The 143,474-nt window shown below is 43.9% G+C and overlaps 3 protein-coding genes and 1 pseudogene across 3 annotated transcripts; 2 read left to right on the forward strand and 2 right to left on the reverse strand.

Annotated features, from left to right (window-relative positions):
* Positions 1 to 736: 736 nt before the first annotated feature.
* GMFB (glia maturation factor beta) lies at positions 737 to 16,535 on the forward strand. Its single transcript, XM_063399661.1, has 7 exons — positions 737 to 840; positions 3,339 to 3,435; positions 3,830 to 3,879; positions 4,816 to 4,865; positions 5,878 to 5,960; positions 7,167 to 7,240; positions 9,535 to 16,535. Exons 1-7 carry the CDS (start codon positions 838 to 840, stop codon positions 9,604 to 9,606), a joined length of 429 nt encoding a protein of 142 aa, XP_063255731.1. The 5' UTR covers positions 737 to 837; the 3' UTR covers positions 9,607 to 16,535.
* LOC134551714 (splicing factor YJU2-like) lies at positions 10,111 to 11,054 on the reverse strand (annotated as a pseudogene).
* An 11,218-nt stretch (positions 16,536 to 27,753) lies between the features above and the next one.
* CNIH1 (cornichon family AMPA receptor auxiliary protein 1) lies at positions 27,754 to 34,897 on the forward strand. The gene is made up of 5 exons (XM_063399660.1): positions 27,754 to 27,911; positions 29,095 to 29,163; positions 32,556 to 32,668; positions 33,082 to 33,225; positions 33,982 to 34,897. The coding sequence occupies exons 1-5, from the start codon at positions 27,831 to 27,833 to the stop codon at positions 34,007 to 34,009; spliced, it is 435 nt and encodes a 144-aa protein (XP_063255730.1). The 5' UTR covers positions 27,754 to 27,830; the 3' UTR covers positions 34,010 to 34,897.
* Positions 34,522 to 42,964, reverse strand: CDKN3 (cyclin dependent kinase inhibitor 3). Its single transcript, XM_063399659.1, has 8 exons — positions 42,924 to 42,964; positions 42,691 to 42,773; positions 41,960 to 42,015; positions 41,293 to 41,337; positions 40,297 to 40,519; positions 39,200 to 39,231; positions 38,563 to 38,666; positions 34,522 to 37,873 (listed from the first exon to the last, which is right to left on the reverse strand). Exons 1-8 carry the CDS (start codon positions 42,924 to 42,926, stop codon positions 37,787 to 37,789), a joined length of 633 nt encoding a protein of 210 aa, XP_063255729.1. The 5' UTR covers positions 42,927 to 42,964; the 3' UTR covers positions 34,522 to 37,786.
* Positions 42,965 to 143,474: the final 100,510 nt, after the last annotated feature.

Here is a 143,474-nt window from a genome sequence, read left to right on the forward strand (position 1 = left end):
TCAGCAATCTCACATTTCTGTGGTGTTTGCTGAAGCCCTTGGTGAAAATCTGCAGTTTTATCTTATAAATGTGGTGTTTAAATCATTAGTATAATTCACTAGAAGTTGTGTCTGAGATGTGAGAGTTGCATCTGTACTTTCATTCTGAATGAGGAAAGCAATTATGCTCTTACATCTGCTGTGGAAGCCCTGAAAGTGCATTTTTTTCTCTGCTCTAACAGCATCTAAAATTGTGAGTGGCAAGCAAACGCCAACTATTCACTCCAGCATCTGAGGAGCCTCACACTAAGACCTTATTATGGAGAAGTCCAGCTCTGGCTGCTCCTATTTGCGACTTGTGTGGAGACGCCACGTGACGTCCAGAATTACACTCCACTTGTACACACAACAGCACCGCGAGCAGTACAACTTTTGATTCGCCTCATGCTCCAATTCCAGGGTTCAAACCTTCAGTCCTTGCCCTTTTGAAGGCATATTAACGGCTGTGAAGCCGAACCCGCCCCGTCCCGTGGCTCTTCCCTCAGATCCCCAGAGCGAAATGGCGCCTGAGGGCGAGCCCGCCAGTTGCCAAGGCAACAGGGAAGGGGCGTGGTGCTGTGGGATCACGTGACCCTGCGTTTTCCCGCCCCTCCCGCGCTTGGCGGCCTTGACCCTCCCCGCTGCCCGTAGGCGCGTGACACCGCCCCGCCCACCCCGGGAGAGCGCTGTTGATTGGTCGGAGGGGGCGGGAGGGGGCGGGGCTTGTGCCACGCAGGCGCAGTGAGGGGGCAGGGCGCAACCCTGTGAGGAGGAGGCGGCGGCGGCGCGCGAGCGGCGGCGGTTGGTGCGCGCGCCAAGATGGTGAGGGGGGAGCTCGCGCCGCTCCCTCAGGGGGAGACCCGGCGGGATCGTGAGGGGAGAGGGGGGGTCCGGGAGGGGGCTCACCCCGCTGAGACAATGCATAGTTATTTGATTCAGAAAGATTCGATAGGGAAATGGTAGAATAGTCAGCGCGAGAACGCGTGATCTGACCTCTGAGGAATTGGTTATGTGTCTGTGAGATAACTGATGGCTTGTTCGCACCTGGTTGTTGCCTGTCTTCTTCTGTTTCGAGCTAATTCGCTGCAGAACGTCTGATTGTTGCTCATTGAACTAATTCACCCGAGTGGTGAATTTGGACTTGAGCTGTGATTGCTGGTCGGAATAGACCAAGAGAAACAAGGCTTGGTGGATGAACCCTGTGGAGTACTTTGCATTAATATTGGCTAATGGGTAAAGAAATGGTTCTGGAAAAAGGAAGAACCGTGCATGCTGCTTTTAGTAAAGGTTTGGGGAGGTGAACCCTCCTATGTTGCAAAGCAAATTTGATCAAATCTTGGGCTGTTTTAATGTATGCCTCTCATGTGAGGGTCGTGCTTGAGACACTTTGGGAAATTCATGTTTACTTGTCATTGGGGAGGGGAGTGAGTGTCCCGAGGGGGACCTGAACAGGAGGGTGCAGGGAGCAGCAGCATCCCCTCGGTGCTGTTGGCAGGTGTGTCCGTGTCTGTGCAGCAATCCTGCCTTGGCTTTCTTGAGTTTTTGTTAAGCCAAGCGTTGGTGAGCCGGCTTAGCCCCGATAAACAGTCTGAATCTGATGTTACCAAGTGTTTTCCTTCAGATTCCCTCAGGGATTTGTGTTTGTGTGGCTGCACAGGTGTGAGCAAGAGCATTGCTCGTCTGCTGGGAGAAGCAGAGGATTGGGAGAAAATGTTCCTTCACAAAAAAGCATTTCATATAAAATATAACCTCAGCTTTGAAATGCAGCCCTGAATCCTGTTGGGTTTTTTAATTGAGACCTCCTGGGTTAGTGAGAGTGGGTATTAGTGACATTTTATAAGAAATACAACTTCAGCTATGAAATGCAGCCCTGAATTCTGTTGAGGTTTTAAATATTTTTTAGGGTTTTTCTTCCTGAATGAGTGAGAGTGGGTACTAGGGATATTTCACAAAATCCAGAATGATTTAGGTTGGAAAAGACCTCTGCGATCATCGAGTTTAACGCGTTTGGGTCAGAGGAACCCACTCGCTGATCAGAGGGAGCTGAGGGCAATCTTTGACGTTTAGGGGAAAAAAGGAAAATCGGGGAGGCTGTACAGGCAGTGCCTGAGCTGTGCTCTCGCAGCAGAGCCTGATTTCCTCTCCAGCTGTCCGGAGGAAGCAGAGGGATGAGACTTTGTGCCAATATTTGGTCAAGGTGGAAATCTTTTCAGGAGCAACAACAAACGTGGCATATTGGAAGTGGGGAAGCAGAGCCACCCGTTTGCATTCTGGGGGAAATTCACAATGTTGAACACGAGGAGACAGAACTGAGAGCTTAAATAATGACATTCTGGTTTAAAACCTTGTCTCAATGCAAGAATTCTTTATTAGAGCTTTTGATTGGTAATCTTGCACAATTTTTTAATCTGAGGAATTTTTTTAAGGAAACCTTGCAATACAGTTACTTTGGTACAGAGTTCTTGATGCCTTGGGAGTTCACAAATACAGTATAAACTGCAGATTTTGAGTAACTTCTTTATGAAGCTGGCATGAACCCCGTGGTGATGGAGGTTGTGTGTATAAAATGTTGCTCAGGAAATGGCAGTGGTTGGCTTGGTGCAGTTCAGAAATTGCATGTGTAAGGGAAGACAACCTGCATGGCTGCTTGTGAAACAATAATTTCCTTCCTCATCTTCACGGTGATGACTAATATGTTATCTGAGCATCTCTGCTGAGAGCTTGGTGTGCACGGGGGGAAATGGCTGCACATTTTTGGGTTCAAATGTCTGAAAATCTTTCTGTGTGTGTGAATCTCAGAAGTCAAATAATTGTGGGTAAAAATAAACAAGGACAATGTTGTTCCTAAAAACAAATAGTAGCTCTTATAATGTTAAATGCTTAAATTACTTGATCCCATTTGCTGCCACTCTAAGGGACTCCCTTATTTCAAGGCTTGGAAAATGAAGTGCAAAATTTACTTTTTAGGTGTAGAAGTGTAAAAATCTACTTCTGAAGTGTAAAGTTTACTTCTAAGAGATCTGAGAATAATCCCACTTCAGGAGTATTTAATGAAATATTCCTAGTTAACTGTGTGGCTTTGAATCGGGAAATCAAAATGGATAAATGTTCTGTTAATGTGTTTTTTAAAAAAGAAAAAGAATTTGCTTTCACGCATGTTTTTTCTGGTTTATGTGATGCTCTGAAGCTTTGGACAAGCTGCATGCAGGCTGTCTTCAGTAGGGTTTATGCACAGATATGTGTGACACAGGGATTTTATTGTCTGCTTCAATTTCTAGAAGGATTTATCTCTCCCTCCCTCTGCCATTTCCTTTTTGCAGAGTGAATCTCTGGTGGTTTGTGATGTTGCTGAAGACCTGGTGGAGAAACTGAGAAAATTCCGATTTCGCAAAGAGACCAACAATGCTGCCATTATAAGTAAGTTCCAAAGATGCCTGACAAAAATTGTCAGAAAATCCTCTCTCCTCTTTTCTTCCCTGTGTAACGTTGCTGCTGTATCAGGTCAGCATGAGCCAGGAGGATGTTTGTTCTCTGAGCTGTAGCACTTCCAGTTCTGCCTGTAATTTTAACAATAAAACTGTGCTGTTCTTAGGATTCAAGTCTCCATCTGCTCTTAGCAGAGTATTTATATTTAATTATGGCTCAGAGTCTACCACTGTTTGTAAAATGATTTTGGGAAGTCATGGGCTACACTGAAGAAGAAAAACAGAATCACAAGGACTGTAATTGTTGAGTGCTAAAAAGCTTCATGCATCCATTGTATAAATCGATTGAAAAAAACCATTGATCTGTGTTTTATTTTGATTTACAGTGAAAATCGACAAGGATAAGCAGTTGGTGGTGCTGGATGAGGAGCATGAGGTTTGTTAAATGAATTGTAAATAAGAATATCTTCAGCCTGCAATATATTGTTGTCTCTAAGGTACTGCCTTAGTTTCAAATTGTTATCAAACTCTTAATCTAATTTGGGTCATGAGCTTATTTAAATGCATGGTCACTCTGCATGTAAAGCACAGCACCATTAATAGTGAAACTATGCAGAAGCAATTGAGTTGACTAATTAATTGCACAAAAAAAAAAGTTATTTTAAAGCTGTTTTAACAATGTAAAGAGTGTCTTTGGCACCTGCTGGCTTTTTGAAGAGATTTCTGCTGTGTTTCCACGTAGATCTGCACATTTGCCTCTGAGCTGGTCTGCCATCAATTAGAAGCAGGATTGCTAATCCCCTGCAGATTCTAAATTTGATGGGTGGCATAATAAGGTCAGCCCAGTGTGTGGTGTTTCTTAATGGTCCATAGGGCAAAACTAAATCCTTCCCAGGGATTTGAGCATTAACCATAGCTCTTGTTGCTTAGAATTTGGATGTTAATGTAACATGTAAACGTAATGGGGACTCTTTTTTGTTTGCTGAAGGAGGAAGGACTGAATTTTTCAAACTTTTGATTTATGTAGCTGATTTTAACTGACTTCATGGTGTGTGCTTGCTTATTTCTGTTTAGCACTAGGGTTGGCAAAGCACAATAGCTGCCAACTTAGCCAACTAGAGCCAAAAATGTTTGCTAAACTCATTATGCCTAAAATAGGGATGATTATTCATGCTAACATTAATTCTATGTTTAGTTATAGGAGTCTGTTGGCACACAAGTCTTCCTAAACTGCTGTAGTCATTTGGGAGGCCTTTATCAATTCACCTGTAGATCAGCATCTGCCTTACAGGGGTTTCAGTGCCCATCACCCTGCTTTAACCTTCCAGTGAGAGAGACTTGCTCAAATGTTGCTTGTGTTTAATGTCACCAGGGCATTTCTCCCGATGAGCTCAAGGATGAGCTGCCCGAGAGACAACCTCGATATCCTTCCTATGCTGCTGCCACTTGGACTTACTCCCTCCTGGAAGCTGTTCAAAATGTTGGACCTCACCTTTTTAGGCCAATAATTGCTGTAGCATGATCTTGCTGATCCTTTGTTTGTGTAATAACCCAGGGATCAGTTCTCAGGCTGCACTGAACCGTTGTACCACTTGTTGAAGCAATGACTCATTTAAGCCTTTCCTGACATTTTATTTCCTTTTAGGCTATATAATGTTTGGGGAAGTAAAGCAAAGCCATGCTGTTGGTAATGTAAAGAAGTGAGTAAAATATACCAGTTGGTGCCTACTTCTAAATATAGGAATCTGCCTGTGTAACTCTGGGTCTGTTTTGGTACTTGCTCAGGATGTGGCTGTTGTTTTGCTGCAGTTACTTACTCTGTGGAATTGCTGTGGGCATGTGATCCAGGGAGGAATCCCTGCTTTGAAAGAAAAGGAACAAAAGAGGGTCAAGTAAATTAACTAATGAAATAAAAGGGGTATTAAGTTACATGTGAAGAAAATACCTGCCCTATTAGCCTCAAGAGCTGGCTGGCACCATTCCCTGTGCTGTTCTGAATCTTGTCTTTCATGCCCACAGTGCAGTGGGAGGCTGTAAAACAGATGTCCTGGCTAAAACTGTGGTTCAAATTCAGCAAAACACCTGAAACAACGAAGTTCTTGGTCAGCAAAGAAAGAATTTGGCTTTCATTGAGCCAAAACCACGCTGGTGGGTGTGGGAAGTCTTTTTACAAAGTTGGAAGAGGAATATTTGTTGAGAGGGTGATTTTTAGCTCTGATGTGAAACATTGCTACTGGGACAGCCCTCACATTGAGGCAGGACCAGTTCTGAAAGTCGGATGTGGAAGTGAAAACAGAACAGTGAGGTTATTATTGCAAAATTAAACATCATCTAAAATGTAACACTGACTTGTGCCTGCAGCAAGCTCTGATAACTGAGGATTATATCCTACAAAAATAATTGATTTCATAGTTTCTTTAACCTCAGAAAAAACATTTATTGTGTATAGTTACAAGTACCAGCATGAAGATGGAAGAGTTTCCTATCCATTGTGCTTTATCTTCTCCAGTCCAGTTGGTGAGTGAACTTTGTGATTGGTAGCTACTGTGTGTTGTAAATTTGGGAATATTGTTTTCTAGGGAAGATGAAACTGTTTACTTGGTGCTCTCAAGAAGGTTTTCCTGCCTTTGAGGTTCACATTTAGAGCACTTCAGATGTATGATAGGAGAGATTCTCTCTTTCCCACTTCTGAAGCCTGAACTGGAGTGTTGGTTTCCTGCTTAGCTGGCCAAAAGGTGTGTCTGCTTAAATGTGCTTCAGTGTGCTCAGCAGCCCTCCTCTGAAGGACAGGGCCTGGAGCACTCTGTCTCTACTCATGGAGGTTTAACCTAATTTAACCTGTTTACTCCTCAGATCTTGAGGAATCTTTAAAACCTGGCCCTGTAAGGCCAGGGAGTGAGGGGTGAGAGGGCTGGAAGACACTGCCTCTGTTCCTGACTGATTGTTTACCTGTCTCTTCAGACATGAGTGACTGGGAGGGAAGAAATTCCCCTCATCTCAGAAAGAGAAGGGAACCCGTTTCTTTCTGGGGATCTTAGAATCCTATTCCTTTCATTCTACCCACAAAAGGAACAGGACTCTGAGAGGGTTAGGATGGGATTTGAGAGGAGACTTTTCAGGGGACCTGGATGTAGTGGGCAGCAGTAGAGGATGCTGTGAGAGGACAGTCTGAAGGGCCTGTCACAGCCATGTGTGAAAAGGGGGCTCCCTAACGCAGAGCATGTGAAAGTGCTGGGGGAACAGGCTGTTCCAGGAGATTCTAATCCTGGATCATTCCAAGTTTGTAGAGAGCAGTATGGAGCACCCTCTGCTTGTGTCACAGCAACCCTCAACATCAACTTACCTGCACAGGGCACTGTGTAATTTTAATAGAAGACAAATAATCGGCATCTTGGTTTGGGCAAATTGCTCCTGGGCTTCCATCTGTGTTCTGTATTATAGCAGTGTATCTTGCTGGTATTAATGGATTATCCTTGTTATCCCTGGGAAGAAGATAAACTGATTGCATTGTTTTACCCTTCATTTCTCAGAGCTAGAATAACTAGGTATATAAAAGAGTTTAGCAACTAATGAGCATATTCTTTTGTAGTTACCTGATAATTTTTCTGTAAATGTCTTTAGCTTTCAGTTTGAATTCCGAAAAAAAAAACAACCCAACCTTATTTTTGCAGTGTTGCTGTCAAAATAACTAAACAAACTCTTTTTTCCCCCCTATAACTACAGGATGTAAGCCTGAGCAGCAGATGATGTATGCTGGAAGCAAGAATAAGCTTGTACAGACAGCTGAACTCACTAAGGTACAACTAGCTTTTGAAATAATTCTCTCCCCCTTCACTGCAGGTTGTTGCTTTGTGTCTTGCTTGAACCGATGGCAGGAAGGGTTTTGTGAGAGATTGTGACTGCAGTGAACAGAGCCTGGTTTAGGAAGACTGAAGGAGGAGTATGTATGGAGATTTCTGTAGCCTAGAACACCAGGAGGAACAGTGTTCTCTAAAACAAAAATATCCCTCAGTAGGATGGACATCTTTGCTGTGGGGGAGGAATTTACTGATGGGGAGAATAGACTAAAGCCTCAGTGTGGTGTGGAACAGATCAGTTTAGCTGGTTCCTGGGGCTGGATGCTTGCAGAACAGCCTGCAGAGTAAGTAACATGTGCCAAGTGATGAACAATTTCTTCCTGTGTTGAGTTCTTCCAGTACTGACACCAGAAGAAATCACTGCATTCACTAGGCCTGGCTGTGTGTATGTTTTAGAAAAGAAATGCCACCTTTTTTCATTTTGGAGATCTTTGAAATCTTTGCCTAATTGGCACCTAGACTCCTTTTTGCCTCAGTAAAGCTTAATAGAGTCAGTAGCTGCTTCAGGTTTTTCATACTATGTGAAATGATTGCAGAACTTCCAGCAGCACTTTTCCCTTTAGATCTTCCTTATCCTGCTGAGTTCATTAACATGCCAGTAAAAATGTCTGCTGGGCCAGTAAGAGAACTGTGAATCATAGAATGGCTTGGGTTGGAAGGGACCTTCATGTTCATTTGCTCAAACACCTCCCACTAGACCAGGCTGCTCCTTCTCCATCCAACTTCTGCCTCTTCCAGCTGTACCTTGTAAGAAAAGACATCTCTTTATAAATCAGACCTCAAATTGACAGGAGCAGAAGATGGCAGAAACAATCAGCACAGCCCCAATAAATCTTTTTTTAGATCTGTTGAAGCTGCATCTTAGAGGGCTGATAACTGTGATAGAAAGGAGGAAGAGAGTTTTCAGTGAGCAGAAGAAAGGGTTGGTGAGAAGAAGGTGAAAGCTCAGGAAGAAGCTCCTATCACTTCTGAATTGGGAGAAATTCAGCCTGAATGGCTTTTGAATGCAAGTCCGGGACTGGGTACAGAGGTTCATGATCATTCATCCTCCTCCTGAAGCCTGAGAACACAGGCTGTCTCCAGTTGGGGTTGCCTGCTTGCTCTTCAAATGTGCTTTATTCTTGCCACATGCTGAGCTGTGTTTCATTTTAACTCATGCTGTGACTTCCTCCTGGGTGTGATTTTTGCTCATGACTCAGCTGAGTTCTCTCATCAGTCTCTCGATGAGAGTGACTTGCACATTAGCTTGGCTCCTGTTAACCTGTTCTGTTCTTGTAACACTGATTTTGGGGGTTTCTCTATTTTAAAGGCCTGTGAATTTGTAAAATTACCTGACTTTTGTCTTTGGGCATCTCATAGACTCCAGAAATCAATGCATAATTAACATAGTTTCTCTTCAGGCTATTAAAAAAAACCCCAAACCCTAACCAGTTACTTGCCTATGTGGAATGTAAAGAGTATATTGGTGGTTTGGACCTTGTTTTCTGCTTCAAGGCTGTATTAGAGATTCATTAAAGATTTCGCAAAGCTTTGGGTTAGTAGTTTTTAGGTTGTTTTGGGGGTTTGGCCAGAGATGCTGTGGCTGCCACATCCCTGGAAAGGTTCATGGTCAGGTTGGATGGAGCTTGTAGCAACCTGGGATAGTGGAAGGTGTCCCTGCCATGGCAGGGAATTGGAACTGGATGGTCTTTAAGGTCCCTTGCAACCCAAACCATCCTATGCTTTTAGGATTTTAGGTTTTTTTCCCAAGTTTTTTATTTTGAGGTATTTTGCAGGTAAAATAATATGCTACTGGATATTAGGAATTTATTTCAGTTCAAAGAAAAAATAACTGTGTGTTGTACTGACCAAAATTCCTGAACTTTGGGCTTAAATCAACCCAGATATTAAATTAATTAGTATTCTTCAAAATACCATCTTGCTGAGATAATGCATCTGAGATGGGGCCACTTCAGGGTTATTTTCAAATGTATCTCAAATTCTTAAGGGACAAGAGTGAAGCCCTAGAAATAGCAATTACAAGATTCTTGTTCATGTTAGTGATGTTTTGGTCACTTAGTCTTGGGTATTTTCCTCTGATCTGATGCTTTCAAGAAAGCACCTGAAAATTGTAGGTTGGTGAGTGGTTTTTATTGCAGCTCAGGCAGCACGTGTGGAAAGGTGCTGCTTGCATTGTGTGCTTGTCCCTTTCCAGTGCCATCCCGTAGGAATTGATGCAATGCCATTTTGTTTAGGTATTCGAAATCAGAAATACAGAAGACCTAACTGAAGAATGGCTGCGTGAGAAACTGGGCTTCTTCCACTAAGGAAAACCTTTGTTCTAAGTATTTATGTACCATCCTGGTGATACTGGATCTAGACATGAATACTTACATCCAAGCAATGCACTGTATTCACAGCTGTCTCCTGCAGTATCTCTCTTGTGCAGAGTTTGTGCAAAGAATGGCAGGTCTGTCTCCTTGAAGTAACAAATCTTTGCAGGTGTTTCCTTATTTGTACCTGCTAAAAGGGAATACTCCTCTGCAGGGACTCCTTTTGCACTCCTGTGACTAATATTTCTGTAACTAAAATAGTTCAGTTCTGGATTTATAACCGTGTACAAACATCGTTTGGAAGCTGACGCTAACTTTTTCTGAGCTACAAACGCATCCTTATGACACACATTAGCCATTTATATGCAGAATTTATGTACTGTCGTTGCTTTTGGTTTTTTTCCCAACAATCTCCCAGGCCTGTGGCTGTGCTTCCAGCTCTGTGGGCTCCAGGAGCAGCAGAGACAGCCGCTGCTCCCTCCCTGCCCCGTTGGCTCCTCAGTCACTGACACTCTCCTCGCTGTCTGAGTAGGCTCCCAGCAAACCCAGCGAGGACGTGGCTGCTGCTGCTGCTGGAAGCAAGCTGGTGTTGGCCACGCTGCCTTGGGATTCCATCTTGTTCTCCAGGGCAGGATCCAGCTTCTGCTTCCTGCAGGCCACCAGCCCGGCCAGCTGGGCCTTGCTGGCGAGCTTGCTGAGCTTGCCCACGCTCCACTCCCAGCTCTCCGTCCTCGGCTTCTTGCTCTGGGGCTGGGGGTCCTCCTGCAGGATGTCCGTGGGTTTTGTTTGGGCTGTGGGATTCAGGCGGGGTTTTGCTGGTTCCTGGAGTCAGAATCCACCAGGAGCTGGCGGTTCTGGGCCTGTTTCAGCATGGCCTTCATCTCCTGCTCATCCTCCTCCTGTTCCTTGCACCTCTGCTCCTCCTCCAGCTCCTTCTACTGCATCAGCATGGCCTCAAAATCCTGGCGTTGGTTGAGCTCCTTCATCTCCTGCAGGTTCTCCAGAACCTCCATCTCCAGCCTGGAGTCTTTGGTTCAGTTCTCCAGGACCTTCATGGGATTGTTGAGCTCTTCCCTCTCCTTCTGCAGCCTCTTGTCCTCCAGGAGCTTCTCTGCCTGGAAGTTCCTCACGGCGCCGTGCTCCATGGTGTAATCCATGTTCTCGGGGTCTGTCTTGAAGGTGATCTCAGCCAGGCAGCGCGTGCACTTGATGTAGAAGCGGAAGAGGGGCAGCCCCAGGTAGAGCTCGTTCTGCACCGTCTCCTTACGGGCATTGAACTTCTTGCCCTCGTAGATCTATTCCCCACATGTCTTGCACCTCACGTTGAAGGGGGCCGCGAGCCTCACCACGTTCTGCTGGTCCTTTGGGAGCCTGAGCTTTGGGATCTCTGCCAGGTCAAAGTCCGGGGGGTAATATTTGTTTAGCACTTTCTGTTCTGCCATTGCGGTGGCTTCTCCCGATCCCCGGTGCTTCCGCGTTTGACACAGGCTTGACTTCCACACAATGACGGGTCCCCACGTCTGCCCACCAGCGGCAGCAGTGGGTGGGTGTGTCCAGTTGTCTTGGTTTGGAAGGACAGGTGTCTGCTAGGGAAAGCTTCACTTGGAATGGAGAATATAAACCCCCTCCCTCTGAACTGTTATAATTTTGAAATAAAGGGACTTTCAAGCAAAGATATAAGAATAGGAATAACAGTTCTTGACTAAGAATATTAAAAGTAAAAATGTAGCAGTACAAAAAAGCAAACAAACAAACAAAAAGAAAAAAACACTGACAGAGTCAGAATACAACCTGACACCCTGTTGGTCAGGGTGTTGGGACCAGTCCAATTAAGTCCTCTTGCAGTGACAGATGTGGCTCTGTGGGAGCAGAGGTGATCCTGTAGCAGGGTGTCGTTTCTTCTGAAGGTCCAGTGGTGGGGAGATGGGTCTGGTGTTCCTCTGGGAATGCAGTGCACACAGGCTGTCCTGGTGTTCTGACTCTCAGGTTTTATCCAGGTAGGAATGCTGGGCTCCTTCCACTGCATGGAGCATCTCACAATGGAATGATGGAATTTTATCAGTCATGCAATGAGCCTTAATGGCCCATTGACAGATGATTCCCCCTGGAGGGAGGGATGGGTGGTGGAAGAGATAAAGAACACTGCCACAGCTGGTTTTAGCAGCTGGCACATTAACAGAAGACACCTGCCCCCCTCCCCTCCTGGAGATACATGGGATGGGTTATAGGAGAGAGCAAGAAACACCTCCCAAACCAGCTTCAGGAGATGGTAAAGAATACATGCTTTTGGTTAGATCTTGCATTGCAACCCAAGACACCAGTGGAGGCAGCATTTTAGGTGTGGTCTCACAGTCTGGCCAATGAGCTCCAGGATGAGGCAGTCCGAGCATGTTTGTGGTGACACAGGACACATGTGACTCCAGTGTGCTGTTGGGATGGCTGTGCAGGCGCACTCGATGCCTCTCCACAGCAGCAGGATACAGCTTAGCACGGCTGGGTGAGTTTGCAGCGGGATCAGCGCGTTCCACTGTCAGTGTGTCCCAGCACAGGCCAGCAGTGCTGCTCTGCTCCCTGGAAAAGGTGCCCTGGCGCAAGCTGGAAGCGCAGCCCTGCACTGCCGTGGGACTCTTCTCCAGGGGAAAGTCCCAGCATGGAGTGGCAGCACAACCTCGTGTGGCTGCTTTGCCCGTCCTTCTCTCTTGCGCGTCCGTTCCAGCGCCCACGCCTCCTGCTGCTCCTCCCAGTGCCCTCTCCTCTCTGCCGGCCTCAGTTGGTGCCCACAGTGTCCCCACCGCCGTTCTCTTGTCACGCTCAGCTTTTAACTGCCTTAACAAGTCCACTCAAAGCCTCCAGGGTTTTATCACATTGATGGCTGCCTCATCTCCGAGGGAGGCTCCTCTGATTATAAACCTTCCAACCTGCTCCCATGTTTTTAAATCTGGAGCGCTTCCTTCAGTTATATACAGTCCGTGTTTCTTGGACCACGTTGGCAGGGCCAGTAAAGCCTGCTCATTGTATCTTACCCGTGTTTCTTTAAAAAAGGAATCCATACCTTCATAATGGGGTCTTCATGTACTGGGGTTCACACTCCCATATTTTTCTTTCCTGATGGCATCTTCTACTCCCATAAAAGGGGGATCCAGACCCACAGGGTTCTCCACCACTTTCCACAGCTGCATCCACTGCTCCGCCGGGATTCCATTGCTTTTTCCGCCGTTCTCCGCAGCCCTGACAGCTGCCGGCAGCGATTCCCACTGCTATCCCTGCTGCCATCCCCGCTGCTCTCCGCAGCCTCAGGCACTGCAGGCGGCAATTCCCGCTGCTGCCTCTCTGCAGTGTCCATGGGGGTTCGTTGTATCACACCAGTGCTCACCACGTGTCACGTGTGATGCGTCCGAGGCACGAAAGCAACACGCAAAGATCGTGCAGCAGCAGCCACCTTTGAGACCCGTCCTCCTGTAGATCACAGGGCACGTGCAGTTAATGCTCACTGGCCCAGCCAGCTGCCACCCGACCAGCCAGCCCCAATCCCCAACAGGCCTTACTGGTCCAGTTACATAATTAAGGTAATCATATAATCAACCATGTTTCAGTTGTAAAGGTAGAATTAGTTTATAACTGTGAGGCCCACAGGCCAGCTGTAGGCCACCATGTGCTGCCACTTACCTGATTTTTTGGCTTAGTGTCTTCTCAATTTTGAAAACTGCTCACCGGAAACACTTGTTTGGTGTTAAAAAATCAAAATCCTTGTACAGCAAATCCATCCATTTATCGTTCCATTGAGTCCATGTGAACTGTCTCAAATTCTTGGAAGTAATTTTTGTCATTCCAGTAGTTCCTCCGTTGCCTGAGTCAATCCTCCTAAATTTCAGGGCAAGGCTTTGACTGTCCAGTTGTCATGCTAATACAGTCTCACAGGAACTTGCTGATAACTAAGGGCTGAACTACAACTCTGGTTCCTCTCGTACCAGATTCCTTCTTGCATCTCTATTCTAACACTGTTGAGAAGTTTACCTCTGCTCATTTCCTGTTATCTGAACACCTGGTGATACTGTGTGCCTTTCATTTGTTAGCTTTAAAAGGATTTGAGAATTTTACACTGCCACTTCTTACAAATTTGGTAAAAAACTTTGTTAAAGAATCCAAGTAATATTTGTTCCTAGTGCCTCGTGCTGCAGTTGACATCTGTTAAAACAAAAAGCCAACCTCATTTTCTTTGAAATTCCAATCATCTGCTCCATTTGTAGGAGTCAGGAGGTTAAATCTTTTCACGATAATGAACGATTTATATCTCTTTTGTTATAAAAGTTGGCCACACGTAGCTTTTGAGTACTTTAATTACAACCTCTAACTTTCTTAATGGCTTTTTGGTCAAAATTACATTCCAGATAAGCTTTTACACAAGTGATCATTTGATTTTCATCTACTTAACAGTTCATCTCTTTGAAACAGCAAACTTAATGTGAAAATAGTATTTAACTTTTATAAACGACCAGTCTTTTTACAGGTCTGTTTTTTATTGACTAGAGTAGTTGTCTGATGTGGGACACATCCAGCCCGTGCTGTGGCAGGAGGAGCACTCATGGGACAGTCTCTCCCTATCCTGCTCATGAGTGTTTGTTGTGCTACTGAACAAGTATCTGCGTAAAGAGCAGCTTCCTGTTGATAACATACCTTAAAATACAGCTGCCACAACCAATCTGCTCGCTGGAAGGAACCAGTGTTAAATTTGGAGGCCAGTATTTCATGCTGTGAAACCTTTGCTGAAAGTGGGTTATTTTTCATTTGTCAACATAGGCCGTGTTAGTGGTAAAACACTAATTCCTGCAAGATCACAAGGAATTCATTGGCAAAGGTCTTCAGTGTTGGTAAATCTCTTTCTAGTTTGATGTTATTGCTCATTTATTTGTATATAAATCGGACTTGAGAGGAGCTTTTCCAAATACATGTTGGAATGATCCAATTAAATTGATCTTTTGGTGCAGGAAACAAGTGCTTGTAATTGAATTTCTTTGTTAACGTACTGAACTGGAAAAGCAATTTCATTTCTCTGGACAAAAAAATGTTGATTATGAAACTGTTGCTTGATCATTCTGTACTGCAGATCAATAAAAACAATGTCTTTTGTGACAAACATTGTATAAATAAGACTTGGGCTTAAAGGGTAGCGTCATTCCAAGCATCTGGAAACAGCAAGAATCTCTTTTGAGGTTTTTTGGGGATTGTACTAAAGGTGAGGCATGTCAAAGTACAGTGTGGGCGAGAGGGAAGCTGCTGCTTGGAATGTTCGGCTTGATTTGCAGTGGGGAAAAACTGGATTAATCATGTCTGTTGTACTTTGTACACTGGTGGGCTGCCAGCAGCCAACTGCTGCCTGCACAGGTCTGCACAAAAAGAACTGTACAGGAGGCCTGTATCAGGAGGGAGCTGCTGCGTGAAATTATCCAATTTGACCTTTCATCTCTGAATTGCTCCACTTCTGCCAAGAAAACATTACTCCTTACAGCTGAACCTTCAGCTGAGTTCTTCCACTTCGCATTTCTCGTGCCTCACTTAAGCACTTTCTGCCTTGAGTGCTGCCCCTGTAGCCTTGCAGGGAGCGCACAGATCTTCACGAGAGTGTTCAAGGCCAGTTTCTCCTGGAAGGTGCTGTTGATGCTGCTCAGCCCACCAGTATTACCCTTCAGCCAGCCCTGCCTGGCAGCTGCTCTCCCTCCCCTGGCTGAGCTGTGGAAGCAGCTGCAGGTTCTGGGAGGATGAGTGTGCAGAGGGTGTTTGCTGTTCAGCCTTGTTTGTGTTCTCCTTGCTCTTAATGCAGTGTTTTGACACAACTGGCTGCTGCTAATTGTGCTGGGCTCTGGAGATGCAGGTAGTGCTAGCACTTGATTAAACAAAGACATCATTATGTTCAGGTCTTTCCTGCACAATAATCCTTGTTTTCATAACATCCTTTCCCCACCTTATCTGTAGGACTGTGTGTTCTGTGTTGCTGCCCCCTTTGGCTCAGTGGGAGGCAGATGAGTCCATGTTCAGGCCAGTATGCTCCAGCTGGGCTTTGCTGGTGAGTTGCCCATCTCTAATCACACATTTCTCCTGAATTTTCAGACCTCTAAAGGACAATATAAATTAACCTAGGGGAGCCTTTGTAGCTAAAGGTCTGAGAGTCAGCATTTTCCATTGGTAGCTCCTATTTTTCAGGAGTTAGTAAGCTGGCCATAAAATCCTTGATCTGGAGTTAAAGGTCTCTCCAAGGGAGACTTCTGCCACAATTAATCAGGTTTGCTTTAAATATTGACTAGATGGCTGGGATACAGCTCTTGTAATCCTATTCATTGATGGTAAGCTGAATTAAAGCATGAGTTTGCATGTCAGCTCATGAAATAGATTTGTAGTGTTATGAATATTTTTAACAAAAAAATGTAAATGCTGGTATTTGATGGTTTAAGTGTATTTCTAGTATCATGAATACTGTTCTAATAAAGGAGGCAATAATGCAGGTGTTGACACCTTTTTCACTTCTCCAAAGGAGCATCTTTGCATTTGTACCAGGATTCCACTTTTGTATCTTTAACTGTAAAATAGAAACAATGGCAGGGGTCTGACTCAAACAGGCAGAAGCAAGAGAATTCAATTCCTTACTTCAGTGCATTCCAAAAATAAACATGAACACTTTTTTAATACATACATGTAGTGACTGTGAAATGGAGCCGTGGTAGGACAGGAGAAGGGGCTCAGTGAAACTCCTGTGTTTGTGCTGTGGTTCAGACTCATTGCCTTAAAAGGTGTGTGAGGTTCACGGCCAGATTTCAGAATTTGGCAGTTCCGTGAAAATACCAGTAACCAGTGCAACTTCCATCTGCTGTTTAGTCTCTGCTACTTCACATTGCATGTTTACTTTAAACCAAATCTTTTATTGCTAAGCATGGTGCTTGTATTGGTTAAATAAAATGTTTCATTAAGAGGTTGTGTTGCCCTGTTTTAATTGCGAAGTGGTCCCTGTGTGACAGGGAAGATCTGGTAATGCTCGGTGTGATCTTCTTCCTTTTCTCAGCTTCCTGGAGTTTGTGTTGAACTTGTAGTGTGTCTTCAGTTTCAACTGCTCCGTCATTTGCTGTTGTACCTAAAATAATTCCTGTTTCCATCTGCTGTGCTGGGGAGGAGAGGAGCTCTTGGAATACTGCAGGGAACTGCTGTGCTCTGCTGCTTTGCACCTTTGTGTCGCAGACCTCCCACCACCTCCAGATGAGGTGCGAGGCAGCGTGGGGCTCGGTGTCAGCCTGGAATGTCACATAAACGTCCCTGTTCCACCTTTCCCACAGGGCAGAACCCGGAGCTGTGGAATACAATACAGTGTGCAGGTGCCCCCTGAACAGTGCCAGAGTAGCTGTCAGGGAGACCCCAAAGCTTGAAGGAGACAGAGGAACTTAGTACTTTGACCTTCCCACAGGCTCATCTCTTTCCTGCCCAAGAGGCCACTGCATTAATTTGATCTAAGCCCTCTTTTTCTGCGTTCTTGCTTTCTGTGTTCTGCGTTCTTGTTTCATCCTGTCACAGTCTTTGGAGACTTTGATTCCTCTATTGTTGAAAAAACTGCCAAGTATAATCCAAGGAATTCAGCTCCAGTACCTGACATAGATTGTTTCTGCCAACACGGAAGAACAGCATTAACAGGCCACAGATTAGACATGACAGAAAAACCCTTTTGCTCCCAGGTGAGGGAACTCTGTGAAGGAGAAAATGCACAGCTGCTTCAGCACATCTGGCTCTGAATGGCATCTCAGTCGCTGAAAGGCAAAATCTGTTGCCAAAAGCTCGGGGAAGAAGAAGCTGCTGTGGGAGAAGAAGGGTTCTCTGTGGAGGGAGCACAGCCTCGGGAGGCTGTGGAGCCTGGCCGTGGTGAGGACACTGTCCCTGGAGAGACAGCAGGCCCCAGGCTTCAGGGCTGTGGTAAGACCCTAGGGAAGAAACCTGAGGGGGCTGCCACCTCCCATATTGATAAGGTGTGTTCCTCCCTCTTAAGGCTTATCTGTGTCATCTCCCATCGTGATAAGGTGTGTTCCTCCCCCATAAGGCTTATCAGTACCAGGTTAACTGTACCCCATTGGTTCCTTCCCTCCCTTTTACCCCAGGTAATGGGTCTGATTTCAGTCCTTCCCCTGGCTGGTCCATTTCTCAATCCCTAACCTGATCGGCCAAGTTGTGTAACCCCTTGCCTCCCCTCTATAAAAAGCCCTGCTTTTCCAGGCTTTCCAGTCTTTTCTCCCCAGATCCCTCTGAAGAATACAGCTCCTGGAGATCTCCACCTGAAGGCTCCATCCTTTTATTCCGTGTTGCCCAATCCTGCGGCTTTCACAAAAGACCTAAATCACTCCAGCGGCTTGGAGGTGCCTGTGCCCCCCAGGGCCTTTTCAGGATGCCAAGGTCACGGCACTCCTAACCACCCCTCACAACAGTTCTCCAGAAAAGGAGAGGAACAAAAGGAATAAAAGCTCTCCTATGGGAGGAGAAGGGCACCTGTGGGGTCCTGTGGCATTCTCTGCTGGTCACTGAGTGTGCTTCACTAGGAAATGGGCAATAGTTTATTGGTACTGTCACATCACAGGCGGTAAAAACAACAACAAAATAAAGAGAATTGCCAGGAGATCCAGGGATATGAAGTGAAGGGCAGCTGCTTCCACTCAGGAAAGGTCATTGGATTGTAATAGTTACGATGAAAAGGTCAATTGAGTGGTGATTGAAGTCAAAGCAAGAGAGGGAGCAGGAATCAAAATGCAACCCCCTGCACAGCAGGACAAGCCTGCAGTGTACCTGCAGTCTGAGTATCTCACAGCTGGTGCTTTCCCTTCCAGGTGAGTGAAGAGACAGCTTGCCCAGGGCTGGGAGTTTGCAAAGGAGATCCCGTGGCTTGGCAGGGTGGGAATTACAGAGGAGAGCTGTACTTTGTTCTGGAGGAGCTGAAAGAGGAATCATAGGATGGTTTAGGTTGAGACCTTAAATACTATCCAGTTCCACTGCTGCCATGGCAGGGATACCTTCCACTATCCCAGGCTGTTCCAAGCCATGTCCAACCTGGCCTTGGACACTTCCAGGGATGGAAGCTGGGGCAGTCACTGTCCGTGTGTGACACTGTGGGTATGCCTGTGCCTGCTGTTCCCTGGGATTGACTGGAATACAGGCTGGCTCTCCCAAGCTCTGCACAGGTGGATTTCCTGCACTTTACTGTTTATGTGCAGGTGAGGGTGGGAAGCCAAGCACAGGTGGGTGAGATTCTGATCGGGTGCCACAGAGAGGCAGAACAGATACTGAGCAGCCTTGGGAGGGAGGGCTGGTGGGGCCATGGGAGGGACGTGAGGTGCTCTGCGGGTGTAAGAGTGGCTGCAGTTTGTTCAGCTGTGCTCCTGTGTGGCACGAGTGAGGATTTAAGGTGGGCCTCACCCTTGGAACAAAACGGAAGGTGAGTCATCCCCTGCACTTGTTAGTTGGCACAGTTGTGTCAGCTGCAGTTTAGGTGATGTACTGCAAGGTCTAAAGAAATCAAGCTCAGCTTCCTGTAGGAAAGCCTGCACAGAGGGGTTTATAAATGCTGGAAATTTGGCTTCTACATGTGTAACTCCAATTTAGTTCCATTCTCTGCAGGAGCTTCCCTTAGGGCAGGTAAGTGCTTCTCTGGCAGCAGAAGGACAGCTGTGGAGATGATATAATTTGTTCCCACCTCCTCCAGAAGGGAACTGAGCCAAGGGAATTGGTCCTGTGTGCTGAGCTGGCCTCGAGGCTGGTCTGGGCACACAGTTTAAATGATAACTGCTGGGGAAGAGACTTTTTCTGGGTTCTGAGAGGCAGCTCTGGTGTTCCTGAACAGCAGTCTTGAACTGCTAAATATGTAGGTGTATAAGTTCCTACAGTACAGCAGGGAAAAGGAGTTGTTGTTCTCAAAATGCGAATCTGGGATCAACATCTTGGGGAACTGGCATTACTCTCCGGGCTGTAGAGTAAGGGAGTGCACTGCCTTGGTTTGTGCTGTGTTGTGGAAATATCAATTCCAGCATTGCTTTAATAAATACAGTTCTGAAGTACAAGGACCCCCTGGCTTTAGCTTTTGACTTTTCCAATTAATACACATTTGTATTTGGCAGGTTTCTATATTGAAATGTTGAACATAAGGCTGAGCAATTGCATAGATCAAGTTTTCTATTAACACTCAAGTTTCATTTTGTGAGAAGCAGCAAAGGGTGAAATACCAAACTGAATATTTTCTGGTGTTGGTTCGGACACTGCTGCCATGTCATCGGCCTGTTGGAGTGATTCCTCAGGGGGCCACCAAGTTGATCAGAGGGACCAGAGGGCACCTCTGCTGTGAGCAAAGACTGAGAGAATTTGGATTGTTCAGCCTGGAAAAGAGAAGGTTTCCAGCACCTCAAGGGACCCTAAAAAGAAAGATGGAGAGAGAATATTTACAGGGGCCCGGAGTACCAGGACGAAGGGGAATGGCTTCAAACTGAAAGAGTAGGTTTATATTGAGTATCTGAAAAAAGGTTTGACTGTGAGGGTGGTGAGGCACTGGCACAGATTATCCAGAGAAGCTGTGGATTTTCCATCCCTGGAAGTGTTCAGGGCCAGGTTCGACAGGGCTTGGAGCAACCTGGGCCAGTGGAAGGTGTCCGTGCCTATGGCAGGGGGAACCAGATGATCTTTAAGGTCCCTTCCAACCCAAACCGTTCTGGGATTCCATGATTGTAAGTTCACATCAATGCAAACTTGGGCACCGTTCCCCTCCAGCTCTTGCAGGCTTTTTCCATGTCTGCTGTTCTTCTGGGTGCTGTTAAGATGCTGTGATCCTGTGTGGATAACAGGCTGTCCAGTGCAGTGTGTATGTGCAGCATCCTGTGCAGCCTCGCCGTGCTCTGTGTAACCTCCCTGTCCTTGCTCTGGCCATGAAGTGAAGGGGATGATTTCAATGCATTTGCATAGATGTGGTTAATCAGAGTGGCCCATTGTGTCCCACTGCGGGGGGATTGTCTCCACTGGACTGTCCTGTCGTGTTTCATTCCTTCAGGGACTGCAAACATGCTCTGGGTTAACCCTGTTCACCTCTGGAGCAACATGAGGTGTCTCCTACAGAACGTGATGAAGCTGGGCAGAAACTCCCCTGACAGCTCTCACAGCTCCTCAGCAGGGGACAGAGGGGAGACAGCAGCAATTATCATCCAGAGGGACTCTGAATGCAGAACAGATGTAAACACTGGGAAAGCAGCACGTCTGTCTGTCTTTCACGGCAAATTTACTCCCGTGACAGGGAAGTCCTGTTCAGGCTGTTTGAAAGGCACACAATGGCACCCCCATTCCTGCTGTTCCATGCCATGAGCCCCATGAATGCAGCTTTTCCTTTTCCTGGAGCCCTCAGCTCAGCAATTAATATAATGCACCCTTGAAATCCCTGTGCCAAGCAGCAGCTGGTGTTGTCACCTCATTTCTGTGGAAAATGGGAAGACAGCAGAAGAAAATGGGGCAGAAAACATTGAGTTGAAAGGGAAAAGGGGCACCAGACATCCTGTACTTTCACTGAGCCTTAGAGGATGGAAGCAGGGCAAAAATCAGGGGTCATTGTCCCTATGGAGCTGAAGAAGGAACAAGAGATCTAGCATTTCTTCAAAATAATGTCTAATTTTAAATACCCACTGTTGGAAAATGGTGCAGGATAATTGGAAGGAGAACGTGGCTGCCTTGCTCACAACTGCAGTCAGCCTGGCCATCTGCTCTGCCAGCAGCAAATCCTGGATTGATCTGCGAGTGTGATTAATTCAGCGAGGACGGCGGGATCAGGGGATCAGCCAGAGACAATATTTATACCCTACCTCCAACTGTGAATGTGCAATTGTTTGGTTCAGGAGTACAAAACAAATTGTATAGCTGTATTACTGGGAGACTAGAAAAACAGAAGCATTCCCTCAACAGCTGTTCTTTCCTTGGATGGCCCCATTCCAGGGTCTGTAAGTACAGTTTAATCCAACCCCCTTTCCCTGTCTGGGAGGTGAACAAAGCTGTTCTCATCTACAGAGAACTTCTGCATCTTTAGTGCTGCTGCCTCATTGCTGTGGTTTAGTCCAAAAACCTTGGAGGTGCTGGCTCTGTGCCCTCGTGCTCATGGCCTGTGGATGTGGAATGTGAGTCAGCCACTCCACCCAGGCTGAGGTTACTGCTGGGAGAACCAGTGCAGACACAGCCAGAGCGGAGCTGGACTTTAAATATCAAGAACAACCAGTGAGGTGGATTTCTAGCACTGGTACAGCTTTGAGCTGATTTGATAATACGGATGTAGCTGGAGAGATCAAAAGCAAGATTTGTGAAGGAATTTAGATGTGGATGGAGGTTTTTGAAATCCTATTTAGTGTGATTGAAGCGTGTAAATACATATTGGGCCTGAAAGTGCCATACTAAGGGCCACAAGGGATGTCTGCAAGAGAACAGGAAGACCAAAGTCAGAGCCCTCCACAGCTTATTTTTTCTGATACAAAGCTGAAGTTGTATGTATCTTGCCTCCTTTTGGGCAAAAATAATCAGGATGTTAATCCCTTGAAGTGTTCCAGGCCAGGTTGGACAGGGCTTGGAACAACCTGGGATAGTGGAGGGTGTCCCTGCCCATGGCAGAGGGTGGAGCTGGATGATTTTAAGGTTCCTTCCAACCCAAGCCATTCTGGGATTCTAAGAGCTAAGGACTAAGAGTGACATTTTTGGAGTCACTATTGCTACAGCTAGGCTAATGCACAACGTTTTGGAAAATCCCCCTCTTTGTTGATGGGGAGCCAAATCCTGAAATGCATTATAATTTTTTTTTAAAAATACCACTCTTGGTCCCTTTTCTATCCACACACTGTTATCATGCTCAGAATTGTGTGAAAGCCATTAACAGGAACTCTACCCAGCATGAGAAAAACAAACTCTGTCATTATGAGGACAGGTTGAGTATTCATTATTTAGCCTGTTAAATGAAAACTGTTGCCATCTGACCATGAATGTTGGAGGGATTGAGGCCACGGGTGGATTCTGTAATGAGTCGTGGTGAGATGCCTGGCAGCGCCTGTGTTCTGAAATTGGGTTTTAAATGTGACTGTTTCTCTTGAGACTGGCTTTCAAGTGCAATGGAATTTATAATGTTAATTTGTTTATATGATCACTACTAAATGGGAGAGCCTAAGCAGGGATTCTGGCTGTGAGTTAATTAGTGCAGTAGGAAAGGGTATTTGCCAGTGTGGAAGGGGAGTTGGGGCATGTGCAAGTGCAGGGCTCTGTTTATCCTGCTGATCAAAGACTGAGCCAATGTCTGTTAGTGGCTAAAGGGGGTGAGTGAGGGAGGAGTTCTGTGCTCTGGCTGCTCCTGGTGTGCATTTACAGGTGTGCAGAGAGGTGACCTTGGCTAGACTCTGTTAGTGATATTCTGAGAGTCTCTGCTAAATTCACAGAATCACAGAGTGGTTTGGGTTGGAAGGAACCTTAAAGCTCATCTCATTCTACCCCCTGCCATGGGCAGGGACATCTTCCACTATCCCAGGTTGTGCCAAGCCCTGTCCAAGCTGGCCCTTCCAGGGATAGGGCAGCCACAACTTCTTTGTGCCAGGGCCTCACCACCCTCACAGGAAAGAATTTCTTCCAAATATCCAATCTAACCCTGCCCTCTATCAATTTGAAGCCATTCCTCCCTGTCCTGTCACTCCATGCCTGTATAAAAAAATCCCTCCCTCTCCTTTTTATGAGCCCCTTGAATTGTAGATAAATATTCAGATTTTCCTCTCCTGAAAACCCAGTAAGCCAAGTCTATTGAAGTCAGTGGGATTTTTATTACCACGTTCAATAGTATTAGATTTCTCCTTGATATCTGTAACTGAAATGACAATTTTTAATGTTGAAGGATGCGCTTTATTACCTGTGCATAATTCAGAGAAATTGCTCCATAATCTTTCCTCACAGTTCTCTGCCAAAATCTTCCACATGAACAGCCTGTAACACACTGAATTATGACTCATTTTACGGCTGTTTTCCGATAAGGACAAGTACTTGAGAGGGATTTAAGATGAAGTGAACAGACATTGACATTTTCCCTGGGGATTCCAGTCAGGATTAAGCTCTGTGTCCAGACTAACAGGGAAGTGCCTTAAGAGCTGTGGGCCATCTCCAGAGCTCCTCTGTGACTTCCTGACATTGTTTACAAAATTTAATCAGAGAAGATACTCAGCCATTGTTTGATTTGAGATACCAAATGGATGTGAAATGAGAATTGATGAGACCCTTTTCTACAGAATTTGCTTTTCATTTCCGTTTGTGATATCTTTAAAAATCTGTGCTACAAGAAATCCTTCAATGCCAAAATCTTTGTTGTGCATGATTACAGCTCCCTTCCGCTTCTCCTGACAGGATAATTGCGGTTGAATGGTGTGCCAGCACCCGAGGGAATAAAACACTGCATTCCTTGAGGCAGAACCAGGATTAATTGCAAATGCCAGTGGTTGACACACCTTTTTGCTTCTGATAGTGCACATCCCTGTTGCACAGCTTCTTCATGTCTAAGAAATCATCAAATACAGAAGTATCTACCTCAAATGGATCAAACTGCAGTGGAAAACCAGCATTCCACAGCCGCAAGGTGTAACAGGATCCTGCACACATCCTCTGTTTCTGTGCCTCCCACAGCTCTTCTGAGGCAAACTGGCCTCCTGATGGCTTTGGAAAAGCCTGAACCAGGGAGTTTGAATGCTGGACATCAGGTTTTCCAGCACAGTCCAGTCCAGTGTCTGTGGGAATAAGTGTGCCTGAGCAGCTCAAGGGTAGTCCAAATAACAAATAGACAATTTGCTAATAAATAAGGTTAAAGAAGCATCAAGTGATATGACAAAAGCTCTGATATTGCAGAGAGAGTGCACCAATTGTTGTTTGTGGCTCCTCAGGAGCGAGGGATGAGGAATGGTTGGAAGGTGACTGTGATGCACTGCCAGGGCCTCTCTTCCTAACCCATCCTGTCACCTTGAGCTGGAAGGAAACCACAACAGGCTCAGCCCTTACTGAAGTTCTCACTGCCTGGTGATCTCCTTGTCTATCCTACTTGCAAGGCGATGGGAAAGCTCCTGGGACCGAGTTGGGAATGGCTCAGAGCAGCTGCCTGGGCTGCAGTACCCACCTCACACTCTCCTGGCCTTGTGTTGTCTTACCTTCTTATTGATCTCAGTCACAGAATTAGACTGGTTCAGATTGGAAGAGCTCTCAAACTCCATCTTGTTCCAGCCCCCTGCCACGGGCAGGGACACCTTCCACTAGAACAGGCTGTTCAGGGCTCATCTTCACTAAAGTTTATTTTGAAATCTGTTTTCTTGGTTTCACAGAGAAGTTTCATGGGTCATAATGACAGCACAGTGGTTTTATTTAGAGTAGTTTGTGGACTGAAGATGAGTGATTTTATACTGAAACATCAACTTTATTTCTGCAATAGTTGATGTCTTAAAGACAGCTCATTTGCTACAGTTTTTCCTGTATTTTGGTGAAGGAAATAAAGTTTCTGCTCATCTCTCAATGTGACACTCCATTAATTGTGTATAAAGTTTTTCAGCAGATAACACCAGAAAATATTATTTGGTTTGGCAGCTGTTGGTTTTATGGAAATCATCCCTCACTCTGTTCCGGAGGAAACGATTGCAGCAATGTCACCCTGGCTTGCCTTTACTGCAAGGTGTCATTGCTAAACTGAAACAACTTTTACATGACCTTTTCAAAGGAAAGTGGGGTGATCTTCTCCAACTGCGTTCTCATCTTGCTGTTTCCTTTGGGCAGGCTCCAAGTTGTATTGATTTGGGATTGTATGACCAGCCTTCCCTTCCCCAGGGCTCACACAGCACTGCCTTCTCCAGTATTTCTTCCTAAATTTGCCATCTTCCCTTTCTCCAGATGTAGCTTGTGCTGAGCAGGGAATCTTACATGGTCAGGTAGGGATAGGACAGATGTAAACTAAAAGAAGGAAGATTTAGATGAGGTATTAGGAAGAAATTCTTCCCTTTGTTAGAAATGAGGCATTTGACATGGTCAATATATCAAGCAGCAATTCAATTTAATAATTAATTAATTAGCCTGGTAAAGTGTAAGCAAAGACAGCACGCTGGGTACAGTGGTAGGGGTTTTCCCTTCTGACTGCACACCCATTGCTGGACTTGCTGGGATTTTATTGGCTATATTCATACATATTCATAAGCTTTCTCAGCAGTTTCTATGTTTAGTTTTAACGTTACAATTCAATATTTAACAGTCATAAATTCATATTTTGTCTTGTACAATTCTATAGGCTATTGTGATCTATTTCAATATTTCAATATTCTAGGATGTACATCTAGGATATATTTTTCAGATGGTGGGGTTTGGCTTCCAGATGTGGGGATCCTGTTTCTATTTTCCAGGTCCATCAATGTCTGATAGTGATGTCCAGTTTCCCTCTTCAGAAGCCATAAATCAGTGAGCTGAAGTCTTGTTTTCGTGTCTAGGATGTTTTCCTACCTTCTGTGCAAGGCCTGGGCCCCTTCTTACTTTCTTCTTTTGTCTAAAAGCCTTTTTACAATCTAAAACTACAGTTAAAAATCCTTTAATACAAAGCAAGCTTCTAAGTTTATAATTAAAAGACACTTATTACAGAATAGCTTGAGACTTATAATAGGTAATTGCAAGCAAAAGATTTATTCAAAAACTTCCTTCTATGCTTTCCTCAGTTGTTTATTAGAACTCATCTTTATAACTGTCCCATGGTCGTGTTCTACAACTACAGTTACACAGATTTTCTTTATTTTCCTGACACGAAACATAATTTTATTTCACATTTTTGAGGGTGGTGAGGCCCTGGCATGAGTTGCACAGAAAAGCTGTGGCTGCCCTATCTCTGGAAGTGTTCAAGGCCAGGTTGGACTGGTCTAGTGGAAGGTCTACCTGCCCATGGCACTGGGTTGAAAATCAATGGTTTTTAAGTTCCCTTTCAACACAAACTCCTGGAAAAGCTTGCAGTCAATGGCTTGGACAGGTTTCCCCTAGGCTGGGTTAAGAACTGCCTGGATGGCTGGGCCCAAAGAGTGGTGGGGAATGATGCTGCACAATGGTGGCGTTTCCCAGGGATCAGTGTTGGGCCCGGTCGTGTTTAATTTCTTTATTGATGATCTGGCTGCGGGGATTGAGTCTACTATTAGCAAATTTGGGGACAACGCCAAGTTGTGTGGGAATATGGATCTGCTGGAGGGCAGGAAGGTCCTGTAGGAGGACCTGGACAGGCTGGATTGATGGGCTGAGACCAAGTCTGAGGTTGTGTAGGACCAAATGTCTGGTCCTGCACTTGGGTCACAACAACTCGGGGAGAGGTTCTGGAAAGTAGGAACGGATCTGGGGGTGCTGCTTGATAGCGGCTGGACATGATCCCAGGTTTGCCCAGGTGGGCAAGAGGCCAGTGACCCTTGGCCTGTGTCAGCACTAGTGTGGCAGCAGGACCGGGGCAGTGACTGTCCCTCTGTGCTGGCTCCTCAATTCAGGAAGGACACTGAGGGGCTGGAGCGTGTCCAGGGAAGGGCACAGAGCTGGGGAAGGGTCTGGAGCACCAGGAGAGGCTGAGGGAGCTGGGAAGGGGCTCAGCCTGGAGCAAAGGAGGCTCAGGGGGACCCTGTGGCTCTGCACAAGTCCCTGACAGGAGGGGACAGCCGGGGGTGTCGGGCTCTGCTCCCAGGGAACAGGGACAGGACAAGGAGAAATGGCCTCAGAATGCCTCAGGGGAGGTTTAGGTTAGGGTATTATGGAAAATTTATCCCTGAAAAGGGTGGAAAGGGTGGTAATTTACTGGGAAAAGGCTGCGCAGGGGTTCTGGAGTCCCATCCCTCGAGGTGTTCGAGGAATGACTGGAAATGACACTCAGTGCTCTGGTCTATTGACAAGGTGGTGACACTCACAGGTTGGAGTCGATGATCTTGGATGTCTTTTCCACACTAAATGATCCTGTGGCTCTGTGATCCTCCGCCAACCCTGTCTCACACCGCGCTTTCACTCCCTCCTCGCACACATCCAGGTGAAACACCCGGGTGTTTGTTCCATCCCCTCACGCCCCCTCACGAAATGGCGGCGGCGGGCGGGGCCGGCAGGGGGCGCTGCGGGCGCGGCCATGGCGGCTGCGCGGCGGCGGCTGAGGCGCCCGGCAGCCCCCGCGCGGCCCCGCCGCCATGGCCTTCACGTTCGCCGCCTTCTGCTATATGTTGGCGCTGCTGCTCACGGCCGCCCTCATCTTCTTCGCCATCTGGCATGTGAGTACGGGCACCGGGGAGGGGGGCACTGCTCGGGGAACGGCCCCGGCCAGCTCCCAGCGCGCCCCCGGACAGCCGCCGGGAGAGCGGGAGAACCGCATCCGGAACCGCCCTGGGAGCGGGAATCGGCCTCTCTGCGGATAAAATGGGGTTTTGTACGGGCATGGAGTGGCAGGACAAGGGGCAGTGGCTTCCCGCTGACGGAAGGCAGGGTTAAATGGGAGATTAGGAAGGAATTCTTTGCTGTGAGGGTGGTGAAGCCCTGGCACAGGGTGCCCAGAGACGCTTTGATTGCCCCTGGATCCCTGGCAGTGCCCAAGGCCAGGCTGGATGGGGCTTGGAGCAGCCTGGGACAGTGGAAGGTGTCCCTGCCCATAGCAGTGTGTTGGAATTGGATAATTTTTCAGGTCCTTTCCAACCGAAACCATTCCATGATTCTGTGATTTGCTCCTGGAGCCTGGCACAAGGAGAACACCCATCATCCTGCCTGGGATGAGGGCAGGATGTGATCCTCCTGAGGGAAGATGTGATGCTTGGCAGGACATTTGTTGTGTACAAGTGCCTTTTGTACTTCATGATGCATCTTTGTCTTTATTTTTATGTCAAGAAAAAGACCGGTGTCCTTTTTTTTTAATGGATGCTCCTTTTGGAGGTGTAACCTGCTCTATGTGATCCTCCTTTGGCAGGGAAGTTGGACTCCATTGTCTTTAAAGGTCCCTTCCAGTCACAGCAGTTTTGTGATTCTGGGATGTGTGCGAGCTCAGCATTTACTTTGTCAAAGAGGAAAAATATCTGCTGGCTTTTAAGCTTGCTCTTGCTTTTTCTGGATTAAGGAATGCCATGCCAGGTTCCTGCTGGCCACCAGGAGAGTCCTGGGTGAAGTTTGGGGTCTGTGCAGCGAGCAAGGTTGAAAACTGATGAAGGGGATGTAGGAGATTTATTGCAGGTGGGAAGATAAGAAGTTGGAGAGTAGTCAGAGGCTTTTGAATATCTGATGAAACTGCTGCTTTCGTATTTGTGAAACCTGTTCCACACCTGTCTTACCTGGGAGTTGATGTAGGCAGAGCTCAGGTGAAATTTTACTGAGAGCAGAGGTAGCAGTTCTGTGCCAAAATGCTACTTTTAATGGATAAAATACACAATTGTTCCTGGGGAATCAAAACTCTTTCTTTTTTTTCTGTAGATTATAGCATTTGATGAACTGAAGACTGATTACAAGAACCCTATAGACCAGTGTAATACCCTCAATCCTGTAAGTAGCACACGGAACATTTTGTTTTGCTAAATAAATATGTGTAAAGTGCTTATTTTTGGTGTTATCTTGATGCAATCAGCCTGGGCAATAGAATTGCATCTGGGTTGAGAAGCACTTGCTGTTGGTAGAAGTTCTAGGGAAATTCTTTGTCTGATTCTTTACTTTCAAGTTGAATATTCTGACTGTTATTAATCTGATGGTGATCTTGTCAGCTGTCATACTAACATTCTTTCAATCTGCTTTCCACATTTTCGGCACAAAGACAGTTGAAAAGGTCAAAAAGATTAAAAGAGTCAAAATTGCATTAAAGGTGTGTACTGCTTTTCAGTTTCATGTTTTTGAACTTCCCTTTCATTTTGTTAGGAACATTTGTAATACTATTTAGCTGTTTTGTTTAGTCTGCCTGTTCATCTGCTTGTTATTTGTTCGTTGGGGTTTATAACAACCTCATGGATTTCCATATTTTGTGCCAAACCAATTCTGCTTGCTTACCCAGCAACATGGGGAAAACTGTTACATGCCTGTTAGGTGTCAGAAAATAACTTCAGGCACAAATAAATTATATTTTTCAAGCCAGATTTACTGAATTCAGATTAGAGGAGAATACCTGGGAGGTGTTTAAGCATTGACCAAGTCAATTCTGATCTTTTTTTGAGGATTTAGGTGAGTGGAAGGTGATAGTTGCCATCCTCACTTCTCTGTTCTGTGTTCCAGGATCAGGGGTGTGTCCCAGTGTCCTCTTTCAGATGCAACTCGGACACTCCTTGGCTTAGGAAAAGAATTTGAGGCAAACTGTACAGGCCAGCAGCAACAGGGAGGCTTGTTAAAGGACACAGAGGTTGATCCTGCAGCATTTTGTGCCTTTTTTACTGCTTTTCCTTTGTGTGTGCCCAGGCTGAGGGAGGATGCAGGGGCAGCACAGCAGTGTGGCCTCAACTGTAGCTTTAAGTGTGTTTGAAGGAAAATAAGCAACAAAAAATAAATTTACTGTAATTGTGGGGGGGAAGAGCATGTTCTATGTACAGCACACAAATTAAAAGTGAACATTTGAGTGTGAGGAGGGGAGGAGGAGAGGAGGTTTGCTGCTAGGAGAGCTGTGCATCTAACAGTTTCCCTTGCTTGGTCTGTTCCAGTCATCTCTGCTGCAGTGTGGGAGAGGCCAGCTCTCATTATATCGATGCATTATGACCTTACTGCAACCTTTGTAGTGTAAAAATGTGCATGTTTGACTGAATATTAACCTTCTGCTGCCCCACGTGCATGGAGTGTCCCTTACATGGCAGCTTTGCAAATGGAAAGTGTGAAATAACCTCGTATTTGCTGTTCCTGTGGAAGCAGAGTAGTCCCCAAAAGTGAAGTTGAGGCTCTTGAGGGGGTCTGGTACACGATGCTGGACAAACACACGGCTGTGTTGTTTTCCTGTACAAAGAACCAAAGATCCTGGTAGGAATTGAGGCACCTCAGTGGGAAGATTAGACTAAAATAGTAACTCCTTAGTACACTGCTGATTCCTTCTCTTCCCTGCTCCTGTTATAGTCGTGTCTCTTCTCAGCAACCAGATCCATCCTCCCTCACTTCTGTGATAAATATGGTAGGATCTGATGTAATTCGTTTTTCTTTAGGACAGGCAGGGAGGATCAAGGGAGGAGATTGGAAAGAAGCAGGTATTCTGCTGTGGGAGTAGGGTTTGATAAACAAGAGAAAAGAAAAACGTATTTTGAGATGTGTAGGTAAATAAATACAGATTTTTCAAGTCTGAGCAGGCTGCCAAATGCATCTTGTGTTGGGCAGGATGGTTGTTGTTCTGCTATAAGTAATTGCCATGTGTAAATGGTAAGTATGCAAAGAAGGCTCTGGATGAAAATATTTACTTGAAACATTTTGTGTACAACAGCTGAATTTTGGTGGTGTTGATGCAAGTTTGCTTTGTTTGATATTCTTCATTTAGAGAATTAGAAAGTCATAGCAAAGTAGGTGGTGAGGATGTTTGTTGGTAGCTTTTAGATTTCTTAGAAGATATTTTAGGTTTTAAAAGAGAAGAAAAAGATTGGAAACTACTGATACTTTGATGTAATCATCCCATGCAATGTTAATCATATAGCACAAAAAGAGGGCAGAGTGTGCTGTGTGTGTACATGCACACACACACGTAGACAATTTAAACCTTTGGGTATAAAGGGGATGTTTTCCATGAGAAGTTTTACAGGGCCTGAGTTGAGAAGGCAAAAGCTTCACAAATCTGCTGCTTCTGCTCTGGAGCCAGGCTGGGAGAGCTGGGGGTGCTCACCTGGAGAGGAGAAGGCTCCAGGGAGAGCTCAGAGCCCCTGCCAGGGCCTGAAGGGGCTCCAGGAGAGCTGGAGAGGGACTGGGGACAAGGGCTGGAGGGACAGGACACAGGGAATGGCTCCCACTGCCAGAGGGCAGGGATGGATGGGAGATTAGGAATTGGGAATTCTTCATAATGAGGGTGGGCAGGCCCTGGCACAGGGTGCCCAGAGCAGCTGTGGCTGCCCCTGGATCCCTGGCAGTGTCCAAGGCCAGGCTGGACAGGGCTTGGAGCACCCTGGGATGGTGGAACTGGATGGGCTTTAAGGTCCCTCCCAACCCAAACCAGTCTGATTTGTATGATTCCTTCTGAACCTGGTAATAAAGCACTAAATAGCAACACTTTGGGGTGACTCGTATAAAACTTAACTCACGTGTTGGCTGTGAGATTTTGCAGCTCTTTGCATGTGTTTACTCTCTGTACCTGTCCATGTTGTTCCTATTAACAACACTAATTACGCAGCATTCCCTGCTTCCCGTGATTCCATGGTGCCTGGTACCGAGCTCTGTGGGCTTCTGCTGGAAGCATGGTGCTGTGGAGCATGCACAGGGGAGCCTGTGAGGGAGGAGTGCCCCGTGCCCCCAGGGTGTCTGGAGCTCTGCCTGGGCTGTTACATTGTGGGAGCAATTTGACTTGGAGAAGTTCTGGGTGTGTGAAGAACAAAACAAAGCTGTAAAACAGGAAAACACAAACATCTTTTTGCCTATAAACCATTTAGCAGAGCATGTTTCCTACTGATATTTCTCTGGTGCATGAACAGAAATATCTCAGTGACCTCTCCTGAGTGTCAGACATAAAGCGTGGTATCTGTTAATTTAATAGAAGCACTAAAAGTATTGATCTGACCATTAAATCTTAGAAATTTTTCTCCTTGGTTCATGAATATCATGTGAAAACAGCAAGGCACATAGTGCTGGCTGCTGCTTTCACATTCCACAGTCTTGTTCTTGTTAGTGTTGGTTTTAAATAATATTTTTAAGCAATCGTGCGCCTCCAAAGGAGCTGAAATGCCACGTTTTGCTTTGTGTAATCAAAACTCCTAACTCACCTTTTTCTTTTCCAGCTTGTACTTCCAGAGTACCTCATCCATGCATTCTTCTGTGTCATGTTTCTCTGTGCAGCAGAGTGGCTCACACTGGGTCTCAATATGCCCTTGTTGGCTTATCATATTTGGAGGTAATTTCAGCGAGTCTGTTACGCTCAGTGAATTGTTCCTCATCCTCCTGTTGCTGTCTTCCTGTCCAGTGTTCTGTGTCCTGGGAAAACCCAGATGCTCTCTGGGAAAGTTTAGGTCATGGCTGATGTAAGAACCATCTCCTGCCTTTCTCAGGTGTTTTTATGTTTTATTCTCTTGCGCTGTGTGAGAATTGTGTGCGTTAAAGTCGCTGCCATGTCAGAGGTGCACTGAGGCAATTCCCAGTGTGGAATGCCAGTGGAAGTGGCAGCTCCATTCTGTAAGAGGTGGGAATTGAGTTGTTTCTCTGTGAAGGGTTTACTCCCTGTCTCAGCTGTGGTATTCCCTGGTGGGGTGGGGCAGGGCCCGCAGTTCCTGTGGCTGTCCCCCCACACCTGCCTGTGCCTCGTTGCAGGTACATGAGCAGACCCGTGATGAGCGGCCCGGGGCTCTACGATCCTACGACCATCATGAATGCAGATATTTTAGCCTATTGCCAGAAAGAAGGATGGTGCAAATTAGCATTTTACCTTCTATCTTTTTTTTACTACCTATATGGGTAAGTTTTCCTCTTGGGTCTGAAGCTTTGGCTCAGTGCAGAGAGAAATGCTGTCTGTAGGAATGTGTTCTTTCCCGTGCCAGAAAGGAGCCCGAGAGCTGGACAGGGACTTTGGACACAAGTGGAGTGACAGGACACAGGGAATTCCCACTGCCAGAGGGCAGGGATGGATGGGAGACTGGGAAGGGATTCTTGGCTGGGAGGGTGAGGAGGCCCTGGCACAGAGAAGCTGTGTCTGCCCCATCCCTGGAAGTGTCCCAGGCCAGCTGGAGGGGACTTGGAGCAGCCTGGCCTGACCAAAGCCCATGGCAGGGGTTGGAATGAGATGATCTGTGAGGTCCTTCCAACTCAAACATGCTGGGAATCTGTACGGTCACCTACAGTGCCAACTTCCCTGAAAAAGAATCCACACTCACTACGGATTCTGCTTTAAAACACAAACCCTAATTTGGTCAGAATCACCATTTTGAATCTGTTCCATGATTGTAGACTGAAAAGCTCCAAGCTTTTCTTTTGTTAAGCATAATACAATAAGTCCCAGGGTGTTTTAATTAAGAAGCTGAAACGTTGTTTTCAGAGGAAGGTATCAGATGAAATGTGATTTTGTTGAAGTCAAAAGTAGAAGAGTTGTGTCAAATCTTCAATCACAGTCCATGTATCTCTCATGGACTTGTTACTTGTAATATACACTGTTATAATTAAATGTGTAACACTAATCAAAATGATACATTGTAATATTTTTATTTTCTTTTACAGCATGATTTATGTTCTGGTGAGCTCTTAAGAAGACATTCAGCAAGCTTTGTTCCAGTTAAGTGCATGCAAAAGCCACAAAAAGACATGGATTCTTTACAACAAGAACCTCTGACCAAGATTAAATCCGGAACCTGATGTTCACAATTGAATTAGAAAGCAATGACTCCCCCATTTTTAAAATATTTCCACATTTTATGCTTGTGGAAAGACTGTTTTCTTATATTTTACTGGGATGCTGAAATTAATGAATTATGTGTAAATTAATATAAAGATGACTGGGGTTTGAAAAGTTTGGACTTTGCACTCCACAAGGAACAGCCATAACCTTTGAGTAGATGTTGGTTACTACTAGCCTTAGTACTCTAGGGATTCGCTGTAGGCTGGGCTTTGTAGTGGCTCACTTGGACTTGTGTATCCCACTCCTTACTCTCAATCAGCCCTAGCTCCAGGAGCTTGGGAATGACTGGAATGCTGTGTTTACTGCCCAGAAGTGACATTGGTCTTAGGATATTCATGGACACAAACGCAAAAGTAGTTCTATTTTGGTTTATTTTTGTTTGTTTGTTTATTATCTGGTTAATCTTCCCCTGTACGTGCATGGTCCGGAGCCTTCTGTATCTTCTCCAACCATTAACCCTGCTTTAATCTCCAGCCTGTGTCACTGTGGTAGGAGAAGCTGAATTGTCCATGAAGAAATGAATTTAAATGGTTGGGGTTTTTTTAATGTCTGTGCTGTCTGATTAACAAATGGAAAAATCTCCAACGTTTATCAAGTCCAATGATGAAAACACTCTTGGGTTTAAGAGTAATAAATACTACAAGACTTTTTCAAAGCAGAAAGTGAGATTGTGAAACTGCCCCGCTGTTCCTTAGTGCGATAAATGATAATAAAAAACAAATCTCAAATTCAGCAACACTTCTTTTTATGTGGTGCCTTCTGTTTTGTTTTTAAATTCAACAGATCCTCATTGTGTTCATCAGTTGTTTTACAGTGGATAATTGCATTCCCTTTAAGAATAGAATGTGGAATCTTAATTACCTCTGGAAAAGGGAAGCTCTGATTTCCTGCTTTTTTTCCTGAAGTTAAATAGCAGATGGGCATGGGAAGATGTTTCAGATAAATATTGCATTGTAAATTGTGACTGTGAACAGCTGCCTAATTTACAAGTAATAATTAGGGTCTGTTTCATTTACCTGTGCTGGAAAACAATGCAGAGTTTCCCCATTCTAGTAAAACTTTTTTTTTGCATAAACTGTGTATTTTGTTCACTTTGGGTCTCTTGGGTGTTAGGCACAATCAAAGTTGCATGAATGGCTGCACTGGGTTCCACCAGAAATCCAGAAATTCCAGCGTGGGTGTGTGGGGCAGTGGCAATTGCTGGGGACAGGAATGTGAAACAGGGCAGGTTGAAGAGTGAGAAATTGGGGAGTTTGTGTGTTACAGATGTCCTGGGTGGGCTTGGGCATTTGAAAAAGCTCTGAGTGGCTTTTCTGCCATCAGTGCAGTTGCATTTTGAGCACTTTTGTAGCCTGGTCTGAAAGATCACAGAATCCCAGAGCGGTTTTGTGTGGAAGGGACATTAAATCAAAGCCCCCTCATTCCAGCCCCTGCCAGGGGCAGGGACACCTTCCACTGTCACCATCCACTCTGGGCTTGGACACTTGCAGGGCCAGGGCAGCCACAGCTCCTGTGGGCAGCCCTGACAGGGAATTGCAGTGGAATTGCTGCGTGTGAAAGGTGTTTAGTTCTGCCAGACTTCACTTGGTGACCCTACACTCTCATTTTTTAGGACATGGTGCAAATGTCCCCCTTTCCACCTTATCTGTGTATGAATGAACAGACTTTACTCATTTCATCTGTCGAGGAGTCTGTTTGATCTCTGGCTGGAAGTCCTTCCACAACATTTGGGACTGTCCTTTCTCCTCCACAATTTTTTCCATTTTCTAGGCTATTGTCACATTAATATACTGGGGTTCAGAGAATTCACGCTGTGCTAACTTCAGATTTTCTTTCTTAAGTAATAATAGTCCTGACAGATTATTGCTTTGTACATAAAACTCTTTTTCTCACGTTTCCTTGCATTTATTGAGCATTTCCCATGCCCCTACTGCTCAAGCCTTCAGCATTCCATGATTAGTTTTTTCCTCATGCAACCATAATTTTTAGCTTTGCACAGCACAATTTTTGAAAGGCTTTTTTGGAAACTCATGAATATTGTTCCTATTGGATCATTTTTATTTTTCTGCTGCTTGGCTATTCCAGAGATGCAAGAGATGACTTCAGCCTGTGGAAGCAAAGCTCATTAAACCTTTCTTACGTTTGTATATTTATTAATCCATTATGGAAATGAGACTGGCTGCTCATAGCCCCTGGCTCTCCTCAACCTTCTAAACAAACCTCTCTGTTCCCTTGGCATTTGGGCTGGTTAGAGCCAAATTCCACACTGGAATAAACAATGCAGGCCTGACTGAGCCCCAGTGGCAGCTGCTCCTGCAGCCCCTCCAGCTGCAGGGGCTTTGCCCAGCAGTATTTACCAGTGTTGGCACTGTCCTGCTGACAGCTTTACTGGATGGGGGGTGCAGTGAGCATTCCCAGCTCTCCAGGGGTGTGGATAACACCATCCATGTCCAGCCTCGTGTCCCAGGAGCGCTGGAGCAGCCCTTGGGTGATGCCTTGCTGGAGTACCAGGCCTCTGACATTCAAAATGTGGGCCTGATAATTGTTTTTGGAGTTTCAGAAGGCAAAAGATTATGGAGAAAATAAAGAACGTTTCTCTTGCCCTCAGCAAGCTTCCTGCTGAGTCATGTGGTAAATATTTAATATCTGAAAACCATTAGTTGCAAGGATTAAGTGCTGAGGCACATTTGGGGCAGGGTTATTTGCTGTAAATGATTCTGTGTTGTGGAAACTGGGAAAGTTCCTGTTGTTTGCCATGAAGTGGGGAAGGGAATGGCAGTAAACACTAATTAATCTGCAGAAATCACCTTTGTGCTTGAAGTTCAAATGTTAAAAGATAAATTCTGAAGTTCACAAAGCAGGGGTTGGTTCAACTCCAGCCCCCTGGTGCTGTCTGGAGTCTCATCCCAACTTTTGACATGAGAAGGTCCTGAACTTTATCAAAATCCTGAACTTTATCAAAATCCTGAACTTTATCCAAAGGCAGGAGTGTTCATCTTGCTTTTATGAATGGATACAGTGACACAGGAGGGCTGAGGGCTGTTAGAGGACTGTTCCTGTGAGATCCTCCAGCCCAGCTGATTGTTTACTCAGTGGTGGCAGCAGGCAGAAGGGCTGTGCCAGCTCACCCACGCAGCTGCAGCAGAGTATTCCTGCCACAGTCACCTACAACCCCTGCTGGGTTTGTCACAGATTTTTGGTACAACGCCTCCTGCTTTTGGAATGAGGAGACTCCTTCCCAAATACCCCTCAACACCCTGAGCAGAACTGTGACATTTTACAATGAGTTGTTACGAGCTCGTAAGGGGTGAGTGCTCCAGCTTAACTTGAGTTTGCTTTACACAGAGCTGAGGCTCTGAGGGTGTTTTTAAACAGCTCCAGGGATGGGATTTCTATCCAGCTCCATTATCCCAGCAGAACAGCAATGGACACAAACACACTTGTACATGTATTTTTCAGGCAGTATTAAAGTCACCAAAGAGAGGAAGATGCTACCTGTTCTCCAGGATTTCCTTCCCCATTCCAATACTTCACACACGGATTTGAAAGGCAGCAGCACTGAGGAAAGGCCAGGAGGGAGGTGTCTTGTCCAGAGTTTTCCACACAAAATGCCCGTGGCAGGATCAACTACCGTGACGCCGATCTCAGCCCCGCGTCCTCCGTGGCCTGGTGTGCAGCGAGGTTCTCCCGGAAGTCATGGAGGAAATTGTACTGCTGGAAATGCACAGCCGTGCCTGCAGTCAGTGCTCTGTACTTTAGGAAGAGGCACCACCTGTCTTAAAAAGCTGTTTGATAGCCCTGGGTGAAAACTGCACCCTCTGGTACATTTGTTCTGCCTGTGTTTACTCCACATCCTCTGGGATTTTTCAGTCACACAGAGATTCCACGGATCTTGACTTGGACCCTGTGGTTCCCCATAATGGCCACAGGTGATGCATCACCCCAAGGTGACACAAAACATGGTCCTCAGAGGTGGGGCTTGACAGAATTCAAAGCTGCTTTGTTTTGAATCATGGAATCATTTAGATCAGAAAATCTCCCAAAGGTCTTTGAGTCCAACCACTCCCCCAGCACTCCAAGGCCCCACTGTCCCCCATCCCCAAGTGCATCCAGGCTTTTAAATCCCTCCAGGGATGGGGACCCCACCACTGCCATGGGCAGCTGTGCCAGGCTGGACAACCCTTTCAGTGAAGAGATTTTCCCTAATATCCATCTTAAACATTTTCTTGAGGCCTTCTCCTCTTGTCCCTCACCAGTTTCCTAGCAGAAGCTGTTTCTTGAAAGCAGGAAACAGCTCAAACCCCAGAGAGCAGCTGCTGGGAAAACAGAGGTATCTCTCTGGGAAGTGAAGGAGGGGACTGGCTGAACTCTCAGTTTTGGATTACCTGCTGCAGCCCCATTACCTTGATGGTCTGTATGGCCCCCGATCCTCTCAGGTTCCTGAGGCTCTCTATCACCTGCTGAGGTGTCAGGGTGTCCGAAAGCTGGAGCAGGAGACAGGCAGCCACTGTAAGGGGAAGTGTTTACACCTGAACACTGCTGAGCGCCTCTGACTGCACACAGCCACTGATCTGTCCCATAAAACCCCCCCTGGCAAAACTCTGGGTCCCAGAGCTCTTGGGTCTCTTGCAGAATCTTATTTCTGGGCACTGGCCCATCAGCCTGCTGCTCCTGCCTAAGCCTGTGGGCTTTGGAAAGAGGTGAAAACCCTCCCACTATTTCCCCGCTGCCTTCCCAGCAGCATCTGAGATGCAATTCCTAGGCTTTTCAGGAATGAGTGCCAGTCAATTCCTCTTTGTGCCTTCTGGCCATATCAGCACCCCTTCCTTCTGGGAACACACAGTAACTAACACTCCCGAAAGCTTCAAGGGACAACACTGCAGTGAAGACAGAAGCAGAGGAACTGGTCCATGTCCTTTCTATTAACCAGGCTGCTCCTGGCAGTGGCAGCTTGGATTGCATCCACAGTGAAGCTTCCAGCAGCATTTGGCTCCGTGGGTTTGTGGGATGGGCTGGTCAGGTATGGATACAAACACTTACCAAGACATGAGCGTCCGAGGCCACCATAACAGCTGGGAGAGAAGAAAACATCTGGTTGGAAGCAGCTGTGGCAAACTGCAGCACCCAGGGCCCCCCCAACACACAAACATATGGACACAGCTCTTGCCTTAATATAATCAAGAGGAGCAGTGCTACAAGAAAGTCAGGACGATAATTTCTCCATGTTTTCTATATTCTTTTTCTACACCTACAGGGATATATCCTATTTATTCTCCAGACCTTCTGTGTCTTTCCATGGAAACTTCAATTTTAAAGTTCCCCTTCATCTCTGGTAATAGTCCCAAAGGCACAGGAGGACAGGGAACAGCATGAGGATGGACAATCTCAAATTCCTTTAAATCACACTCCAGATGAAGAGTTTGAGGACAGCAGCAGGGTTCTGTGTCAGCAGGAAGACCAAGGACTCAGTGGATGTCTGTACAGGAAGTTGTTAGTAGAATCATTCAGGGAACATGGAATTTGGAAACTCTTCCCCTCTCTTCTGAGCTCAGCTAAATAAATTCCTTTAAACTCATCCATGGAAATTAGGAGTGAATTTTGCACTGCTGGAACCCACTGAGTCCCTGATAAGTGGTCCAGGGCCATGTTACAGAATCACAGAGTGGTTTGGGTTGGAAGGGACCTTAGAGTCACTTCATTCCACGCCTTGCCATGGGCAGGGACACCGTCCACTGGATCAGGGTGTTCCAAGCCCATCCAGCCTGGCCTGGAACACTTCCAGGGATGGGGTAGTCATTTCTTTATCCTCTGATAAAGAAATGTTTTAGCTCCCAAATTCTGTACACCTGATACCCAGGTAGGTTTGGAGCAGCAGAACACTCTTTAAAACTCTTGTTGGACAGAGCAAGGGGAATTGGGACATTCTAATCTTGAAATGGGACATTCTGATCTTCTGAAAGGAAGAATTCTCTCCAAATAGGTGCAGGAGGAGGAACAAGCAGACTTCCCAGCATGAACTAACCCTAAAGAATGCAACTGCCTTTTCACACCGTCCTATTTCCCCTGCTCATACATCTGGAGAGAAGCTGACATCCCTTACAGGAATGTGGGCTGATGAGGAGGCAGCCAGAACCTACTGTATCACTGTTTTCTGCTTATTTTCCAGGCAGGCTCTGAGCTCTCCCAGGATCTTGCAGCAGGTGGCCATGTCGGGAGCATTCCCGTCAGGAATGGGGTGGTGGTGCACACTCATCCCGTGCTGCTGGTAGGCGTCCATCAGGTTTGGTACTCGGTACTTTGAGAGCTCTCCTCTGGTACAAAGCACAAAGATATCCTGCACCCCACAGCTCTTCAGCTCTCCTGCCAACAGATTAAGATACTTGCAAATAAACAAAAGGCTATTAAGCTTAAGGATAAACAGATAAGCACCTTGGTCCTGAGTCTCTTGTTTAATCTTTGGGGCTAAGACAGTAGGAGTGAGCACTTTTGGTTTCAGCACTCTTTCCCTCCACTGAGTCTCTCCCACATTTTCCTTCAGGTAATCCAAGAGAGGAATTTTCTCAGTTCAGAGGGAATCCTGAGAGAGGCCTCACTGGAGAACACACCAGCACTCAGGACAGCCAGTCATCCACTTAAGTATGTTTCTATCCCACCTCCAGTTAAAATCACAGAATCCCAGGATGGTTTGGGTTGGAAGGGACCTTAAAGCCCACCCAGTGCCACCCCTGCCATGGCAGGGACACCTTCCACTGTCCCAGACTGCTCCAAGCCCTGTCCAGCCTGGCCTTGGGCACTGCCAGGGATCCAGGGGCAGCCAGAGCTCCTCTGTGCCAGGGCCTGCCCACCCTCACCCAGGACATCCTTCCTAAACTTGACTTACTGTGGGGATTTGCTCTTAGTCTCTGCTCTTTAGTGCTTACAGCTGAATAGCCAGCAAAAATCTTTACACAAATCCATCTTTTCTATCCCAATTTCACTTTTCTCTGGGAAAAAGAATTGTAATTCATCGTGATCCCAGCTGCTCTGAAGATGCCTCATGGGTACTGTGTAGCTCCTGCCTGGAAATATCCTAATTATTTATTCCATAGTCATGGAATATTCATGGGATTGCCCTGGACACAAAGAGGACTCACCTATATCTTTCTGAAGATTCCTTCTGATATCCTTAAACCTGCAACCTGAAACAAGTTGTGAACAACAATTACCACTCTAGTAAGTGACATTTATGGGATGGCTGCTGCAGAAGAACAGAGAACAGGCAGCCTCCCCCCAAAACAAAAAGAAGCAACAAAGCCACACCCTGAATAAAACACAGCTCTTGTTTTTGCAAGTAGATCCCTGGTACAGAAGACAGTTTAAACACCATTATCTGCTTAGTACTGTAATGTAATAGGATTAAAGAAAGAAATCTGCCCAAGGTTTTAAGGTGCTTTGTGTTTTCCAGATGAAAAGTTTTGGATATTTTAAATCAGGATACAGCATAAAATCCCCCCACAAAACACAAAAAATCATCCAACAAATAACAGGGCTGAATAAAGATCACTTGAGTGTAGATTCACCATGGCTGCAGTTTTGGGAGTTAAAAATGCAGTCAAAGTTTATATGTTTCATTTATGACTTTAAAAAATGTGATCTTGCATTAAGATATTCTCTAGATTAGCTTTGGTGTTTCCAAAACACATATTCCAGGGGTAGATTACAAAAGGAGTCACCCCCACCCAACACAGAATTTTGGGGTACAAGGTGTTACCCCTCTTCAGCTTTCAAAGATGCCTGCAAATTTCAGTGAATGCTTCTTACCTGGAAGGGAACATAATCCCAGGAACTCAGAAGAGTAGAGAGGAGACAAAGACAACCTATCAGAAAATAAAAAGTGAAATAAGTAAAAATCAGAAGGGAAGATTTCAATTATTTAAACTTAGAAATATCTTTAGAGGGGGTGTCGAGAGGGTGGGGCCAGACCCTTTCACCAGTGGGAGAATGAGGAGCAACAGGCACAAACTGAAACGTGGGAAGTGAATATGAGGAAAAAAATTACTTTGAGGCTGACAAAAGGCTTGGGTTGGAGGGGACCTTAAAGATCATCTTGTTCCAATCCCCTGCCATGGGCAGGGACAATTTCCTCTATCCCAGGTTGCAATCCCTGTCCAACCTGGCCTTTGACACTTCCAGGGATGGGTCCCCCTGTGCCAGGGCCTCCTCACCCCGTGAGTAAAGAACAGAGGCCTGGAAGGGGCTGCCCGTTCGAGGAGTCTCCTTCCCTGGGAACACCCAAAACCCCCCTGGATGTGATCTTGGCCTCCTGCTGTGGGTGACAGGGCAGGGGTGTTGGACTAGGCGGTCTCCAGAGGCCGCTTCCAACCCCAGCCACATCCACTGACAGCTCCCCAGCACCACCGGGCCACCCCCAGCCTGGAGGATCACCAGAGCCCGGCTCGGCTTTCCCTTGCGAAGAGAAACCCCTCTGGTTTCTCAGGATAGGGATTGAATACAAGTTCCACAGGGAAAGGATCCCGCGGGTGTCGCCTCACCAGGAGATGTGGAGCGGGCTCGGGTCCTCCTCGGAGGCCTCATCGTCTGAGGAGGCGAAGCCGTCGGCTGGCGCCGCAGCGGGCTGCGGGGAGAGCGGGGGGCTCACCGTGGCGCCGGGACCTTCGGCGGTATCAGGATCCCGATCCCGCTCCCGATCCCGATCCCGATCCCGATCCCGATCCCGATCCCGATCCCGATCCCGATCCCGATCCCGATCCCTCAGCGGTTTCACCATGGCGCCGCTCCCCGCCGCCGCCCGTTCGAATTGGCCCCGCCCACCGGCCCGTGGCCCAATGGGAAGCTGCGGCTCAGCGGGTGCGTGGAAAGCCAAGCAGGCTTCCCCCCGGCTTCATGAGAGGAGCGCTCTGATTGGTTAGTAGCGGGGGGGCGGGCTTTAATATGCAAACCGCTGTGGGGATCTCTGCGCTGATTGGGTGAGGCGGAGAGGCGGGAAGGGCCGGTCTCGAGCGCCGGGGGCGGGGCCCCGTGAGGGCCCCGTGAGGGCTCCGGGGTGGGGCGCGGGCGGATCCCCCTCCCCTAATTCCGTTTTAGATCCTTCTTGCGGGTGTGTTCATAACTATCCCGTTCCTGGTAGTCTCAGTGGTTCTTAAAAGTGATAGAGCAAGGGGGGATGAATTCACAAAGATACATGCAGCGTTGGATGGGATATTGGCAAGAAAAGTCTTCCCTGTGAGGGTGGTGAGGCTCTGGCACAGGCTGCCCGGAGAAGCTGTGGCGGCCTCATCCCTGGCAATGTTCTAAGATCGGCTTAGACAGAGCTTGGGGCAACCTGGTCTAGTGGAAGGTGCCTGCTGATGGCAGAGGGTGGAACTAGATGGGCTTTAAATTCCCTTTCAACCCAAAACATTCCATGGTCCCATGATAAAACATGGAGATGGATGTGAGCCTTCTCTCACAGAATATGCAAGAGCAGGGATGATCTTCAGTGGGTGTCTTGTGGAGGTTTTGGGTGGTCAGTTCTATATGCAGAGACCATAGGACTCTCTAACAGTAAAAATGAGCCATTTCTCCTCTTTTAAGCCATGAACTTGAAGTCAAATATTCCTGTCATGGTAGTGCTTTCAGTTGTGCTGTAAAAGTATTTTTTTAAGGGTCTTGCAATATTTTGGCTCCCTCTTTTTAAAAGCTGAGCTGTTGCCTGTGCTTAGGGCATTCCAGTAGATCTCTTTTTGCAGAATTTCTGGTTTATTCTGTGGGTAACTCTGGCCATTAATCAAGAATAAGAAATACATAAATTAACAGTGTGGGATTTTGTTTTTTAAAATTGTGTTAAGGCATTTCTACAGCTTGTGTTTAGACACTACGCTGTCAAGGATCCAGGCACAAACAGGGAGTTTTGGCATCAGTTTAGAGGATAATGCCATGGAGATTTCCAAAGATATTCCAAGTCAGAGGAATGGCTGGGCACAAGTGGTTTGAGCTTGGTGGGATTCCCAGTAGGACCATGATCTCCAGGTGTGGAGATTTTAAATTTTAGTCCTACATTAGTAACTTTGGTTCCACAGCTGGAAGTTTTATTGAAACCTGCCTGAGAAGGATTGTAGGAGCAAATTGCTTGAAATGGCAGGATTTAGGATGGGTTCAGGGAACGAAGAAACAGATGAGGAGAGGATCAAGGAGAAGACAAGTTTATTAAAACTCAGAATATGATAGCAGAGGTACAAAAATTACATTACTGAGTATAATGGGGAATTAAAACAATCCAGATGTTGCAGACTGTGATGAACTATGGGAAGAAATACATCCCAAGGATTGAGGCAACATCAGGACAGCCAGTCACTGTAGCTGCAAACATGATTTTAATAACTCAAGAAAGGCACAAAGGAGCAGGTATGTTGTTTGCTTTTGTTTTTAGCTGTGGTCCCACTAGATATTATGTGCAACACTTGTACTCTGATTCAAAATGTGAATTTTGCTGTATTTTTTCTCCCCTGTGATTGATTTTTGCCTATTCAGGAGAAAGTTATCACAGACTTGAACTCTGGGGATTGCAGCTTTATGGAAGCAGCAGCGTGAGGCTAATAAATAAATTTAAAAAGAGCAGCAATGGTAATACTCCTGGTTGTTCTTTGAAAAGATCCAAAGAATTCTCATGAATTTGGGTGCCTTCATGTAGTAGAAATGATGTTGCCTGTGATCTAAAATGGTGATAACAGCTGTGGCAGAAATAAATAGGGATAGTGAGTGTGAAATTTGAACTAGATATAGGAAAAAGGTTGGGAAAAAGCACCCCAAATACAGACTTGGGAAGTCCTCTGAGTTTCCTTATTACCCTTGGCATCTTCCAGAATGAAATGACAAATACTGTATTTATTGTATTGATTACCAATCAGGGTGGTTTGTTTATTTCTTAAATTAAGCTGTTGCCCAGCACATCAAATTGGGATGTGCTAAAGCTTATTTGTTTTGTATTTTGTAGGAAAGATTTGTTTTCTGCCAAAAAGTCTCCTTGTGACATATAAAAAGGAGAGCATCAGCATCAAGGCTTTACATTCTGGAAGTCTTTGTCTGTTCATAGACTGGGGTCCAGTGTGAAGTGGATAAAAATGGTTTCAGACCATTTTTTGACCATAGGTCGACATATGTAATTTGGAAGATTTAATTGGTGAAAGGTATGATTTAATCACAATTTTAATTGAGCTTTTAGATGATTGGCCAGGCCAGGAGCTGATGTCAGATATTTCTCTGGGTACACCTGCCTCTTGTGTCTGCCTGCACCAACCGAAGTGAAGAGCTTCATATCCCAAGTTCATAACTTTTCATACCAAAATAATGTTAAAATTCCAATTTCCAGACAAGCACAGCTAAGCCTGACTTGGTTTTGCTGTCCCTGGGCCACGGGCAGAGCCCTCATCTCTGGGGACAGCGGAGTGCTGCATACACGTGGCATCTTCTGTCTGCCATGCAGCACTCAGGGTTCAGGGAAAAAATAAATAATTGATTTACATCAGGTAAAAGCTTGGAATGAACGTGGGTGCGTGGCAGAGACAGGCAGGGAGGTGGTGTGAAACGAGGAGTGGTGGAGATTGAAGGTACACCCTCGTAGGTAAAGATAAACCTGGAATAAACAAGCTCTGTAGATGTGATCTTTCCCTGCAAGGAAATAAAATCCAATCTGAAATGTCCAAATCATCAAAATAATTTGAAGAACATTGATAACTGATAACTCCAGACAGTCATCTGTGACACCAAAGACGTGTCACTTCTCATTGCATATCTCACTTTCTGGAAGTTTTAGTGAGCCTGATTAATTCGTGTGGTGTTCCAGGTCTCTTTGTGAGCCCTCCACCAGTCATATCACCACATCTCACAAGGAATCATTTTACTTGTCCAGGTTGTTGTTTATGGAGAGTAAAAAATAACAGATGGAGCAGAGTTTCAAGATTTTCAAGCATCTTTTCTTTTTTCCTCTCCTTCCCTTTCAATTTGTAGAAAATGGAATCCCTACGTTGTCACCACCCGACAGTGAGGATATGAATGGAAAGTTCTTGTTATATTGAAATATAAATGTGTAACATTTGGAGAAACAGTTGTAGCTTGAGACAGAAAACTAACTTCTAGAATGACAGGCATGATTTTGGAAGTTTCTATAGATTTTCCTCACTGTTGGCTCTTCAGCTACACCTGAATTTGTTTTGTTTGGGATTCTTAAAACTGTACCAAAAGAACACTGATAGAAAACCTTGTGAATGGTGATTGCTCTGTGCCAAAACATTGCTGAAGGCAGGTTCTTTGCAAGGTTTGTTATTTCAGAACTTTTTTATTCTGGTGTGCACGTGGGTTTCTCTTGCATTCCATCACAACCCAAACACGTTGGTGGCAGTTGCAGGCACTGCATTTCTTTCTGATGGGTTGTTTTGCCAGGAGAGCCCCGTGGAGGTGGAGTTTCAAGACAGACAGAGGGATGGAAGCTCTGTCCAGCCCTATAAATCCTCCTTGTCTGCTGAATTAAAACCAGAACTGAGTGTTGGCCCTAAAGCTGGTGATGAAAACCAGTGCTGTACGTAAATGAAGTGTTTTTAATTGACCAGATTATAATGGTCATGGGCAATTTTTAGTGGAGGTGCATTTCTACATTTCTAGGCAGAGTTCAACCCTGCTGGCATTGAGACTGATGATGTATCAGGACACTTTGACTTGCAGTGTTCAATAAACCCCTGTTTATTTTGAATCAAAATGTAGCTTTTTATTGCTACAAAAGAAGCTTTAGGGCTTTCTGGAGTCAAGAATCTTACCTGCTGTGCAGCTGATATGAGATCATTGTTTCTTGTCTGCTCATTTTTAATCACAGTTTTCATATATAATATATAATATAATATATATATATTAATATTATAATTATTTTTTCCATCTCTGTTAAATACACAAAAGTAAGTGGTAAAGAAAGTCTCTATAATGGTACTTTTTGTTCTGTTCCCATGACTTATTCTTTCTACTGTGCTCTGTATGTGACCTTGAAGAATCTGGTTTAATAAAATAATTCTTTAAAAACAAGGTTTTCTCTGCTGTACAATTTCTTTTGTATTTCAGACTGAAATTACGTGTCAGAAAAAAGAGCCCTGAAAATATTTATAACTTAGTTTTTAGTACGGTTTGGTTTGTTTATAACTGACCTGTGTAAACCCTACCAGAATACAAGTAATAATCAGTAATTGCAGTACCTGAAGAGAACCTGCAAGAAACGTGGGGATGGACTTTGTACAAAAGCCTGGAGTGACAGGACAAGGAGGAGCGGCTTTGCTCTGCCAGGGGGCAGGGATAGATGGGATATTGGGAAGAGATTCCTGGCTGGGAGGGGGGGGAGGCTCTGTCATAATTTCCAGAGAAGCTTTGGATCCCTGGACGTGTCCAAGGCCAGGCTGGACAGGGCTTGGAGCAGCCTGGACAATGGAAGGTGTCCCTGCCATGGGAGGGTTGGAACGAGATGGGTTTTGAGGTCCCTTTCAGCCCAAACCCGTCTGCGATCCTCGCTCCTTTTCCTCTCTCCTAAACAGTAGAGGGCGATCTTGTATTAAAAATTTAGAGTTTACCCCCATCGAAGCCTTTCCCTTACGAATTGTCAAAAGAATGAAGGTTTTTATCTCCAGAAACATACGGGATCAGATGTCTGCATTATTCTGTTATCTCTGTTAAAGATACTCGCAGTACCTATCAGGTTTTACACCACACAGCAGCGTTGCTCTATAGTAAGTGAGAATTACTGAAGTAAAACCATTATGATACTAATGGAGCAAATAATAGAACTCACTGTGCAGGAGCCCTGTAAAAGTCTGGTGTGTTGAGTAATATTCAAGAAGTCTTTAGAAATTAACTTTTTTTCTGTTTAAGAAAATTTTTTCTGGTTTAATATGTTCCATGAAGGTTGAGGAAACAACATGCTAAATGTATTTTGTGTTTATTTCAGTCTGGAAAGTGTCTGTGCACGCAGAGATGCCTGACTGCAAACGGAGGTGCTGAACCAGTCTCCAGTGCTCAGGTGGGGAGCCCTCTTTACACAGATCGTTCCTGTGAGTGTGGACAGTCTGCCTGAGCTAAAGCTCACAGATTATTGCTTCAGTTATTCAAACACAAAAGGTATGAAGCACGTGACCGGGTACAGTGTTGATTTTATATTCTTTGGGGGTACAGTTTTTAAACTGTTTTTTAGCACTTTTATTTGGTGTATCAGTCTGTATGCCTGGCATGTCACCTGGAGTGCTAAAGCATTTGGTCCCTGTGAAGGAGAATCACTGAACTATTGCAGATGGCCTGCCTTGATAAACTTCTTTGTCAATTAATCTGTTGCAAATGCCCTCAGTCTTCTGAATGGGCTTTCCTCTCGCAGCCCTGTGATAGTTCCCAATGGCTCCAGGATGGAACAATCCCGGGCAGTAAAGAGATTGAGATAATGACAGTCCATGGTGACAGCAGGGCTGGCAGAGCCAGCCTGGGGGGAGAAAGACACATACTTGCCAATAGAAATACCTCCATCCTTTGGGAATTGTAGCTTGGGAATCAAAGCTGACCTCATAGACAAGAATGATGGAGAACAAGCTTTTGATTTATGACTGGATGAAGCTCAAAGTCTGCCCTTCTGATCCTTCTTTACAACACACCTTTTGTATTTTATATGAGCTCTTTCACTTTATTCTCAGAATGTTATCTCCTGGGGTATCATTTTTAAGTCTTTCAGTGTTGTAATATTTCACTCATCTCCTTCAGAGTAGTTAGTTTTTGTTTTTTAATGACGCTAAAATCCCCTTTTAGTATCACAAGTAAACTGTCGTTTATATTTAACATGACCGATCAGCTGCTTTTTAAATTCTTTTTTTTCTGAGTTTCATGAAAGCTAAACCCATATTTACCTTCTAGACCACAGCTAGGGAATTCCATGTGCATTCACTGGTGCCTTGTTTGCCTCGAGTACTTGCACTTGAATATGAAAATAAATTGCATTTTTGGTACTGGCATTTGTGAGTCATATCCTTGGTAAATGTTGAGCTCTGCTGAGTTTAATGAAGCTGTGCTGCTTTTCACCACCAGTCTCTAATTAAGGCATCCACTATAGGGATTGTAACACTGTGTCCTTCTCTTGGGAATTCTGCTCTCTGCTACCTGCTTACTTTGCCTGAGAGGCTTTAAGCAAAACTGTGAATTCTCTGAAAGTTTTAAAAATATAAATCTGGGTCTAAATCTTCTGAGTTTGTTCTTGTGCAAGTCATCCATTGTTCCTATTTTCCAAATCTTAGCAGTGCCCTCTGTGACACAGAAAGGGCACAAAAAGCATTTTGGTGCCTTTCCTAGATGGGAAGGACTGTGACAGCACAAGATCAAGTGCAGCCCTCTGCAAAGGAACGTTGTGTGCATCAGCCCTGTGGTATCTGCGTTTGGGGTGTTTGTGTTTCCATAGATCTGTCAGTCTGTCTGTCATCTGCCTCGCTGTCCCCCTGACTTATGTGGCTGTTGATAAATACCCTCCAGTGGTGATTAAAAGGAAGTGACCTCATCAGTTTGTCTTTGCAACCACAAAGGTTTGGTTGTAACGTGACATTCCATCCTATTACTCTGGTTTACACCAAATTCAACAGCTTGTGGCCTGCAGATACTCAGGGTAAAGAGCAGAAAGAGACTGACCTTGACAACCTCATTTCTCATTCCTTTCTTGTTATAGGTAATATAGCTGAAAATGTGGTTTTAATTATAGTACTAATGAAAACTGAAAATCCAGACAGACACTTGACAAACTCTGGTACGCTTTATATTACATTTGTGCTAACTACAAAGTATCCAGCTGGGTGTAACATTATATCTCTTTTCCTTGAGCATCCGCCTGACTTAAGCTGTATAATTAATGTGTACTTTGGCTGCAGGTCAGCTTACAGTTGGTTTTTTAGAATTTTTACATTTTTTAAGATGTTGTAATGAAACGAATATGTTTATTACCTCTGTGCCTGCATTCCCCAGAGGGATTTAATACCTGTGGAGGAGCACTGGCTGAGAGAACTCGAATAAAATGCCTCTGCCAGCTGAGCCTGACGCATCAGAAGCCTGCTTTCAAAAGTGGGTGTAAGAAGCAGAATCAAAGAATGTCATGTCCACAGATGTGTTTAACTTTGATTCACCTCCTTTGTATGGCTTGTTGATTTTAAGTTACGACACCAATACACAATTGCCCAAAGTAGAATTTGTGAAGGGATTTATTTCTTTTCTTTTTTCTCTGGAAAGAATTTTGTTTTCAGAACTCACCAATGAGAAACTGATGTTCTCAGCTAGAGCCAGAAACACTAAAAGCAGGTTCCCTGCCAAGCTCCACCAGTGCACCTTCATCCTGACCTGTCTTAACTCTGCTGTTCCAGTCAGGCATCTGACTGCACCAGCATGTGCATGTAATCGTGTTAAATAAAATCCCAGTTCTCATGATATGGACAAATGCTCTCTTGGGGCTGGACTGAAATTGGCTTTGAAGGAATTTTATTCTGATGTAAGGCAAAGCTGAAATTGGGTTACAAATGATAAAAATCTGAATACTTGCATTACACTGCTGTTCTCAAGGACCTGCTGCGGAACCTGAAATTTTTCTTAACAAAAGTATTAGTGTGTTTCTCATGCCAAACTTCCAAAAAACATTTCTGACATAAAAGGAAATAGCTGCAGCACAACCACACTCACAGCAGGGCCCACAAGGTGTTACTTGTAGAAATGAATGCATAATGATTTTCAAATGAACTTTTCTGGCATGTTCCTGGAGCCAGTAATGTGGTTTGATGTTTTTGTGAGTGCACAAAGCTCATATCTCCATAACCTATCTGCAGCTGTGCTCTAAACTTGTTTGGGGATACAGATCATCTGAGGCAAGTTTGATTTTTCTCTAACAGCCTCAAATTGTTTCTGTTTTCTGCCAAACATGGATGTGAAAAAAAAAAAAAAAAAAGCTTCTTATGAAAAATTATTCACGAGCAGCTTTCCTAATGTTTAACTGAGTTTTGAGAGACAAACTGAGTCCAACTGGTCAAAAGGTCTCCCCAAAAGACTGTAGCAACAGGTGATTGTTTTTAAAAACTGCCTTTCTACAAAGGATTGCTGGGTAGAGTCCCTTAAGGCCTGTAACTCGTTCTGGAAGAAATGTTGGAAGACATAATGCTAGAGAGATACACTTCCTTTGTTCAGAGAGGGCAGGGATTTTGGAATTAGCCATCTTCTGTTTCAGAAACTCTTGAGAAGCCTTGCATGGGCTCAGTGTCAGACTCAGAGCACAATCCTGACACAGCTTCTGCTCCAAGGGCCTGTGGTCTGCAGAGGCTCCATGGGCAAATCCCAGCCCCAGCTTCTCCCACAGCTCCAGTGTTTTTCACAGGGTCTGCTGAGTGCCCATTTAGCACCAGGGAGATACCCTGGCAGCAATTAAAGGCATTTCTCATCAAAGAGGAAATAGCACCTGGTCTCCAGTTAGCAAATAGCTAAAAAATGAATTAAGCCAGATGTTGCTGAGCCCTTGGTATTGACACACATGGCAGTGCAGCCTTTAAAGTGTCCCTCCTGTGGCCTCTAGTTATACTGAGATCTTATTTCCCCCCTATAAACATCATGGTGAATGATGAAGCAACAGTCCCCCATTTTCATCCCACGTTATGCCAAGAAAAGTTCATGGCTGTGTTGTTTGTCAAGTGACAGTGGAATGGGTGGGTAATGTTATAACATTTATTTGTTATTCTATTAACTGTGTTAACAGACTTATAGGACAGAAGTACCTGCAAGAGTTTTATGTTTAATATTGTGCATTATTATTGTTTGGCTTATTTTCTCCCTGTGTTAATTTGGAGTCTGTTTCTCCTTCACCTTAACCCTTCTATTGATTAGTCCCATTGACCCCAGTGGAATCACTGCCATGAGTAATGCTCTGTTAGGTAACACTGGCTAGGGATGGAGGTACTGCTTCCCTAGCCTTTCCCCCAAGAACTCAGTGTCTATAAATGAGAAATCCTCATAAGTGGGTGTGTTAAGTGGTTCTGGTGTGGAAAGAAGCAGGAGCTGAATTTCCTTGTCCATTTCTCCAATGATAAGTGTTCTGCATTTGTGTATTATCATCCCAGGATAAAGCTGTTAAGGAAACATGGGGAAAAGTGTTAAATTTTCTGGTTTACCCACTCATATGTAACTATATTGTGGTATTATGCTTGTCACATGCTATGTGTGGTTTGGATTAATTGTGGTTTTTTAAAAAGGTGCAAATAGAAGAAGGAGGGTCAGCATGACAGTACCTTTCAGTTTAAATGTTGGTTTGTTGGCATTGACGAGGTGTTTGTGCATGGAACCTACCGGGACAGTTTCTCAGATGCAGAAATGTTTACCATTTGACATTTCCAAGGAAGGACTGGAGGAAAGCTGAGAGAGTTTTCTTTAATGGGAACAATATCAGAAAACAGTTAGATCTGTCTGGAGCAAAACCAAAAATCTACATTCTGTATTTATGCCATAGTTGTCTAGGAAATGAGGTGTGCCTATGCGTGTTCCTGGGTGTTTTGTATTTAGATCTCTGACTTATGTGAGCTTGCAGCTCTGTGCAAGCAGATTTTTAAACCTACTGCTCTTTGTTTGTTGTTTGATGGGTTTCCTGTCCATATGGGGCAGTCTGTGTGCGTGCACTGACGTGTGCCTGTGTACACGTGTGTGTGCTCAGCTGAAGTGGGGATGGTGGGGCTGCTGATGCTCTCAGTTGCTCCATCCCCTGACAGCAGCTTCACTCTCGAATAACACCCTGCAAAGCTTTATCTGCAGGGTGTTATCTTTATCTTATCATCAGCTGCTCACAATGGACTCACAGAGCAGAGGCAGGATACAGTTCCAGTTAAATTGGAAAGCTGGGCCAGCCGGACAGCTCCTTTTGACCACACAACTGAAGGGGATTAAAAAATGGAATTACCCCGAAGTTCCTAGCCCTGGCAGCATGTTCCACAGTACAGAGAGAAACATCAGAGGGAAAATCTCTGAGGAGTTTAGAGGCTGGATTACTACGTGTAGTATTTTATACCAAATGCCATATTAGCTTGAGCCTGGAATTTTCTCTTGGTCCAATTTGTGCAGATTGTTCTCTCCTAATTTACATTAATTAATAATCATACAATACTTGAGAGAGGCTCACATGAAGAAGGATACTGGGCACATTCAGTTCTAGAGGTGTAACTTCAAGGACAGAAACATAATGTTCCTTAAATAGAACCCTGGTCAAGAAAACATATATAAATACATTATATATGTGTGTACATATATGCACACACACATATATATGTACTTTATTTCTGAACTGGCCCTTTTATGTTTTGGAGTTGGGAGACAACAAGGTTCTCAAAACATTAATGCTGGAAGTCTAGTCATGAATAATGGATCTAAGGGTAGGATTTGGCTCTAAACACTAACCATGGTTCTAGTGAGTTTATTTTAGTGAATTTAGAACCAATGCCACCTTTTTAAAATTAGAGGAAAGAGGTACTATAACGTAATAATCTTCTGTCTGTGAAATCTAGATCACATAAACTGTGAGATCCATTCTTCCAGCTGTGCAGTGTACATCCAGCATGGCAGCAACAAATTTCTGGTGCATTTCTGATACTTGGAATTGTGCTACATGTGGTGGCCCTGAGTTGTGTGTGGAACAGTTGTGGTACAGCCCATGGGCTGGTTTGTACCTTGGATGCAGAGTTTTTATGATGGCCAATACTCTGAAACTCGTTTAGGCAATAAATTTACTTGCCTTTGAGTTTACAAGGCAATAAACAGTTGAGGCCTTTGACCTCAACATTTACCAAATACATTTGCAGCAGTTGTGTTTATTGACAACTATTTATAGGGAAGTATTTTATATGGAATTTCACATGTGAAAGGGAACAGCTTAATTTTGCAGTTTTTATTCTTTCTGATTTCCATCTTCACTTCCTGTCTCCTTGACTTTAATAGCTGAAGTTGCAGGTTAATCTGCAAAATACTCAGCTATTGACAAAACAGTTAATTTAAAGCTTTGTGACAGATTTTTAGATTTTCTTCCACTTGTATTTTGGATGACTGCAATGAAGGTATATGTATGTTACATTTTGCAAGGCATTATTTATTTTAAGTTCTCTCAATTGTCTTAGTAGCCGTTTACTAACTTGAAAACATTTCCCATGGTTAAATGGGAGACTGTCAGGCCTGAAATAACTGGAAAGCAGAAAGGTAACAGCCCTTTCAGCCCTCCCTGAGACTGTCAGCTGAGCTCAGACCAGATACACCTGAATAACTGTTCCCAAAACAATCCTGGCTTTTGGAGTTGTCACTTTTCAAATTTCCTTGGCGCTGGTCCAGCCAAATCCTTGAGTTAATGTTTCATTTCAGGCCCGAAGCATGGGACTTCAGTGTGACTGCTGGTAAGCCTAAAGATAAGGACACTCTCAAGTTCCTTGCTGGAAAGCAGCCAGCATACTTTTTATCTCCCAGCATCATGCCTGTAAGATACTCATTTCAATCTGGTGAACCCTGATTGCCTGAGTTCTTCTAGAAAAAGAATTTCAGATCCTGTGGAATTACAGCCATTCATATCTAAATAGCTCACCAGATTCCTGCCCCCTGTAAGTTGCTTCATGCCAATTTGCAGCAGCTGAGGATTTGCTGCAGAGTTTTGATCAGGAATTCTTTTTGCCTTTGTGTAATTGGGCTTTTTTCCTTACTGCTGAGGTTTTTAACATTAGTATCTGCAGGCCAAGTGCAGCAACATTTTGAAATCTATTAGAAAAATCTTATTTAACCAGATGGTCAGACTCTCAGGTGGGTTACACAAAATACGTTTAGAAAGTAGTGTCTTAAGCGTCAATAAATCACCATAAATGGGCCCACAGTAGATTGTCATCCAATGTTGATTTTCATTCACATGACATAAAAAAATGGGCTGATTCTCTGGAGCGGGTCTGTCCACACAGGAAGAAGTTCATAAACAAGATGTTTTATGTATTTGGTGTGTTGAGTGTTTAAAGGGGTAAGAAATACAATTTATCAGTGCAGCCTCAGCTTGCTTTGTGGATGATGTTTACAGCTCATATCCCAGATTCACACCCTGGAGATCTGTGGAAATAATAGGAAATGTCACTGGCTCACACTGAGGTGGTGACAAGTTGGAGTTCTGGGGTAGGAACGCACTTTCGTGTCACCTCCGTGTCTGCTTGATGAGGTGGCAGTGACACTGGGCTGGAGCTGAACTCCCCTGATAGGATGGTGTGGGGGAAAGCCCATTGCTCTGTTGGGCTGGGTTTTGGATGGGCCCCAGAACCCTCTCAGGGAAATCCGTGCGGGGATTCCTGGGAAGCTGCCCCAGCGTGGATGTTTGGCTGAGCTTGCTGTGAAGTGCAGAGAACGAATAGGGGCCCTCAGTCCGTAGGGATGGAGGTGTGGAGCTTTGTCAGCACTAAATACGAGTCAAAGAAATAAAATGACACAGAAGGGACAAGGGGGAGGGACATGGCATGAGCAGCCTGGCTGTGACAGTGTGAAGGGCAGCTCCAGACCTGTCAGCACAACTGTGTGAGGAGCAAGCCAAGGGCCTGGGTGCTGTTCCTGCTGCTCAAAGACATTTCCAGAGATCACTGCCGGGGCCTTCGATGTAAATCCTGCCCCACATGTGGCCAGGGCTGACCTTATTCCTGGCTAGAGTAGCGAACATGAAAAAAAGGAAGAATCTTGTGCTTACTTGAGCTTATAAATGAAAACCAAATTGATTTGATTTAATTTCAGTCAATTTAAAGGTGGGGAGGCACTTTGTACAACTTGGTGGTTTACATGTTTAGGTAGCAGCATCTGCCTTCACTGTCTGTGTGTACATCAGTCATCATCCTCCACAAAAATGCTCATTTCTAAAAAGGTCATTTTTATTTTATTTATAAGAAATAAATACATTCACTTCTCATTTGCTTAACCTAAAATCACTTCTTTATCTGCTTTGACTTCCTTTGCATTTAAAACAGATTTCCTTTTCTCCTTTGCACATATTTGTCCTAAAGCATTAGGCTTTCCCATCCTGGGTGGAGGAGTCATACTTGAAAAGAGCCTTTGGAGGCCAGGGGAAAGAAATCCCCACAAATAAAGCCACAGAGCCTGAAGGAAATTTTTAACTGAATCACAAAAGACATTTTACGCTGATTTTTTTTTATTTCATATTATTGGGATTTTATTGGATGAAATTCGTTATTTTCTACTGGAAATTTGTCAGAAATGTCTACATTTCCTTGACATTTTCAGCAAGAGGAAAAGCACTGTTTTGTCATCTTTATTAAACTTCTAATATTTTCCTGCTATTCAGTACTTTTTGGCTTTTATATTTTCATTACGATCTGAAATTTGGGGGATGAAGGAAGAACTAGGTATTCAAATAGCTGGAAGAGAACAGAAAAAGAAGCACTATTGAGATTTCCTTTGGGAAGCTTCCCTTGCTGACTGGAGTTGAATCCCAGCTGCCAGGAAGTTGTTGCTGGATGTTGTTGGTGCTCCAGAGAAACTGCACCCCTGGAACGTGCCAAGAGGGAAGAACCTTTCTGGGAGTGCCTGCAGGATCCTGCCAGCCTGTGAACAGCACCCTTGTACCGTGGCTTTTACACTGATATTCCCTTTCTTTTCCAAGACAACTGGCACCAGGAGACACTGCAAGGTCTAACACACCTTTGCCTACAAATCCGTATTACTTAGCCCTAAAATCAAGGAACCTCATTCCTAAATTTCTATTTTAAATCTCAGTTGGCATCCCCAGAAGAGCTGAGATGCTTTGAGTGCATATTGCACTGACCTCTGTTACAACTTTTTAACTGTTTTCGATTAGCAACACTCCTCTCACTCTACTAGAAATGCTTTAATGAAAAAGGCACTGTGTGAATCAAACAAACAAATAACACGCTAGCAAATTGAAAGTTTGCCCATTCTCATTGTCAGCCCAAGCAGGCTTGGGTCAAACACCTGAAATCTGACATGAAAGTTGTTGTGATATCAAATTGAGATCTTTTGGCACGCTTATGAAATTTTTCCCAAATCTGGCCAGGCTGTATGGCTCTCAAAAGGTTTTGGTTCACAGATGTTTAGTAGAGGCTTTTTAGGGCTTGGCAGCCAGGATCTCTGAAGTTTTCATCTCATAATTATTTTTCTTTGCTTCTAGTGCTGTCTCTCAAGTACATACTCAGGATAAATAATAGGAAGAAGCACTTGGTGGGAATTCCAATGGAGAAAATGGGAGGGAAGTAGGAAATAGATGCATCAGAAAACAACAAATGATCTGAGTTGCTAATTGGATGCTGTTAATTCTGTTCTCACATATGTGTTGTGAAGACAAACATTTTGTCCAATGTGATGGACTTGGATGCTTTGCCAAAAGGACCCTAGGAATGCCTGTGAGCAAATGGATAATTCCATATTAAATACAGAGCTTAAGGCCATGTACAGGATAAAGTCTGGGGCTGCACGTAGAAGGAAAGAATAGAAAGAAGTTGAATGACTGCTTGGTTTTGAAATCCCTGAGCATCTCTACACACAGCTCTCTCCTGGACAGCCCTAATTCTTTCCTCACAATGAATGAAGTGGTGGGTTGGTGGAAAAGAGTTGTGCATGATCATGTCATGGACTTGACTTAAAAAAGGGCTGGATGTAGTTTGTGACATTTCCTAACTTTTGGATCCTTGGCAGTGTTATTTTTATTTTAAAGCAGTGTTTGGATGTAATAAGTAAAAGCAATGCCTTCAAAGCCTGTATTCCATCCTTAGCTCCAGAGAAGCATTCCTAATCATTGTCCAAATTAGCCTAGAGGGACTTGTTTGTCAGACTTTCAGTCAGTGACAAATTGTTCTCAGCAGCATTTTAGAAAACAAACCTCATGCCAAGTTTACAAACCATTCTCCAAGAGCTTGGGACAGTCACTTCCACACTCAGAAGACATTTCCATGCAGAGCTCAGGAGGGGAGATGTACAGTAACATGGCTGAGATGTCTGTGTGGATTTGAGTGGCTTTCTTCTGGAAACTGCATTTGGATTTAATGCTTGAAATATTATGAAAGCCCACATCCCATTTCCCTTGTAGTAAAAGGGCCCAGTCCCTTTGCCAGTGTAGTGGGAGCACTAATGAGGGTCCTGGCTCAGGGCTGCCATCTGTAAAAGAGTTAAGCGTATTCTGATGGTTGTTATATCATTAAGGGCATACTTAACCCCACCGACTTAATGAGGAACATACAGCCTTAAAGGTAATCACATACATAAGTGCTCTGCTGAAAAGGGATTGATTTAAACCCGATACAACCCTGTAACTCATCCTGTTCACCAAGCACACGTTCAAATTCCCTGCTTAACTACAGGGCGGGTACACCTTGTGGATGTGGCTTTGAGCGGCAGCAGTGTGGAGCTGAACTGCTTCTCCCAGAGCTGTAGTAGCAAAATATGGCTGAGAAACACCTGCACAGGTTCTTGATCACAAGGATGCTCAGCTGTGACCCATAGGCTGCAGTAGTGCTCACCCAGAGGATTAAACCTGTTTGCAACCTGCTCCTTCTTCTCAGGTAGCAAGTCAGGAGCACAGAAAGTGCGCAGTGTTGGCTTCCAGCATTGTTTGGATAGTGAAAACCCAAGATCACGACTCCTGTTTTCCTTGTGGGGTTCCTGGACTTGCATTCCATGAGGTGCATGCTTCCAGATGTGAGCTCCAGGGAAGAATATCAGCAAGGTGTAGGGCACCATCTCTGGAGCAGTTCCTCTGGCCTGCAGTCTGCATCTTCCCAACTCTCCCTCTGAAAACAAGGCAGCAACTGGGAACAACCTCATCAAACAGATCCAGCACACATTGTGACCTTTTCTTTTTCCCAAGGGAATGTTTAGAGGCTTTTCTGCATGCATGGAAAACCGAGAGACTCCAGGATGTGCCATTCCTGCTATTTGTGTACCCCAAATCTTGAAGGGGAAGGTCAGGAATAATGATCCATCCAGCCAGAATGTCTGAATACTTCTCACCTTGTTTGCTGCCTTGCCAAGTGAGACTGGTTTTACCTACATTTTTCCTGAAAGTTTTGTGTTTATGTAAGTTTTTCCTATAATTTTAAAATAATTATTGTCCTTTTATTAATAGTGTCTCAGAACAAAGGTCCTGTCTGTTAATTCAAGGGGCAGCAAGCACAGTATTACTGTGTGTATTGTATCACAAGGCAGAGACACATTTGGCCAGCAGACTGTGAATCCTCACGGGAAGTGGCACAAGGGTTTTCCAAACCTCAGAATTTTATGTTGAAAATAATTATCTGGAAGGTAATAGTCCCCCAGAATGGACTAATAGCCTGTTAGGTTTCACATTTCCTTGAGTCACTTTTGAATTCATAAAACATTCTGGAATACACTGATCCAGATTTGGTGCTCAAAAACGTCAGCTTCATGTAGGATGAATCTTTTCACTCCAAGGTTTTATCTGAGGAGGTTTCCTGTTTACCTTTCTCCTTTGGATTGCTGGAGACAACCAGGTGAGTCAGTTTGTGTTTACTGTCAGTAGAAACTGTCTGGAAGCCCTAATGAGGCTGTTGGTGCTGTAAGTGTCCAGCTGCTAAAGTACAGATGTTGTCCAACTAAACTGGATTGATCCAGATCCAGAATGGTATTTCCCTGGCAAGGTTTAGCATTCCTAATGCAAAGTGAACCCTCGTAGCAGGGCCTCTTATACTGTAGGGCTTGTATTTTAATGAGGTAGATATTTAATCAATTTTAGGGTATACTGGTATCTCCCTTTTGCACATGTTTCAAATAACAATGAAATTTATCCGCAGATGAAGTAATTGAGGCATAGCCCGATTTCAGAAGGGTGCACAGCCCTTACTGCAGTGTAATTCTAAGAGATTGGGGATCAATCAAAATGTTTTAAAATTAAGAGTTTTCTGCAGCTGGGACACTCCCAAGTTGAGCTACTTTGGTTTCAGTTTATAGCTCAACATTTTTTTCCCCAAGTCAAATGGTTTATTGTACCCAGGATTTTTTAACTGTCACATCTGAAAATGAAAAGTATCTTTAAAAATCCCGATATCCTGTAGAGAGCTAAACCCATATTGAGCTGCGTGACCCAAACATACCCTGAATTTTAATGACAAGAAGTTTAAAATTGAAATCCAGGTCCACATTTCACATGAGTTCCTATCCTTGTATGTCAGAATTTGAACCCAATATTCAGCTGAAATACCTTGGAATTTGCCTTTGCTTAACTGCTCTCACATGAGTTACAGCTCTGGCAATTGTTTATTGCCTCTAAGCATGGCTTTGGTGATTATATAAAAAATAACTCTTATCCTTGTGGTAGTTCATACCACACCATTTGGTTTATATCTTATCTGTAAATGTTGGAATATTTGAAATCCAGATATGGATTGTTGGGCCAGAACCATGGCCAGATTTTCACAGGATTGCTTTACAAATACTCTTACTTTTGTAGTGTGTTTTCAAACTTTCTCTGTAGAAGCATTACTACGTTTTCCTCTGAGGCCTGGTTTCTGACACATTTTCATGCAGTAACACCACATTTTTGGACTGGGAAGTGTTCATTCTGGGAATAAAACAGGATGACTTTGACCATCAAGGTCTCATCCAAGACCCACAGGGTACAGTGGAGGTCTCTCTTTGCTTAGCAGGGCTTTAGATGTGGTTGAAGAACAGGATGATCAAGTCATCAAATGAAAAAAGCAAGACAAATTGCATTGAACTGTAGTTAAATAGCTCATTTAACTGTGTCACAATGATGTAGGTGGTTTCTGTGCTGGATTCTGAACTTTATAGTTGACAATTTCCTTGGAATCTTTCTGCTAACAAAGAGTCTCATCTGACTGAATGTCGAGTGTTAAATGCATTGGTCAAATATTCCTAGATGGATTTCATGAGAAAATTCCAGGGGGGTCATTACAGGACCGGGTCCTACAGTATGGATCCTTTTACACACAAACAAATGAAACTATATTGAAAGAATTACATTGAACAAGAAAGCATAGTTTGGCTTTAATGCTGTTTTCAATGATTTGGAACAAAACACTTAAAATGTTTCAGTGGTTTTTTTGCAAATTTTTACATGGTTTTCTATTAAAATTTATTTTCCCATTTTAAAGAATTTGTTTGGCATCCTTCCTATTAATTCCAACATCTGTGAAAACAATGTTTCAGTAGGAAAATCTTAAAATAAACTGTATACCATATTTTTCAGAATTCCATCTCTTTCAGAGCAAATTGCTGAGTTGTTAGATGTAGAATGCACATTTTCAAAATTCCTTCAAAAGGTGTTTGAAGATGATGTGTGCAATTCAGAGATAAATTATAAATTACATCTTTAGATCTTGATTAGCAGTAAGCATAAATATCAGGTTCTGTAATGGGACATAGCAGCTGGCAGCTAGCATGACACTCAGTGCTTATCACTATTTCTTTCTCTCCCTGGAGTTATTATTTATTTAGTTTTTCTCCCTCACCTGCCTCTTACTCAGCCCGCAATGTCCCACACAAGGTTACACCACGGAGCAGGTGGGAGCCAGGCTGGCCTGGGGGCTCAGATTCCCTCCCTCTCCCGTGGTGGTCCTGCACCCTCTCCTGCCTACTCAGAGCAGGATTACCTTCTGGAGCCCTTCTGTGCTGCTAGGGTAGTAAAGAGATGAAATTGGGCTCATTCCTCTCTGGATAAATTCACTAAACTTTCCAGTTCCCGATGTGCCGGTGCCTGTAGTTTAGAAGGACTTCCCATGAGCAAAATTCTCTTACAGGATATTATTTGCAGGGTAAATTATAGTGTACTTAAGTGGAGGAAAAACTCCAAGCAAACCACAACAGATTATTTAGCAAAATAAATATTTGGAAAAGTGATCTCAATTGTTCCCATTTGTGCAGCATTAATGGAGTTACGTGGGGAAGGTGAAAACACGCTGTCAAGTCTATTCAACTTTAAAAAGGAAGAGGAGATGTTTTAAAGAGGAGAAGTTTTCCTCGTGTGAAATATCTGACAGCTACTGATCCCATACATGGGGAACATAAGGGTTGGAGATGCAATGTTTTAGAACAGAAGATTCTCTGTGTTTTGTCTTTTCTATCAATAAATGAAAATAGAAGTTTGTGGTTAGAATATGGCTTTAAGTGCATAGATAAGAGCCCAAGTAAATACTAGCACTCCTCCATTCCTGAGGGAAGTTGGTGGCCTGCCCATATAATTTGCTGATAAAGTCCCATCTGTTAAAACAAAGTCCTGCAGCACAAGTAATAAATTTCAGGCAAAGACCATGAGAGGTTATATTTGCATGACAGTCTTTGCTGAGCTTTATTTTAAACCATAAAAAGCATGTGAAACTGAAATAAAGATTATAACATTGGCTCTAAGTTAGCTTTACACTTTTGGAGTGTAAATGAGAAATCCTGCTCAGCTTTATTTCCCTGGTAAACAGTATGGCATGATAAACTGTGAGGAGAATAAAGTCATAAGGAAAACTCTGCTTCACAAATGACATACGTAGAAAAACAGCAGATGTCTGATGAAGTAAAGACCCAACTTATTGCCAAGTCTTTGGAAAACAAAATTAATTTCCTTTCGTCTTTGATAATGATGATGTAATGTAGTTAATAGGAAGAGCCTGCCATGCTCATGGAGTTATTAAAGAAGAAATGTTAGACATGCAGCAGGTCAGAAATATGGGTTTATTGCCAGGGCCTTTTCCATGAGAGCATTTATAGATGTGGAAGAAAAAGAAAGATGATAGTGATGTAGAATGTTGCTTTATGTCTTACTTGAAGTAAGATATATGTAATGAAACAAAACTTGTGAACGTCCTCTTAAGCAGTTCAGAATTCTAGTGATCTGTGCAAAGAAGAAAATTATTTTTGTTAGGCAACTTTTTCTGTTGAGATATTACTGCAAGGAATTAAAATATTTTTCTAGAGTGAAATTAAAAATTAAATTACTTACCCTCTGATTTTCCCTGATAAGGGTTAAACCAAATAAAGATGGTGGGTGAGTGGACATGATATTGGCTGTTTTAATGGGTTGGAAATATCTCATCAGCCACGGCAACAAAATGGATTCGATTTTAACAAAACAGCGTAGGAAATAGATGTGATTGATTATTTGCAATATCCTTTTTTAGTCGCTAGATGTCCCTGCCTGCTGGGAGGAACCAGCGGTGAGGTACCTGGGAAACAAAACAGGTGAAGCTCAAACCACGGCTGGGCAGAGTCCTTGCGGGTGTGGAATCATGGATCATTTAGGCTGGAAAAGCCTCTAAAATCATCGAGTCTATCTATTACCCAGCATGTCCAAGGTCACCACTAACCCATGTCCCCAGGTGCCGTGCAGGGAGCTGTCCTGTTTAGGGATATTTTTGATCTTTGTGGGCATTTAAACGGTAGGAGAGGTACTGCTGGGATGTATTTTTACTAGAGATACAGGATGAAAATTAGATTTGTTCATGAAAACTTTTGAGAAGCTACTTACTGAAATGATTGAAGCAATCGAGCTTGGTTTGGCACAGCCTTGGTGACTCAATCTCCTCCACAGAGATTAAAAAATACAAAGTGTTTTTACTGTAACCATAAAGGTGGTGTTTAAAATTGGAGTTTATTTGCTAAGACATGAGAATAACTAAATGCACATACATATACATACGGGCATGTGTGTGTGTGTGTATACATCTGAGAGAGATCCCACAGCCCTGCCATCATTGGGGCTGATGTTTGTTTTAACAATGTCCGTGACAACATTCTCAGCAATAAAGTTTTATATAATTCAGCAGATTTTACACTCTGTGACATGACTATGAGTAGCCCCTAATTAACCACAAAGCTAATGTTGAAGAAGATTTACATCTATTTCTAAATCTTCTCCCTTTCAGTACCAAATGCACACATTTTGATGAATCTGACTGCTAAACTCCACGCTGGTGTGAACAGACGTGATGCTGGAGTCTTGTTCTCATGCAGGTTGTAGAATTGGCTTTTGTCTTTCCAGTAACAACCGGTTTGCTACAGATGGAAGCCAGGACTCACTCTGTGGAAGGTCAGCTCCAAGGAGAGCTGGGACAGATGTTGTTCCCTTGTCAGGACAGCTTTGGGCTTTAAATATTTGACAGATCTGTGAGTGCAGATCACAAGTACAGAAAGCAGAGCAAAACACTGCAGAAGTGATTGTGGTTTCCAATTAACAAGTGAAAAATAGTGCCAGAGTTGAGTGTAAAATACCAAACATAACTCTCCAGAGAAAAAGCACATGTGACTGAAACAGTTCCCTTCAGCTGAAACGTGGGCATGGGGACTGCTAAACAGCTTTTATTGTAGAATTTTATTTTTTGCATATATGGCTAAAAGTTTATGGGCATTTACTTTAGCTTTAGTCTGCCCTATTCCCGATTTGACTTGCCACAGGTTGTTGTAAAAATAAAATTATTTTGGTTTTTTTGAATACCTACAAAATTGTTATGGTTATTAAAACACACACAAGCTGATAGACTGCATGTTTATTAAGCTTGGATACTTGTCCCTTTGGAGCCCACCTGCCAGTGAATATTTTGCTCCAAAAGAGTCAGTTAAAGTTCAACAAGTTAATTTTGCAGTGGGTAAGTCATGCAGAGATGAGACCTGCTAAAATGCCATCAAAATGTTGAGAGCAATCATAGTTTGCTTCACTAAGCTGAGTTTCAGGAGTAAATTTTATTGATGTTGCAGACTCAAGGAAGTACCTTGTCCTGGAAAGCTACTTTTCTGCCCATGGAATTCCCAATCCTTTTAGGAAATGAAAATCTGAAGGTTCTTTGTCATGTACCTGATGAGTCCAAACCATTCTCTGTCCACTCACCTCCCCTCCCACAAATTATTTGTGAGTAAAAGAATTTCAAAGAGTAGTTTCTATTGTGCTGTATTTGTTTAGATTAGGAGACCCTGGGTTATCCAGCTGAACAAGGGCTCTTAAAATAAAATGGATCCTTTGAAATTCTTGCTTTTAGTACATATTTGTTCTAATTTCAGCTGGATAACTAATTTTTTTTTATTGTGCTAATGGGCTGTTATGCATATGTGGAAGCCATTTACTGCATGCCCTAGGTGGAAACAGACTCATATTTCATCTCTGAATATTTAACACTTAATAAGGTAACCACCTGCTTTTAAACTTATTCCAACCTATTGGAATGGCTTTTACTGCTCATTGCAAACACCAAGATAATTTTTGATCTCCTGGAATGAAACAAATAACCAAACCAATTGAAGGACTAAAACAAAACAAAACAAAACCAAACCAAAACCAAAACAAAACAAAACAAACCCCAAAAAAACCCAAAAAACAAAACAAAACAAAAAACCCCAAAAAACCCCAAACAAACAAAAAAAAACCCCCCACACAAAAAAAACCCAAAAAACAAACAAAAAAAACCCCCTAGCCCCTCTATTTTTTATTCATTCCTACCACTTTATAATATTAGAAGTCACCTAGAAGGAGTTCTGTAACTTTAAAAGCCAAGGCTGCACATAGTGAAAGTTTGTTCTTCTCACCATGACACAGGGGAGTGTGGAGCGGGGTGAGGGCAGGTGCTGAGCTCTGCCTGTTCCCTTCAACCCTCACCAAAGCTGTCTGGAGCATTCCTGTTGAAACCTCAAACCAGGAGAAACAATTCCCTGCATCTGTTCCACTTTGCCCCCAAATTTTGTCATGGCTCATGAACCTGCATCTGGGGAGGATGGAATTGGCAGGGAGGCATTGCAATTGTGGCTGGAAGCCATGTGCTTACTCCTCACGTTGGAGCTGCCTGCTCAGGACTTCAAACAGCTTGAGAAGTCTAATTTACTGGGATTGGCATGGCTGAGGAACAGGATTAGGCTGGAGTGGTGGTTTATGTGGGGGAAGTGTTACCTTAATTCAGCATTTCCTGCTCCTCTTGGTTCTGCTGTTTGATTTTGATGATGACTGTACAGGACAAGAACATGATTAATACATTATCGAGCTCTGAGATGCCAACCTTCTTCAGGCAGTGCCAGCAAGGCTGGGGATTAGTGAGCTAAGTTTTCCTTCTGGGAATAGTCATCCTATTGCCATTCCCCAGTGCAGTCAGCTGCCAGGTTAACACTCTGTTGGCTACTTCAGTGCTTCACTTCTGGTGATTATTTGCAAAAACCCCACACTTCTTTCTGGTTTCAAAGCATGGCAGTGCATGGATTGTGTAAATGTGGGGAGAAAAAGGAGGGACGACTGTCTTTGGCTTGCTGTTTATTAGATGGGTTGAGCAGTGCATTTTTCCTGTGGAAAGGAAGGTTTAAGATAGGCTTGGATAGGAAGATGAAAGTGCTTGTGGCTGGCTTGGGTACAGCAGGAAATGTTCTACTGCCTGGCAGCTCTATTTTCAGGGCAATAATCCTCATTTTAATATCAGCTGTGGCAGTATCCTTGAGACTGGAACTGTGGTGATGGCAATAGGCTTCTGGACCAGTTTTCTTTAGGCCATTTGGTTACTTGAAAATAAGGATGAGACCTTCCTTCCAGTCCCAAGCTCCCTTTACACCCTTCCAGAACATAAAGAAGACTTATGAGAGAGCTGGAGAGGGACTTTCCACGAGGGCCTGGAATAACAGGACGAGGGGGGAATGGCTTCCTATTGACAGCAGGCAGGGTTAGATGGGATACTGGGAAGGAATTCCTGGCTGTGAGGGTGGGGAGGCCCTGGCACAGGGTGCCCAGAGAAGCTGTGGCTGCCCCTGGATCCCTGGAAGTGTTCCAGGCCAGGTTGGATGGAGCTTGGAGCAACCTGGTCCTGTGGAAGTTGTCCCTGCCCGTGGCAGAAGTTTGGAACAAAATGGTATTTAAGATGCCTTCCAACCCAGACCAGTCTGTGATTCCATTAATTTAAGACAGCATTTTGTGGCTAGCTGGAGTGATAGCAAGGAAACAACCTGCCCACATTTGCTGTGGGAAACAATTTGTGCTATAGCCCTTGGTACCATCTGAGGTTCTTTGATTCCAAGACTCCAAGTCCAAATGGCTACAATGCCATAGCCAGCTGGGAAGCAAGGAAAGCATTTATCTCTGAGGCTGGATCATCACATGGATGTAAGACAGCCTTTTGGCTTTTCAGAGATGGTAGAAAGTGCTGCTCACAGATGTTGCTGTGAGAGAGCTCAGTATCAATAAGGAGAAAGAAAACTTCCAGAACACGGATTCTCCTGATAATCCATGAGCACGTGTCCTCACTCTGAAGGAACTGCAGCGCTCCTTGGAGCCTTTCCCTCTGCCTGCAAGCCTAACCTCTGTCCTGCTGAGCCTTAGCCCCGGCCAGCTCCTGCTCTTCCACGTGCTAATCTTGGCGAGACACCGGGACAACTGAGTGTCTGTTGTGTTATCCTGGGCTGTAAACAATAGGCAGAGCCACGTGTCATCTCCAGGCTCTCTAATCCAAACAGTGGCGTGAGCGCCTGTGCACTGTTGGGAGCAGTTTTGTGGAGTGCTCGGCATGCGAGGGGGACAAAGGGTGCTTGGCTTGCCAAATATCCCGAGCACAGACGAGGCTCAGACACGTGTGTTGGACAAAAGCAGAGCAATAGTGGCAGAAGGATCAGAAAAGCAGCTTGAGTCGTTACAGCCACTGGTTTTCCCTCTTTTGATGCAGAGGATAGAGAATAACGTTTTTAGGAGAATGGTTCCCCATTCAGGGAGCTGGTGGATGTCAGAAAAAGGTGATAGCAAGGAGAGACTGTCAGGATCATTGATGATGTTAGCAGAAAAATATTGTTCTTTTGTTCAAACTTCCTCTTTTTGTGTAAAATTCAGGATTTTTATAAAGAAAATAATTTCTGTGATCTCAGAGTTTGCTCTCCACTTCTGGACTGAACCACGGCTTTTGTGAAGCAGATGAGTTATTTCAGCTCCTGGGTCATATTGAGCCTTTTTACCCTTAAACTGAAAAAGATTAAAATCTGGGTTTTGTACAGCAGAGGTTACTAAAACAAGGAGAAAACTTGGTTCTTTTCCTGGGTTTTGAAAGAAATCTGATATGTAATATTGAGGAATTTATTTCACCACTGTGCCTTTCTCTAACCATCTGTAAAATGGGAGTGATACTGGCTCTGTTATGTCAGGTGTCTTAGGAAGTGTAGGCCAACGAGCCAGGGAACAGGCCAGATGTCGATTGTATTGGAGGATCTTTCAAAGCCCTGAATCTGACAAATCCTAACTGCACATGGATCTGTCATTTTCCTTCCCTCCCAGTGCCAACCCTGTGTAGAATAAATTGAAGAAGTTCTGGGCTGTGAGGGTGGTGAGGCCCTGGCACAGGTTGCCCAGAGCAGCTGTGGCTGCCCCATTCCCTGGAAGTGTTCAAGGCCACATTGGATGCAGCCTGGTCTAGTGAAAGGTGACCCTGCCCATGGTGGCAGGTTGGAATGTAATGGGCTTTAAAGTCCTGTCCAATGCAAATCAGTTTGGGATTCTATGAGTCTGAAATTCTGTTTTCATAAGGAATATGTACTTCATTGTAAACTTCCAGTGATAGGCTAAACACAGCTTCACCAGTAAGAGGGTTTTTTTCTTGGAAGGGGGAAGAATGCACAGATTTTGTAGCTTTAGCTGCCACTTATTTTAAACAATTCATCCCTGTCTGTTACAGGGAACAAATTAACTTCAGCAGCTTGACACTTTGCATATTTTCAGTATATTTCCCAGAGAAGATAGAGCTTGAGCTTTTAAAGCAAGAGCATGCAAAGTGTAGTTGTGCTGTTTAACAGTCCTCCTGTGTTTTCATGCCCAACTATCACTTCCCTCCTTCTTTTGTGAGTCACAAAGAAAGCTCAAAGCAATCCTCACCCTGGGCACTGGAAGTATGTGGGATCAGCAGGCAGTGCCTTGCTCTCCTGTGGATACAGCATGGAGCAAAATAGTTGAACTGGTATCTGCAACTTGCCTTTGCTTGGTGGCAGGATTCCTCACAAACCTATATCCAGCAAGAGCTAATTATATCCTATATCGAGTTAGATGTGGTGCACCCCAAGGCATAGATCACAAATATTGTCCTTTTCTGCCTCCTCTGCACTGTCTTCCTCTGCAGCCTGTGAATGCCGTAGGAGAGAGCCCTTAGTGATGTGCTGCTAATGCTGTGTGTATGTGTTACACAGGCTCTTGGTACAGGAATGCTGACACAAACAAAAAGGAGATAACTTGGAAATTCTATTGCTCCATTTATGTTATTATTGTAGTTAATGGTCTGTCAGCATTTCCATTATAAATCCCTATTTTCAGGGTTTTATAACTCAGCCGTAAAAATTCTCTCCAGGCTGAATTTGGCATGTGTGTTTTCAGCCTGAGAGCACATGTGTTGTGTTTTTTTTTTTTAACAAGGTTTTTTTTTAAAAAAATAGAACTGCATTCACAATTTTTAAGATATAGAATTGCCAGAGAAAAAAAAGCACCAACAAAAAATAAGTGATTAGTTGCAGATGCTTTCTTTGCACTCATATAACTCAAAAATTGCTGAGTTATTTCAGCTGTAATTGTGGGTATGTGTAAGGTTAAAATGGTGGATTTAGTACTATTCCTTTCTTTATGGTGTTGGTATTTGACAAGCAAATAGAAAACAGACCCCGATACTGTATACACCACGTCTGAGCTGACCCGGGTGTAAACTGACCTCCCAACGCTGCCCCACGCTCCCCTCCCGAGGCCACATTGTTCCAGTGTCCGCAAGGATGGGGATGCTGCAGGAGGAGACTGGGGATGCCAGTTTAGATTTTACTGGGTTTCTTTACCTTTACTCCATCAATTCCAATAGGTATGTGCCGGTCTGTGGCTTTGGAATCCAGAATCCCCATCAGCCAGGTGGTGCTAGGAGTAAAGAGCTACAATAGACACGTGTTCCACATTCTCTGAGGCCCAGCTTTGTCCACCTTGTTTACAGAGGGCCTGCCCTGTGTCTGAAATCACCCCGGAGAAGTTTAAACAAAGATGAGTGTAAACCACATGTTTTACACCAAAGCATCTGAAAAGAAAAGAAACAAGGGGAAAGACCAAAAGATTATGTCTGAATTCTTTGCAGTCTGCACACACAGATTTTCCTTCTGTTCTCTCCACAGTACCTGTGGCTCTTCACTTGTGTTCATTCACTATGAAAGGAACAGAAAAGGGTGACCACCATCCAGAGACACTTTATTTTAGATTCTTCAATTTTTGTAATTACCCAAATGACTTTGCTTCCAAATGAATTGATTACCTCAAGAACTGACTCCAAGAGCAGGCTGCAATAGAGTCCACAGATTTTTAATTTCTCTTGCATGTAGGGCGCTTTCTGCATAATGTTTTACTGTGCATAAAACCATCCTATGCCTTCCCGAGAATGTACAGTTCCTTTTATGCTAAGAGAAAGTGTGCAGTAATTGTAGCAATTCCATGCCATAGTGTTTCCTGCCATTACTGTACTTTGGCACTGTAAAACCAGTGGTACTTATAAAAGTGTGTTAAATAATGATTATGAAAATTTATAATCTGCTTTTCTTTTTTTTTATCTTATCAGATAAATCTTTTTGTAAGTATTCAATTCCTTACATTTTTGCTATCCATATTGTATTTTCTCTGATGTTTTTAACATCCTGTGATATATAACATCCCATCATATCTTAAACATTCCTTTACATCAGTATGAAAGGTCATGTACTTGGACTGTTTTTCATTTCACGAACATCTGGGCTTATGAGATTAACAGAACAGTATAGCATTGCCTTCTTTTTGGTCTCTTTTATTAATAACTTGTGAATAACACTTGTCTTCTACCATGTGGATTATACTTCTGTTGGGGTAATTTCCTCACTATAGTAATGGCTGCTAGTTAACCCCTTACTCACAACTGCTGCCGCTACCAACTCAGATGTATTTCTTTTTATGTTCCGATGAATAGTCCTGTATGTTTCCACTGGGTGGGAACAGGTCATTTCCCTAAACACAGGCATCTCACACTATTTCCACATAAGGAACCCCACCTGGGCTCCAGCTGTCACTCTGGAGAAGGCCTGGGCTCCTGTAGGTCCTCTGGTGTATCCCCCAGCCCTGCACAGATGTCCCTGAGGCTGAGGGTGTGTTCAGTGGCACTGGGTGCTGTGTTTGTGTCAGGAACTTATTTTTATATCTGTGGTGTTCACAGTCAGGAATTGGGGTCCTCCAACAGTGCAATGGGATGGCCACATGACTTAATGGTGGGGGACTTTAGACAAGGGCCTGGAGTGACAGGACAAGAAGGGAGTGGCTTCCAAGACAGAGGGCAGGATTAGATGGGATATTGGGAAGAAATTCCTGCCTGTGAGTGTGGCAAGGCCCTGGCACAAGTTGCTCCTCCACAGAGGAGCTGTGGCTGTACCCAGATCCCTGGAAGTGTTCCAGGCCAGGCTGGACAAGTATTGGAGCAAGCTGGGATGGTGGAAGGTGTCCCTGCCATGGCAGGGAGTGGACCTGGATGATCTTTAAGGTCATTTCTAACCCAAACCAGTCTGTGATCCTGTGATTTCTTATTAACAAAACCATGAAACAGAAATGAGAATAATTTAAAATGTGTGACAGTAAAAGCTTTACCTGATTTTGTGGTGGTTCCATATTCTGCAGAGAACACACAGCCAGTCATATGGGACGTGACAGGACCTGAAATCTAAAAGGCCATAAGCTTTTCTATGCATAGAATCATAATAGGGTTTTGGTTGGAAGGGACTTTAAAGACCATCTCATCATTAATTAAATCTTTTACTGGAGTTTAATTGTCAGAAAGAGGAATTGGTTCTGTTGGAAGGTCCTGCCAGAGGTGGAAGCCCGAGTAACGACACTACGCCAATATGGTTATGATCATTCTCTTTATTGCTTCAACCAGAGCTCTTTTATAGTCTACTGAGCTGTCCACACGCCTTTAGCTAAACAGTTATTGGTTATAAGCTTACAATCATGCACTCTAAATACACACTGATTGGAGCATGCAAGCAGTTCACACGCTCACTCTCCACCCACTTGTGGTTTGGGACCTCCGGGAGGCATCCGGGAGACGGGAACCTTTTTGGTTAAGCAATCACATAGGTTCTGCTTTTCTAGCCTCCAAGGTGACCTCAAGGACTCTACACTTGTATACTGTCTTCTTGCAGCATGCAGGAATTGTCCAACCCTTGGGAGATAATGCTGTGTCTTTGCTTCTCAAGGAAACTCTCCACACATCCCCCGTTTTCTTTTTGGACAATCTATGCATGATTAATAATTTTTTCTAACCCTTTGCGAATACATGATAAGCAAATACATCCAGCCACATACAATAATAAACCATACAATATTAAGCGAAGGCCCTCAGCTAATATTCCTTTAAGCCAAGATGGCAATCCCCATCCTGCAAACAAAGATTCAAGCCACCCATCCATAGGAGAAGAGCTTACTGTTAGATCCAGGTGTTGGAGAGTCCCTTCAGGGTGGGTTGAGAATTCACAAAGGCTACAGTTTGTGCAATTCGACTTCTCTTTGCAATGTAAATCCATGGGTGCAATGTATATGCCATTATTTGAATTTCTCCTTCATAGTCCACATCTATACCTCCTGGAATAAGTCCTTTTATCTCCTCAGATGATCTTCCAGCTAACAGTCCTCTGATTAATGAGTCCTTATGAAACAATGGACCTTGTGCCATTGTGGGAATTCGATGCACTGTCTGGTCTTTCAGTGTGACATCTAGTGTGGTTTCCACATCCACTCCAAGACTTCCCTGGGTGGCAGGTTCACACTGTTCCAGGTACCCTAGAGGTGTGTTGGAGTGGCCATTTGTGTCTTCACGCGTGTCTGCCCCGCGCTGCTCCTGTAGTTTCCCAAGCGTTGACATGCCATGGTTGCATGTGTGTCTCGATTGCACCTGTGACACCACACAGTAGCTTGACAATGACGTCTCATGTGCCCTTGTTCTCCACAACGGTAGCACGGGCCTAGATCCTTTTTGTTTTGCCTGGGCCTATCTCTTCTGGCTTGCTTTGCTGGCTTGGATGCTTTGAGGGCGGCAGCGATGACGGTAGTTAGCGGCTCAACTGCTGCTTTCACAGCTGCTGCAATTACTGCTGCCTGGTTTTGCTGTTCTGCACAGGCAACTCGCAGCAGCATCTCATCCACTGAAGAGCCCAGTGGCAGGCTTGCTAATACACTCTTTGTACGTTGATTTGCATTTTCAAAGGCCAGCGGTCTGAACATAAGGTCTTTAATTTCAGCAGGCAAGTCTGGATGGTCTTTTATCGCTGTTGAGAGGCGGTCGACAAACGCTGAGTAAGATTCCGTTATTCCTTGTCGGACTGATGCAAACGCTGGTGCGCGTTTTTCTTCTGGGATTGACATCATAGCTTGATGAGCAAGCGTCTGCGCAAGCTGATGCAACTCAGTTGGAAAGGTGCGTTGTGTAGCGGTGGATGCATATGGACCTTGGCCAGTTATCATATCAGCTGTAACTCCGTATAGTGTGGAGTTTTGTTGTCGGGGCTTCTGGGCTTCGATAGACGCTAGACACTTCCACTCTTCCTTCCACAGCAGATATTGAATTGGAGTAAGTAAAAATTCAGCAAGTTTTTGACAGTCATCTGCGCACAGGATATCTGCGGTGAAGATCCACTTGATGATGTGTCGACTTGCTTCTGATCTCAAACCGTATTGAGTTACAGTCTGTTTGGCTTTTTGAAGGATTTTCCAATCATGCGGAGCCCAGCTTGCCGCACCTCCTTGTACTTGCACTGAATGTACAAGGGCTCCCACTGCTTCCCAATCTCCTTCTAAGATAGCATCTCTCACCACCCCAGACCATCGCCAGATACCAGGCCCTTCGTGACGCATAGGAACAGGTGCGATTGGGTATGGTGGCCGTCTCTCAAATGACTTAACTGATGATGTTTCCTGGACTTGCTGAATTGGTGCACTAGGAACTGATGGCAAATCTTGTGAGTTCCATAGAGTGGTGGTGGCCCGTACAGGTTTTGTTGCTTGTTGTGAGTTGACAGCCAAGTCTTCCAGCTTGTTGATTACTTCCTGCAGCAGTCGCTCAACCTCACCACCCTGCTTTCCAGGAGGCCCCTCTGCTGGAGTGCTCGCTCTACTTGAATTGATACAAGTGGCTAGAGAGGTTTCCCCACTAGCAGGCAGGCTAGGATAGAGCCGCTCAGGCAGGCATGTACCTCCTCCTTGTTCTTCCTCTTCTTGGTGCGTCAAGGTAGCGCCCTGCCCCTTGCTCTGTCTTCTGTCTCGCACTTCCTCTTTTTGTTCAGTCTTGCTCGGCGTCTGAGCCGACACTTCCTCTTTCTCGCCAAGTTCTTTCAGTGCCTCTGAGACTGAGGCAGTAGTTTTTGCAGTCATCCCCCTCATCGGTCGCTGATGGCCTACCCCAAAGGAGGTGGCAAGCTGACCAGGCTTAGATTCTCCAACTGCCTGAGCACCTTTTCCTGCCAGTGGCTGCAAAGCTTCAATCACGGCAGCTGCTACTGTCCTTTCCGCCTTCATTTCTTTCAGTGTTTTAGTTAACAACTTCCGCATGCCTCCCAGCTCATGCACTGCTTTTCCTTCTTTTTCCCCTGCTATAGTCACGTCCCAGAGCAATTCTCCCACCTCATTCCACTCTTCCTGACTAAACAGGAAGGGCGTAGGAGTACATTTTCTGTTGTTTCGGGCCCAAGATACGAGAGCATGTAGCTCTTTAGGATCAACCTCTTGCACTCTTTTAGAGCGGATACTAGCGAGGAGGCGAATTGCTGCATCCACTTCCATGTCAGCAGGTTCTTACCTTGCAGAGGTCTGCTCAGCTGCTGCAGATCCCCTGACTCCAGCTGTTCCACACCGTGTGCACTCTGCTGCCTCAGCCTCCGTGCTCCCGGTATCACCCCTGGTGATGCTGTGGAATCTTCCTCATTTAGAAGCTCTCGCAGTGTCCCTCTTCAGGCACCAGATGTTGGAGGGTCCCTGCCAGAGGTGGAAGCCCGAGTAACGACGCTACACCAATACGATTATGATCGTTCTCCTTTATTGCTTCAACCAGAGCTCTTTTATAGTCTACTGAGCTGTCCACACGCCTTTAGCTAAACAGTTATTGGTTATAAGCTTACAATCATGCACTCTAAATACACACTGATTGGAGCACGCAAGCAGTTCACACGCTCACTCTCCACCCACTTGTGGTTTGGGACCTCCGGGAGGCATCCGGGAGGCGGGAACCTTTTTGGTTAAGCAATCACATAGGTTTTGCTTTTCTAGCCTCCAAGGTGACCTCAAGGACTCTACACTTGTATACTGTCTTCTTGCAGCATGCAGGAATCTTCTTGTAGCATGCAGGGATTGTCCAACCCTTGGAAGATAATGCTGTGTCTTTGCTTCTCAAGGAAACTCTCCACATTTCTGCACCTGCAAACAGAAAAAGATTTAACAGAGGATTACAGACTAAAAGTCTCCATAGTGTGTCACCAGTCTTTTAATCCCTTATTTCTTCTCTTTTGTCTGTGTATTTATTGTGTGTTTTGTGGCTATATTGTATCTCCCATAGCAATTCCATGAGGTTTAGCCACAAGATGGCATCTGATTTCATAACCTTCTTTTAAAATAACACTTTTTTTTTTCTGCCTTGATGGAGTAATGCCCAGTTTTCCTGCAGCAAATTATAACCTACTTTCCTTCTGCCTTAGGGAATGCCTTCAGGGGAAAATGTGATAGGATTTTCCATGGCATTCTTGGTTGGAACCACCAGCAGAGATGATAGGTGACAGTTGCTGTGAATCCTCTGCTCAGTAATCCCACTCCTCCACTCTTCCAGGGTGTAACTGCTGACTCTGTCCTGATTGTTGCATTGTTGCATGGTAAATGAGAACTGACACAAAAACTTCAGCTCATTTCATTTGTGAAATGATCCAGAGTCCCTCAGAGCTGTTGAACAAACTCTCACTGACCTAGAAGAAACCTTACCTGAGCCCCTGCTTACAGAAAAATATCTTACAATTTTTTAATTCTAACTAAGCTGCCCAAAGTTAGGGGTTATGTGTTTCTTCTTTTCTGCTTCAGAACATCTCCCATGTCCCTGCATTTGGGGAATAAGGAACAAACAGATTTGAAGGATGAACAGACAATCCAGCCAACTCCTCTGAGCAGACTGGGAGCTCTGCCTCTGCAATGGCAGGAGAAATGGGTAACTGAGATTTATCAGGGGATCAGAACCTACAGCAAACTTCAAGAGTTGGTTCCTGGAATGGCAGTTGGATTAAGCAGTATCTTAATTTGCAAAGGGAGATGTAAATTATTCAAAAATTATTCAAATACTTTAAGTTTAGCTTAACTGTGAAAACAAGTGATTCAAGGCAGCTAAGCACTATTTAGATATCATTCTGTTTGGAAACTACTGGATGATGTGAAAGAAGCCATTTTTACCTTTTTCCAAGGAACTTTAGCAAATAACAAAATTGTGAATTGCTCTGGAATATTTTATCACAGCTGACCTTCCAACAACTTAGGGAAGGCAAAAAGTGAGAACCATAAAGTTCTTGGTGGCTTTTGCATGTGTTTGTTTGTTGCAACCCTGGCTCAGAAGCTCCACACCCCTTTGACTGCTGGAAGCTGGTGGGGTTCAGACAGAGCTGTGCAGTATTTGGCTGTGTCCTGCATTCACAGAAACCCAGAAGGGTTTTGGTTGGAAGGGACTTTAAAGCTCATCTCATTGCAATCCCTGCTGTGGACAGGACCATCTTCCACTAGACCAAGCAATTCAGAGCCCCATCCAGCCTGATCTTGAACACTTCAGGGATGGGGAGTCCACAGCTTCTCTCAGCACATTCTTCCTTCAGTATCTGCTACTCTCTCCCCTCTTCCCTCCCAAGGACTCAGGGGTGAACTCAGTAGATTTTGGATCTGACATAGTGGGCAGTTTCTGTGCTCTTCCTTGGATTGCTTTGGCCTGAATCCTAATTGATGTCTATGATGCTTTTTTGGGGTTTGGAAACGTGTGTGTACAAAGACTTCCATTCAGAGCCACACAATCCATATCCTCTCCACTAGACAGCCACAGAAACCATTTCCTCTCTGTTTTGCAACACGTTATTGAAATAGGAACTGTAGCACCTGTGTCCTTGGCTGATCAAACAAAGCAATACTAGAAGGTGCCAAATGCACTTTAATTTTTCAAAATAACAGCTCAGTAGGATTGTTCCAATCCAGCTGGAGAAAGAAGCCTCAGGAACATTGCAGAACCAAGTGTCCTCTACAGCCCACCAGGAAGGACTGTAGGGACTCTTCACAAATTACAGACTACAGGGTAAGAACCTCTGTGAGCTGGGCTGGGAGAGCATGCAGGAATTTCAGAGGTGGGTGGAACTACCCAGGGAATGTGGGACTGTAGGTAATAATTTGCCCTCGTTGCTGCTGAACTGATAAATCAAGAAAAAGGAGACATTTATCTATGCAGTCTGATAACCCTGTATGAAATGTAGAAGAAAAGGTAAAGGAATCATAGAACCATAGAATTGTTAAAGCTGGAAAAGACCTTTAAGTGGTCTTATCAAGTCCAACCTTCAACTCAGCACCACCACCATGTTTACCACTAAATAATTTCCTCAGAGTGCTCACAAAAGAGAGGTGAGCACCAGGCAAAATGATAATGGCTGAAGCAGTGACAAGGATTCTTAAACAAGAAGTTTGGCAAAGAGTGGAACAATTAACCATTGTCCCTGTATAGGTGTGTGTCACTGGATTTGCTGAATGAAGTTTTTCTGTGTTTGGGGCAGAGCTAAAGCCTCTTTGCCCTGTGGCTTCCTGGTGCGTGGTGAGGGCTGAGCTTGTCCCACAGGTTTTTCTCAGTGGTGGGACACTGCCAAGCTCTTGTAGAAGAGGTACCTTCTTTTAAAGCATTGAGTGTCTTTAATTTCTCTGAAACCTCTTCCTCTCAGTCCAGGCACTAATGACTGAAATGAGCAAGTGAGGATGTTTGTGGAGAGGACAGACCCTGTAGGATCAGAAGGCTGAGCTAAACCCTCTTTTTTTAAATGACATTTTAATACAAGCTCTGTTAACTTCATTAAATGTCTCTGCTGATACTTACTCTGGCATCTTAGAGACTTTTCTTTATTCCTATTGCATTCCACAGAAGCAAGGAAGGGTTGATGTCTTATTTTTCACTGGGACAGCTGGAACAGAGAAATTTTAACGGAGATGACAAAACTACAAACATACACTTATTTAAGTGTATAATTCTGAGCAGTAACTTAAGGCTCTGTAAAAGTAATCCCAGGAAGGATCTGGATGCAAGCAATTTGCTCAAGATTACACTGAAATTGTGTATCAGAGTGTGAGGCTTGACTTCCCTGTGCCTGGACGCCCCTCTCTTGATGGAGACAGATACTGCACTGCACAGCAGGTGGGGTGGGAGGGAGGCTGGAGCCAACCTGCTCCAGCTGCTCTCCTGTCCTGCTCTGTCACAGCCACCCCAGCTGTCCCAACAAGGTGCTTGTGGGCGTCCCGTGCCAGGCTAATGGAGCAGGGCTATTTTAAAGGGTGTAAATAGCAGACCTTTGCTAATTCTGCCTGCTATCCAGTGCTTCCATGAGCAATTTTCCTAGGAAGCTGACAGGGCTGAAGGCTGTCCCATTTTCCACAGGTATTGCTGGATCCAGGAGAGGATGTTTGCAGAGTCTGTAACTTTGCACATTTCCATTCTGCCTGAGCCTCCCTTCAGGTCTCTGTGGTCGAGAAGTTAAGAAAAAGCTGCTGTTGGCAGAATTTGCTCTTGTGCTGAGATGTGTCCCGAGGAGCTCAAGGGTGTGTTTTGGTGAGGTTTGCTTCAGGCAATTATTTGCCTCTTGGTGCACTTGGTGGTACCAAAGCTCTATGTGAATGTTAAAGAGTGGATTTTCAAAGAGCTTACAGCTAGTCAAGAGAATATTCCAGCTAACAATTTATTTTGAAAAGAACCGACTCTCTCAGTGAGAGGGGCTGTCTTTGTTTGGCATGGAGGAGTTTCAAACTCTTCCACTCCAGGTCTTAAGGAAAGAGATGACTGCAACACTGAGGAGCTAAGGACAGCTATCCACTGACACCTCCATTTTCAGCTTTCCACATCTGGTTAAGTGTATTATGGCATTTTTGCTTTTACATATGAATCATTAGCTCTTGGCTGTGGCCTGTAGGAAAAAGAGACAGCAATTTTCATGTGCCTGTCCATATTCTTATATAAAAAGGGGATAATATTTTTCTAAAATGCACTGTGTGAATGCTGCTGTTACTTCTCTCATCTAAGTATCTCCAAGTCCCCTGCAAATTGTAATCAAACCAGCTGTATGGTGAGACAATTCAAAGAATAAGGGGAAATATGAGATCAGCTTCCATTTATTTTATGAATCCAGAGAGAAACACAGATTTCTTTCATGCTAAGCAATGAGAAGTTCCTGTTTTATTCGGATGCACTTGAAATGTGAAGTGGGACTACAGTTTATCCATACTCTTGTTTTTCTGCTAATGTGCTCAAAATGGGGTTTACTTGGAAAATGTGCTTTCTTCAGCAGAACTGGAGTCTTCATCTAAACAGCCTTTCCCAATCTAAGCAGGATAGTAAGTGGAAACGGAGGTTATTCCTCTATTAATCTCCTGGGTGACTCAGTAAAAGCTCTGGCAACTTCTTGTGTGACTTTCCTGTGTCAAATGGGAAAAACTTTTCTACTTTCTAGTCCTCACTTCTGTACTTCAGTCCCAAGCCCAGATTTCCTTTGCTGTCAGCTGCCACCTTTGTTCCCTTTGAAGCATCATGAAACCTGGGAGATTTGAGCTTCGTTTTTGTGCTTTGTTGTCTCACCTGCTCCAGTTCCAACAGCTTGGAACGGGTCAGTGAGGCAGAGCAGCAGCATTCTGGAAAGGCTCAGACTTGGGAAACTTCTGGTAGCACTACAGAGACTGCTGAGCTCCTTGGCAAAGCCACATGTCCCCAGCGTCTGAGTGACTTCCATGCACTCCTAAGGTTCCCTGAGGGTGCTCCAGTGATGCTGGTTGGCTGCCCAACAGGCTCGCTGTGACAGCAACACTTTCTGCCATCTCTCCTTGATCCACAAAACCACCCCAAACCAGCTGCTGCAGAAGACTGTAGCTTTTTTCTGTAGCTTTTGTGAAGAAAGAGCAAATCTTACCCCTTTATAAGGAAAAGAGGCTTTTGGGGTGTCAGAGAGGAGTTTAAAACGTGGGATAAAACTGTGTCTCAGTTATGAGTCTATTCAAGGGATGGGAATACTGGCTCTATTTCTAGAAGGAGCATTTTCCACTGAGCCTGTGATTCCATAGCAGCTTAAGCCAAAATAAATTGGTGTGCTGTGGTCTAGTGCTACCCCTAACCTCTACTTGCACGTTCCCACTCCCATCTCCTTCCCTCTCTGTTCTGTGCCTGTAGCTGTGGATGGGGCAGGCCTGCTCCCCCCATGCAGGGAGGTTTGCAGGTTTGGAGGAGGGCAGGGCAGAGGTGCTGTGTTTCTGTAACACCCAAAAGCTAAGTCACCACCTGGCCAAAAATTCTGGGAACTTGTGGCCTGCTTTAATCAAATCCACATGTCCAAACAGGAAGCCACTCAGTGCTGTTCTGCACTTCCATGGGCAGCCTGGGATGGAGAGTGGGGAAGATACTGTTGAGTATTTTTCCTAGTTCTCCCATTCATTTATGCTCTTTCTGACCTTTGGCAAAACAATTTAATTTGCAGATGTCCAAACTGTACAATGGGGCTGTCAATACATTTCATCCCATAGGAAACTTGCTCAGTGACACTCCGTGAGCCAAGACATCTGAGCTCCCTGGACAGAAAGTGCTTCTGTATTGCTATAATTACGATTTTGTTTGTTATTGCATGTTTGTAAACATGGGGCAAGAAGTCTGAGAAAATACCATAAATCAAGGACTCTGGAAAAATGTCCAAAGGAAATATATCCTTTGGACATTACTTTCACGCTGGAGTTTGTAAATATTAGAGTCCGTATTAGAAAAAATATTTTTCTGCATTCTGTTGTAACTGAAACTGCAGAGAGAACAGAGTGACATCTTGTCCACATGTAAAAATATTGAGTTCATAATTAAAAAAAAGGCTTGTAATTATTTCCACCCTGATTCTTTTCTTCAGGGGAAAAAAACCCTAATGTTACAGGGACCCAGAGCATTGCCCTGTCTGGGGTGTGCTGCATGGGGCTAGTTCAAAACTGAATCACAGAATGATGGAACGATTTGGATTGCAAGGGACATTAAAGATCATCTTCTTCTAACCTAAGATCAATGAGATCCAGTAGAGAAGAATAAAGTAAGGGGAGCTCAGCCAAGCACCTCTGCTGGTCCCAACTGTTGGAGTTTATCAGGGTCTGAACTCAAGTCTGGGCTTTGTGACCCTCGTGAGAAAGATAGAGCAGGTTACCAATACTGGAAACACTCAGAAAAACGGGTTTGTTTCCTGTTTAAATGTTTCTGCTCTCGCACATGTGCAGCCGGGGCGTTTCCATGGGCAGCACTGCTGGAAGTCTGCTTCCTCCTCCCGCATCTGGGCTGACAGTCAGGACTGAATGCGGGAGACCAGGTTGACAAAGAGCTGAGTATTATCCTGAGGATAAATGAGTTAACCCATCACTGCAAACACTGTGCTGGCGGATTTTAGTGCAATTAGCTCCACAAATACCAAGACATGCAGTCTGCAACCAGACTAAAAGGTCTCCTAAACAATTAGGGGACCACGGCCCCGTGGACCCCTGTCATGCACATTAATGTCACTGGCCTTAGCAAGGGGGATGTGTGTGCTTTGATGCCAGGGGAATCCAGGGTTTGACGGCCCCATAAACTTCATCCCATTTTTGGTCCCACGACTCAGTGGCATTTTATTTACTGCGCCTAATAACATTTAGTCAATAAACACGTACAGGTTGAAGAGAAGGTCTAGTGTGAGCTTAATTACCTCAACTCTCTGCCTTCTCTTTTGTTATGTACATCATGGATACTTGACAGCATTAACATTCCTGGAATTGTATCTGCCATCCTTTGTAAAAGGATTGAATACTACGCATTAGTTCGGGCTCGTGGGGCATTTGTGTCTCCAACAACAGCTTAATTATGGACATTGTTTACTAATCAGTATTAAATTGACAGACTATGAGGGCTAATCTGGAGATTAACACAATAGCTTGTTTTCATTTTGTTCTTCTAGCAGTTTATTGAATGCAAGGTTTAAAACAAGACCCTTTTGTGAGCTTTACCTTCTCCATCACAGCTGTGTGAGTGGAAAGATCTGCGCATTTCCTTTCTGTAACTTTACAGTTTGGGTACAAACATTTTGCTCAATATCTAAGAACAACTATAAAAATACATTTGTTGTATTGGATGTAAAAGCAGTTCAGGGTGTCCTTTTTGTAGGATCAGCAGCTCACAAATCTTTAGGCTCAATTTAAGCCTCCTCTTTGTTCTGTTTCACAAACTAAACAGAGTATAATCACTCGAACAAGTGCCAACACACCCCAAGCCCCAAGGAGTAATTTGTGTAGTGAGAAGATCTGATGTCACTGTGTGCAAAGTCATTCGGTGAAAGCTGTGGGCACCTCTGGGCCATCGGTCTTGCCCATACTGATTATGGAATTCCCTGATAGTTCTGATTTCCCTGTGAAGAATTTCCATCACTGGCCAGGAAAGCTGCCCAGAGTTGATTTGTTCTGCACAGGCAGGTGCCTGTTTGATCGTGAGGAGTAGGAGGTTTGTTTAGGGAAGCACACATGTGAGAGTGTGTTGTGTGTCTGCTCTTGTCTGACTGCAGCACTGGTGATTTACAGCCATGACACTGATCTGACATGTCAAGTTTCCAAAATATTCACATCTGTATCCCACTCGGATTTTCCAAACTGCTGAAAACACCTTGGCTTTTGTAGTCTGGGAATTTTTGCTTCTTGCAGGATTACTTATCTAAGTATAAATGAATGAAAACTCACTTAGTAATAATGAGATAATCTTTTTCTAGTCTTTTACTTTCTCCAAGGGCAATGTAGAGTGGAAGAAAATGATGCCACACTGCACTTTACAACACCAGTGACTCCCACCAGTGGGAGAGTGGATAAAACAACCAGGAACAAGAGGAAAAGAGCTGCTACTTCCCTGTGTCCCACACATGGCAATTCTCCTATGCAAGGTTTAATGACATTGTGGCACTCCAAATTACATTATGGAGCAACAGTCCTTTTACTCATGGCAAGAAATACAACAAATCCAACAAAAAATCTGACAAATATTTCTGAACTGCCCAGCAGAGTGTCTCCAAAGTCAGCGCTCTTCTTGTCCATGCACTCCTCATGCTGGAAGTAATTAGTATAAAAACCCTAATCTTTTTTTGCATCCGAGCCACGCGGTATAATTCAGCCTTTCAGAAGGATAAATCAGTATTTCTGAGCTCACTTGGATTTAATGTAAACAATAAAGGGCTAATTCAATGAAATGGCTTTGACCCATCAAAATCTACTTTCGGGAGCTGTACTGCAGGCTGGGAGCCCACATGGGGTGTTGTGCATGCAGGAATCTTCCAACCTGCCTCTTTGGAGAATAGCTCAGAGTGCAGATGGACCAGCCCTAAGAAGGAACACTTGTTAGAGGTTTTGCACCTTGCTTTTTGGATCATTCTTAAAGAATTTGCTTGTAAAATACAATATGAAACTTTTCTGATTTATTTGCAGGTGTTGGGAAAAACAAAGGAAGGAAAACATAACTGATTTTTTTTCCATTTCTTAAATTTTTGATTTTAAGCTTCTTCACAGGACTTTAGTTTTCAGGAAACTCTGAAGATTTCTTCTGTCTGCCTCCTAAAAAAACAATAACAAAAATGACGTTAAAATTAAGGCATTCAAATGTATTTGTTGGTTTCTGAAAATTGAAGCTAGAGGTCTCCAAACATTTCAGCTCCCAGCCTCTAACAAGTCTCCCCAAAGAAGTGTAGGCTCCTGCACAGTGAGCTTAGGACCGTGACAAATAGGGACTTTTATAGTGATGTTGCTGACTTCTTAAAAATTGTCTGTTAATCACAGGTTGAAAGTGGTGTAAATCATTGGTTATTGCAGCATAGGCAAGTTTTATTTACATTTTACTTTTGCTCTTTGCTGCTTAACTCAAGGGGTTGGGAGGTGTCTCTGGCCATGGCAGGGGATTGGAACTAGATGGATTTTAAAGTCCCTTCCAATCCAAACCATTCTGGGATTAAATGATTGTGTGGTTGTTCTTTTACACAGAAGCAGCAGGGTTTTACAAACTGATTTATATTGACTTCATAACTGTGAATATAAATACATAAGCCTGGTATTTTAACTATTATGCACACTGGTTAGCCAATCTGCTCTCTGGATCCACCTTTTTTGCTGTTGCTTATATTCAGTCCTTTTTAAGCAACAGCTTTGAAAGGGTGGGCACTTGAATGTTTTCCTGGGACTCTTGGGAAGCTGATAAAGTTTGCCAGTTAATCCAATAAAGCTAAGTCTGTTGCATCAGACCACATCAGTCAGATCAGTTTACACTCTGTCTTTTAAAGCAGCTCTTTGTTTATTTTCTTAAAGAAGTACCTGCTACCTGTACATGTACTCTCCGGGCAGGAGGGACCACCCCACTGATCATCTATTTCCAACCCCTGCTTCTGTAGGCCATGGAATGTTTTTTGGAAGTTGGATTCAAGTGTTGAATTACAACAGTATCTGGTCTTAAAGGCTAAGAACAAAGTCAGCCAAATTCTGTACTAATGTGTTCCAATATTTAATAATGGTTATTACAAGGAAATTACTTTTTGTTTTAGAGTTGAATTCACCTGTGTCCATGCAGCTACTGAATTTTGTTGTACTTCCATTAAGAAGTTCCTGGCTCTCAGACCACTGCTCCACGCATAAAGCTCAACAGACTGAACTCTTTAAGAATCTTACTCTAAGCTTTCCTTTTCAAGATCTGAATGGTTTTTAGAGCCCTTCTTTGAATACTTGAGGAATATTTCTACCTCCTTCAAAGCATGAGCATCAGAACAAAGCAACTGCTCTAATAGATGTGCACAGAGGCTGTGTTGCATTTGTTTTTATTTCATAGATGTCTTATGATCAAATGAACTATTGTTTTTGCCACAGCATCTCAGAGATTTGTCTGTCCATTTCCTCTTGAAGCCTTACTGCTTCCCAAGTCTCTCTCCCATCTACTGGCAAAACTTACATTTGTATTTCAATATAGATTAAAATGGCCAAGTCACCCATCCATGGTAATACAGTTTTTCTTGCTATCCACTATATCCACTACAGACAGACTTGAAAGCAGCTTTTCTCACACCGTGATGACTGCTGGGTGCACATTACTGCTCCCTTAGACCTTTAGAAGCATTCAGGCTTGTGTGTTTCAGTACAATCTCTGACAACCTAACAGGTGCCTGAAAAAAATCCCAAATACTCTCTGGTTCCTCCTTTCTTTGCCGAAGGAGATGTAACCAGTGGTTAAGTGACTCATCCCCAAGTTTCAACTCTGTAATCCTTTCTTCTTCAGGAAATGAAGGAAAGAAAATGAGGTTTCTAACACCTCCTTTTTACTACTTTTGCTATTACAACATACAGGTTTTTAAACTTAGTCTCTCTCAAACCACAACACCTTAAAATACCATTAGACATTGTCTTCTAGATCTTGGTGTGCCAGTTGGAGATGTTATTATCTTCAGCTGTTCTTTACCCCTGGCATGTAAAGATACCTTCTTCCCAGCTTGCCAAAAATGAGCCAGATTAAATCAGACTGTGTGTCCAAACAGGTTTAATTTCTCTAAACCAGAACTGCCTCAGCAACACACTCACCTCTGCTTCTCCTTCTCCTTTCTTCCCACAGAATTTAGCTGCCATCAGACTGTGCACTGTGGCAGCTTGGAGAAGGCAAACTCATTAAATAATTACTCCCTTTTTGTTAGGGTTAAGATACAACCACATTTGATTTCTTTTATAATGCATGGAGAAATCTCTAGAGAGTAATCCAGACCACCTAAATTCTGTTTTTTTTCCTCTCCTTTTAGTAAAGCCAAGGGTAAAGTTATATGATACAGTTGAGCTGACCTAACATCTTGCCCTGCTGTTGAAAGAGGCAGTTCTGCTCCTCCCCACTTCTCACTCCACAGTATCATGATTATCCCATTCTCAGCCTCCATTTACTCAGTTTGGTAAGAGATTCTCAGCCCATCTTCCAGGAGGTTGTTAACCCTCTGTGTGAGGTTAAAAACCCTGTTCTCTGTAAAAGTTGCTGCACTGTGCAGCAAAACCAGTTTTCCCCTCCTTCACGGCTTCCCTAATGAGCTAAACTTTCACTGACTGTTCTTGGCCTTGCTTGGGAAGTTTTCTGAGAGTTCCTTTATAAACCCTTTTTGCAGTCTGTCAGGAGCTCTGGGATGGTGCCTGGTGTAATATCATGGATGTGAGTGTGGATTCTGCTCAAAGAATTGCAGCTGGACTTGATGTTAGAGGTCTTTTCCAACCTTAATGATTTTGGAATGCTATAGTCCTACCTGAACTTGGAATCTTCCATGTCCATTGTAATAATAGGTTACCTTCATTCCTGGAAAATTATTCATTTTCTTATTTTCTGTCTTGTGTCTCTTGTAGATCATCCTAATCAGTCTCCTTTATGGGGTTCTCAGGCAGGACTGAGAAATTTCGGTTTATGTCTCTGACCCTGAAGTCTGTCTGGTTTGAGCCAGTGGCAATTCTCGAGCAGTTCCTCCAGCTCATTCTTGCAAGACAATCTCTTCACATGTCTACAGTGTCAGGTACATTTAAATACACCCAAGGATAAAGATTTTGGGCTTCCTCCTTTCTCGGGCATGTTTTCAGTCATCTTTTGTTTCCTTGTCTATGCTTTTCATGTGATTCCTCTGGGAGAGAGTGCAGGAGGCCCTGTGCAGTGATTTGGACCTATCAGTTGTATGAAGTTGCTTCTTTCAGCCACAAATTTTCTCCTCCACCTTCATGCTTTATGAGCTATTACTTCATAAAGGCAAACCCATGTCCTTTTGAAGGAAAACCCAAAATTTGGACATCCAGTGTAGTAGCATAAATCGATGACCCTCTATCCATCTGTGTTGCTGGTGGAAAACTCTGTAAAGCAAAGACTCGAGCTCAGCTCTGGGAATATTCTCAGGAATTCCAGGGCCAGCCACTTGCCTTTCACACTCTGTACTCCCTCAGTACCATCCCCTGGGTAAGGATTGCAAATAAGCTCAGGAAATCACAGTCAGAACCTACAGCACATCCTTGTTCCCGATGCCAGCTGCTCAAGAATCCTAAAAACAATCTCACAAACCCCAAAAGACCCCGAGGGTGGGCTTTGCACAGTCTCCAAACGTGGTGCTGCTGCAGGGGCATCACAGAGCTGCTAAGTCACCCAGAACCCCTCAGCTGTGACTGGTTGTATCACTCACTGTTCACCATGAGGAGTCAGGGGTTGATAACTTTGTTTCAGGCCAATGTTCCTTTGTTTCCTGCTTTTCTCAAAGCTCTGTCTGTGCCCAGATGAAGCCAAATTTAAATTTTGTGTTTAAATTACTGCCAGTCATAGAGATGCAAATGTCCATTGGACTTTTTATTGGATTTTCCCATCTGTAACTCCACCTTTTCCTTGAGCAAAGGAAGCAGTGAGGGAGGAAAGCAGCTGCCCTACATTAATTAGAGACTTGCTTTTCCCAGTGACAGACTATCACTAATGACAACACATCAGTGACCCCCCACTTGCCTCAGTGCTGCTGCTTGGTGAGCTAATGAGGGGCAGAGGAGGAGCTGGAGCAAGAGGCTGTCCTGAGTGGTTTGAAGTGGTGTAGGGAGTGTTTACTTCACTCTAAAATGGAGCTTGAGCTATAAGATTGGGGTTTGCAACAACAGTACTGATACGTTCTCATGACGTGATATTAAAGATGCTACTAATGCTTAAATTAATGAATAAACTTTGTGACATGTTTGTCTTTGAGTGGAAGGAGGTCTGCCCCCATTCCTTGTTTGTGTGCAGATGACCTGCTCCACCTCATTAGCTCTGCAGTGCTGGTTGGTGTCTGGGAGGGACGATCCTGAAAGATCCACCCATCTGAAAGGGATGAAGAGCGGCAGCCCGCACAAAGCTGCCATCCTTGCTTCCCCCACGGGAATTGGTTCCATGAGGGCACAGGAACAGGGATGCAAAGGAGCAAAAAGCTCCCATTTCCCTTGTGAAATGAATGAGAATGTTCCTGCTCTGAAGTTTTAAATCATGCACGTGCATTTAATATTAAACCATATTCTATAATCAACAGTCCAGGTCCTGATTTGAGTTAAATAGTCCTCGGCTGGGGACCTGACCTTCCCATTCCTGTGGCATTTCAAACTGCCAGCTGCTGAGTTATTTTAGGTGTTTTTTCAAGAACACAATGCACAGCTAGATCCAATGATCAGCCCCTGAAAGAAATGCTGTCCCCTTTAGTTTTGTACAATTATAAATTTAAAAGACTTTTGAGCCTTATAAAAACTCCTCTGTAGCTGGAGGAAAAATACCCCTTTCTTGAAAGGTAATATAAATAGCAAACTAACCAGTCAACTAAAATAGCACATTTACATTTTTCAGAATTCTCTAATTCACTTCAGCTCTCAGAACCTGATATTTATAAAAGATGTTATTACAATTCAAAACAATTCAACAACTTTTGCCAGATGATGTAAACAATATACCTTATCTCTTCTGACACCAGTGAGATTTGACTATTTACTCAAAGGCATGACAATATTTTGGTGAACAGTGATGTTATATGTCATTAAATTAAAATTATTTTAAAGAATCTAAATTGGTTAAATGTCTGTATTTGCTAGACTCAGTGCCATTAAAAGGGAGAATCACACATTTAGGAGGGATCCAGAGAATCAGGTTCAGGGCAAAATGAACTTTTCTGGTCTGTAAAGCAGTTGCTGAAGTCTCAGGAAGAGGGATTTTTACTGGGAATGCTGTTGGCATAGTGATAACCATCAAACTGAATGGACTCTTGGAAAGAACAACACTTGATAACAGCTGTGTTTGCATTAAACATTTTTAGAGTTCAGTTCAGAGCAGTTTTGCACCATATATGTAGAATTTTTATGCAGAATTTGCATACAGAAAGCATGGAATGCTCTTTACTGGATAAATTATTTGCTTCTGCTATTTATTACACTCCCCCCCACCCCCCATCCCCTGGGCACACGTGGCTGCAAGGATCTGAGTTAGTAGAGAAAACAGGTGTGCCTGGTCAGAAGAGCAAAAAAGCAAGTATTCAAGGGAAAAGTAGAATTTTTGTTTGGAAAGAGATGTATAAAGCAGCCCTCCCTCTGGGTCCAGCTAAAGTGACCTTCTGGCAAGAGTGAATCAAGGCACAGATACCACAGGCTGTATTTACCTCAGCTAATGCAGATAGTTTAATTCTCTCCTTATTTGGCAAAGCATTTAAGTACAATCTTAAGTCAGGAACATTGCTGTGCCAGGCTTACTCTCTCCTCTCAGGAAAAAGGATTCCTCTAGGTGCTTCTTCAGGTCATCAATGCAATGGGCCACATTCTCTCACTTTACAGAAACCACAGGGAACTTGCCTGACAGAACTGAAACAGTCCAACACCTCATTTCAGGGGACAGGGGCATTCTCACTCCTCTTCCTCGCCCTTCTTCCCAATGATGTGGATCAATTTCCTCTGTTGCAGCTGCTCCCCTACTTGCCTGACTGCATAGTAAAAGCTGAATCAACTCACAAATCTGTAAGAAAATAATCTTTTTTCTTTGGTCAGGTGTAGCAAAAACATTCCTGCAGGCTGAGGGAATTGCATCCGAGGTCAGGGGAGTGCCAGGGAACACATACGGAATACTGCGATGTGATGGATTCTTTCCTTGCAGCAGAACTGGCCTCAGAAAATTGTCTCCTGTTTTCCAAAAAGCCAAGGATAAAGTAAACCCAAAAATCTGACTTCTGCTTTCTAAAAGGCATCGAGTAATCTGGTCCAGTGGAAGGTGCTCCTGCTCATGGCAGTGGGATTAGAACTACAGGATCCATAATCCATAACCTTCCAGTCCCACCATTCTGTGATTCTGTGACTGATTCTGTGATTCTCTGATTCTCTCATTCCCTCATTCTCTGATTCTCTGTTTGATTTTGTGATTCTGTGATCACAGCCCAATGCTCCAAGGCCTGCAAGCTTCACCATACGTTATCCCTGGGTTTGGATTCAGAAGTGGAGGTTCTCCTTCCTTGCAGTTACACCTTCCTTGCAATTACACCTCCCTTGGAGTTACTTCTGGCAGCACTGTTCTTCCATGAGCCTCAAAACAACAGAAGGTGAAGCTCCCAGAGTGGTGCAGATCCCACCTGCCTCCCTGCTCCCAGGACAGCACAACCTGAATCTGTTGGAATTTGGATGAAATTTTAAAAATATTCCTTTCCCCCTGAAATGTATCTTCTGATTTTAATGACCCAAAGTGTTAAGCACCTGAATTCTGTTTATCATGTGTAAGACATCATCTCTGTCAGCTACTGCCATTAACCCCATTTTGGGTCATCTCCTCTTTAGTGAGGAAACACTGCCTGAGACACTGACCTGGTCCCACCTGACCTGCACAGCTCATGGCATCTCAAATGTCCTGTCATGCACTGATTTCACCTGTGTCTGAGGTAAGCAGACCATTTTTCTTTCCTTCTGAGGGAGAGGTCCAATGAGTAATAGCAGACATCATCAGTTCTTATGGTATTTTTGCTTTTCTAATCATGAAATGAGTGGAAACCAACAGAAACTGGAGCAATGTGCTCCAGTCCAGAGCTCCTTGTGCTCTTAAACTGGAGATTCAGCCCAGCTTACTTTTTGGTCTTCCTTCAGTGCCACGTAGGGGTGGAGGTGACAGTAGGTGCCACTTGGGGTCTAATGTCCCCAGAGCTGGGACATCCCCTGTCCCAAAAGGCTAAACACTGGTACATAACCAGATTTCCCTGTGGAGCAAGAGTAAACTTATCTTCCATGTTCCCCCTTTGTGTGCAATCTGTACAAGGCTTCATTGTTTTAGAAGAAGGATTCTGGGCTAAGGGAAAGCTGTGCACTTTTGGAAACATCTTTTTTTTTATTTTTATTCAGGCTGAGAACAGAATTCATCTCGTAAGGCTGCATTTCATGTGGAGGGAGCAGCTGTATTCCCATGGTTTGAAAGGGATGGAGTGTCTATGGGGTAGGACCTCCCCACTCTCAGTGTCCCCTTGTGCTTTCCAAGTGCTTAGAATTCCTTACAAATTACAGTCTTTTGTGGTACAGAAAACTGTGCTATTTTAACCGATTGGAGGGGTGGTGGTGCTAGGGGGAATATAATAGGCTGAGAAGTATTTTCTTACTGTGCTTAGTGGTTTATTTAGGATCCTGTCCTGCACCAGAGCCTGAAGGAAGGGACCCTTCCAGGCCCAGTGGGACTCCCTGTCCTCTATCACATCCTGAAGTGTGGCTTCACATGTAAAATCCACTGTAAGCTGCAGCACTTTCATATACTTAAATTGATCAGACAGAATAAAGAAAAGGAGTTCCTAGATATAAATCCCAGAACACTGATAGTTCCTGAACAGTGGGTAGGTGCCAGTGTTCATTTCATGTGATAGAATGATTATTAAATCCCAGATCATTTGAAGACAATAGGATTTGTGAAAAAAACCCCTGCACATGAGGAAATAGTTTCCAAGATAAAAAACATTTAAGTTTACTCTAGAGAGACAATAAGCAAAGTATTGACTGCAAGAATCCCATTTTCAGGAGGCTGTGAAAAGTGTCAGGAGAAGGGTCCAGAGATCAAAAGGAGCCAAAAATGTTAACAGATCTTCCTGAGAACAAGAATGTGGCAGCAGGAGACTTGTCAGAGCCACCAGGGTGACAGCGTGGAGGGCAGAGAGATCTACATACTCTGTAGGGTAATTTAAAGAATTTGGCCCTCCCTGCTCAAAGCCAAAAGAGCTGAGAGCTGGCAGTGAGCACCAGTAAGCCCTGGGGAACTGCTAAGCAGCTGTATTGCATATATTGTTTTTAAGATTTGTTTTCTTAGAATAGTTTGGTTATAAGACCTGCCCAGAGTCTGTAGATCTGGGATTTTCCCGCTGACAGTGGAAGAAAACAAGTAGCATCCCCAGAGCAAAGTATTTTTAGTTAGAGCCTGACTCTCTGTATCATCTATGAATCAAAAGTTTTTCTGTCTTAAAAAAATACCTTTACCATCCAGTTTTTCAAAATGACAGTGAATTCTCACAGCTTTGCTCACAATTCAAATATCCATCCCTCTCTTCATCCACACAAATCCAGGTTAAATCATAAATTCATGCATAAATACAGGTGAATGTCATTTGTGTAACACCTTTTGAGTTAAGGTGCAATAGGAGGGCAGTACATGGACTGATGTCAGGAATCTGTCAGGAATAAATGCTATTGGTAATAAATCCTGAATATGCAGCCAGTATATATACATAGGAAACAGCATTGCCTTTGTTTCTGCTCTTCTATTATATCCTTCATTTTCATCCATACTATGTCCTAAAAAATATAGGATTTATTCTGAAAAAATCCCTACAGTGTTCTGTCCTTTAGAGGAAGAGCAAGCTCCTTGGACTGAGGGTAAGAATGCATTAGAAGCAGGAGAAAGTTACTGGAGGAGAAGTAGGTGTTTCCCAAAGGTATGCTGCTGTGGGAGTTGAAAGAGGAAAAGAATTTGCTGCAGTCTTGTGAGAAACAAACACCCCTTGGGATAATCCAAACTAATAAACCCTCTCTTTGACACTATTAAGAAATTTCTTCCTACATTCTTAATGTACCACATTTCCTGGTGCTAATGATATGGGTACTTCTTTCCTCAAATGTGTCATTCCTGTTACTTTTCTACTCAATAAAATCTCATTTCTTCCCTTAAGATACAAAGGAACACAAGCAACAGGACACAGTTCTGTATTTTGGAAGACATCAAATTCCATTACTGGGTCACAAGTAATTAAATAAAATAATAATGTTTTTCCTCTGACTTTTGACATGTTTCTTCAAATGTCCAGTTAGCAGCTCTGTTACCAAGATGTGCTCAAAACACCCACATTCTCTGTATTATATCCCAAAATGCAGAGATAAGTAACTTTCTAGTCATTATTCTGCATTATTCTTACTTATCTCCAGGCATGAAGAGCAAAATCTTATACAAACAGAAAACTGAACAGCTGCTTTCTTTAAAGATGTGTCCCACAACTGAAAATCTCAGCTGTAATTCAGATATTCAAGGAGAAGGAAGGTGACAGGGAGCAGAAGGAACCAATGGATCCTGCCAACAGCATCCCACCTCATGAAGGTGCTGCTCCTTTGAAGAGGTTCTGCTTCCCTGGAGAATTGTGCAGGTGGGAAGGGTTACTTTCTTTGCCCTGGACACCTACAGAACCCAGCCTATCCCTGTTTTCCCTCCTGGCCCCACTTTTGGCTCCTCTGTCCACTCCACTGTTTATTCCTCCTCAGGCTGGGCTGGTTTGTCTGCAGCAGCACAGACAGGATCCCTCTGACCCAGCACTGCAGGTTTTTGCTCAGCCAGCTCCTCCAATTATTAAGGGAATAGGCTCAAAAAATCTAAGGAATCACAGATATTCTGGGGGAAAAAAATCTGTTGGCTGCAAGTGAGTGTGTAGAGAAGAAAAAGAATGATCTAACATCTTGATTCAACATGTCTGTTATATCAATCATTTGCTCTGAGTGGGTAGCAAAGATATGATCTAATAGGTGCAGGATTCTTATTTCCTGTGACAAGCTGAGCATGCCTTTTGGGTGAGATCAGAATGTTTTTATTTTGGTTTATTCACCAAATATTTTTATCAGCTAACTTCAGTAGTAATGTGGGAAAAAGCATAGAAGTTATTATATTTCAACCTATATAAATCTCTTTAAGATTTTACAGCTCTCTTACAAAGCTTTATGGTATATATTCTCTAAAATTTTCTGGTGATGTGCTAATTTTCTCCCTGTGTTGTCCAAGCTCAGATTCATATTTAGGAATAAAAGTTATTCTTTTCCTTTAGGAAAATGCAGCTAATAATAGAACAGTCATCCTCAGAGTTTGCTTCTCTCACATTCAAGAAAAACAGATGAATTAGAGTGAAATGACAATTGCCATCATCTGCTCTGGAAATCAGTGGTGTATTTACAGCCATTAGCAGCTGGGTTGACACCCACAATCATATTTAGGCATCTCACTATGCATGGATTTCCCTGGGAATTCAGACACTTAATTAGGATTTGGTTTGATTATCTCTGTGCACCTGGCTCTCTGCCTGGTATGAAGTGTTAGCAGGATCAGCCCCCTCAGCTCATATGCTCAAATCTGCCATGATCCTTCTGTAGGCAAGGCCATGTGCTCCCCAGTGATTCCAGTGGAGTCAGAGGAGCCTGGAGGCTGCTTCTGTGCAGCTCATTTTGGAATCTAAATTTTATTACCAATGAGGAGCTTACCATCTTTTTTTTTCTTTTATGCCTGTGTGGTGATTTCTTTGCCTTTAAGGTATCACAGATGCAGAAGGGTAATAGGAGTAGGTTAGCAAAATACAAGAAACAGCAAGGAATCATTTTGGTAATCAACTTTAGAGGACTGGGGCACTGAGATTCCTTCAAGGCTGGTTCCTTTCCCTCCCTGGATAACAATTAGTGATTGCTGTAGGCAGCACAGACAGTGTTAGGCCAGTGCAAACATTTCCACTGGGAAAGGTTTGGAGTGACTTGAAGGTAAGGTCCCAGAAGGCAAAGTTGTAGCCTTTATATATATCCCATGCAGGACCCAAACAGCCCCCAGTGCCAACCAGCCCTGCACTACTGCCCTTGCCAAGCCATGGCCTTGCATCTGGCTGTATTTAAAGGTGTGTAAATAGACAAAAGAGCCTCAACCACCAAATAATCCACATCAAATTCATGGACTGACAAGCCCTTACTGTTATTCCTTCCTTCACACAGCTTTGTGTCATCTGCAATCTTTAGCAGCAGCAATACTGCCTCTTCCTCTGAACTGTGGAGTGTGATTGAATGACACTGTCACAGTGAGCTCCCTGTGCTATTACCTGTGCAACCCTGGGCATTCCCAGACTCTATTCTTTGCACCTTTGGGGTTGATTTTCTATATGGAGTGTTTTCTTGACTATGTTCATGCCATAAATTGGGCCTTGAATCAAATTTTGTAAAGTACTATTTGAAAACTGACATTGTGTGAAGTGTGCCTTGCAGATTTTTTTGATTTTTTCTGTCAGCTCCACTACTTTTAACCAAAAAAAAAATTTACAAACATAGAATTCCAGAATTGTTTGGACTGAAAGAAACCTTAAAGCTCATCTCATTCCAACTCCCTGCCATGGGCAGGGATATCTTCCACTAGACCAAGTTGCTCCAAGACCTGTCCAAAGTGGCCTGGAACACTTCCAGGGATCCAGGGGCAGCCATAGCTTCTCTGGTTATGAAATCATAAAATAATTTTAAGAATTTAAGACTTGTATTCCATTTCATCAAGAGGATTGATATTATCTAAGTTATGATCCTTTGGCTTTAGAACTGAGCTCATCTCCTCACAACCTTATAACAATCTTACCTGGAACTGATGCCATGTTGATCCTTCTGTAGTTACACGCAGTGCCCAAGCTTTGTAGAAACATTGGTACATAAATAAATTTCTGTACATTCCTTGCTTTTGAAAGAATTCTTAAATAAAAACTGTACAAGCTCAGAGTTCCTTGAGCAGCTCTTCAAACTCTTAAGGCTAAAGTATCTAATCTCTGAATCCAGGTAACCCTGTGGTAACTGAAGCATCAGGGAAGTGAGATGAGGATCAAGGGTATGGAACATACTCTGTATGTGTAATCTGCTGCTTTCTGCTCCACATCCAGGACCCAAAAGGGCTCCAGCAAAGATGTTTTGGCTTTGACTGGCTTCTACCAGGCTTCCCTCCTTGTGCCATGGCTTGGAAAGGACAGTTTTTAAGACTGGGGACATCTACACCAAAAGGTATCTTCCTTTCCAAGGCTTGGAAACCAAAAATTGCCATAAGGTAAGATAGATAGATAGATAGATAGATAGATAGATAGATAGATAGATAGATAGATAGATAGATAGATAGATAGATAATGAGAGAATTCTTTCCTGTATTTTCTTCTCCCTTGACATTGTTTACCAGCTCATCTTTGCATTTTGAGATTTCGAAGTTCAACCATTTCACTGGTTAATATTTTCTGCAGTCAGTAAAAAACCAATCTGCAACTTCATCTCCAAACAGTTAATGCACATTTCCAGAGGAGATGGCTCAGAGAAAGGTGCACTATCTTTAAAAAGTAAAAAAAAAAAAGGAGAAGCCCACTCAACAATTACTTTTCAAGACAAACATTTAGGCAAATTGCCAGAAAAACATAAAATGCTGTCCCCCATCTGCAATGTGCATCTTGCTCTTGCAGCTTGTCCCGGTGACTCTTTTCAGGCCTTTGAATAGAACCTAGAAAAAGTTGTATTTCAAGGAATAGCCCAGGAAAGCTTTGATTCATTGCTTGTGTTCAGGATTTGTGAGATGAACTGTAATTGCATATGTTATTACTCTTGCAATATTTTGTATTACATTACTGCACGTTTATAGACCAAAACTTTACAGACAGATAGAAAGCAGCCTGAGAAGGAGGGGAGACATAAATCAAGGTATAAAACTGCCCTGAATAATATTTTATGTTTTGCTATATTGACCTGGAATTACAGGATAAAGACATTTTCCACTGGTGCCCTGTTCTTTTCTTGCTTTCCCTGTGTGTGTTTCAGGTTTGTTGGAGTTCTCCATTAAATCCAGAATCTGTATCAAATGAGCTGCAGTGTGCTGCAGCACAGAAAGGTTTCAAAGCAACAATTACTCTATTATTTCATCAGAGATTACCTGTTTGAAAGGAAACCCACACTGAATCCTTTCTGACCTGGTCCTTATTGTGATGCTGATAACAAGCCACACTTTCCAGTCTTTATCTTACCTCCTACAGGGTAATCTTTTCTTCTGGAGCTTAATTCTGCTAATAGCGCCCTTGACTGGTTGCCAGACAACAAACACAAGCAGGTGAAAACTGAATGGCTCCAGTCTGACCGCTGATAACTCGTAGAGACTTTTTATTCTCAGAATTCCCTCCAAAATATCCAGCTTGACCAGTGGATAATCAATTGCATTCCTTGTATGCGTCTCCCTCCTTCAGATTGGTTATTCGTTGAAAGAAATTGTGATGATCTTTTCTACAGTTTCAGATTCTCTTTTTTCCCCCTCATCCAAACAACAGTAAATAGTAATTCCAGATGGTAGAAATTACTTTTAAATTAAAGCAGTTAATACAGGGAACGTATGCTTATCTAATTCCCCTGTTTTAAGTGGTAATGATATGATGGAAATGGGAAAAACTGATGTGCACTTAAGGTATGCAAAATAGCTTGAGACTGTAAAATGCTTTTTTCCTCCCCTTTTCTGATTTACTGTCCATGAAAAAGAATTATAGACTCGTGAAGAAAACAGAAGTTTTTATTTGCTGAACTCAATAGGCAGCTTTCTGGGGACTTGAACTCTGCAAAGTGCTGAAAAAAAGATTACTGCATTCCACGGACAATTTCTCTGTTTGAACCAAATGGGAGGGATGACAGGGTGCTGTGCTCTGCCTTTCTGCTTCCCGAGCAGAAGAACATCTCACTGTTCATTGTTCCTCTGCTGTCTCTGTGTGAAAGCACATCCTTAAAAACTTTGCTGAATTATGTATTGGAGCCTGGACTTAGCTTTGGTTGTGGATGCCCCATCCCTGGAAGTGTTCAAGGCCAGATTGGATAGGGCAACCTGATCTAATGAGTGACATCCCTGGCCATGGTAGGGGGTTGGGACTGGATGATCTCTAAGGTCCTGTCCAGCCCAAACCATTCCATGATTCTATGCTTGTATGATTTAACCAGTTCCTTTTAAAGCAATGCGTGTAGAAGATGCTCAGCACCTCACAGTTTTTCAGACTGTGAACCAAAACCATTATCATAAGGAGAATGGCGTAAACTGACCTGAAATCAGCAAATGTGCTTTAACTTACACCAGCTGAAGGTTTTGGTGGGCATTCATTTGCTTTTTCCAAAGTGATTTTGCCTTTACTATTTGCACATATGATTATAAGGTAACTAGTTAGTGCTAAGGGGGAATATGGTTGGCTTCACTGGAAAATATAAAAGTATCCACTGTTCCTTCAGGGAAATCATTTTAATAGATAACAGCATGTTGTACAATGTTTCATCAGTGATATTTAGATCTAAATTAGGAGCAGTTGTGAGATGGGTTGCCGATTTTCTTGTGATAAAAGGGAAATAGTTCAAGAAATATAGACCAGATGTTATCTTAATCCAATCCTCATGTACAAAAGCACACTATGAGACAGTAATAATAGTCCCTTCTACCTGTTTCTAATTTTCCTGCTCTGAAACACCCCCTGTGAAAAATAGATTAAACCAACACATCATTTATGAATCGGCACTAGCGGGTTGGAGTTTGGATGGAATGCAGCATGCGTGGCACCCACCGGAGGGTGCAGCCACCAGATTTTGATCCATGTTTAAAAATGCTCCTTTGACAGTAATGTTTAAGACAGCAGCTCTCAGTGATTTAAAAGGAGAGTAGCTAGTTTGGGTTTGAATCAGGTTTTTGGTTCAGCGTATCCCTACACAGTTTCAAATTTGTCATCAGTGTTTCTGGGCAATATATGTTATACAATCCTCCACAGGCCAGAAAAACAGGGGGTTGATCCTCAGCTGCTGTAAATCAACACTGATCCACTGATTTAGATGGAACTACACTGATTTGTACCATCTCATGGTCTGGACAAAGTGTATTAACTTTCCCCATGAAAATCCTCCCCAACAAAAAGCTCCATTCACAGTCCTACTGCATAAGCAGAAACTAATGTGTCTCTGTTCTCATAATAATGTTTAATACCTGCATCATTTCCTACTTGCTGGGGCTGCCGAAACATTACTCTTTGCATTGACGTAAGAGGCCGAGTGCATTTGTAATACTTGGGACAGCTTTTTCCATAGCTCTCTGCCTGATCTCGAGCATTTTGCTGGAATATTCATGTCTCTTGGCATTTTCATGCCAAGGGGGCTTTTGGGCAGCTCTCTAGAAAGCCAGGAGACAAAACTTTTATTTTCCTTTGAGAAATGCAGTAATATAAAAATAATTTATTCCTCAGTATTCAGAACTGTAAGAACTACTGGAGGGGATTTGTTCACTGGAAATAGCAATACTGTGAGGATACCAAAAACAGTGTTAGTTAGACTGCTTTATCTAGGCCAGACACCCTCACAGTTTAGAATATTCTGAGCTGTTTAGCAAGCAGAGTAAAATCCTGTTTTCCACATTGGATATTTTCATATTTCTATGAACAGAGAAAACAAGAGCAGGCAATGAGAGTTAATCTTCAGAGACAGCCCACACAGCTGGCTGGCTGCTGCAAGGATTCTGCAAGGACAGAACTAAAGTTTTCCTTTTGAAGTGAACTCCTCTGCTACTCTTTTTTTTTTTATTTTTTAAGAATATATATGTATGAGAGAGCTGGAGAGGGACTTTGGACAAGGGATGGAAGGACAGTACAAGAGGGAATGGCTTTCCACTGCCAAAGGGAAGGGTTAGATGGAATACTGGGAAGGAATTGTTCCCTGTGAGGATGGTGAGGCCCTGCCATAGGGTGCCCAGAGAAGCTGTGGCTGTCCCTGGGTCCCTAGAATTGTTCCAGGCCAGGTTGGATGGGGCTTGGAGCAACCTGGGATAGTGGAAAGTTGGAATTAGATGATCTTTAAACCCCTTCCAGCCCTAACCAGTCTGGGATTCTTCTGGCCCTTCAGAGCCATTCTTTTGAGCACGTTTGCCCAATTATCTTTAAAGATATTGAAAAAGGAAACCCCACATCCAAAAAACACCAGAGAGGTGAATCCCTTTGCAATGCCATACCATGGAATCCCAGAATGGTTTGGGTTAGAAGGGACATTAAAACCCATCTCATTCCAAACCCCTGCCATGGGCAGGGACACCTTCCACTATCCCAGGCTGCTCCAAGCCTCATCCAGCCTGGCCCTGGACACTGCCAGGGATCCAGGGGCAGCCACAGCTTCTCTGGGCACCCTGTGCCAGGGCCTCTCCACTCTCACAGCCAGGAATCCCTCCCTAATCTCCCATCCATCCCTGCCCTCTGGAAGCCATTCCCTGTGTCCTGTCCCTCCATCCCTTGTCCAAAGTCCCTCTCCAGCCCTCTTGGAGCCTTTTAGGCCCTGGAAGGGGCTCTGAGCTCTCCCTGGTGCCTTCTCCAGGTGAGCACCCCCAGCTCTCCCAGCCTGGCTCCAGAGCAGAGGGGCTCCAGAAGTTGTGTGCTTTCATTGAAGAGCTGGAATCTCCTGGATTCCCCTACAAGATTCATAATCCAACTGTGCATCTATAAAGACCCATGGGTGATATATCAACACATTAGGGAAAAAGTGATCAGTATTTCTGTAGGAGAGTATTTTATTGTGTTTTAACCATTAATCCAACAGCTGTCACTTTATTTTTAGTGTCTCTACTTCAAGGCCCTGCTTACCTCAATGACCTTTTGAAGATCCAGATTTGTTTGGTTCTGTGCAAATCCACACAGAGAAATTGTCATGAATCAGCCAGTGTAGTAAGATGAGGCAGGTGGATCAACAGGAACAGGAGGCGATGGGATAATAAAGGAACAGGACCAGATGATGCAAAAATAGAGTCCAAGTTGCCACATGCCCTGAACTGCCCGCATCAGTGAGAAAGCTGTAATTTGGGATAAGAGTGCTTCAGAAATACAGATGGAAAACTTGATGGATTAAAGTAGTTAATGAGAGAATAAGATGAGAAGAAGAAAAAGGTGGAGTGGCTGAAAATAGTTACTGGGAAGAAAATCCACCTGTGGACTGGGAAAGTTTGACAGGCTGCAGCAGCAAAGCTGAATAGACACAAGTGATCAAAATGCAAAGTGCAGTTTAGAGATCTTGGTGCTAAAAGGCACCGGTGGTGGTGCTGGTAGTGGGGTATGTAGGTTAATACTGAAAGTGTGTTATTAGTAATGACCAAAGACCTTTAGCCTCCTGTCCAAAATCCTTTTTTACTGTATAGAACGGGAAAGTAAACTCGATCATGTTGGGCTATTTAGTAAGCTATTAGTGCATTCATCTTTTCATCATTTGACAGGTGGAAGTAGTAGTCCAGCTTTTAGTTTTAATTATAAGGGATTCCAGATGTAGAATAGGACATAAATTAAAACCAGATCTACTCATATGTCTTTTCAAAGTAAGCCAACTTCAAGGTATCTGCTTTTCATTTCAAAATGTTATTAAAGCTATTACTAAGAAATTCATAGTCTTAGCATGCTCCAATAATTGACACCTTTAAAGTGACTAAACAGATTTAGAGTGTGCAGAAAAGTAAATTTGTCTTAGAGAATGACTCTAATCATCCATTTACATAGAACGGACAAATCAGTGTTTGTGTTGGGAATGGCTGGGCGAGCAGCCGGTCCCGATGGCTCTTGCTGCCTCCTCCTCCTCCTCTGCCTGGCCTGGCTGCTGGGTGTTAGCTTGTTTCCATGATTGTGCCACTAGGCAAAGGAAGATAAAGAATTAAGGGTTGATCCAAAGCCAGTGAAAGTCAACGGGAGTCTTTTGATGAGCTCTCCGTCATAGTCTCCTCCTCTCATGTTGAGCTATGTTACATTATGTTGGAAGTAGCATTTTTTTTTTTAAGAAAATTAAATCCAGAACCACTTTTTTTTTTCCACAGTGATAGTGTTCTTAAATCCCTAACTGTGTAAGGAAACCTGCAGATCCCTTTCTAAAATGCCTTGCTTTCCCCAAGACCTATTTATCTGGTGATACGTTACAACCATGCAAATAACGCTGTACATCTGACTTCATAAAAAGTCTGAGGTTTCCAATAATTAGAATGATAGCTGGCAAGTCTGATAAATTAGAGAAATAACTTGTTTGGTGTAAACTGAGCCTGTTTCTGAGGCAGAAATGTTAGGCTTTTATCCTCTGGAGTGTGATTGAAAGGGTGAGAAGTTAATTTGGCAGCTTCGCTTCTATGGTTTCATAATGTTTCTCCTCCCCCCTTCCCTCAGCTTCAGGGAAGGACTGTGATTTCAGTACTTTGCGCCTGCCCTCATACAAGGCAAGAGCATGACCCGAAACGAAACCCCTCTCCCCAGGGCACATCCTGAGCAGTAACAGCTTGGCTCAAGTGTTTCTTATGAACAGCCGTCCAGAGCACTTGATCTAAATCATGCCATTTCCTTCACAGTATGGCACAGTTAACAAGTCAGTGCATCAACACAATCTGCAGATGGCAGTTCAAAAGGTGCACGTTCCCCAGCAAGATAAAGGGCAATGAGTTCCATGGGTTAGCTCATTACTTGGATTCAGGCAGGGGCTCCGTAGGGGTGTGAGGGAGGAAAAGGGGGCAGGCAAACCTTGAGAATGCATGTCTACACAAATAAAGGCAGCGTTGCAAGAAGCATGTTATTGAAGTAAAGTGCAAACAGCTTGCAAAGCATGGTTTCCTTCAGAGGTGGCTTGTTTCGCCTCTGAAAAACAAGAGGAAAAGGGGAGTGAAACCAGTGGTGACATGCAGCCTTCATTTATCCACAAGGCCTGGCACATAGGACACCATTCCCCAAGCAAAGCCTCAGAATTCACAAGAGGCTGGTGAATTTTAGCCAGGGCTGGGGCTCGTGGTTGCTCTACAACCTCAAGGACTCAGGGCTCTGAGCAACCTGGTCCAGTGAAAGTTGCCTTGCCCATGGCAGAGAGGTTGGAACTCAATCATCCTCAAGGTCTCCTCCAAGCCAAGCCATTCTGGGATTCTGTGATTCCATTCTGCCTGGGAAGGAACCTGTTTTCTGGAGCATTGCAGAAGGGCTTCTAGAAAGCAGAGTACACTCCTGCACAAATTACATTAGAGCTAAACATCCAGTGAAGAATCTCTGAGACATATTAGTCCTTTAGACTTCAAAACAAGCTTAAATTGGAACCATATTGCTGGAATACTTCTTAGCTAACATTTATATTACTTCAGTTACCAAATCCAGACTAAGTCCCAGGACTCGGCAGGGGAGAACATAATATATTAGGAAGTAAGATGGGGGTGTGCACTTCTGGCCTCCTATTTTATATAAATGTACAAAAAAGTTTCCTCACACTAGCAAGGAAATGACTACAAGGCCCTAAAATGCCGATTTCCAGCGGCAAACGAGGGAAGTCCGCTGCCCCTCCTCCCCGCTCTCCCCTGACCATTCTGTGTGTGCCATGCCTTGGGGATAGTTTGGATTACTTGGAGTAAGACTATTGCATAGGAGCTCAGGTATCAGAGCAGATAATTATACACATATAGCGAGATACAGCAAAGGTCTCAGTGAATTGTCAGAGGATGAGATACATCTCGGGAGACCAAACAAGCCTCCCCTATACTGATCTTTGTAAATGAATCTCTTTGGGAACTATCAAGATGGTGCTTTACCACGATTTTCACTGCTGAGGAAAAAGGAACTCTTCCAAGCTGTTTGTTTTCCAGGTTGTATCAAAAGCTGGCGAGGGAAGATTTTTTTCCCTTTCTGTGCTTGTGTTGGTTTGAATGCCCTGAAAGGCGCTAACGGATGTGCTGAGCTTGGAGTTCCTGCAGCAGGGAAGCTCAGGGCAGGTTCGGCAGGAGAGGAGCTGTAACCCCCCTCCTTCCCTCTCCCCTAACCCCAAATCTACAAAGGCTGACTTTCCTGTGAACTCCCTGGTCCCCATTGCAATTCTTTTGGAGAAACAGTGCTAAAACTGGGAAGGGCAAACCCTGAGTGGCTGCTAGGCAGAGGTGTGTTGAACTCAGGTTGTTCCTTGTGTAATTTGATTGATTTAGTAGAGTTATGCCAGAGAGAAATTTGGCTTTATGCTTTTGGGTGATGTGTCATGTTTCTTCATGTAACTTATCAAACAGGTGCTTAGCAACAGCATCATCCACTGGTGTATCAAGAAATCTTTGCTTTCATTTTCCCTTCTTTAATACCCTTCCAAGCTGTGCTGAGTTAAAAGCTGAGCCAAGGCTTCAGGCTGTGCCTCACGGGGGCCTGTAGGGATGCAGCACATTTCACCAGGCCCTGTATCCATTTCTCTCTTGCCACAGTGCCTGGTAATTGCTATTTTCCTCCATTCAGTGAGATAAACAAAGGACAAAGAGCTGTGAGTCTCAGAGATTTTTCTGGATTTGGTGAGTTCAACCTTAAGCTAAAGGAGCTGAACATCATTTCATTAGGAATGTTACAACTTCTTCTGAGACTGGCAGAAAACAAATAATCTTTGCTATTTCAACATGGTGCTTCACAATGCTGTGCTGAGCATTTTGTGTCCCGGGGTTGTAAGAAATACTGTATTTTCTATCCCTTTTCCAGTCTTTCTTGGGAAGGCGTGAAGAGGGAGGGATGAGCAATCCTTGTGCTCAGCCTTTTCTGTGTATAAGCACGCAGCCAGCTGCCCTCTGTGCTCTGTGTTGTTTCTGGTGTGGAGCACAACTGGTGTGGATGGTGGAGGGCCTCATTCATGAGATCTGTGGCATCCAGACCCTGCCTAATCTCATCTCTGTGGCTGCACCCCTCACAAACACTTCTTGCAGCCTTGTAAAATACACCTGTTTGTTTGTCAGGTGTGACTTATGAAAAGGATTATATGACACGGTTGTGTGTAACAGCAGGAAGCAGAACGTGGTGAATTAAGTCCCTTCCATCCTCATCTTCCTGTGATTTTCCTCTAATGATGGATGTCAGAGAAGAATACAGGTTATTCTGGTAGCTTTTACTGATCAGTGTGCTCATATTTCTTAGAATTGCAGTGGAAATCTCTGCTGTTGTGTTGAAACAGAATCTCAGACCCTCACAGTGCCTTTGTCCTCCAGAAAACATTCTGCATCTTTATAATGAAATATTTTGGTTATAATAGCACAGAGAAACCCCCAGAAGCAGGGGACTCTGATGTGCAAGGAGCCCTATGCTAAGGTATGAAATAAAGAGATTGATCTCACACAGGCAGTCAGCAGCAGGGCACACAGACCTGGCTCTCCTGTCTCCCAGTCCATGCTTTCATCGTGAAATCACTCAGTTCTTTCAGCTGGATCTCCAGGCTCTGTTCTTAGCACTGTAGTTTCTCTGTCCCTCATGGAAACCCAGGGCTGGGCTTCACAGACTCTCTGCAACTCTATCCCTTTGGACTGTAATTGATTTGGAGTCAGGTGGTGGTGTAACATAACCCGTATGGAATCTGCTGGTGAAGTTTATGGCCATTCAGCTAAAAAATAAAGGAAAAAAAGGAAAAAAAGAGGGGAATATAGAGGGGGAGTAGGAAGTGAATTGAGTTTGAGTTCTGGGATGTGAAGCTGTGCTGTTTCCCAGCCCAAAGAGAAAAGCTCATAGAGGTTTTGAGTTTGGAGAAATCTATGACCAGTTCATGCACCACAGTCCTTCCCAGCCTGTGTATGTATAGAAGAACCTACAGAAAAATCCCTGACCCCAGCTATGGTCAGCCCTTGGACCTGTGTGGAAAAGCAGAGAATTGCAGAAGGAATGCATAGAATACTTGAAGAAATTTTAAAAAAAAAAGAAATTCAGTCGTTGGCACTACACTGCCTGGCTGTGTGACTGTTGCTCATTTCTGGATGTCTGTGTGCCCTTACCTAAGTTTCCAGGGGTTTTGTGTAGTGAAGGATATTCCAGGGTGACTCCTAGGTGTCTTAAGGCACTGCAGGCAGCCTCACGTTGTCTGCAGGTTTGAACAACAGATTCTAGATTGACAGTCTTGAACTGAACTCGCACAATCTCCATTAATAGCACTGGATTTTCTGATTTGGCTAATTCAGGGATGAGAGATGAGAAGCCAAAACAATTGTTCTTTCTGTGACAATATATCTTTTCACAAGGTTTTATAGAGGTTTCAAGACTATTACAGGCGCAAAAAGTTCTAGAAAAGATCTGTTATCCAGCTGGTGGGCTTCCCCTCTGAGTTACACTGAAAATACCAATAGTCTTACGTGATAAGCATTATCTGACAACATTATGTGGTGAGTACGTGATAAAACAAGGCTAGAAGTTTGTCCAGGTATCCCTGCATTGCTGAAATCACAATAAATGGAGTGAAAAAGGCAGCTCTGAGAGCTCAGATCATGACTGTACATAAAGTACTGTGAGACAAATACTCGTAGCTTTGCTGCAGCCGTGGTGATTTACTGATACACGGGAAGCAAAGGCTGCGTTGAGCACTAATATTTGTCAACAGGCCCATTTGTACAGCCAAAAAAAAACCCAGGCAGGGCTTTGAACACACAGGCGAGGTATTATTCTTGCTGCTGTCATTGCTGTAATCTAGGATCTTGCTTTCCAGGAGGAAGGGAGGAAGCCAGTTCTCACCCCAGGCTGTAGCAGAGTTCCTTTCCCTGGGCTATTGGATCAGTCCTCATCTCGTACAAAATGCTCCCTTACAGGGTGGCCATGCAGTGACATCCTGCTGCTGCCACAAGTCACCTTGTCACTCTTGTACACAAGTGAGGTGTGAAGGATAGAAAAGAGAAGTGGAGGAGAGAGAGGGTTTGCCTTTAAGCACTTTAAGCCCTGAGAAATGAGTGGTATCAGAGTCGCATCAGCCACCCAGACATCCCAGGAGACATTAAGACTTCCTTGATTACTCTCCTGTAGCACATTGTTTTTTCCTTTGCCCCTCAGAGGCTCCTCCTAACAAGAGGAGGTTTCCTGAGGAAGGGGTGAGATAATGACAGATAAGGGGGAATGGCTTCAAACTGATGGAGGGCTGGGTTAGATGAGATATTGGGAAGAAATTCTTCCCTGTCAGGGTGGTGAGGCCGTGGCCCAGGGTGCCCAGAGAAGCTGTGGCTGCCCCATCTCTGAAGGCCCGGTTGGACAGGGCTTGGAGCAACCTGGGATAGTGGAAGGTGTCCCTGCCATGGCAGAGGGTTGGAATGAGATGAGCTTTAATGTCCCACCCAACCCAACCTAAATAAACCATCCTGTGGATCTGTGATTCTGGGAGGTTGCAGTCCCCCTGCTCTAAGCCTATGCAACCTGTGCTGTGAGTCCAGTACCCTCTGTATGCTTTAGTACCCTGCTGATCCTTTCCCAGGGGCTCTCCTGGTCCCTCTTGTGAGCACCACTCTGGAGTCACTGTCACACATGCTGCACACACCAGGATCCTGGCAGATCCCTCTGTCCCCGTGGTGTGTGTCCCAAAGTGCTCCTGGGCTGCAAACTCTGTTCTGTGTTCTTACCCTGTTCTACCTCAGTGGAACATGAAATGTAGCAGGGCTGAACCCAGTTAATCTGTAATGAAAAATAACCTCCCAAAAAAAAAGGTACAAATCAGTAAATGAAAACTGTAATAGGGACTTCTGAATTACTTTATGACTTTCTTAACAGAGGTTATCATTTCCCATTGCATTTTGTTGGACACTTCCCACATCTGTAGCACGCTGCTCCTTTGCCATTATCCTCTACCAGATTCTTCCATAGGGGTGATATTTTTTTAAAGAGAAAATACTGAAGCCCCATGTGAAAACAGGAAACTCCATGAATTTTTTATAGTGAAATTTTTCCACTAGGGAAACATCCGTATTTTACAGTTTGCAAAATGTGTGGGACCATAAACTGTAAAACCGCATGGAGAACCACAACTCCTTTGTACTTTAAAAATAGACATAAAAGTAATTTCTCCAGAAAGAAGGAGCGTATTTTTAAAGGTGAATATTTGAAGGGCTTATAAAAGCTATTGGTCTGTTCTTGGAAACAGAATGATCATGTTTAAAAAAGGAAAAGACACAGATTGTGGTGAGTTTACTGTGACTGAATCATCCCTGCAGTATGTGCTGAACTGGACCAGCCATAGCACAGCTGCACGAGGACGTGCAAGGCTCCCACCCAGCATGGGAGCCTCTGGTTCCCCACTTCCCCCAGAGATGAGTGGCAGGAGTGATGGTGCAGAGATGGGCAGGGAAGTGGGGAAGAAGGTCAGGAAGAAACTCTAGGTATTTCACAGTGTGCCAGCCAGTGGAGTTGAGCTGGAATGAGGGGCAAGCAAGATGTTCGGGTCACAGGATTGCCATATTTCCCCCCACTCTGCAACATGTGGTGAGCAAGGAAGGGGTGATACTTCATTCTTCCAGTTCCTTGGGGGTGGTGCAGGAGTGATCACACTGCAGGCTTTGAGCCAAAGCTCAATCTCACCCTGTGGCTGTGTCATTTGCAGTAAATGAGACTGACCCTTCTCTTTGCCTGTTCGGGTCAGCTGGGCTGTAGCCAGGCCTGGGCAGGACCTGGCAGGGTTGGTCTTCAGAGCTGCCCAGATGGGACACCGTGCACATGCAGCAGGACGGTGGGTTTTAGCAGATGCTCTGTGCCATGGGACAGCACAGGGATGTCATCATGGGATACCAAGAGAAATTTCAGACACCCTGTGTGGGAGTGTGCAAATGGAGAGATGGGGATTCTCCAGCATGTAGTGCTGTTGGTGAGAAGAAACACCAAGGACAGGATGTGTTCCCTGGCAGACTCATACATCTGGTCTGAATATTGAGTTGGACCACGGTTGCAGTTCTAGGCAAAGCAGGTTTGGACCTGGCAGACTCCTGGTGCTGATGCCTGCTTGGTGCATGCCAGATCTTGGGAGAGCCATCTCTTCCACTACTACTTCCATGGAGAAATTGGGGTGCTTGGAGGATATGGCCTTTCCCAGCAGCAACAGCTGCTGTCTTGCTGTCCTCTCCTTCCCAGCAGCAGGAGCAGCAAACCTCAGTCTTCACAGCTCTTAACCTTTCCCTTCCTCCACGACCTTCAGCTCTCCCACTGTGTCCAGGCAAGAAGGGCCAGTTCCTGATATCACCTCCTCTGTGGGTGACAAAATTCACTTTCGTCTGTGTGACAGAGGACACTTTATCTGACCCATAATTTGATAATGATGTCTTGTTTATCAAAGTTAATCCTGCCATTTCAGATGGACAGGAATGTACTTTTCCATGTGCTGTTCAGTTGTAGTGTTATTGAATAGTGTAATATTCTGGTCTGCTGTTTGTTTACAGCTGCCTTTCATCTTCAATTATCCACTATATTTTAGCAGTGGATAACTGACTGATTCCTGTATTCAGGCCAAATCCCACTTGCTTGGTTCATGTGAGTAATCTAAGGAAGTCTGACACTTTGTTCCCTGATCTGTCTGGGAATGCTTGCACGACAAGGGGTCCGCAGGCATGGGACCCGTGAGCAGGAGTGCAGTCCTGAGGCTGAGACCCATCTTCCCTTCATTCCACAGGCACTTGGCAAATGCACCAGTCCCTGAGTGTGGCTTTAGCTCTCAAAACTCCTCCTGTTCCTGGCCAGCTGGGTAACATAAATTTTTACAGGCTGTTGGTGCAGTGTGGGATATACCAGCTGCCTTTCCATTTGCAGGGAGGGGTGAGACAAGGCCTTGGGCCATTCCAGTTGGACAGCACTCCCGAAAAGGGCAACTAGATGGGTTGGAAACATGCAAAGTAACAAACCTTCCCAGTTCTGTGCAGCTGTCATCGTTAGCACAAACAGGCTGGTGCTGCCAGAGCTGCTGGGCTTACCCACTGCTGAGGCTCCTTTTACACAAAATCACTGCCCTGCTCTGCTGGCAAATGGAATTTTCTTTGGATGCATTCCTTTAGCTGAGCTGCAGAGTACTGATAGTGCTTTATCTCAGGATGGGGCTGCAACCACTCCATTTTTTCTGCCTTACCTGCTTAAACAAAACTGTGATGGGAGCACTACAGAGGTCTGAATATGGACCAGGGTGAGCTATGTGTATTTAGAACAATTAATTCCTTTCTGTTGTGTGCCACTACCACTTCCACAGTGGGATCTCCACCTGAAAGTGGAGGGCTGGTCCATCATTACAGCATTTCCTGTGGACCTGGGAGAGGTGGGTTCAGTTTTCTGCTGTGACAGATTGTCTGTGTGAGCCTCAGCAACGTAGATTTTCTCTGATTAAGTGTCATGTGCAAAACAGTGTGTACAGTCTGACCCTTCATCACTATTGCACATAAAAGAAAGTGAATTAATGTTGAGAGTCAGCCATTAAAATGTTGAGAGCCCAAGGGAAGGAAGTCTCTGCCCTGAGGAGATGAACTAATTGAGAAGGACTACAGTAAATGGATGAGGTAGTTGAGGTTTGGGGTGAAAGGGGTAAAGGTATGGACAAGGTGAGGCAGGGAGATGAAGTTGCTGGAAACATTTGGCAGATGTGGAAGGAGCATGTGGATGTTGGAACTGGAGTCACAAGGAGGGGAATGAATGGGAGAGCAGGAGGTTTGAAAAACCCTAGAAGAAACCCTTATTTTTGAGAAGGAACTGCATCATTCAAGAGAATTGTTTTGAGCACCTAGGGTAGGAAATGAAGGACAGAAGGATGTTGGGGGATCAGTGCCTGCCCTCTCTTTGCACACTGAGGTGGCTTCAGGAAGCTTCCCTGCTCTGTTCACCAGGATCACTTGGGTTTGATGGCTGAAACCACACTGTCAATTTCCCAAGCTGAAATGTTTATCCCCAGTGTCTATATTTGTCTTGATTATTTGTTGGCTTACTTGCATTTTTCTTGAACAAACCCTCATTGTCTGCTTTTACAAAATCTAAATACTTTGGAGTGTAAACTGGTGATATTGGGGTAGAGCAGTGAGTTTAAGGTTTTGGATATTTGCAGAGCTTTTGAAGTTTCCATGCAGAAGCAAAAGCAATCATGGCAATTATGGTCTCTTGTGCCTAAACTGAGCAGTTTGGCTGAGCTCTGACCATTTCTATGTGCTGTAAAGACAAGATATTCTCTGAATAACTGCTCCATGGATCACTTGTGTGAGTCTTATAGCTTCCAGTTTTCCTTTTTCCTTCCAGTTGGTCTTTTCCAACTTTGGGAGGGTCAAATGCAACACCAGTTTTTCAAAGGAGTGAAAGCCAGGATTCAGAGAACTGCAGAAGTGTAATACAGGTGTTTTTATGAACAAATTAGTAAATGTAATGGACACATGCATAAATATGACTCACTTGGGAACAGTCAACATGGCACCTGTGCAGGTAAGTCCTGCCTTAAAATGTCTTGGAGTTCTGTGAAAGGATCAATGAACAAGTGGATAGACAGATCTGATAGATATAATCCACTTGAAAATTCCAGAAGACTACACAAAATTCTCCACAAAATGCTTTTAATGAAACTCAGCATCCATGGGATAGGAGAGAAGCTCCTTGCATGGGTAAGTAACAAAATAACTCAGTTCTTGCAGTGAGGGAAGTTCACCAGTGGAGCCCTAAGCTGGAGCCTGTGCTGTTCAGTGCACTCCTAAGTGTCAGGGGGGAGAGCAAACAGTGAGAACATCTGGTGATGAGGCAGGATTTAGTCAGGGGAATAAAGATGTTGATGGACAGTGAAAGAATGTGAAAGAGCTTGGCAGGAATGAGTGACTGATAAACAAAATAGAGGGTGAAATTCAGCAGACCTATCTGTAAATGGATGCACACTGGGAGACAGGATCTGGGCTTCACTATAAACTGAGGAGCTTTAAGCTGGCCACTGCCACTGTAAACTGGCCACTACTACTCAGGATAAAAGATGCAATGATCAATAGGGTTTTTTATATTTCTGTGGAAATGTCAATTCAAGGCTTAATAGCAGTCAAAAAGCCCCAAATCATATATTAGGAATTACAAGGAAGGGAGAGGAGATTAAAAGAGAAGATCGACATTGTTCTGTAAATCAACTTATTGTCTTCTCATTCAGGGTGGAGTTCTGGACTCTCATCTTAAAATCCCAGAATCATATAATATCCTGGGTTGGAAGGGACTCCCAAGGATCATCCAGTCCAGCTCCTGGCCCTGCACAGACCCCCCCAACAATCCCACCCCGGGCATCCCTGGCAGCGCTGTCCAAACACTCCTGGAGCTCTGGCAGCCTTGGGAATGTCACCATTCCCTGGGGAGCCTGGGCAGTGCCAGCACCCTCTGGGGGAAGAACCTTTCCTCATACCCAACCTAAACCTCCCCTGGCACAGCTCCAGCTGATCCCACAGGAACCTTCAGAGAGCAACACAGCTGATAAATGTCTGGGGTGATGGTTGGGATTTGTTAGCCTGGAAAAGCTGTCAAGATTGACTGATGCAGAGAGTATCCATAGGGATCTGCTGATCATACATCAGTACAAGAACTGGAGGGCAATGGGAGCTAATTCAGTTAATGGGAGTCCTGTTCAAACCAGACAGAGGAGATGGGTGGTTCATCCCTGGAGCTCCTCATGAGAGGATGTGCAGATGGATGCAAAAATAGTTTCAAGGGAGTCTGTACAATCTGTAAGAGAGATCTGTGAAGAGTTTCTAAACAGAAGAACCATGAAATCCAGCAGGCTGAGCACAGCTGGAGCTGAACAGTATTCAGACAAGTTTCAGAAATTATTGTCCTGTTCTTGCTCTTTCCTGGTCACCTTAGGATCACTACTGGGAAAAAGATATTGATGCTTGCTCTGCCCCAGTGTGGCAATTCTCCTGTTCTCACTTAAATGGGCTGTACAGGCAAACATCCACTGGAATTTCAGATTCACTCAGTCTTGTATTGGAGGAGAGCAAGGTCTAATTTTCAAGGTGAGGAGGCAGCTTAAATTCACTTAGACCTTATGAGACTATGCTGGTTTGAATTTGAATTCTAATTAGAGTTTAAGTTTTCCAACTTTATAGGGCAGAAGATCACCTAATAATGATCACCCCCTAAAGAAGTTCAAAGCATCTGGTCCCTGAGAAACTACACAATATGGTCAGTAATCTTGAAAAAAAGTTTCTAGATGCACCTGTATTTACAGTTAGAGGTAACAGAAAGTTTTACCTTTGTTTCAGGACTAAACTTTTAGCTGAATGTATTCTGTCCTCGTTTAACAAGGGAGGCTGGAAACTTCTCCCTGTGGAGATTGGAAATGCTATCCACATTCCCTCCAATTCCTCCTAATTCAGGAAGCTGGCACAAGAACGAGCTAAGATTTGGAGATTCTTTGTTAGCCAAAACAGTATTGGTTTTCTGACCTGAAAAAAGTGATGATCCATTTAATGCTGGTTCTTTTCACAGAGGATGTGATATCACTTTGTATCCCCATTTGCACTCTTGGGGTTCCACAATTTATCCAGGAAGTTGCTAATTTTGCTGGGGCAAAGTGAGCCTGCTCTTGAATGGCATAAAACCTCCTCCTTAGCTGGAAAGTTTAGAATAATTATCTTGAAAATAAAGAAATGAAAATTTCTACCCAGGCCTGTTGTTGTGGGGTGATTCCATCTAAAAGGCAGATTCAAATAGTTTGGGAATACCTGCTGCAATGGTAATGAGCCTTTGAAGAATTGAGGAATGCTCAAGGTTTTCACACCCCTGTTAAAAAGGTCAAGAAAAGGCTTCAAGAGGACTTACTTACCTGCAAAGGAATTGTTCTGTTCCAAGGATTTCTCGAATTTTGACTATGCTCAGGAGACTTTTATTTTACTTATCACCCTTCCGTTGTTCTTTTTCAATTGTCCAGTAATTCTGATTTCTTTTAAGCAATAGCAAGGAAGAGCAGAGGGAAGACCACTAATGGTAGATCCCTTTTATCTTCTTTTCCCAAGGAAGACATTTTATTAAGACTTATCCTGAATTCCTGTCCAACAAATTAACGTATTTTTACCTTAAGGATTCAAGTAGTAACTACATCACTTATTTTTGGTGCCATTCTGAAACACCATCACTTTAATTAATTGGATTATGCAGTTTACATCCTGTTCCTGTGGCCGATTGGAAAAATAGGAGATCAAACTTTTTCAGTACAGAGAATATTGATTTTGGCTTCCATATATCTCTAGGGTTGATTTTGCCTGTCAGTCTTCCAAGGAGAATTGCTTCTTGTTTCACCAGGAGGGCTTAGGCCATCTGGGGTGAAAAACTTTGGGAGAAAATTCTAATTGTAAATGCTAATATGTTCATACGTGTCGCATCATTGTTGAAGCATCCAAGCTGCAACAGACACGAGAAGAACATTTCACATCCATTGTAACACTTGTGATGTGCAGAGGAATATATCCAGGATTGATAATCACTGGGAAAAGAAGAAAACAGTTCCTGGCTTGGACAGAAACTCTTAGAAATGTGCTAGGCACAATCCCTCCTTAGCTTGCTCCCAAATCTCACCACTGTAGGTTCTACTGAAACTTAGATCCAGATGAGAGAGAATTTACAATCAGGAGACTTTTTAAAATTCCTGCTGTATTTTCACCACCACCAACAACAAAAAAGATTTACCATCCCCTCCTGGGTTTTGAATATCTCAACAACTTTCCACGACTTTTCAACACTCCTCCCTAATACCTCATTACAGAGCTGGTGGCAAGATACTGTCTTTCATCTGCTCGTTCATTCACTTTACAGAAAGTACCTTGAGTTATCCATAAGGATATTTCACTAGGATTCAAGTGTGGATTTTTCTCTTTGACCTTTCCACAGCCCTGAGGCATTCAGAAAGTACTTTGTGGTCATGGTAGCTTGTCCGAAGACACAAGACATACAAATCCAGCCATAAAGATGTTTCCATATGCACTGCAATCCTAAAGACCTCAACTGCCTGCATGGATACATGAGAAGCAAAAGTGGAATCCATGTGGACAACACATCTTGAACTATAATTACCATATGGTAAATAGTCATTCTTTATTGTATTGTCAACAGGCAAGGAACATGCTCTGATGTGGAGGCTTGGGGTACTGCTGACAGAGTTAATGGATGAATCCTGGGGGAATACTCTTTTTCCCACTTGACACTCAAGTCACTTTTCTTAATTGTAAAAACATCTGTATGAAGAACCAAATGAGTTGTAGGCCTTGACAGCTGATCTTCCCATGACTCATCCCACAAAGACAAACTTGTCTTATGTTTGTCCTTTATCTTCATCTGAAGCATTTGCCAAGAGGAGTGTCTGCATTTTGATTAAATTATAATATTCAGTTGCAGATTTTCCATCTGAAGCCTTTGCTCCAGACAGAAGAACAAGAAGGAAAGTTTAATATTGTGGCAATAATAAGGTTTTAAGAGTAATTTTGGGTAGAGCCAGAGTATTCAGGAATGCACTTTGGCTTTTCTACCTTTGTGTATAAGTTAAAGTGGAAAAAAGCTGTTATTTGGTTTCAGGTTGTTATGAATTATGTTGGTATGAATTGACACAGTTTTTACTAGGATGTTAATAGTGACAATTGGGCCACATAAAGATGTTAACACAAGCTGTCTACACCTCAGCTACTTGTCTAATTCACAAAATAATGCCTGAAGAGAATTAAGGTGTATCAGTCTTCCAAACATAGTGGCCTAAACCAAATCTGGCTATATGTTTCCTAAATTATCTATAACACTGGCTTTCCTGAATAGCTCAGAGATAGATATCTCCAATATATGTATCTAAAGTCACTTTAATAACCTTTCTACACTATGGAATTTGACAGATTTTGTTCCTCAGAGCTTCTTCTCTTTCACTGCTGGCAGGTAGTTCTGAGACTTTCCCAGCAAGTATAAATTAAGCAAGGGCTTCCTAATTTCAATTAGATGATCTTGTCAAAATAAGATTGATAGATTATCTAAGAGTACAAATACCTTTATAGATATAAATACTTAAAGCGGTTTTAAAATTTATTGGAGAAATGCCATTGCAGAAATTTACTGGAGAAACCTACTAGCCAGAAGCTACATATATTTGAACTGAAAATGAGACCTTTTCTCATGAAAGGGATATTTAATAATTAAAGAACCGAAGGACTGTAGCAAAAGGCTCAATAGATTCTCCATCTTTTGATGTCGTCGTATCAAGGCCCTCGTGAAAGGCTCATGTCAGCTGCGAGCGACACTCGGTCAAACACAAATTATTGGGTTCAGCACAGGGGTAACCCAGTGAAAGTTAATGACCTGTGATATATAGGAAATCACACTGGATGATCTAATGGTTTCTTCTGGCCTCACACTCTATGAATCCATGAATATGTATCCTCTGAGGTTGCCTGCTGGTTGTATTCCTAACCAGGGGAACAAGCAGAGGCTGCTGTGAAAGAAAGATTTATATTTATTTACTGGCGTCCCTTGTTCTTTAGCTCCATATTCAGATGTACAGATTCACACACAGAGTTTTAAGGAAAAATTCCTCAGTGAGAGGATCTGGAGCATTTGGGAAAGCATGGTTGCTGGTAGCCTCCCCAGTGAGGGTTTGGTGCTGTGAGAAGCGATTCACACAGTTCCCAAAAGGCGCTGCCTTCCAGCATGTTACCACATCTTGGCAGCGTTTGAAGGGCGCCCTGCAAGCATGAAAGGCAGGAGTGGTGACTCAGAGAGCCACAGCGAGGGGCAAGAACCCCTTTCTGGTGGAATATGAAAACACAAAAATAAATATCCTTGTATTTATGTCAGGGCTATTTGGGGGTGGTACAGCCTCTGTAATTGGGCTCATGTGTCTGTCTAGAAATGCCTGTTTGGGGCGTCTGTTTAGCAAAGAAAGGCTTTCCCCCGCAGTTATTTTCTGGAAAGACAGTAGGAATTCAGAGAGCTCTTAGAATCCATGAGCCGTCCTTGTGCCATTCTGTGGCTGCCCATGTGTACTTACAACAGCAGCTTCCTGTGGCTGGTTTTGTTTTGTTTTCCAATTGGGTGGGAATATTATCTTTAAACAGACAAGGAACTGAAAACAAGTGACTTAAAATCTCTTTCAAAATAATAATCAAGGGAGCACGGATGTTCTTAGGAGGGAAGGAATAGTGACTGATGAAGAGGTGAGCAATCTGAGGGAAAGAAGTGGCAAGATTCGGGAATGCTGGGGGGAGAAGATCTCGGGAACGCTGCGGGGGAAGCCGTGTCTGTTTACAGGCTCTGTTTATCCGCACCTGTGGGTTAGAAATGCTGTCATCTGAGGAGTGGCCCCATATTACAAGAAGGTCAAGCACCAAGCAGACCTAATTAAAAGCTCATTACAAGAGACAATCTCCATTAGCATGCCAAGTTTCATGCAAATCCATTAGCACCAGGGCTCTCTTCGGAAGCTTTAAATTCCAGTCCTGTGCCCCAGGGACTGGAAACTGTGGCCGGTTAATTTGCCATTCTCAGTCTGTGAACATTAGGCACAGTCCTCTTACTTTCTGGATTATTTCACATTCCAGCAAATTAGTTTTATCCGTTCTGAGAACATTTTAACAAAGAAAGTTCTTTTGGCATCACATGGATAAAATAACAAGGGATAAAAGAATGAGCAGTTCCCCCAATCAGGAACAAATAACTTTAAATCTCTCCTGAAAATGCAGCCTTTCCTGTTATTCCCACCCCCCCTTCCTTTCATTTATCTTTCGGCAGTCGGATTTTTTAATTACGTCTCTGCAGCCAGATTCCCCTCCCTCTCTCTTTATGATGGTGTTCTCAAGAGCCGTGTTTTTTCTTTATGCCATTGTAGCAGAACTGGACTAAAGATCTTCAAACTTGTTAAGTATAAAAGTTGGTAAATGATACTATTGTTTGAGTTAAGGTGGGGGGAGAAGGGGGAAGGCAGTTTATCTGTGGTGGCTGTGGGGAGGGGGAAGGTTAAAAAAAAAAAAGGGAAAGAAAAAAGGCTCAAATGAACTGAAATGGATCAAAGTAAACAGAGACATCTAAAAGCTTTTGTAAGTTAAAAGTGGCTATCTGTTGCAAGTCCTGCCTCATTAACTACTGATAGAAGCACTGTCTTGGCCTTCCCAGATATCTAACGCTGACCGCCTCTAACGAGATGAACTCTGGGTTATTCCCTCTCGCCGTTCCCTGCACCACTGCTTAACCTCAACCTCTCCACAAATGTTTATCCTCTCCCTAGGATGGGAGATCCCGGCCCTAAACCTCAGGCCTCGCTCCGAGGAAGAAAGAAGTTCAGAGAGGAGGAAGGAAGTGGGAGAAAGAGGGAAACGTCCCCAAAGTCAGTGTCTTGCCTGGGTTTCCACACACCTTTTTGGGAGGGTGAACAGTGAGAGACAGTTCTGGGTTCCATTCCGAGGAGAAAGCAAGCCAAAATGCAGAGTCTTGCCTAGGGAAGCAGGGAGAGTGAGGAGGGCTAAGAGGGGGGAACACGATGGCTCTTTGACTAGGACCAGATAGGTCTCTGTGTAGAGTAATATTACAGCTCACTCTCTCATAAACAAGCTGCATGCCGGCTTCTAAAGAGCCCATCTGGCATAGCTCTGAGAATGGCAATAATTACAAGCTGATGATGGACATGGAAGAAAAGCCCTGCTGAGCTAACTCATAAGGAAGTACAGGCCAGGACTATAGGGAAATTACAGGCTAAAACCCTTTCTAGTTTAGGTCTTTTGGTGTTCTTAATCACAGACTTTAAATGTTGTAATAAACACTGTTGCATTTTATTGACCAACTCCCATGACAGGGAAATCTTTTTTATTTTATTTTATTTTTACTATTTGTTAGTTCAGAAAGCAGTTTGAGAACAATCGTTTCTTAAAGACTGGGTCTGTAGATTTACTTCATGAAAAGTGATCCAAACAGCAAGAGTCCCCTTTGTTACTTTGCAATTAAAAAAGAACAAGAGGAAAAAAAGGAAAAGAAATATTTTAGAGGTCCATTTACCCCTATGCAGGACTAGGTCACTGATAATGCCCGCTTTGTTTTGAGATTATCATTGAGGAATAAAAGCTGTAGAATGAGTAATTAAGTTTTTAGGTGAAACTCCTGCTGATTCCCAGGAAATAAAGCAGTTTTAGGTATGAGAGGTATGGCCTGATCTTGTGCCCAGTGAAGCTCATGACATCCTCGCCGACTCCAGCAGTTTAAACCACTGTCGGTGGAAGCTGAGAGGCCTCATCTGTGTCTGGGTTTGAGTCCATTCTTACTGTTGTGACCTGCCTCTCAATACAAGGGGAAACTCCAGATTACTGGGGCTCTGGAACAGCTACCGAACATCATTTTCACAGTGAAAAACATGAAACACATTTTCACAGTGGAACATGGCAAACATGAAACACAGCAATGTTGATGCCCAGTTTAGGGCACCTGCCAGGGCTATGATTGCCAGAGGAAGGTCTCTGGCATCAGATATCCCAAGTTTGGAGTGAAAAGCCACTAAATTTTGAGACCTCTGTGTCTCTAAAGGTCTGTGTTTTGGGTGTATGAATTTATTTATTATGTGGTTTTATAGGCATGTGAATGCAGCAGTGCCATCTCTATGGACTAGGGATGGATGTGGACTCTCTGTGGATTTAGGAGCGGAGCACAAGGGAGTTGTGTGAGTTAACACCGCCTGAAGTTCTGCTTCAGAGAGCCTACCTGTTTTCCCAGACTAATTCCACTCTCCTTTTCCTTCTGTGGAGTCTAGAAGATCAAGAGTTAAAGAGCTCTGTGCGTTTTATTTGACTCAAGTGCAATAAATCTCCCAGGGTGACTGATAGACTGATAACTCCCAAAATCCATTCAGTACTTTGTGTGTCAAGGCAGCAGTGAATATGGAGTGCTGTCAGTTGTTTTAAATAACACTGTTTTGACAGTATGTTGTTTATTACAATTCAACACGTGTGATTTGTTATCTTGGAGGAAATCTGCCTTTATTTTACACTGGGTTTTATTTTAGTTTAGGAACATCAGCCACATATTAGAAATGCTGCATAATGTGGTGGGCTGGGTTTACTGATCCAGTTAAATCTTGGAAAAGTATCTGTGTTTTTACAGGACACATTCTCCTATGAGATTCTAAATAGCAGAACATTCTGTTCCTTTAGATAAATGTTTGCCTGCAGGTATAGCTTTGTGTTTATAAATTGTTTCATGTTGCTCCTATTTCTGCTGCAGTTCTTTCATAGACCTTTCAAAGTTTCTGGTTTACTTGTGGCTGTTTGTATCCCAGCATTTCATAACACAGATGCTTATTTAGTTTTCCCGATTACCATTTGACTATTTGTTCAGGCATCAGATTTTTTTTCCCCCTTTTTGTTGCAAAGTTGAAGGAATGTGAGGTCAGGGAATGGAAATTTACCTATCCAAATGCAGCTCTCTTTTCTTTCATAAACTTCCTCTGGCTTCTTAATCTGAAACTTGCTTGTCAATGTGAAATGATTTCTTTATATTTAACTGTCTCTTTCCAATACAGACTGGAATTGTTCCTAACAAAAGAAGCATGAATCGGTGGAAACTATATATTAAATGCAGGACTATTTGTCTAGTTTTCATTAGGTTGCTGAGTGAGAAGCCCAAACTCCTCTCTTTTCCCAAGGTACTCGGATATCCACCAAGTGCCTTCATCCCATAGCCTTGTTTCCTCTCCCAGTAAACCAGCTTTCCAAAAGAATGCTACACTCTCTGCTCTTTATACTGTCAGCAGTGACAGCAACCAGCCACGCTGACATTTCTTATTGTTTACAAAGGATGAGCGCCAACAAGGCATCTCTGATCATTTGATAAACTCTCCTAACCCTCTCCCCCCGCCCAGCCCTCTGCTCCACTGACCAAACTAACCTTTTCACGGTACACTGCCTGTAATTACCAGTGAAAGATGCTAACCAGAAAGGATCAGAGCTCCAGCTAAACACAAACAAACCAGCAAAACAGCTCTGAAGATAAACTGCTCACAACTTACGTGGCTCGGCAAACAGGGCAAGCCAGGAGAAACGGAGTAGCTGCAGGCGGGGGGTGGGGAAGGAAGAAATCTAACCCTAAATTCCTTATGTGCATGTATTTTTCATATGAATTTTAAAATCGCTTGAAAAAACATGCTAGAATAGCATTAAAATAACCTTATTGTTTATTATCATAATCCTGCATATTTAATATCCTTTTCCCCCTTCAATTTCCCCCCACTCCTGCAGAAACTCCCGCCAACACAGTGGTCAAACTGAGTTCATAGTTGCTCATAATGAGCCCAGGAGTAATGCCTATACCAAAAAGAGTTTCTCTTCAGTAATGACATAAATTTGGCTCTTACCCACCCCCTCCTCAATTCCTAGTGTGACAAGCAGATTCTTTCCATGCTGTTTTCCTGGAGGTGAGAAGCACCAGAACACCACATGAAGTCTCTCTCTGCTCATCCTTCTCCAAGAGTGAGTTGGTGAGGAAGGTAGTACTGATGGCTTTTGTTTGCCGGGAATGTTGAGGTGGTGGGTGATTATTTAAAATAGTTTAAATGCAGTTTTTAAAAAAATGGCATCTGCTGGTACAGATTCTACCTGAGTTAGTGGATGATGGGCTTGCTCCATGAGCAGAACTTTTCCACTGAGTTTTGCAGTGCGAAAGAGTCAGACAGCTTTCAGCAGGGTGTGATTTTCTTCCTCTAGGCTAAACTACATTGGTTCATTCTTTTCTTTTCCATGGTAGGAAGATTGTTACACAAAAACAACAAGAGCAAGTTTAGATCTCCAGCAGAAATCCAAATCTTTAAACTGAAGTTTTATTTTAGGCAAAATGGCAGCAGAAGATCTTCTGGCTCTGCAAAATTCCTTCCTATTCTTGTAGAAGCCTTGTCTGCTGGGAGCCCAGTCATGCCATATTATCCCAGCATGGAATTAGTCTTTTCAGCAATAAAATAATTTTCACTTACTTGTGTTACTTCTGCAGATGCCATTGATTAAAACCTCCTAAGGAACAACCACAAGAGTAGCACAGCCACTCCTATGGCCTTTGGACAGGCTTTGTCAACAGCTCCATACTGAACACCTAAGGGACCTCTCTTCACCTTTCTTCCTTTCAGCGAATTGCTCTTGGGTTGTGATGGATAAAATGGTTTTTACCTTAGCCCTAAACCCCTAATCCTTGGCTGGAAGCTTTAGCTGCAAGTTCAGCACAATCACTAACCTGTTGCTAAATTGAGAGTGGCTGAGATCTGTCCTTGTCTGACTTTGCAGAGCTTCCATCCTCATGCTGGTCATGTCAACATAATTGGTCAAGGTCGTACGTGGTGGATTTCATTTCATTCCTTTTAGTGTCAATTTTTATGGTTCTCTCTTGAGTTTTTATCTGTTGCAAGGAGATTTTACAACATTGTCAAACTAGTAAGATATGAAAAGCTGAGCCTATAGAAGCAGATTTGAAAGCCTTGATTTAAGGAGCATGAAAACCTCCTCTAGAAGTATCTTTCATTTACTTTTATTGGCTTTCCTGCCTTCTCTATCAGTCTTTTTTTTTTTTTAATCTGCACAAAAGTGGTGATTCATGCACTTATGACACAAAAAATGAAAAATATCCATAGGTCTGGGATGTCATCATTTTTCTCAGAAGAACTGGGCATATCCCTGTGCATGTGATGTGCAGGAATGCCTTTCGTTTCCTCACAGCTCTTCTTGTCACAGTGGCTATATCCAGGGAATTGGTTTGCTCCTGTTGTCTGGCAAGAACAAAGCCAAGTGTTGCAGAGCAAATGCACTTTAGTGTATTGACAAATAGGAATAGAATTTAAAATTAGCTTAAATATATTGAAATAACCCCAAAAATATGAGGAATATTTGAAATTTTATGGCCAAACCATTTATGAAAGAGAAAATACAAACACTGTTCAAAATGGCACTGCTATTTACCTTTTTAAACATCCATAGGTAGGAAATGCCTTATGCCAATATTTATTTTGCATAAAATTCTCACTGGCCAGTGAATGTGGATGTTAATTTTATTAAGGAATTTTTTTTTTAAAAAACAATTTAATGTATTTGGTAAGGGGAGACTGCAAGTAAGTCTTACCAGAAAAAAATACTTAAGTGCTGAAAAACTACTTCATACCCATAAATGTAGAGAGAATTCATAGATCATAGAGCTAGAAGGGACAATCAGGGGCTGTGCTCTTTCTAAGATGTTGGCCAGTATTGGGTATTTCTGAAATTAGAGACAGGAAAACCTATAGTTTGAGCCAGGGTAGGCAGTCCAGGACTCTAATCCACTGTTGGCATTGGACAGGGATGGAACACGGAACACGTGCTCATCTGTGAGTTACACAGTCACTGCAAACCACTTGGGTTTCTTTTTCCTGCTGCTGCTGTAATTAGAGTTCCTGTATTTCCCACTACTGTCCTTTTATCTTGCCTCTCTTTCATGTTCCCAAGGCTCACTATCACCTTCATGCTAATGAGACACTCCCTGGCCAGTTAAATGCTTGTTGTTACCTTCCTACAGGTAAGTGAGCACTTTGGGTTTGAAAATCTTGCCTGCTCTGGATCAACGTGATGTTTAATTTCTCTGCTTTGTGTTAGTGATTTGCTATGAGTGTTCCCAAAGCTCAGGGTTGCAGCTGAAGGGGATAGAGAAAGGCACTAAAATAAAAATATTTTAAAAACCCCACTTCCCTCTACTCTCATGTGCTTGTACTGTATCAACCCCAAGAAGTCCTGTGAATTAAGATGAGGATTTTCACCTCATCCAGCAATCCCTTGCCCTTTTATCTCCACTCCAATGAAGTCATGTCTTGCTGTTTAACTTTCGTGTTACAATTAAGATTTTTACTTCCCGGTGTGATTCACTGCAGGGGAAGTGGATTCAGAAAAATTTCAGGGGCCAAAAGACACAACTCAGAGGAGAAAGTAGGTGGAAAAGGAGGTCTTTTTCCAAGTTACTTATTTCCAAGTCAGATTAAAAAGAGCTGTTATAGCAAGTCTTGCTTCCATCAGCATTCAGTGGTTGGGAATAAGAAGGTATTTGAACCAAAATCTCCCCAAGTCAGGAGGAGATGCCAGTTGACTTTGAGGAGGACGCGTGTGAGACAAATAAAGGTCAAGCACTTGAAAGCCAATGGGCTAATTGTTGTTGGAACCCACAGATTTCTGTCTGGATTTTGGATCCAGTGTTCCAAAATGTGATCTCTAAATTCATGTAATTAATGCACAGAACTATTTTACAGTGAGAACTAAGAATGTAATGATGATATTTAGGGTCATTTGTCAGAGAACTGCACATAGATTCTCTATCTGAAATGAAATGTCTTTGTTAGACAAAGCCAGTCATCCCTGGGCTCTGGATGAAGCAGCTTCTCTGCTTTGTAGATTTTTGCTCTATTGCATTTGCAGGTGCCTCATCTTTAGTCACAGACAGCAAATAATCAGAACTTATCTGAATAAATTTTCCTGAGTCTTGTGCCCGAATGTTCTCAGTGTCAGTTCCCAGCCAAACTGCCTTTCCAGTTCCTTTGCCTGCATTTCTGCATAGTTCATTGCCCTCATTCCACCACTGCAGCCCGATAGTTTTGTTTCATGTCTCTCTCTTGTCTGTTCACATCTGTTTGGGCCAGTGGCTTTCTCTGTGATGCAGAGAGTCTCAGGATGCAGGAAAAGGAGGTTGCCACCGTTTACATCTATAGAATTCCATGGGATGTCACCGGGAAAAGCACAGTTATTGTCATTAAATTAGGATTTGCTAGGACATGGCCTGCACTTCCATTTGAAAACTTCAGTGGTCTAAACTCCAAAAAACCATTGCTGCAAGTTGTGTTGAGGAGCAGGAGGAACCTATCCAGGGTGCATGGCTCCTGCCTCATGGATGTGTCCTAGAAGAGCTGGGACACACACACACACACACACACACACACACACACACAATCTTCCTAGGTAGTACTCTCTCCTGAAATGGCTGATCTGCATTTTTATTCAGAAATTACCAAGATGGGAGGTTTGCTGCTGTATTAATGGAGCTTTTATCCCAGTGGATGTTGTGGGGCACCGGATTTTGGCTATTATAGCCTTGGTGAGCCAGGTGAAACAGAAACACCCAGCTTAGCATTTCCATCAGGGAATATCAGCATTAAAACTGTGAAAACCAAAATTCCTTTTCAAGCAACCAGCATTTCTTTCTGGGGAAACACTCCAGGAAAACATATCCAGAAATAGGGAGAAAAAAAGTCTTTGAAGCAGCGCTCTGGGGAATTTTGCTCACAACTTGCTGATCTTGTTGGTATAGGTGAGAAATGAGGTTAACAGTATTTATATGTATTTGTATCTATTGTGGAACAGGATTTTCCTCAGTTAAGAGTTACATTTTAGGGATGACAATAAGTTCTGCCATGGAACTTGGTGGAAATGGTCCATTTAGTGCTGGCCTGATGTTTTCTATACACCACGGAGGTGACTGAGTGCTGGAACAGACCCAGAGATGTTGTGGAGTCTTCTCCACGGGAGACATTCCAAACCCACCTGGACACAATCCTGAGTGACACGCACGAGGGGACGCTGCCTGAGCAGAGGTTGGACTCAGTGACCTCCAGTGGTCCCTTCCAACCTTATCCATTCTGGATTCTGTGATTCATCCTGCTAGGCCCAGCTCTCTCCCACAGAGTGCTCAGGCCTGTGAATACTCCATTTCTCCAGCTCTGTCCTTAGGAGACAGCAGGGGTAGCTCCTTCTTTAAGGCATCAAAATGAACCAGTTACGCCTGTACTTGTGATGTTTGGAACTGCTGTGATTTTAAAGGCTGCTTAAGGCTGAGTTTACTGGAGTTGTATAAATCTTTGCTATAAATCCACTGTAAATATGTTACAGAATCTGCCAAACATGCATTAAAATATTTTGCTCCAGATATGCCTATGTCTAACCTTTTGGTTCCTAAGAGCTTTAATCAGTAATCTTCAAGTAGGAAGTTATTCATCTTTATTGCCAGGCACTTCTCAGTGGCGGTTGTGGCAACAATCATTTCATTGCTTCTGTGTTTAGTTGTTCTTTGACATGATAGAAGTCAGCTGCAGTTCAATGAGCTCACTATTTGTGCAACTTAATTGCTTGCTTCCTTTAATATGTACTCAGTTTTTCCTTTTATGAGCAGGATTGTTGGAAAAATTAAGCTTAAGGATATGGCTATCCACTGTTAATTAACCTCCTTCCCAAACACATTAGTAAAATAGGTCAAATGGCTGTTGAGTGTTAAGTGTACCATTACTAAGGTATTTCTCAGCTGGAAAATGAACCCTGTATTGGATGAGTTTCCAAAGGAGCTTCAAGGACTTAGGTGTCCATATCACACCAAAATTCAATTAGACCCGAGTGCCTAATTCCCTTAAGCTGGATTTTACAAAAGCTCTCAGGAGCATATGTTAAGGAGTTTGGATTTGGTGCATGTTGCGCAAGTTTAAAAATAGCCTCAAACTGCTTCCTTTTGCTCTTCAGTTGAGTTTAGAGGAATTTTTGGATGCGTGATCCATGCAGGGATGCGGGAATATGCACAAGAGCGGGCAAAAAAAAAGGGAATCGGGTTCTTTCTTGGGATTGTATGTTGCATTATTGAGGATAGTGCATGTGTTTGTTCTTTCAAGAATGACTAATATTATTATTCAGATTTGAAATTCCTAGAATAGCTCTGTTATGTGAGGATGTATAAATAGTTTTGATGAGTATAAAATATGCTCAATGAGGGAACTGATCTATCAAAACAGCTTTATACAGTGATAGTGTAATTTCTTTCCATGTCAGAGATATATTCAGATGGAAAAATCACTTTAATTGCCATGGTGATAGCTTGATTGGAATTCTGCCCATTTGTCACCAAAATTGTGCATGAATTTTAAAATCATATATAAGAATATGAGTTCAGTTGAGAAGTTCTTAATTTTTTAAATATATGTATTTTACAAAAGGGTAGATAAGGTTTAAGCAGAAATTGAATTTGGAAGGCTTCCCACTGGGAGATAAAGGCTGTGTTTTGTTATGATAACATCTCTCAATTGCAGTTCCCAGGCTAAGTCGGGAGACTTCTAGAAGGGACTTCCCACATGTGTAAACTCTCCTCATCTAAATATTATCATGTGCTACAGCAGTAGCCAGCCAAGAGATTAGAAATATTTAATATATTTGGAAAAGGTTCTTCCCCCAGAAGAAGGTGCTGGGCACTGCCCAGGCTCCCCAGGGAATGGGCACGGCCCCGAGGCTGCCAGAGCTCCAGGAGCCTTTGGAGAGCACTGCTAGGGAGGCCCAGGGTGGGATTGTTGGGGGGTCTGGGCAGGGCCAGGAGTTGGACTCAGTGGGTCCCTTCCATCTCAGAGAATTCCAGGAGTTGGACTCAGTGGGTCCCTTCCATCTCAGAGAATTCCGTGATTCAGTGATTCTGTGAAGATCTGAGTCCACTGTGCCAGGCATGGTCCATGTGTGTAGGAGGCAGCCCGTGCCTTGGAGAACTTGGAGGCTGAAGAAGCAAACGGAGAGGAAGGAAGGATTCCTGTCTGGTTTAGAGGGCAGGCATAAAATTCCCAAGGTCACACGGTGGTTCTGTGGCCTCCTTGCAACATCACCAGAAAGAATGTTATTCCTTTGGGGATACCCTTTGGGTTTGAGTGGAGAACAGGAGTTTTCTAGACTCCAGAATACAGCGAAGTGCATTATCTTTGAAAAGGCCTTTTCCAGGCAGGGATTCCCAGCACCATGCCCCGGTAGGCTGCGATCCCCCAGGCCTCTTCCAGGTGCTGTAGCTACATATTCCCCACACAGAGAGTGAACTCCGTCCTTTCCAGCACAAGTTCTGCTTTTGCTCGATTGTTTTTCCCTGTTTTTCTAACACAGTTTATAAAGGGCTTGATAGATGCAAGAAGGTGAAAAATAAGTATTAGAGAAGGCTTGGGTCGTCTTTGGAATTGTCTTCCCATCTACCACAGCCAGGGTGAGTGGAAAACTTCTGGCTTTGAGGATGCAAGCTGGAGCTGTGCAATACACTGTCCCTCTTTTATGCCAGACCAGGATGCTGTAAAAAGGACATAAGGTGGGCATAAATGACATTTCTGCCAAAATCATGGCCCCTTTAGCCACTGCCAGCAGTGTAATGGGGCCTGTAATAAATGAGCTTTAAGTGCTGCTTTAGAGAGATGCACTGGAATTGCTGAAATGCTGCCAGTGTGATACAAGCATCAGGAAATCCCATTTGTTCCATGTGGCCAAAACCCACAGAGAAGCTCCATGAAGCACTTCATTTTTTAGTATGGCTGTAAATAATGTAGAGAATAAATACTGAAATCCAGAGAACAACTTTACAGACATGCTCCTGAAAATAGGTTTTCACCCTCCTGTGCCTGATGGTGCTGCACTTCAAGGTGTGGATCTGAGGTTCTCCTGGATGGAAATGCACCTGTCAGTGGGCAGAAGGTGCAAAGTAGCTGTGGAGCATCTGCCAGCCAGGTGAGAGCCCAAAGCATTGAAAATAAATGTAGAGTTGCTGCTGTTTGCAGAGTGGCTGCTCCTTTCAGCACGCAGGGAACCAATACTGGAGTATTGTTTGCACACAGACACATGGAGGAAGAGAAGCAGCTGATTTCTAGATCCTGGGACACCAGGCCAAAACAATATAAAGAAGACAGAGAGTGATTTTAACATGGACATGTAGTGATAGAACAAGAGGGAATGGCTTTTAACAAAAAGAGGGGAGGTTTAGATGAGGTATTAGGAAAAAATTCTTCCCTGTGAGGTTTGTGAGCCCCTGGCACAGGTTGCCCAGAGAAGCTGTGGCCATCCCATCCCTGGAAGTCTCCAAGGCCAGGTTGGACAGGGCTTGGAGCAACCTGGGATAGTGGAAAGTGTCCCTGCCCATGGAGGTGTTGGAACTGGATGAGCTTTAAGGTCCCTTCCAACCCAAACCAGTCTGGAATTCTATGCAAATAGTGCAGGGAACCAACAGTTGCTCCTTTACTTATCCACCTTCCTGCGGGACAAAACAGCGTGAGGATTCCCAAGCCGATCCTCGAGGAGCTGGAGGGAAAAGTGGCACTTGGTGATGGTGCAGGGAAAACTCCCTGACCTCACCCTGCTTGTGCTGGGCACACCGTGAGGACCCGAGTGCTCGCAGCTCTTCCATGCTGTTGTTCCTTGGGGATCACCTTCCAGTGGGATTCGGCGCATGGCCATGTACCCCCAGAGGCGCCGGGGGGGTTGTCCAGCCTGCCTGCAGCAGGACCTGCCTGGGGCTGGGATTCGTGTCGCAGGCCAGAAGGTGGCACTGCCGATACTGCCTTGGAGAGGTCCCTTCGCTCTGGGCAGAGCAGGGGGTTTGGGGGAAATACTGCAGAAATAGGCACCCTCAAATGGGATACGTGGAAGGGTAGCAGGGTCTGGGAGAGCCTAAAGCAATCAGCGTGAATGGACAGGGCAGTTTGGATGCTAGTGGTGCGAGGGTACGGGAACATCCTGGTGCTTCATCTTCCACTGGCAAGATTTAATCTTATTAATCACAGAATCAGACTGTGCAAAATTGTGGAAACTTGCAGATTATCGCAAACCTCCAAAGCGAATGAGACTGGCAGGAGGTTTAAAAGTGAGCATTGCAGAGGAGTGCTTGGCTGGACAGTATGGAAAGCTGAAATGTTTTCTGCTGAAAATGGGCAAAACTTTGCCTTCCCAGCCCCTCTCTGTCTGCCTTGGCAGTGCTGGGTGGGGAGAACTGCTCTTATCTCTTGCATTTCTCTCTGACGGCAAGTAAACACCCTTTTGTCAGTGAATGCTCAGTAATGAGGGAGAAACTGATCGGCTTTGGTTTGGCTAAAAACAAGAGACTGACACTGGAAGGAAGGAGCAGGTGAACAGCTGGCTGTGAGCTCTTTGTTAAGATAGATTATAGATACACATTCTCTGAGTTTATACACCCGGCTCCTTCACCCTGAGACCGTGTGTATTTAGAAGAGGATTTTGTGCCCTGCTCCGAGGGAAGCCTCCTAAAGACAATTTGATTGGAAATTACTGTGCAAGGCCAGTGGGCGATTCATCATCCAAATGACTTATCCCTCCCCCAAAGTTTCTCTAAAGTTTCCTGTCAGAGCTCATGTGCCCTGAGGAAAAGTGCTTTTTCTTTCTTCATTCCTTCACTCCTCACTAGCTACTTGTGTGGGTGTCCTGGGGTCTCAGAGAAAGTGGTACTGTGCCTGGATTTGTCTCAGCTTAACTCCACTCTGATTCCATCCAGACCAGTGTGAACCTGGAGTCACTATTTAAAGTCAAAGGTGGAAAGGCTTACTGGGCACATCAGGTGGGAGCTTTACCTTCTCCAGAGCATCTCCCAGCTGCTCCCCCTCCACGGTCATGTGGAGATGCTTCAACGGGAGACAGGAGAATGAGAATCTCCGGGTCCTAAGGCTGTTAACCCTTGTGAATAATCACCCTGGCCAGGATTTGTGCCTGGGTATGGTGCCTGGCTTAGGAGAGCAGAGCCTACGGAGCTTGCAGCCCTGTGGGGACCCTCTGGATTAAATCACCAAAGGTGGCAGGTTTTCCTCCTGCTGTCCTGCTGGGGGTAGGAGCTGCCAGCAAAGGGACAGTAATGAGCAGTTGGACAGAAGAGACTTGTGAACTGGGAAGATGCACAAGAGCTGAGAAAAGACATCAAGGTCAGTGTTTTGTCCCAGGAGCACCAGAAGAGAGTGTGAGGGGGCAAAAACTCAGTCTCTGTGCTCTGCTCTTCATTTGAACGTGTGAGAAATTGCTTCACTGCAGAGGGCCAAGCTCCCAGACAGATGCAAGAGGCTTGTGCAAGGGAGGTAAGCCCTGCTGCATCCTACCCTACTCCCTCTTCCCCTCTGTGGGCAGACAGGGTGGCTCGCAGTGTGACCAAGCGTAAATGATGTGGCTCTTGGAATGGGCAGAGAGGGAATTTGATATTTTTTTTTAATTTTTTGGTCAGGATTGCACTTGCAGTTTACAGCAGGCTGGTTTCTGCTGCGAGGCAGATGTGACTTTGCTGTGCTGCAGAGCCAGCCCCCATCCCTCCTCCGTGAGCCCTGGTGGAGTCCTGAGGTGGAAAAGCCTAGTGCAGCTCTGAAGGGCACACGTTTCCTGTCTTCCTTCTGGCAGATTTCGTCTGCAGACACTGGCTTGAGTACCCCATAATTACATTTTCGCATTTTTTAATATAGTAACACATGGCTGGGCTTGTGGTAGGGAGCCAAGTGATGTCTTTGGGCTGTGAGGACTATAAATAACCAAAGGGATCATTTTATTTGGTTATGGAAGGAAGAAGGTCTTTCTTCAGCAGTTGCTGTACAAACACAGCTTTGGAGCAAATAAAGAAGAGTTCTTTTTTTTTTCTATATGTTGGGGAGATACCCATGTATTCAGCAGAATGCCTCAAAAGTGAAAAATCCTTTGAGTTACATTTCTTTACACAAGGCCTTCACACACTGTTAAGCTGCCCAAATTATAGCTTTGTTTTCATTTTAGTTGTGGCAATTATTGTGCTTTTGTTAAAAATACCATTCTGTGTCTATTCTAAGCTCTCAGTAGCAAGGACTGTCTTAAAATAAATGTATGTGCAGTGCCAGGCACAACAGATCTCATCTGTGCCCAAGACCTTGGGGCACAACTGCCATATATACAGCAAACAGCTGGTTTGTGTGACAAGATGCACTTTTCAGGTTTAGATCTTGGCACTATGAATCCTGAAATCCACAACTCCTCCTTTTTTCTCCACACTGCTCTGCTCGGCACTCCCGTGTAGGCCGTATCTGATTGCACTCTGCTGTCAAATAACCTCATCCCTTCATCCCCAGCACATCTTTCCCTCACTGTGGTGATGCCCCCTGGAGCTGTACCCTGCTTCCCACACCCAGGCAGCCCCTGGATCTGTGTGTTGCTGTGACCAGAAGTGCTGAGCAGCAGGCAGGAGCAAGGCTGTGGTGCTGCCCTGCCTTCAAGGGAATTCCTGACGGCAGCAGCCTGAATCTTCAGCATTTCTTCACTGGGTGGGTGGCCTTGTGTCACCCAGGGCTGGGATGCACCCTGTTCTGAGGCCTCAGCCCAGGAGCACCACTTCATGCCAGGAGCAGCCATCCACCCCCACCACATGGCTCGTGGATAATTTAATGTGGAATCCCAGAATGGTTTGGGTTGGAAAGGACCTCAAAGCTCATCTCATTTCAACCCCCCTGCCCATGGGCAGGGACACCTTCCACTATCCCAGGTTGCTCCAAGACCCATCCAGCCTGGCCCTGGACACTTCCAGGGATCCAGGGGCAGCCACAGCTTTTCTGGGCACCTTGTGCCAGGGCCTCACCAGCCTCACAGAGAAGAATTTCTTCCCAATATCCCATCTAACCCTACCCTCTGGCAGTGTGAAATTATTCCCTCTTTTCCTGTCACTCCAGGCCACTGTCCAAAGTCTCTCTCCAGCTCTCCTGAAGCAGATGGATACTGGACACAACTGGTACACAACAAATGTTGAGATTCCTCTAACTTGTGGAGTTTGCCTTTTAGAACGAGTACACATGAGGCTTGGGGCAGGAACATTTCAGCTGGATGTGTGTTGCTTTAGTTCTGCACTGGAATAAGGCTCCCATCTCCCTGTGTCTTTGCCACAAACAGTTTGCAGAACTTGAACCCAAGCATCTCCTAACAGAAAAGAGATGCTTGAGGGGGTTACAAACACGTCGTGTGCATCTGCAGAGGTCACACACCAGAGAGACCTTTCTATGCACCACGGACATCTGGTGCATCTACATATTTGTTAATATGCATGACAAAAACATAGCCAGATAAAATGGGGACATTCCTACCCCCTTTTTGTAGATACAAAATGTGATCAAAACATACTCCAGCACCCCAAAGGGGTGAAGAGTATTGACCACAGCCTTTCTCATTTCCTTTTGGGAAAACACACACAATCCTGCACATGACCCAGCTGTGAGCACCACAAAGTGCCAGACCAGGAGGTCCCGTTCCTGGTTGTGTGTGAGTTGCTACATTCCTGTAGGGAAGGAGCTGTTCCTACAATTGCATCCATACAAAGAGGCCACAGTTCCATGATTGCCCTCAATTAGTGGTGCTGCCAGATCATTCCTAATATTTTTTTTTCAATGGGCACAGCAATGCAATGGATCTGACAGTGTGAATGTTTGGATGGGGTGCATTGACAGCAGTGGTGTCTATGAAGGGGAACAACAACTCCAGATTAAATAGCAGGGCGCTCTCTCCATCACGATGGGGCAGTTTCAGGGAAAAAGCTCCCATTGTTTCCTCGGCCATATCGACGGGGCTGACACAAGGCCCTCTTGATTAAACGAACTGGCAGCAGAACAGCAAGTTCTTGTTAACCATACATGCCAAAAGGCCCTAATACAAACAATCCCCATTATAAATTAGGCCTTTTACAAACAATATTTCAAGAAACTACTTGTCCGTTTTCCATGCCATTATGCATTTTTAGGATGATTACATGTTTCTGCTGGATAATGGCCTTTTGCCAAAGGCAAAATGGAGTTTCAATAGGATTCATTATGAAGTGAAAAGTTTTTCTATTCCCTACCTCCTGGAAGGAAAAAGCCACTCACAGATAAAGCTCGCGATATAATTACGTTGCTTTAGATAACCAGCGAAGTTGCTTCCCAAATGATAAGTACTTGTTTTTATCCTTCCTTAATCTCACAGGCCCCTTGTAGTCTTTTAATAGGAAGTGGTGGCAGCTGTGAAGGCCACTTGATCATTTGGGTCTGAGCAGAGTGTGAGGCTGCCTGGCTGATAAAAGCCAAGACAGCTCCAGCTATCAGGACAGCTATTAGAGGAGGAAGTGCTGTCTGCGAGGACAGGCCATGCCAGGCAGCTCTTCAATGCACTGCTAAATAATTATGCTCCATTATAAAACTTTCCCTTCCCCCGTTCGTTTTACAGAGCCTGATCTCTCCTGGAATTAAGAGATGTTGTTCATATCTGCAAGGGAATGTGAAGTGCTGAGCTGAGGGGATGGGAATGTCAGGGTTTGATCCTGCAAAGGAGCCAAACCCTTGGATCTTGGTGCTGTGCACAGGAGTTCAGCAGTGCTCAGTGTAACAGAGGAGTTACACAGCAGCTTTGTGACTGGGATCCTGACAAAGGCACAGGTTGTCTTAGGGACTGGAAAAATAATAGTGGGGGGGTGGGTCTTGTAGTTCAAACCCTGATCTGGGTCTCAGGAAACCTGGCTCAGTTTCCTGTCCTCCTTCAGAGTCCTTGGTTTTGATCAGTCTCTCACTGCCCTCATTTCTTATTTGTTACATGTGAATGGAAATGATTTCTCCTTTTGGCCAACTCTTAGGATTATAAGATCTGAAAATAGAGACTCTGTCATCTGTACAGAATATCAAGATCAACAGGCTTTTGCCTGTCTTAGCTGAGCTTTTGAGATGTTACTGTACCAGATCTCATTTCTCTGATTTATGTCTCATGCTACCCCTTTTGTTTATAAAGATGCCCATCATTCCCCATTACATGCTTCCCTCATCTTTACTGCAGGAATTTAACCAGGAGGGCAAACAAATAACTTGGTGACTGTGAGAACAAAAGCCCCAATTAATGAAAATTCATTCTGAGATGGCAAAAGCCATTTATTATACCCATATAGCAATTGTTATCAAGTTAGTGGTTGCAGAATTTCATTACTATTATTAAGAAGACAAGCCATTTACACTGTTAGAGTCTGAGGTCTTTAGGAACACTAATTAGGGCATTTCAGTCCTGGAAAGAAGGAAGATCAGTTCATGCTCACTGGGAAGGGAGTAGGGAGTTGAGTCTCTTGCCTGTGTGACAACGAGGAGTCTGTGATGACATCTGAGGAGTTAGATGAGGTGAGGGTGAACTGAGGCCACCTCACCCTGATTCTGCTTCCCCAGCTGTGAGGAGCCAGGGGAGCCAAGAGGAGGAGTAACCTGGGGGAAGGAATGTACTATCCAAACTGAGGGAAGGTGTGGGAGTTTGAGTGAAACAAGGAGGAGCAGGGAAAAAAAAAAAAGAGATCTGGAGATTTAGACAGCGAGCTGGCCTTTCATGCTGCCACAGAGATCTTGTATAAGGTGAGATTCTTTAATTGTCCTTATGTTTTTATTTTTCTGGGTACTGAATTTCATCTGATTGCAGGTAAACTTAATATTCCAACATGTGTACATGAAAAATTATGTAAAACACAAAGTACTTTGCAATATCATGCTCTGGACATGCAATTTTTTTGACCTGTAATGACGTCCTTCTTCTCTTCTCCCTGCTCAAGAGGGGAATAATTCCATCTGCTTATACCACGTGGAGAGGAGACAGAGGCATGAAAAATTAATATGGAATTAGGGTGATGGGTCTGGGAGAAAGGAGATTATGAGAGTTTGACAGATGATTGTACTATGGGTATATAAGTAAATACACAACCTAAGCAATTCCCATGCTTTGTGCATTACACTATAAAATGAAACAGGTGGTTAGGGACTGTTCACACAAACGGACAGGAGATTGGAAATACGTTCGTGGGAATTTAGTTTCTAGAGGCTTTTTTACAGTATAAATGTGTTTTATATAACATGTATGTTACATTTAAAAAAATGAGAGGGACTTTTTATACTGGCGATGTCCAATATATAATAATGACAGGACAAGAGGCAATTATTTTAAACTGAAAGAAAAGGGTTTATATTAAATATTGAGAAGAAATTCCTCCCTGTGAGGGTGGGGATGCCCTGACACAGGGTGCCCAGAGAAGATGTGGCTGTCCCTGGATCCCTGGAATTGTCCAAGGCCAGGCTGGATGGGGCTTGGAGCAGCCTGGGATAGTGAAAGGTGTCCCTATCCATGGCAGGGGTGGGACTGGGTGGGCTTTGAGGTCCTTTCCAACCCAAATCATTCTGTGATTCTGTACAAATGTGTTTATATTAACAGCATATGTTTTTATTTTGGAAAATAAAAGAGATGAAAACATATATATGTATAAAGTAACACATGCCTGGTGAGCTGGGCCTGTTGGACTATGAAATCTAGTTCTCTCATGCTGCAGGCAGACAGGTGAGTGCAAACAGGCATTGCCAGCTCCTGCTACCTCATGTAGGCAAGACTCAAGCCCCAAGTGACAGCAGGTCACTGTCAGGGACCTACAAGCTGCCAAGGAGTGCTGGGAAAGACTCACTCAGTGAGGGTCTCCCCTGTGTGTTACCACAGCCTTGTGCAGCCAAATCGCATAATCCTGCTCCTGGATTTATCAAACTCCATCTGAAAGTGCCAGAGTGATGGGACAAGGAGTGTGCAGACCTGACACTGCTGTCCTGACAGGTCACACCCTGATAAAAGCAGCTCTGTACTCCCCAAAAGGCTGTTAAACACATTAGTCATTAGGTATTTAATTACCTCTTTTCACCTGGACTGACCATAATGACTGACTGGTCATTAGCTGACCTCTAATGACCAATATTTGTGCTCAAAACAGTAGGGATGAATTGAAACAGGCCCTGAGAAAGTCTAAGAACAAGTGACTTCTTGCCTAAGGTCATGCAGAAAGGCAGTGGCAGAAACCCCAGCCATAAACCCAAAGTCATTCCTGGCTGCTGGAATCACACTGCAATGGCTGTGCTCCGAGTACCAGGCTGCATTCACTGGGACAAGTGAAAGGGAGGAAATCCTTTCACAGGCCTGGGAATGGGAGCTCCATCCCCTGCCCCTGGAGATGGTGGAAAGGCTCATTGTCTTCTGTGAACTTGGCTTGGAGCCGCCACGAGGCTCTCCCGCGGAGCACGTGGAGAAAGTGCAGGCTGGAAAATATCCTGAGAAAATGGCAAGAAGGAGAGGGAGAAGCGCTGCTGCCTGGGTGAAGAACAGCCCTTTCTGATCATCTCACAGCTGTCTCTGGACCATAACAGCTACACAGTCCTGACACAGAACAAAGTGACCCACGTGGAAACCCCAACCCAGGACTTGTGTGTGGAGACCCTTTCAGCGTGGGAAAAATGAAGAATGTCCAAGAGGACATTCCAGAAATTTAAGTATATAGCTACTACACTGAAAAGACCAGGTTACTCTCTCCCAATTAGTTGCTTGAGCCAGATGGCAGAAAGAAGGATATTATTAAGAAAAATAAGCTTTATTAGGGAAGGGGCAAGAAAACCTGAATAGAAAACAGATTGCTTCAAGGCACTTGAATTCTCTGCCCATTTTTGCTGTCAAAATCACCTAAAGTATATTGACAAACTAAGAAAAGCTTAGGAAACCAAACAAATAATAACCCTGATAATCAGCAAGCTCCCCAAAGACCCTGCATGCCTCAGGAAGGGGAATTCCAGTGAAAATCACTGCATTTCCAAACTGTTGGTTTCAGCGTTAATCTTCCGGAGCTGTTTTTAAACAAGGTCTGCAGCAGCTTATGTAGCCAGCTGAGCAGATGATGTGAATAAAAGAAATGAGCCACAGATCAAAAAAAAGTCTACAGGGTTTGGCTTTTAATTTTACCTCACCGTCTTTGACCCAGATGTGGTTGTGGGTAGGTATCAGCCAAGAAATCGCAGGTGGCATGGTTATCTTGCTATTTACTGAGCGATGATGCTGCTACCAGCTATTCAATAATAGGAAATGACTAATGATGTGGTGGAAATTATGAACCAGGATTAATAAAACTTGAAAAGGAACAGTCTGGTCTGTTTGATCCTCTGAAGAGGAAGTCTGTCTGTGTACAAGACTTTTCCCTGAGGTGGTGTTCTTATTAGTCTGATCTGAGTATGGAGCAAAGGGAACTGAGTTTGGAAGTGGCTTAAAAAGAAGACAGTAAAAGAGGACATGAAGTATTGTTGAAAAACATCCCTGGGTGACAGGCTCCTTTCTAATGCTGCCTTGCAGGAGGGTGGGGGTAAGTCACAGGAAGGCAGCTCCAGTCTGCTCCAGTGTTGCTCACAAGTGAAAAGGAATTTCTTGGAGAGCTGTGTTTGACTCAGGTCCGATTTTGCTGTTCTTTCTCCTGCCAAATCCTCCTTGAGTCATTTTACTTGATGAGGGACTACAGTCCTAGGCTAATTCCAGTGCTGTGAGCAGCCTGGTGAGCAGGAGGTGCCACTTCCCGAGTGCCGTGGCAGTGCTGTGAGTAATTTCTTGATGGAGAGCTGGAGGCCTTTCACAGGGCTGGTGCAGACTTGAAAGCAAAAAGGTGCCCTTAAAAATCAGGCCCAAGAAAGAGAAGTGGAGGGCCTGAATGGAGCAGACTCCTGAACGGATCCTAATGGAAGAGGTTTCAGAATATATATCCTAAAATGAGTGCATAGATGTTGGAGAACTGGAGTTTTCCTGGGTAAAAAGCACCACCATCTGAGATGGCACCAAGATGAAAATATGTTTGATGTGGCAAGACTGACGTCTAGGACACGTGGTGGGTTCCTGTGCTTTCCACAGGAGTGTGGAAACTGACTTTTCCTTAAGTTCTCTTCCATTTCTGAGAGAAGAGACTTGGGGTTTCTTGTTTTCAAGGCAGATGATCTATTTCTTAGGTTCCTTGATGTATCAAATTCCCATGACTGCTTTGGTGAGCCATTAATCTCTTCTGCTCTTCTTGAGGCAGGTCAAAGTTGTAGCTACAGTGAAGTTCATTCAGTAGGAAACTGCGTAACGATACTGAGTGGCCTGTAATGTTGGATAATGTGTAGAGGAAATGTTGTCCTGGAATAGAAGATGCTGTATCATTGGCTGAGATTGCAGAGATGTGAATTCAGTATGGTTCTATCTGGTCCAAAATTTCTACCAAAACTCCTGCCAGAATCTGACCATCTTGAATATTTGTGCCCAGCACTAGTCCCTTGCCTTAGGCCTTCTTGGCTTTGGCACAGTTTGAACCTCTCAGGCACATGGTGGGACTCTTTGGCTGTCCTGTGCAGGCCCAGGAGTTGAGCTCCATGATCCTTGTAAGCCCCTTCCAACTCAGCATATTCTGTGATTCTATGATAGTCTTCAAGTTCACCAAATTTATTAAGTTCATGTCAATCTGTTGGATCCACTCTAGTTGCAGTTAAAGCTTCAGAGTGTCGGGCACCAGCCTCATCTGGTCCATCAATCCAGATGGAGCTGTCAGCACGTGCTGTTTGCAGCTAGAGCCTTACAGAGGAACAAACATTTGGTTTCATTTCAGTCAGTGAGGACGAGGCACCCCTCAGACTTTGGTGTTCAGAGTTTGCTGCTCAGGCCAGTGGACAGTCAGTAACTGGTGTGTGAGGTAGAGCCCCAGAGGTGGTACTGGAGCAGTTTGTGAGAGGCTCTACCCTCCTCCTCTCCCATCTCTTCTGTTGTCTCTGGTTCTTTCCTCTTTGCCAGCTTTCTTTTTCTCACTCCTCCTCTGGCTTCCCCTTAGTCTTTCAAATAATTTATGTTTTAAAGTGAAACTCAGCTATGCAACTGGTTTTATATTTATAAATTGTGTTGGGCTGACCCTTTCCTTACCTCAGAGCTGGTATTTTTAAAAGCCCCGTTATTTCCCACTGTTTCAGAAGGTTAAAAGTCCAATCTCATTACAAATGCCGTGCATATGTTGTTGTTTAGTGTTATATCAGTGCATTACCTCAAACTGCACAGCCAGTCATAACCCTGCTGGACTGTATCACGTCATCACATGGGTGGGATGGAGGCACAGATGGTCTTTAAAGACATTAAATCCCGCTCCCTGCTTTGTAATATCTCAGGATCTTCTTTTTGTCCTTTTGGTATCATCAAGCATTTTCCTTCTCTGCTTGGGCAATACAAAGAAACATTCAGGACTTGAAATCCCATAATCAGCTTTGATCATGCTGCTTTTGGGAAAGCAAGGACAGATGACTTTGTCTTGGTGGAATGTTCCTCCCTGCGAATGCTTTTGAAGTTCTTTTTCTTATTATTTCCCTCTTGATTTAAAACCAACCTACTAGATTTTTGTTAATGTTGTCTTAAGCTGTGTCTCTTTTTCTTAGCTCTTTTTGCCTAAGGATTTACTTGACTCTAAGTTTTTTATCCACTATGGTGAACAGTAACCTGCCTAATACTTGATCAAATTAAATTTGCAGTGTCACTTGAACCTTTTCTAACTTTAGGGTTCTTAATACTGAAACTTTAGTATCAAAAGTCTTGGCTTGTGTTCAGAATGGACATGGTGCTGTCATAGTTAAGTAACAATTGTATTTAGGCCAGCATATTCAGAATATCCTAGCCCCCAGAAAGAAAGTGAATGATCATCCTTGATTGTGGGGAACATATTGTGACTTATTTTAAGCCAGGAGGAATGAATGCAATGCCCTGACCCATTGCTGTTGATGTTTGGCTGCAGGAGATTCAAGCCCAAAATGTCCATATTGGGTGAATATTACCCCAAAATGTAATGATGAAGGTGAGGCTCAAACATACACCTTTGGCCCCAATTTTGTCCGTGGTGATGATGATGATGATAATAATAATAATAATAATAATGATAATAATAATAATAATATCATCTTGGTGTTACTGCTTCATCCAGAAAAGCAGCCTCAGAGTGGTTCCCTCTCTTTGTTCCCTCAGAAAGTGCCCACTCTCTGCAGAAACTGATGCTCAAGTGAATTGTTTTTCTTCTTTTGCTCTAAGCTAGATGAATATAATGTTCTCTGGAGTTGTAAAAGACTGTTTTTGTATCTCATAGTCACGTTTCAGTATCAGCAAATATTTTAGATATGAGTTAAGAGAGGTACCCCACTGACAGAAGAAGGCTGGCGGAGCTTGTAGTATCACATCGTAAATTCCCTCTTCTGCTATGAAAATGTAATAAAATATGTGGCATGGCAGATTTACAATGACAGTGCTGCTGCTGTGTTAAGGCAACTATTTTATCCCTTTGTTTTAAACCGCAGTTTTTACTGTACTACACACAATGAGCCTTTCGTCTGTGCAACAATGCCTACAAGCCCCACATTAAGTCAGATATGATCTCATGGCGACTCTTCATCAACTTGTTACACCATTATCTCTCTGCTGCTAATAAATTTTAGGAGGGAAAATTTATATGCAAATGTTTTATTTCAGCTGTGGTTTATACTTGGCTTATTGTGAGCCTGGTAGTCCCCCCGCCCACTGACATCATGCCTGGAAAAGTTCTGTTCAAAAGGTCTTTTATAGTCTTAGTGCAAAGTTATATTCCCAAGCCTGACTCCACATGTGTGATGGGCTTCCCAGCTACCTACAGCCTGACCCTGCAGGTGATGCAGATGGGCAGGTCCTGCTGGCCAGGGCAGCTGCAGTAACTCAGGTGGGCTTTTGCTTCTCACTGCCTTTCCTTGTTTTTGGGTTCTGGCCTCAAAATGGCCAGTGGTGATCACAACCTTTTATTAATCAAACTTGAGGCTTCTTCCATCCCCCACTGTTAAGTTGTCATTAAGATGAATGAAAGTTAATTTTCTTTAATAATTTCCAACTCTTGTTAAGATAATAAAATGCATTTCCTTTTAAGGAAATTGCCTAACTTTTAAGGAGATAACCCACAATTGTTATGATTTACTTTAATCTTCTTATATGCATTTATATGAATGCCTCAGTACAATGGCAAGGATAAAATTTAGGAGGTTTATGCCTCCCTGTTCCCAAAGACACAGGGGAATAAGCTGATCTTGTGGCTCTTGCTTTTACTGCTGTCTCCAGGTATTTTTGCTTCATTGTCCAAATTGTATTTAAAAAACTGTACAGCTGCTTCCTCTCTGTGTTTGCAGCTCTGTGACAGGCTGTACTGGGAACATCCAGATAACTCCCAAAGACTAGAAGATTGCTAAAGCCAAGCAAACCTTATCTTACTGCTCTTCTACTCTGTCACTGGGCAAGCTGATGACTGAAAGAACAGGAAAGAAGTCTGTAAGTGCTGACCCCAGAGGCTGTGATCATTGTAATCCTTAAATAAGGAATATCCTGAATATTCATGGGAAGAGAGCAGGGGAGGAAGCAGCAACTGGAAAAGTAAATAAAAATTAGCTACGCAGACTGGCATTGTCAAAAATTCTTATCAGATTAGAAATATGGGTTTCAGACATGAGACTGCTCATCATTCACACCTATTTGGGAACCTCACCACAAAGGCTGAAGGGGATCAGCTTGGATAGGTGGAAGAAGAACATAAAACCTGACGTTCCCTTGCCTGGTAAGGAGAGCTTTCCAACCAGGAGCATAGACTTCCCTCAGTGGTTGCAGCCTTTGCTGTGTCACTGAACCCATGTGCTGCACAACTGTCAGGATTGTGGCACTTCAAACACACAGGGGCAGAAATACCATTCCTTTGACAAGGACTTACTCAGCAGACTAAAAGTCACAAAACCAAAAAGCATCAAGGACCAGGAGCTCTGGGTCTGGAGTACACAAAATATTGCAACAAACACTGCTTCTAAATCTTAGCTGATTTCTCCCTAATACTTAAGAGACCAGTGGAAAGAAGTAGCTATAACAATGTGTCCAAAGGTCAGGAGGAGCCTGACTCTATGTTTGAAGTAATTCACAGAAGAGTAGCAATGAAAATCAAAGGAAGAAATGAAATGGCTTCCACTGTTACTCCAGGTCACAGGGAGAGGCTCAGCCAAGCAGTGATTTAACATTAACACGTATCAGCACATACAGACAATTCCAATCAAGCCAGGAATTGTTTTCTATGGCCATGAGGAAGATTAACTATTGTAACCCAAGTCATCTGACATTTTTTCCAAGGAGCAGAATTTCCTTTCTTCTTCTGGAGAAGTTTTCATTTTGTGAGGGAGTGCGTTTACGATAGATTCCCACATCAGAAATGGTGACATCAGTGATTCCTTTTGCAATTTCCCAACAGTACCCTGGGGACAGGGCTGGCCTTCCTTTGTCAGTGTGTGCCGAAATCTGGGGACAGCAGGTGCAGTAACTCACCAAGTGCAAGTGCTTTCACCAGCTTCAAAGCCAGGGAAAGTACAGGAGTTACCTCAATGCACAGCCTGTTCAGGGTCTGCTTATCCTTAATTTCATGAAGCTCAGTGACAAGGTTGTAGTCCAGCAGTGACTCTGCTGCAATAGCCATTGTAATAGAAGGAACCTTGATATTCAATCCCAAACTAAGCAGAAACTGAGATATTTTTAAGTGTGCAGCCATCAAGTAATTCCTGTGATTACAAAGAGAAGATGTCTGGATTCACTGGTTGGGTGCAAATTATCTCCTACTCCTCACTGCTACTTCTTTCTTTTCAGGTTCTGGAGCTGCCAGATAAACCCTTTCCCAGACTGAGGGCTCTGCAGCCCCAGGAGGTCGAACCCTCTTCCTTCTCTCCCTTGAGGCAGGAGATGGAAAGAACCCCATTGTTCCAAGATGTGCATGTGTTTGCCATGCTGGAAGCTCTTTGTAACTCCCTATGCTGGTGAACCTGCTACAGGTGGTCTGGGCATGTGGGCTGTCTGCAGTTTTATTTCTAAGGGCATGAGCTGTCTGGCAAATGAAAAATTGGCTTTTCACTGAGTTACACTAAATATGACTCTTATCTTCTTTTTCTTTTTCTTTCTTTCATGTGTGGGGGATGTCCCTGTCA

The sequence above is a fragment of the Prinia subflava genome, chromosome 5 (assembly GCF_021018805.1).
Source record: "Prinia subflava isolate CZ2003 ecotype Zambia chromosome 5, Cam_Psub_1.2, whole genome shotgun sequence".
In the NCBI taxonomy this organism is placed as follows: Eukaryota; Metazoa; Chordata; class Aves; order Passeriformes; family Cisticolidae; genus Prinia; species Prinia subflava.

Excerpts from the sequence above, each read along its gene's own strand:
- GMFB (XM_063399661.1), top strand. Across the intron at positions 3,436-3,829 it reads CAACAATGCTGCCATTATAA|TGAAAATCGACAAGGATAAG; the intron begins GTAAGTTCCAAA and ends TTTGATTTACAG. Across the intron at positions 5,961-7,166 it reads TATCTTCTCCAGTCCAGTTG|GATGTAAGCCTGAGCAGCAG; the intron begins GTGAGTGAACTT and ends CTATAACTACAG.
- CDKN3 (XM_063399659.1), bottom strand. Across the intron at positions 40,520-41,292 it reads GAATCTTCAGAAAGATATAG|GAGAGCTGAAGAGCTGTGGG; the intron begins GTGAGTCCTCTT and ends ATCTGTTGGCAG. Across the intron at positions 37,874-38,562 it reads GGGCCATACAGACCATCAAG|CAGTACAATTTCCTCCATGA; the intron begins GTAATGGGGCTG and ends GTGCATTTCCAG.
- CNIH1 (XM_063399660.1), top strand. The coding sequence starts at position 27,831 with ATGGCCTTCACGTTCGCCGCCTTCTGCTATATGTTGGCGCTGCTGCTC. Across the intron at positions 27,912-29,094 it reads TCTTCTTCGCCATCTGGCAT|ATTATAGCATTTGATGAACT; the intron begins GTGAGTACGGGC and ends TTTTTTCTGTAG. Across the intron at positions 32,669-33,081 it reads TTGGCTTATCATATTTGGAG|GTACATGAGCAGACCCGTGA; the intron begins GTAATTTCAGCG and ends GCCTCGTTGCAG.